Source organism: Geotrypetes seraphini, chromosome 4 (assembly GCF_902459505.1).
Source record: "Geotrypetes seraphini chromosome 4, aGeoSer1.1, whole genome shotgun sequence".
In the NCBI taxonomy this organism is placed as follows: domain Eukaryota; kingdom Metazoa; phylum Chordata; class Amphibia; order Gymnophiona; family Dermophiidae; genus Geotrypetes; species Geotrypetes seraphini.
Window position 1 is genome coordinate 40,211,832 of NC_047087.1, and position 121,305 is coordinate 40,333,136.

Below are 121,305 nucleotides of genomic sequence, written 5' to 3' on the forward strand. Positions count from 1 at the left end.
AAGTACAATAAAAATCTTATTAAAATATAATACAATTACATCATAGTCAATAAAACATAATAAAGGAATAAAATCATTCAAATTAGCAGAATCATGTCAATCATTGCTAGATCATATAATAACAGAGGACATTACCATGGGCAGAGCCTGGGTGTGCCACCCAGTAATGTATGCAACTTATGGGATACTATCAGTCGCACACATTGATTGATGAACTTAGGCACACTAGCTTATGTCATGTCAATGGGTGCTGTAAGTTGGTGGACCTATTTTTGGCATACTAAAGAGGCTTTGTGCTAGTTTTCTATGATGGCTTAGGTGCACCTGTACTCCATTATCGCATTGGCGCTAAGTGCACCACTTTTGTGGCACTTATAAAGAGGCACCAATTTATAGAATGGCCCCCTTACAAATTGTTCCCTCTGCACGGCCATCTCTTAAGATCTCAATACCAGCACAAAGAAAGGAAACTACAAATACACAAAAGAAGAGTACAAGCCTGCAGAACTGGGTCTTAATATCTCTTCAGCCTTGCTTGCTTATTATTACTTAATATGCTGTACAATACCTACAATGATATTCTTTCACAAAGAGGGTATTGCATAAATATCCATCCTCAGCATACCTGTATAATCCAATACTTTTATTTTAAAAAATGAAAGCAAAAAAAGAGAAATATACAGTGGGAATAACAGAAGGAAAAGAATTAAGATAAAGCAACATTTCATTCTACAGCTTTTACATAGAAAAATGGCCCAATATTTAGCCACCAGGAGGCAGCTCAGATGGCCCCTGCGGTCAGCACTGACCATGGATATTAAATGCCGGGACATTTTCAGTGGCCGGAATGGATTATCCGGGTTTTTTGGCCACTAAAAAGTTAACCGGCTAAGTCAGGGGTAGGCAATTCCGGTCCTCGAGAGCCGGAGCCAGGTCAGGTTTTCAGGATATCCACAATAAATATACATGAGATAGATTTGCATCTCAAGGAGGCAGTGCATGCAAATCCATCTCATACATCTCGAGGACCGGAATTGCCTACCCCTGGGCTAAGTCAATATTCAGCTCTGACCGGTTAAGTATATAGGACTGCTATTTATGTGGTCTGATTTGGTCGCTAAACTTAACCGCTTAGTGCAGAAATTGACAGTTATTGTGCAATATAGCCAGTTAACTTTTAGCCACTAACCGCAAATATTCAGTGGCGATAACTGGTTCTCTCATATTGAATATTCACATTTAACCAGTCAATGCCTTTTCTTGGACAGTTAAACGGCTAAATTTCGGTGAAAGGTGTCCACTGTAGAAGAATGAATGCTAGGATATGTCTATGCTGGAAGACATTATTAAAGAGAGCACTGGAAGTATCAGAGTTGAGGTTGCTATGAGTCTGTGTCCGTCTGCCAGTTCTAAGAGAGAAAAAGACAAGAAAAATTCTGATTATCTAAAGATAATAAACACAGGAAAGCACAAGTCGAACAAAAACAGACTATCATTATAAATCTCGGATTCACATACTATAGTAGGATATGTTTATCCACTCCTACCCTAGATAATTTTCAAACACCATTCTTTGTTTTTTTGAATATATTTTTATTGTAGGAACAAATCACAAGAGACACAATCAGCAACCAAGCCAAAAGGAAACAGCACAATAGAAACAGCAATACAGATAAGCAATACAGCTAGGCAAAAATCAAACAAGCGAACAAAGATCTCTCGTGAAAAGTCCAAAATTTTCATTTTCAGACAGAACTACAAGAAAACAACCCTCCCCCCCCCCCCCCTGCATCCTAGAAACCTGACCCAGTCTAGAAAGAGTTCCAGCACTCCAAATAAGCCACTGATTGCCAGCTAGTGGCACCCTTCTTGCGCTGCCATTCCCAGACCGCCATCTGGGACATACTAGCTCTCCATTGTTGAAACGTAGGACACACACCCCCTACCCAGTGTTGCAAGATAAGCTTCTTAGTAAGCCCTAGAGCCAATAACACAAAGCGTCGCAGAGGTGCACTAATACCAGCCTCCGCCAGGGGACCCGTGACACCAAGCAGCAGAGTCTTGTACGACCACTCCAAAGATCGCCCCAGAACATCTTCCAGCTCCCGAAGCACACGCACCCACAACGGCCCCACTAAAGAGCATTCCAAAAAGTGATGCACCATTGTCCCTTGAAAAGCAGGGCACCGGGTACAAAAGGCATCAGGCCACAGGCCCATAGCGTACCCGGCGCAGCGGGTTATATACGCCTTATGCAAGATCTTAAGATGAATTTCATGTAAAGCTACGTTGGGAGTCGCTCCAGCACCTTTCACAAAACACATAGACAACTCATCGACCGTGACCCCCTCTCCCAACTCGGAGTTCCAGCCCTCCGCCATCCGAGACAAAAAAACCTCAGCAGGTTTCCAGTCCTTCCCTAGCTTGTACCACGCCGATAACGAATTAAATTCAAGCGAGAGGGAGAGAAAAGCCCTGTCCAACGGGGAAAAAGTGGGCAACTGCCCAGTCGGAAACCGAAGCGAGGAACAATAACTACGTAGTGGTAGATAAAACAGTTCGGACCCTACCCTCCATGCCCAGCGATCGCGACAAGAAAGAAAACTAGGAAGCCGCCCCGAACCCAGCTCGGCAATCTGACTGACAAATCAACACCCGGACTGACAAGCTCGCGCAAAGAAAGCATGCTTACCCGCAGGGAAGGCAGGATTAGCCACAAACTCCAGGAATGGAGAGGGGCCCGACGATCCCCCCAGTTCCCTGCGCTTCAAACACCATTCTGACCTCCTGTGCAACTTTCTAAACCCCCTCCTTCCCTTTACAAAACTGTGGAAGTGGTTTTTAGCGCATGTCAGTGTGCTGAACGCTCTGCATTGCTCCCGACACTCTTAGAGTTCCATATGATCAGCGGAAGCAGCGCAGAGCAATCAGCGTGTCAGTCTGCACTAAAAACTGCTTCCGCGGTTTAATAAAGGGGGGGGGGGGTAAATTAGTCTCCTTATTTCTTACTCCTGTTTCTCTTTTATCTACTGCATATGTTACATCTTTGCTTACACCCTATGTTGTCTATTAAAATGTTCTACTGTGTATTGTGTTGACATTGTAAATTGTAATTAAGCATACTATGCCGTACTTTGTATTCTTATTTGAATATTTTTACTGTTGTAATTATCTATTGCTTAAGTTTGACTTATTCTTGCTGTACACCGTCTTGAGTGACTTCCTTCAAAAAAGTGGAAAATAAATCTAAATAAATAAATAAATGCAATGGGCTTTGAGGCGGATAACAGTATTATCGCACACTATCACAAACTAAGCATTAATAAATAAGGGCTTCAATGTTTGGATTTGGTCTTTATTGAGGAAGATGCTAGGCAGATACCTATTCCAGAAAAATTTGATGGAGCCGAATTTGAGCATCTGCACAGAGAGATGAGATACACAGTGAATAAAGGAAATTAGATTTTTGACAGCGATGATTCAGAGGAACTAACGTAAATCATCATGAAAGATGCACTAGAGCAAATTAAGAAACCACAGAGAAACAAATCACTAGGACCAGATGGTATTCACTCCATGCATTTCTAAAATAATTCAGTCATGAAATTGCAAACCCATTACTAGTGATCTGTAACCAGTGGAGAGCAGCCAGTGTAACACCAATTTTTAAAAAAGTGTTCTGGAAACTATAGTACAAAAGGAAGTGGGAACGGACAATGAACACTCCACTGAAGATCACTGATGTAAAACCAACTCGTTTATTTCAGAAAAGGACACAAGCAGAAGCTGTGGACCCGACACAGCACTGTGTTTCGGCGTCTGAGGAACGCCTGCATCAGGGGTCACTGTGGCGTATATGTTCACAGATGACAAGTCTGGGATAAAACAAAGCTCGGTCCAACTAACATGCCAGAGCAACCAAAATCACTGAAAAGCTATAGACCAATAAGCCTGACATCAGTGCACAGCAGAATAATAGAAACTATTTTTTACAAACAAAATTACTATACTCATGTCTTACAGTGGAAAAGCCCAACATGGAGTTTTTATTTTTTTTTTTAATTTATTCAATTTTCAATAATACAATTCAAGATTTACTTGTACAGAAAGCTTTAAGTCAAGAAAGGAAAATCACAATAATATTATAAATTCAAAAATACTAAATTAACTTAAATCAGCTCAAGTCCACAAAAGATCCAAAATGTAATTATACAACGGAAAACAAAGAAATATAAGCCAACATGGATTTAAGATAGGCAGTCTTGCTTTACTAAACCATTAGATTCTTTTTCAAGGTATCAAACACGTGGCCAGGGGCAGACTGACAGCGATCTGAGCCCTCGGGCAAAAGGGTCATGAGTCTCTAACCACCTTTTAAAAGTGATTAAATTAGATAGATGCTAGGGCACAGTGGATCCTCTACTGCTGTGGGTCCTCAGGCACTGCCCTCTTGTCCCAAATGGTCAGTCTGCCCCTGCATATAGCTAAATGTGAGCTGGTTGATACCCCATTCCTGCCTTGATGTATCTTTAAAATGCTTCCAGATAAATTTGACTAATCTTAACATGTTAATGTAGTTTGAAAGATTTTTTTTGTAATATCGCTGTCTGTATACAGTCTCCTGCTCTATAAACCACTCTGAACTGCTTGTAGTATTGTGGTCTATAAAATTAAAGTTATTATTATTATTAGTTCATTTGGATTGTCAGAAGGCGTTTCATAAAATTCCTCATGATAGGCTCTTCGGAAAATTAAAAAGTCCTAGGATAGAAGGTAAGAGAGGCGTAGGGAGGGTAAGAAGTGCCTGGGATGGTGGCACCCCTCCCCCACCCTCTTCTCTGCCCCCCACTCCACTCATTCCCAACCCCCCTGCCACGCACACGCTCCCCTTCCCCTCACCTTATTAATTTTCCAGGAGGGAACAATATCACATACATGCTGCCCGCGTCATGTTAGCTATCCTTCTGATGTCACTTTCTAGGCGCGGGGCCCGGAAGTGACGATAGAGAGAGGCGACACCGATGTGGGCAACAAGTTCATAACGCTAATTGTGCAGGAAAAATGAAAGAGGCACGAGGGAAGGAGCCCATTGCGCATGACAGGGAGGCAGAGAGGTGGATGGGTGCCTGCGCCCTTTACAAAGACTGTACCCGGGGCGAACAACTTCCCCCCCGCACCCCCCCTTACTACACCTGTGAAGGTAACATCCTATTGTGGTAAAAAGATAGGAAACAGAATAGGATTAAAAGGTCAGTTTTCTCAGTGAAAAAAGGGAAGTACAGAAAGGCTCCTGGGATCTATACTGGGATCTATATGGAGAGAACGTGAACTCGCAGGCCTTGAGCATGCGCAGATGCTCAAGGCCCAGCAAGAAGAGGAGGCCGATCTTCGGGCACCGGCACCAACGCACAGGACATGCCGGTGCCGGTGCCCAGATGACAGTAAGCAGCGGCAGGGGGGGTTGCCCAATCGCGGCGGGGGGGTGCCCTATCACGGCGGGGGTGCCCGATCGTGGGGGGGAGGGTGACGGATCATGGGGGGGTGCCAGATAGCGGGGGGGGGAGGGTGCCAGTCACAGGGGGGGCCTTCGGGGGGAGCAATGCCGGTTCTCGTGGGGGGAATGGGGGGGGAACGTATCAAAGCGAGTTTCCATTATTTCCTATGGGGAAACTCGCTTTGATAAACGAGCATTTTGGATTACGAGCATGCTCCTGGAACGGATTATGCTCGTAATCCAAGGTATATATATATATATATGGGAGTGTGTGGCGCAGTGTTTAGAGATATAGCCTCAGCACCCTGAGGTTGTGAGTTCAAATCCCACACTGTTCCTCGGGGCCCTGGGCAAGCCACTTAATCTCCCATTGCCCCAGGTACATTAGACAGAGTGTGAGCCCACCAGGACAGATAGGGAAACATTTTTGAGTACCTGAATGTAAACCACTTAGGCCATAAGAGGATATAAATACTAAAAATAAAAAAAAAAATGATCTGGAATAGGAAGCAACAAATAGGATGAAGAACTTTACATATGCCACAAATTATTCAAAAAAAAAAATAAAGAACAAATAGATTGTGAAGAGTTGAAGCAGAGACTGGGGGACTGAGCACCTAAATGCTCATACACTTAGGGGTGATGTAATCAACATGGGCTAAGGTTAAAACGTGCTTTCTTACCATTAACTTCTGCTATTTTACACAGGTCCCATTTTATGCAATGAGACCTAGGGCCTGATTCTGTAAATGGCGTCCAATGTTAGCATCCTACCGCCACCTAACTTAATGGGTTTAATTGGCAAACTAATTGGCTGTGCCAATTAAAAACCAACATATGCAATTAAAAAAAAAAATAGAGGCGCCTAAGGACAGCTCCAAAAAGGCTGCTGTTAATCCACCTACGAAGGTGCTTTATGTTGCCTAATGCCGCTGTAGGCATGGTTGATGCTGGAAGTGGCATTAGGCATTGGTTTTTATGAAAGGAAGGTACTGGAAATGTAGAACTTTAAAACCCTGGCCTACATTTCCAGCGCCTACCTTTCACATAGCCTCGATTCTGCAAAAGGAGTTATTACATGATTGATATGGGATCAGTAGCCGATTTTTAGGTGGCCGCCGACAGCGGTGCCATTTACAGAATCTGGGCCCTAGTGACTAATACTTGGGATTAACTGAGAATACTATAATGTCTTTGTATCACTCCATGGTGTGACTGCACCTCAAATATTTTGTACAAATTTGGTCACCTCACCTCAAAAAAAGGATATAGCAGAATTTAAAAAAAACATACAGAGAAGTGTGATGAAAATGATAAAAGGGTTATGACATCTTCCCTCTGAGCTAGGATTAAAGAGGCTATGGTTCTTCAGCTTAGAGAAGAGACAGCTCAGGGAAGATATGATCAAAGTTTATAAAATCAGGACTAGGAGGCACACAAAAGTTAGAGAAAATATTTTTTCACTCATTGTTTAATTAAGCTCTGGAGGGTTTTTTTGCCAGATAATGTGGTAAAAGCAGTTAGCTTAGCAGAGTTTAAAAAAAGGTTTGGCTAATTTCCTAAAAGAAAAGTCTGAAAATTGTTAATAAGATGGACTTGGGAAAATCCCCTGCTTTTTTCTAAAATAAACAGCATAAAATCTGCTTTGCTCTTTTGGTATATTGTCAGGTACTTTTGATCTGGATTGGCCACTGCTGGAAACAGGATACTGGATTTGATGGATCTTTGGTCTGTTCCAGTATGGTAATGCTTATGTTCTAAAATGTCTTAACAGTAGCCCATCTTGATAACTATACCCCTTAATGTGGTCAAGTGCAAAGTGATGAATAAGAGAAAATTATCTTAATGATTGGTATGCAGTGCTCCATATTAGGAGTCAGGATAAACACATGGAGGGGCATAATAAAAAAAAACATCTAAGTCCCCTTTTGGCCTAAGGCCTTAAATGTTGAAAGTAGAAGCAGGAAAATGTCCATTATCAAAAAAAAAGTCCAAAAGGAGGTTTTTTCTTTATAATGGCCTGCCTCTACGTTCAGCTGTTTAAACACCTAGACCACCACTACGTCTAAACTTATATCATATAATCAACCTAAAAAAAGCCTAAGCCCCAAACGTCCAAAACAAGAGCTTTTAGGCGAAGGAGGAGCCAGTCCTTCGCCTAAAAACTGGATTCTGTAACCGGTGTCTGTCAAAAACAACACCGGTTACAGAATCCACCCCCCCCCCCCTACAACGATCCGGGCAGGAGGGAGCCCAAGCCCTCCTGCCCTGTCAAACCGCGAACCTCCCCCCTCCCGACATCCTCTGCCCCGCGGCACCCCGACTCCCCGATTAGTTAAGGGGCAGAAGGGAGTCCAAGCCCTCCTGCCCCATGGCACCCCGACTCCCCGATTACGTTACCTCCAACCCCCGTCCCCCCACACGATCTGGCTAGGAGGGAGCCCAAGCCCTCCTGGCCCGGGGACACCCTCTAACCCCCACCCTCCACTAAAATACAAGCCGGGTCCATGTGCTTAAGGCCCCACCCACAAGAGGAGCCTAAGGCTCCTGGGCCTGTTCTGGTTGGCCCAGGTGCCTCAGGCTCCACCTGTGGGCGGGGTTTGAGCCACCTGGGCCAATCCAGCCCCATTCCTGGATTGGCTGGCCTGCCGGACGGGCGGGCTTGGCACCCGTCCATCCGGCCAACGATTGCAAGGTACAGGGGGGTGGGATTTGGGGTGTTGTGGGGTTGGCCGGGGGGTCGCAGGTCGGCGGGGGGCCGATCAGGGGTTCAGGGGGGGCGGTCGTGGGGGCTGCGTCGAGGGCAAGCGGGCCTGGGATCCCTCCTGCCTGTATTTTATGGGGGGTGGGGGTTAGAGGGTGTCCTTGGGCCAAGAGGGCTTGGGCTCCCTCCTGGCTGGATCGTGTGGGGAGAGAGGGGGGTTGGCGGTCCCCAGGCCAGGAGGGCTTGGGCTCCCTCCTGGCCCCATTGGACTTGGCAGCGGGGGAGTTGAGGATTGCGAGGCAGGAGGGCTTGGGCTCCCTCCTGCCCCGAACGTAATCGGGGAGTCGGGGGTGCCGCGGGGCAGGAGGGCTTGGGCTCCCTCCTGCCCTGATCGTTGTCGGAAGGGGGAAGGGTGGATCGCGGCAGGGGAGATAAGCCATCTCTCCTGCTGTGATCATTGCTGTAGGGGGGTAGGCAGGTTGCTGGGGCCGCTGAGCTGATCGCAGCAGCCACGATCAGCTCAGCGGCCCCTTTTCGGCACTTATACCTGTTTTGACTTGGTCTAAGTCAAAACGTATAAGTGCCGACTAGGCAACCTGTCAAATGTTTTGGTTATACTTGTTGTACGCCTAGGTGTAGGTTGGTCCATCTCCCGCCCACTGCCCGCCCTTTCCCCTCCTCTAAAAACACCTCTTTCCTCTCTGTGCGTTTAGAGGCAGGGGAAAGGCCTAAGCTGGTTTTAGATACGTCTAAAACCAGCTTTGATTATGGGTACTTGGACGGTCAGGCTTTTTGATCGTCCAAGTAGCCATTAAGGCCACTTTTTAGATGGTTTTGTGTTGTTGGGTTTTTTTTATGAGCCCCACAAAGTTTATGGAGAAACACATCTTGATTGTAGTAACAAAACAATTCTCAATAACTGATAGTAAATAAGAACGTAAAAGAGGACCCAACGTGGTCCATGTTTCGGCAGTTGGTGCCTTCTTCAGGAGTCCTCCAAAAAAGGACCAATGAAACCACTTTTCAACTGAACACATTCAAGATAAAAATCATTTGATATGCTCCTATCCTATAGCATGTGAGCTTCTCTCATAGTGTGCAAGCTTGTAAAGCTTGTGATCCATAGTGTAGCTGCCTCTTAAGTAATGTGCACAATTCTGGTTGTCCCATCTCAAAAAAAGCTTAACAGAAAAAAGTAACAGACATGGTTAAAAGGAATGAAACAGTGCCCCTAAAGAAAGAATACACAAATTTTTAGTTCTTCTACTTGGAGAAGAGAATACTGCGAGGGGATATGATGAGAGATCTATAAAATCAGGAGTGGAGTGGAAAAGGTAAATAAAGAACAGTTATTTCAAATAGTACCAAGACTAGGGGACACTCCATGAAACTAAAAGGAAACAAATTGAAAAAGTGTCTTTCATTCAATGTACAGTCAAGCTGTAAAATCAGTTGTTGGCGGACATGGTCAAATCATCCAAGTTAAAAGCTGCTTTAACAAGCTCCTGGAGGAAAAGCCTATAAATCATTGTTAGCCAAATAGACTTAAGAAAGCCATCACATGTCCCTGGGAGTGAGCAGATCTGCTCCTTGGGATCTTGTTGGGCACTGTCAAAGAAAGGACATTGGGTTCAATAGACTCTTGTTTGACCCAGCATGATATATTTTTTCTCATGCATCAGAGACTAGTACTACCAGAATTCCTACATATTATTTTCATATCTCAGAAAAATCAAATGGATCTCATCTTACATGGAATTTTAGGTCGGATCTTGCTTAGAACTGTATAATTTAGCAGCTTCCTTACAGCATACATGCCCGTCTTTCTCCCTTTTCCAATAAAAAGAAAAATAAGGGTCAAAACACAGGTTCTAAATGACACCTTATTACTGGACTAATTCTATGCATCTGCTACTGGCTTTAAAGAAGTATGTTCCCTTCATCGATCAGTGAAGAAACAGCGAAAACCTCGCTGTCTGAATAATACACAGAACCTCTTTCTGACATCATCATATCTGAAACCAGCTGAGAAGTTTTCCTTTGCAATTTCAACTCACACCAAGTACAAGACATTATACAATGACTCGTACCCTCTGGTGGCTTTCTGGATTATGAAGAAACTCCAACAGCAAAGTTAGTCCAAGGAAGGCGGAACAGCTGATGACACATAAAAAAACAATCTCTATTGAAGAAGGACCCAACTTGGCCAAGTTTCGGCAGTTGCTTGGATCAGGAGTCATCAGACTGTGCTATTTAACTTATTTATAAATGATCTGGAAATTGGAACGATGAGTGAGGTGATTAAATTTGCAGATGGCACTAAACCGTTCAAAGTTGTTAAAACGCATGCAGGTTGTGAAAAATTGTAGGTGGGCCTTAGGAAATTGGAAGACTGGGCATCCAAGCGGCAGATGAAATTTAATGTGGACAAATGCAAAGTGATGCACATTGGGAAGAATAACCTGAATCACAGTTACCGGATGCTAGGGTCCACCTTGGGGGTTAGCGCCCAAGAAAAGGATCTGGGTATCACTGTGGACAATACGATGAAACTTTCTGCCCAATGTGCGGTGGCGACCAAAAAAGCATCTTTCCCACCTTTTCCTCCCTCCATCCTATGTCCCAAGTTCATGCCCACTTCCTCTCTCCCTTTTCTGTCCAAAGTGGTGGCTGGTCAAATTCGCACAAGACAAATGCGCACAGACAATTGCACGCAACACAATAGTGCACAAGACAATAGCGTGCACAGTCAAATGCGTGCAACACAATCGCACGCAGACAATCACGTGCAAGACACTCATGCAAGACACTTAAAAAAGGGATGGTTAACAAGACTAAAAATGGCATAATGCCCCTGTATCATTCCATGGTGCGACCTCATTTGGAGTATTTTGTTCAATTCTGGACTCCTTATCTCAAAAAGATAGTGGCGCTAGAAAAGGTTCAAAGAAGAGCGACCAAGATGGTAAAGGGGATGGAACTCCTCTCGTTTGAGAAAAGACTAAAATGGTTAGGGCTCTTCAGCTTGGAAAAGAAACAGCTGAAGGGAGATATGAATGAAGTCTACAAAATCCAGAATGGAGTAGAACAGGTAAAAGTGGATCAATTTTTTTTGCTAGGTCAAAAATTACAAAGACTAAGGACACTCAATGAAGTTACAGGGAAATACTTTTAAAACCAATAGGAGGAAATTTTTTTCCACTCTGTGGTAAGAGCGGATAGTGTAGCTGGTTTTAAGAAAGGTTCGGACAAGTTCCTGGAGGAAAGGTCCATTGTTATTGAGAAAGACATGGGGGAAGCCATTGCTTGCCCTGTATTGGTAGCATGGAATATTGCTACGCTTTGGGTTTTGGCCAGGTCCTAGTAACCTGGATTGGCCTCCGTGAAAACGGGCTACTGGGCTTGATGGACCATTGGTCTGACCCAGTAAGGCTATTCTTATGTTCTTAAGAATGACTAATTGCCTCAGTAGAAATAATCCTCGTATAGATGAGCAACATTCTTTCTCATCAACAGAAAGGCCATATCGAGTCTTTCAATAAAGGTTTCTTTTCATGTATCATTGGCCGTTTCTCCTTCCTTGTGCCACCTTTGCTGCTAGGGTTTCTTTGTTTGGTTCTGCAGGGGTTTCACTCCTGTTTTCTTTTCTAGACAGTTCAGCAATTCTGGTGTTAGCATAAGAACCCAATAAGCAAATCATCATTATGATATCTTATTTTATGTATTTGAAAAATGAATAGGTTTTATGCTCTCCAAACCTGCTGGCTGTATGAGATTATTCAGTAAGTTTTAAAAGACTGATTTACTTAAGATGTTATTCATTGTACGTACCGCATGATTTATCACGGAAGCCACCTGGGCACATACATTCACAGCTGCCAGTATTCAAGTGGCTTTTATTGTGACACAGTTTTCCACTGCAGCATTTTCTTGCCCTTGCAGTATTTCTAGGAGAAGCTGAAATGATTATTAAATATGTTCAAACCTTGTGAAAAAAAAAGTCAAGCATTTCAGCAACAATTGAATTTATTTACATAATGCCTTCATAAGATAGTGTGGCTCCTTAGCAAACTGTGAACCAGAATAAGTATTCAAAAACTGTGTAAGTTTCTGTGACTTGAAGAAGATGCCTATGAAGACTCGGATCTCCTTGCCCCAATAGCCTTGGATGATTCTTGCAAAACATCCAGTTTGCTCCGGGACCGATGTGGCTTTAAGAACTTTCACCGAGACAAAGGGTGAGAAGAGCAAGCAAATGTGTGTGTTGGAGGGGGAGGGGGGTGCGTGTAGGTGGGTGTGAGGGGTATGTGTGCATCTCTGACCAGGAGAGGTAAGGAGTTGGACAATTCAAATGCAGTTGTTCCCAAAAATTCTGTTGGATTGGAAAGAATTAAAACATGAAGCCAAGTGCGATAACCATTAGATGCCACCGTCAACAGATTTCAAAAGATGGAATTTACAGATTGACTAGAGCAGTGGTTCTTAACCTGGGTTCGACCGAACCCCAGGGGTTCGGTAAGTCAGTCTCGCAGGTTCGGCGGAGGTCAAAACACACCTCCGACTCATATAGCGCTTCGGTCACGTTCAATCATCTATCAGTTATTCAGTGATTTTGATCAAGACTGATCGTGTACTCGGTTTCTTGATCTATCAATCAACAGCAGAAGTCACACTGATTTGCAGTAAATTTCATTATTATGTTATTATTATTCGAAATATAGGAGAACTTTTTTGTTTTCAAAATTGATATTATTTTTTCCCTCACTGTATACCTATGTTTTGAATTTGTAAAAATCCTATTTTATTTTTCCAATAAAGAAGGGTTCGGTGAACACGCATATGAAACTGGTGGGGTTCAGTACCTCCAACAAGGTTAAGAACCACTGGACTAGAGGGTACCATGCTGACAGTTATTGCCATGCTTCTCTATCACTTAGGATGCTGCACATGTAGCAACCAGAACCATACAGTTCAATCACTAGGTATCACTGCACATAGCTACCATTAAGAAAGCTGCACGGTTCAGTCACTGGGTTTCACAGTAATATATACAACAAAGAAAATGAATACTTCTCAGTGTAGCAGTAGTAGGGTGGTGCTCAGAGGAAAAGGGTGCAGAGAATGCCTCATTGAGCTATTTCTTATCCTTGTGTGTCTGTGCATGCATGGGGCTATATGCATATGTCTCTTGATATGTGTGTGTTTTCTGTAGGAGTGTGCCTATATTGTATTTTGTCTGTATATATTTCTATATTTATCGGTGGGGCTGGAGTGTTTATATTATTATTATTTTATCTATTCAGGAAATATGGTCTATTATCTTGATATTGTGTACATTTTTACATAAGAACATAAGAATTGCCGCTGCTGGGTCAGACCAGTGGTCCATCCTGCCCAGCAGTCCGCTCACGCGGCGGCCCCAAGGTCAAGACCAGTGCTCCAAATGAGTCCAGTCTCACCAGTTTAGCATGAACTTGTCCAACTTTGGCTTGAAACCCTGGAGGGTGTTTTCCCCTATAAATAACTTAAAATAACTTTATTTTTTGTATACCGCCATACCCCGAAGAGTTCTAGGTGGTTCACATCAATTAAATAGAGTTACAAGTGGTTCACATCAATTAGATAGAGTAACAGCAGTTCAAGACCAACTTGATCAGAGTTGCCGGGGGGGGGGGGGGGAAGTGGTGAGGGGGGAGGTTTGTTTAGTTAGGAAGGGGCATTAAGGATCCTGGTCTTGGAAGAGGTGGGTTTTGAGCATTTTTCTGAAGCCGAGGTAGTTGGGGGCCTTGAGGACCATTTGGGTTAGCCATGGGTTTAGTTTGGTAGCTTGGAAGGCGAAGGTTTTGTCAAGGAATTTTTTAGAGTGGCATAGTTTTAGGGAGGTCTAGGCGACTCCAGAAGAGCGTTCCAGTTTTCTACCACTCTCTGGGTGAAGAAGAACTTCCTTACGTTTGTACGGAATCTATCCCCTTTTAACTTTAGAGAGCGCCCTCTCATTCTCTCTAACTTGGAGAGAGTGAACAGTCTGTCTTTCTCTGCTAAGTCTATTCCCTTCAGTATTTTGAATGTTTCGATCATGTCCCCTCGCAATCTCTTCTTTTCAAGGGAGAAGAGGCCCAGTTCCTCTAATCTCTCGCTGCATGGCAACTCCTCCAGCCCCTTAACCACTTTAGTCGCCCTTCTCTGGACCCTTTCAAGTAGTACCGTATCCTGGTCACTATGAATCTATAGACTAAACAGTGAATTTTTTAATCTTTTAAAGATTTTATAATTCTTGGATGTGTCCCAGCTCTTGATTTAAGTGTAAAGTGCCCTAAACTGTAAGATATGGCACGGATTATTAATACAGGTATTATAATGTATATGTCTATGGGTATATCTGGGTGTGTCTATACCTGTGTATGGATGGGTGTATTTGTGTGGTTGTGTTGGCTTGGTGTGTTTCTGTGACCTGGAGGACAGAGAAGAATAGGCAGTTTGGCAACAGAATTTATTTATTTAAAAATGTATATACCGTACATTGACTATGCGGTTTACAAAATTACATATAAATCAACTTAAGCTCCATATACAAACAACAGCAGATCAGGTTTCAACAAGACTAACACAGTAAGGCATTAACAATCAGATGCATGTTCAACATATTCTTGAAATTCATTCTCCCAGCACAAAATCGCAAAATACCAGGCAGTGCATTCCAGAACCTATTGCCTGCCACAGACAACATTGTTGCCCCAATCCTAACACGAATCCCTGGTCCAATCTGCAACATGTATCTTTTCTTTAGTTTTTCCCCTCAAACCAAATTTCCCCCCATTGGGTTGGAAAGAATAATAAGTAGAATGAAATGAGAGAAGATAGAAAACAAGCATGAAAGAGTAAAAGAGTAAAAAGACAAGTAAACACATAGCAACTCATGAGTATTCTGAGACTAGACGAGACAAAGAAGGCAGCGTTCAAGGCGCAGTTAAAAGCCCATCTCTTCGAGAGTGCTTTCAACTCCTTTTTTTTTGAGTTCAATAATTTTATTGAATATTATAAATAATATACAGAAAGCAGTTCAAGTACATGAAAATTGAATAAGAAATAGTGATGTAGAAACAAAAGAAACCGTAATTGCATCATTTGCATATAACAAATTATTAAGAAGAATTCAGAGTATTTGAAACTGCTAAGAAAAGAAATAGAAAGGGTAGATAAGCAGAGAGGATGAAGTAAAAGAAAAAAAAAGAAAGTGAGGATGAAGTAAAAGAAAAAAGAAAGGTAAAGAAGGAGAAAGAGAAAGAGGGAGAAAAAGAGAGAGGTAGAAGTGTCTACGAGGCAGAATGAACATATGAATCTAAGAACGACCAAGGTGATTTATTTCGCATCAATTTTGTAGAGAAACGAGATATCATGCTTTCAACTCCTAACTCCTCTCACCTTGGGTTCTGCATCCTCAACCCTATATGTCATGTCTGCCTGTCCAAGTTAGATTGTAAGCTCTTCCGAGCAGGGATTGTCTATAAATGTATAAATATACAGCACTGCGTACGCCTTTCAGCGCTATATAAGTGATTTGTAGTAGCAGTGGTAGTAAGGCAGAGCTATGATAAAAACATTCAAATGGCTTTGGGACTTCAGCAAGTACAATGTAAACCAATTTTGGGTATGACAGGGACTCGCATGTTCTTGTTCATAGTGGGGAAGCTTACGTTCAAGGTAGTTGTGTAAATATCACCAGTACTGAAGAAGGAGCGAAGCGGCCTGCAAATTGCAGAGACAGAGGTACTGAGGTGGCATGGTAGATTTTTTGTTTCCTGTGTGACCTGACACCAACAACAAAATGAGTTTGTTGCCTCTGTTCTAGCACATTTTCCATCTAGCGATATAAACATTCAAACATCTACCAAGCTTCGGCAAAGAACCAAAGAAAATAAACATTCACTACAGAACGAAAAATTCAAGGGTTAAGGATCATCATAGGAAGCTTATGGTTAAGGAGAGGAAAACTGAAACCTAAGGATGAGAGATCAATAGTTGCAGCCCAAGATAGTGGATTACAGATGAGATGGTTCATAGCAACAATGGGGGAAAAGGGTACAACTGACATTTGAATTAGAGAGTTGTGTGGGGACAAAAAGCAGGCCCCGCTTGTCCCCACTGGAAATCAAACCCGTCACCGCTGGAATCGAATTTGTCCCTGCCCATCCCCGCAAGGAATTGAATCCGTCCCTGCCTGCCCCTATAAACCTCAGAAATAATTATTTCATTTATTTATGCTACTGAATTAAAGGCTCTGGTAGAGACCCATTTACAAATAAGCAAAGACACTTTATTAATTTGGAAATATTAATTGGGAAGAATACATCCTTTGTAAATGGGTCTCTGCCAGAGCCTCTAATGTAAATATGAAATATAAATACTCCAGCTGATGAGGACCCCCAAGCTATGTCAGTTGAGGACTTTCTCTGAAGGTGGCCGGGGGACCCTTTTGCCAAGCCTGGCAGGCAGAAGTAGCATCCCTGAGTCACAGATGCTGGCATCTCAATGGCTCAGGGATGCTGCCAGCAACTGCTGCGCTTGGTGGAGGGGAGTTCTGGCCATCTTTGGAGGAGGTCCTCAACTGGTGGTACTTGGGGATCCCCACCAGCTACAGCAAGGGCCAGTAAGTACTTCAGCACTGGAAAAATAAAACCAGAAATGCATTTCCTTTTCTTTTGAACACAATACAAAGTCATCTGCTAGATACATTTCCCAAAACTAACATATATTCAGTCAATAAATTCCTTTTTTTATCTTTGTTATCTTGAGATTTATTTTTTCAATCAAGTTGGTCCCAGTTTCTCTTTTTTCCTCTTTCACATCTTCTGCAAATTCTTCTGTTCCTACCATGGTCCAGCATTTCTCCCTCTCTCTTCCCTTTCTCCCATTGTACAGCATCCTCACTCCCTTCTGTCATGGATCAATCCTCCTCTTCGTCCCCTTCCCCACTCCTGAACAGCATCTCTTCCTTTCTCCTCCACCCCCATGTGCTACAAGTCTCCCTCCCTCTCTCTCACTGTCTACCATCTCTTTATCTCTCATTCCCTCCCTTGCTGCAGAGGGAGGGGGGGAAAGAGAGAGAGGGGGGGATCTAGGGTGCATCTCTCCCATCCCCTTTACTACCACATCCAACATTTCTAACTCTCTCATCCCCCGGATCATGTGCAGCATCTTTCACCCCTGCCCACCGGCCCCATGCCCAACATTTCTCCTTCTGTCATCCCTCCCCACCACCATGACACATCTCTCCCTCCATACCCTCCACCACTATGTCCAACATTCCTTCCTCTTACATCTCTTTCAATCTGTCCCACTGTTCCCTCTCCACCACCATATCCAACATTTCTCCCTCTCATCTTTTTCTTCCCTATGCATCTGTACCTCACACCTCTACCTCCCTATGCCCAAAATGTCTCCTCTTTCTTCCATTCCCCGTGTCACCATCTCTCTTTCACTCTCACTCACACACTTATGCTCAACAATTCTCCCTTTCTATTTCCACCCCCACCTCAGCATCTTCCTCCCTCCATCCCTCCCTCCTTCCTCCTCCATCTTTCCTCTCTCCATCCTATGTCCCAAGTTCATGCCTACTTCCTCTCTCCCTTTTCTGTCCATAGTGGTGGCTGGTCAAATTCGCGCAAGACAAATGCACACAGACAATTGAACTCAACACAATAGTGCACAAGACAATAGCGTGCACAGTCAAATGCGTGCAACACAATCACACGCAGACAATCACACACAAGACACTCATGCACAACACAATAGCGCACAAGATGAGATGCACAAAAAGGTAATAGCGATGCACTTTATATATTCCCCACCCCCTTCCTTGCCTTGAGGGTGGATCTAAAATTTAGAACCAATCCTGTTGAAGGAAACAGCTGACCCAACCCCATAAGGAAACAGACAGTATACCAGCAAAGATTATTCCTGAGTAGAAGGTAAAGAGTACATGCTGGCAAAGCCTGCAAGTTGATCTTGCAAAATAAAATACCCTGTTAACAACTACATCGCCTGCGAGCAAATATCTTGTGTTCCAATGTCCTGCGCTCCAATGTCCTACACAATGTCCTACACATATGTATCGTCTTAAGTTCATGCCCCCTTCCTTCCTTCTGTGCCCCAATTTGTTCCCCCCTCCCTCCTTCCAGCCTTTGTCCCAAGTTCGTGACCCCTCTCTCTCCCTTTCTTGGTCCAACACACGTGCACACGTGGCCCAACTACTTTAGTGTCCCCCTCCAGCAAGACTATGCCAGAGCCGTCCAGGTCAGCCGCCTCCTTCCTGCCGTACTTCTTCGCAGGGCCATAAGCCTTGCTTGTTACAATTTTTTTTTTATCAATCAATCTTCCCTTTTAAATTATGTTTGTCACTAAGCCACATGTGCTAAGAAAATTTATAAGTACTTTGATTTTTACTTGTGTCTTAATAACATCTGTTGTCTAAAATTGTTGTGTTAAAACTGTTTTAATATTGTCTGTTACCTCATAAGCTGTTTTTAAATTTGTTCATCGCTTTGAATGTTTTATATGGGCAATTCATCAAATAATAAACTTGAACTTGAACTTGTGGCTGACATGGAACCCTTTCTCTCTGACGTTAGCAGAAAGGCTTCTGGAACAGCTACTGACGGTGTGCTTGGAGCACCGCATGCTGCTTGGTGGCGGGGTGAATGCGGCTGGAGGACAGGAAAAGGAGGCGCACAGGTATCGGAGCCCCTCGAGGTGCCTCATCAGTTGCCCGGAATATTGTTTAGGGATGCTGTCTGTCTCTCTGGTGCCACCCACCAAATTGTGCTGCCTTAGACAGGTGCCTAGTCTGTCTAGTGGGCAGGCCAGACCTGCAAATTTAACCACCCCTGACCTACATGGATTTTATTTTTAGGCACACAATTTGCATCTGAAATAAGGATACATCTATTATAACCTTAGCCAAAAACGTACTTGGAGACAAATTCAGACACTGATCTGTTGAACAGATAACCCATTCCTTCAATGTGTTTTATATCAAAGATAAGGTGACAATTTAGGACAATTATAATCACAACATTATACAATTGCTTAGAGTAAAAATTCTGCTTACTACAATGCCCACATTTGGCTCTGCACCATTCTGGTTGTATCAGGGCACAGCTGGCTTGATGCATTCTAGTACAGACTGTCTTGTTTGAGTTCTCACAGGGTTCTGCAAATTGCACATAACATTAATTCACACATAGGAGAGAACACCGTGAAGAACAAACGTTTGAGACAGAAAATGTGACATTAACACCCCCACCCCTTTTATCAAGCCACCATTGCAAGCTAAATGCAGAGCCATCCATAGGAATAGAATGGGCAGCTCGGCATTTAGCTTGCGCTGGTTGGCAGCGCGGCTTGAAAAAAAAAAAGAGGTGGGGGTGTAAATGATTCTCTCAAATATGTTAACTGGTTTTTACTTATTAGGATTTATTAACCACCTTTAGGAAGATATTCACCCAAGTAACGAAATAAAAATGGCAGCATCTGAGAATTTTATATTTTAGTATTAGAGAACGTCATAGAATAAATATAATTGATTTAATAAATATATGTGCTCAGAGATGTGAACTAATCTGACAGCCACTGGGAGGCTGTTGAGAGTTCAACTCATAACATCAATGCACATGCCCTCCCTACCTCCATCATAAAAGATGTGTCTATGCCCCCTGCCTTGAGGTTTGCAAGAGTCTTCAAAGACTGAGATAAGGACTCTACTGTTTAAATATCTTAGACTCTCTTATATGCTCTCTCGATATTTGGATTATACACATCTTTTATGATGGAGGTAGGGAGGGCATGTGCATTGATGTTATGAGTTGAACTTTCACCAGCCTCCCAGTGGCTGTCAGATTAGTTCACGTCACTGAGCACATATATTTATTATATCTATTACTAGCTGATGACCCGGCGTTGCACGGGTATTTAATTATAGCAATAACACAGTAAATGGATTCAAATAAAGATACTTTATAGTGGTGAATGAAATTATATTTTTACAGCTTTATAAAAAGTACAATAATCAAATTATAATGCGAAATATTTGACAAAATGAATACAATACAACAAACACAAAACTTGATTATAAACAACATTTTTAGTTTCACCTCCAGGAACAAGAACATATAAATTCTTGGGTGAAGAGACCCCCAGAACATATCACCCCAGGTAGTGAGGGATCTGCATACCAAGTTTCGTTCAAATCGGGCAAGCCGTTTTTGCGTGATCGCGGCACATACATACATACATCCGATTTTATATATATAGATATTTATTCTATGAAGTTCTCTAGTACTAAAATATTTTTTACATGAGAATTTTCTTTAGGTGAAATCTGTTTTTTTATTAAGCAACAAACCACAACAGGTACAAACAGCAGGCAAAGTAAGAATTTTCTTTAAATACAGTTTTCTCTCTTAGTTACTTTTTGGCATCAGAGAATTTAACATATTGACAATCATTTTACAAGTGTTATTTGCACTTTAAACACCTCAGTCCCAATGCTTTTGTGGCCAAAACATATAAGCCTCTAATTTACAAACAGGCAGAATAAAACGTATAAGCCACTAAAATGTATAGGGCCTGCATCGGTGTGTCAATGGTGGTGCTGCGTCTACTTCCTGTTCTGGATAGCACATTGATGTGCATGCAACACCGTTTGAATGTCAGGACTCAGACCACCTTAAAAAAAAAAATCACGAATAAGTGTCGTTGCAGCATGCTCTTGTGACTTTTTGTACTGGTGCTCACTGCAAGAGAGTTGAAAGAGGGTCTGTGAGCCTGATTGCTCTTTCTAGTCTGTCATCTGAAACGCTTCCATTCTAGTGCCTGCTACCTCCCCCACCTTCCAATGTCATGCAAAATGCTCCTCACCTGTCTCCTTCCCCTCCCCCTCCCTCTCTGCGATACAGTGGGTCTCTTCCGTTACTCTGTCTGGTTCTCATCATTCTGTGGCGCAGTGGCTAAAGCTACAGCCTCAGCACCCTGGGGTTGTGGGTTAAAACCCACGGTGCTCCTTGTGACCCTGGGCAAGTCACTTAATCCGCCCATTGCCCCAGATACATTAGATAGATTGTAAGCCCACCGGGACAGACAGGGAAAAATGCTTGAGTACCTGAATAAACTCATGTAAACCATTCTGAGCTCTCCTAGAACGGTATAGAAAACTGAATAAATAAATAAATACTGTCTGAGGTGAGCCTGTAGCTTCTCTGGCTCAGTACTGAATGTGAGCCAGAGTTGTTTATAGAAGATTTGGGTGGTACAACATGTTTTCCATTTCAATTGCTTTTTGTGATCTGATGCCCTTTCTGTTTCTGTGCAATGCTGAGAAAATAAAGGTTAAAACCAACAAAAATTGTCCCACTGTCAAATGCGTGCCACTGCTCCGAGGGGGATTTGAACCAGGATGGAAAGCTCTATCCCCTGGATGCCAAGGTACAAAACATTGGGTATTGTAGCCCTGAGCAGGGCAACATGTTTTGCACCACAGACAGGGGTATCTGCTTCAAATCTCAATGCTGCTCCTTGTAATTTTGAGCATGCTCTCCATTGCCTCAGGTACAAAATGAGATTGTGAGCCCTCCTGGGACGGAGAAATACCTAATGTACCTGAATGTAACTCACCTTGATCTACTGCTGAAAAAAAGATGTGAGCAAAACATAAATAAATAAAAATGTTGTACCCCAGAGCAGGGCAAAACATATTGCAATGCAAAATGGACTGGAGAAGTAGCTTGGTAGTGGGGCTTGATATCCAGAAGTATCTGCTTCAAACCCCACTGTTGCTCCACTTAACCCTCCATTGTGATCACAACAGGGCTGAAGCATGTGCTGAAAAAGATGTGAGCAAAATCAAAATCTAATATAATAAAAGCCTAAGCGCGCATGCGCACTCCCACCTGTGTGTTCCATTTTCCGTGCGCTGTAGGGCCCGCAGGTAGGAGTACGCATGCGCGCTTAGGCGAAGGCTGTCGGCCGCAGCGGCTCTTGGCAGCTGCAGGCCGCAGCGGCTGTCGGCGGAGGCCAGATGCGAGGTAAGGGGTGCTGCTGGACAGGGGAGCAGACGGGGGGGGGAGAAAAAGGAAGGGAGGTCTACTGCTGGACAGGGGGGACAGGAAAAAGGTGCTGCTGGATAGGAGGGAGATAAAAAAAGGGAGATGGGCTGCTGCTGGATAAGGGGAGCAGTGAAGGGGTGGTGGTGGACACAGGGAAGGTAAAAGGAAGGGAGAATGGGTGGACAGCTTAAGAAAAATAAAGACAGAAATACAGAAAGCCGCTAAGGAGAGAGAGAGAGAAAGAAATAAACACAGACACATACACATATATTCTAGCACCCGTTAATGTAACGGGCTATAAGACTAGTAAATAAATATTTTGCTTCACAGGGCAGTACAAAACCTGTTACGTGTGTTCATTGGTGAACCTGGATTGACGCCCACCCAGGGCAAAGCACTTCCTCCTCCAACCGAAACAACACCCCCTCCCCCCCATTCAGGCAGAGACATGCAGCCATCAGCTCCACCAGTCCCATGGCCCGGAAAAGGAAACTGACATTAGAGGGGCGGGGCCAGCAGAACTGATGACCTCATGCCTGTAGTTCGTGGCCCCCACAATCTCTCCATGTACCACCCCACATACACTGCCTGCACCCAGGGCGGATCGCCCCTACTGCCCTGTCTTTGGTACGCTAGCACAGTGTTTCTCAACTCAGTCCTGGAGTACCCCTTTGTCAGCCAGGTTTTCAGGATATCCACACTGAATATGCATGAACTTGATTTGCATATGCTGCCTCCATTATATGCAAATTTCTTTCAAGCATATTCATTGTGGGTATCCTGAAAATCTGACTGGCAAGGGGGTACTCCAGGACCGAGTTGAGAAACACTGCGCTCGCACATGCACTATATGTTTCGTACCACCACCGCAGGCGGCATTAGACTGGTTTTCCTCTTCACACACTTGGACAACAGGGACACAGAGGGTGTGTGTATTTGTCCAATGGGGACAGAGCATGATGATATGAACTTGTGTGCATCATTTTCAGCTTCATGGGCAACCTTAGGCAAGCAGGAGCAGGTGCAATTTTAGCTCACTCCAAAGAGGGCACTAGAGCCTCAGGGTTTTTAGAAGATAGGTCCATGGAGGGCCTACAGGTGAAGGGTGGGGGACGGCGGAGTTAGCGGGCAGCCTGGGAAGACAGCTTTTGTCCCGCATGAGGGGCAGGGCTACGGTTTCAGTTTTGGCTCTGGTTCCAGCCGAAACTAAGTGGCAAATTTCAGCTAGATCTGAAAGCCCCAGCTGCCTGAAGACTATGATCCACTCATACCTGAACAGTCTGCGTAGTCCCATCCTTCAGTACAGGTACATGTGCAGTTCTTAGCATTAAGGATACCACAGTTCTTACATTTTAAAGGACATGCTGCGAAAATGAGGAAGGTGGTATCAATGAATGAAGAAAGCAAGCATAGAAGACCTTATTTTAAAGACAACTGTGACTGCCTCTGGGAAAACATGACGAAAGTTGTAGATACAAAATGCTGAGAACGGCCAACTTTCATGTCATGGGTCTAAATCAAAATTGAGTTAAAGAGTTCTGTGCTTAGGGGCCCTTTTGCTAAAATACGCTGAAATCTGGGCTTAGCATTGCTAACGCAGGATTTTAGAGCACGTTAAGCCCAGATTTTATGTGGTACATTTTAACTAGAGAAACCAAAAAAAAACACTGTGGAGTGACGATGTTCCTAAAATGGACTTTATCAAAAAAGTTAAAGTTCCAAAGTACAATAATATAATCCACTCAAAGATAAAATAATCCACATAAAAAACCTAAAGGACCTAGTCCGCTGAAGGCATGGGACCCAACACGGTCCATGTTTCAACAAAAAGTCTTCTTCAGGGGTCCCTGAGAGTCCTATGGTTGTAGATATGTGGAACAAACTGATATGTGGAGAGTCGTGAAAAAGACGCTGCTTGAAACCAAAGCAATATATGGATTATATTATTGCACTTTTGAACTTTGACTTTTTTAATAAAGTCCATTTTAGAAACATCGTCACTTCACAGTGTTATTTTGGTTTCTCCTGGTTTTTTTTCTCTGTGGATTTCCCGAGGTAAATTTTCTTTGCTTTGGCTTAAGTACATTTTAACTCGATAATGCTTCCTCACCCCTCTCTGTCCATGTCCAGCTCCCCAAAATATATTTTTTTTAATTGGTAATGCGTGAGCTAGTGTGTGATAACAGGTAAAATACCACATAGTGCTTTAATACATTTTGCAGGAACATGCTAGTGCATATTAATCACCTATTCTTTAAAGCAGGGGTAGGGAACTCCGGTCCTCGAGAGCCGTATTCCAATCGAGTTTTCAGGATTTCTCCAATGAATCTGCATGAGATCTATTTGCATGCACTGCTTTCAATGCATATTCATTGGGGAAATCCTGAAAACCCGACTGGAATATGGCTCTCGAGGACCGGAGTTCCCTACCTCCGTTTTAAAGGGTCGTTTACTCCCCCCTCCCCTTTTTGCAAAACTGTAGCCTGGTTTTTAACGCTGGCCATGGCATGTGTGTGTCACTGTTTCTCCCAAATAAATGCATATGGTCGTTTGGGGGGGAAAGCTTATTGCTCTGGCCCATTTTCAAACTTGATGTGTTCTTTCCCCTATTCTAAATTTTATCCCATTCTACTACATTTTCAGAGAGTTATTTTGCTCCCCGACAAATATCTTCAGACCCTTATATACAATTTCTTTCCAACACCCTTTGGATTGGAAAGAATAAAAAATGCAGCTATTCTGTTCATGTGATTGCTGGACCAAAGGTTATTAAAATATTGTCCATATTTAGGTTAAGATGTGAGTGGGAATAATTAATGATTTAGGTGGCTAGTTATCAAGTAGCATTACAGCTATAATGCATTTTATTTGCTCTTTAATGCAAGTTAAAGGGATGCATTGGCATAGTAAGGGGGACAGAATGCCTCAGATGCCACCTTGGCTGGGGCACCAGCACCTCTTCTCTTCCTGCCCCATACTTCTCTTCCCCCTCTCTCTCCCCGTACCTCTTCAAATATTTGCTGTCCACAAGCAGCACTTCTTACCTGCAGCTTGTGCCAGCCTCATCTCTGCCCTCTGATATCACTTCCTGTTCAAGGGGAGGAAGTGATGTCAGATGGAAGGATGAGACCAGCACAAGCAGCAGGAAAAAGTTGTTCCCCGCGGTTGGTGAAGATTTGAAGAGGTACGGAAGGAGACCAATGAGGAAGGATGCATCTGGGGCACATTGCATAGTAATGCCATGGTGCGGGGTGGCACATGGTTTGCTGATGCCGACAGCCTCTACCCCGGGCACAAACTTCCCTCACTATGCCACTAAAAGGACAAAACATGAGATATTTAACATTACAGTGGTTAACATAGTAATGAGATTAAAAGGATACAAATTCATGCAAAGAACCATTTACTATGTAAATTTTACAATGCATCTTGTGATGAGCACCACAAGGGAAATTATAGCTGGAAAAATTACCCTAGCAAAAAACTGGGGTTATTTTAGCATCTCAGAAGCAGCGGATCAAAGTCACCTTCAATGCAGGCATCCTTGAATCTCCCCAATTCCAAATTCCTCTCCCAAAGCCCCCTTTCAATCAAGAAACCTCCCTGAATCCTCCAGCTCCCAACACCCCTGAAGCCAACCTCCATGCCAGAAGCCCCTTGGGCCTACCCTTCAAATCCCTGGTATCTAATGGGGGTCAGAGCAAAGTACTTTTTGAGGGTTCATAGTCATTCACGTGCGAGACTTCAGCGTGACGACAGGGCTCAGTGCTTGGACCCATGCTCTTCAACATCTTTATAAATGATCTAGACATTGGTACGACAAGTGAGGTGATTAAATTTGTGGACGTTACAAATTTATTCAGAGTAGTGAAGACACAGGGGGATTGTGTGCGAAGATCTGCAACGTGATATAATCAGGCTCGAGGAATGGGCATCGAAATGGCAGATGAGGTTCAACGTGGATAAGTGTAAAGTGATGCATGTAGGTAACAAAAATCTCATGCACGAATACAGGATGTCCAAGGCGGTACTTGGAGTGTCCTCCCAGGAAAGATACTTGGGAGTTATGATCGACAAGTCGATGAAGCTGTCTACGCAATGTGCGGTGGCGGCAAAATAGGCAAATAGAATGCTAGGAATGATAAAGAAGGGGATCACGAACAGATCGGAGAAGGTTATCATGCTGCTGTACCGGGCCATGGTGCGCCCTCACCTGGAGTACTGCATCCAGAACTGGTCACCGTACATAAAGAAGGACATGGTACTACTCGAAAGGGTCCAGAGAAGAGCGACTAAGATGGTTAAAGGGCTAGAGCAGTTGCCGTACAGTGAAAGATTAGAGAAACTGGGCCTTTTCTCCCTCTAACAGAGGAGATTGAGAGGGGACATGATCGAAACATTCAAGGTTCTGAAGGGAATAGACTTAGTAGATAAGGACAGGTTGTTCACCCTCTCCAAGGTAGGGAGAACAAGAGAGCACTCTCTAAAACTGAAAGGGGATAGATTCCGTATGAATGTAAGAAAGTTCTTCTTCACTCAGAGAGTGGTAGAAAACTGGAACGCTTTTCCAGAGTCTGTCGTAGGGGAAAACACCCTCCAGGGATTCAAAACAAAGTTAGACAAGTTCCTGCTGAACCAGAACGTACGCAGGTAGGGCTAGTCTCAGTTAGGGCACTGGTCTTTGACCAAGGGCCACCGCGTGAGCAGACTGCTGGGCAAGATGGACCACTGGTCTGACCCAACAGCGGCAATTCTTATGTTCTTATGAGGGCCTGAAGCATGCACGGGACGTCATCCTCGCATGCTCAGAGGCCCTCCAGATGTGGCCGGAACTTGTAGGGGCTTTTCAAAACACAGACAAATGCCTGTTTTGGATAGTCTGTCTGGGAGCCCATACAGTCCTTTAAAAAGAAGACATGTCCAGGGTTTCCTGGACATCTGGTAACCCTAGTTATAACTAAAAAAAAACCCCAATTTCCTCAGCAGAGCATCAAGGATTTCTGACTATTGTGAGCAAGACCAGGGAGAATGGAGACTTTGGAGGTGTCTTGTTGGAATTTTTCAGTTATAATTTAAAAAAATCAGAAGCTCAAAGCATAATACACCCATTTGAAAGGTAATCTCTGTCTTTGTGGGCACCATTCTCATCATACATTATCTAGCAGACCCAACACAACCATGGAATCCGCAATTTATTGTGCATGGGACACAAGTTAATAACATAGAAACATAAATGATGACGGCAGAAAAGGGCTACAGCCCATCAAGTCTGTCCACTCTGCTTACCCACCCCCTGTCTATGCCCTAATGACCCAATTTCCTTATCTTGACCCTCGTAGGGATCCCACATGGGTATCCCATTTATTCTTAAAGTCTGGCACGCTGTCTGCCTCGATCACCTGCACTGGAAGCTTGTGATCGAGGCAGACAGCGTGCCAGACTTTAAGACTAAATGGGATACCCATGTGGGATCCCTACGAGGGTCAAGATAAGGAAATTGGGTCATTATGGCATAGACAGGGGGTGGGTAAGCAGAGCGGGCAGACTTGATGGGCTGTAGCCCTTTTCTGCCGTCATCTTTTATGTTTCTATGTTTCTATGATGGGTCATTTGGCCTTTATCTGCCATCATGTTTCTATAATCAGAAAGTTCTATGATATCACAATGCAGGTGTAAAGAGCCTTAGCCTATAGGAAGAGGAGATGCAAATGTTAAGAGCCTTAGCCAATAGGGAGAGGAGGAGAGAGTGGCTGCTGCAGACACCAGAAAGTATTTCTTCACAGAGAGAGTGCTTGATCATTGGAACAAGCTTCCAGTGCAGGTGATCGAGGCAGACAGCGTGCCAGACTTTAAGACTAAATGGGATACCCATGTGGGATCCCTATGAGGGTCAAGATAAGGAAATTGGGTCATTAGGGCATAGACAGGGGGTGGGTAAGCAGAGCGGGCAGACTTGATGGGCTGTAGCCCTTTTCTGCCGTCATCTTCTATGTTTCTATGTTATTAACTTGTGTCCCATGCACAATAAATTACCAGGCTCTGAGCTTTCCTCGCAGGATTACTGCAGCTGGCACAAATGGAGCAGTGCTATAAGAACACACAAAATTGTTCACCCTATGAATTCTCACGAATACGTGTTAAAGAAAGAGCAGAAGGCATTCCCCTTACCGCATGCTTGATCAGTGCAGGTGACTACCAGGAGGAAAAATAATACAATTAATAAATACATGTGGCAGTTTCTGGTGCATTTTAAAACAGCATTTCAAAAATAATGATGATGAAATAAATGTAACCCTATCAAAATAATGCACTATGGGGTCCTTTTACTAAGGCGTGCTAGCAATTGTAGTGCGCGCTAAACGCTAACGCGTCCACAGAATATAATGGATGTGTTAGCGTTTAACTTGCGCTAAAAAAGCTAGTGCGCCTTAGTAAAAGGATCCCTAAAGGAGCAATGTACAATATAGCATTGTATAATTTTTTTTTTTAAACCTATTACGTTACAGAGGTCTTTATATTCCGTCAGAGCCCTTATGAGTTCCAGGCAGATTACAATAAAGCAGATGACAGGAAACAAACCCAGTTAAATAAGCAATATTGAAAAAAACATTAAAAAACAATCAATTGAAAGGTTTCTTAAATAGAACTGTTTTTAAAAGCTTTCTAAAAACTAGATAATTCGTTTCTGATCTAAGGCGCGCTAGCCGTTTTAGCGCATGCTAAACACTAACGCGTCCATAGACTATAATGGACACGTTAGCGTTTAGCGCGTACTAAAACAGCTAGCGCGCCTTAGTAAAAGGACCCCAGTGAGAGGAAGTTTATTCTAGAGAATGATACGGGGACAAATTTTTCCCCGTCCCCACAAGAACTCATTTTCCCATCCCGTCCCAGCGAGTTCTTTTCCTGTCCCTGCCCCATTCCTGCAAGCTCTATCCCCATCTGCACAAGCCTGAAAATCATAAGCAGCAACATTCTAGAGCTCAGACTGTGATGTCATAATGCCTCATTCCACCAATGCCTAAGCTCCGTCCTCATCTGCACAAGCCTGAAACACTTTAAAATCATAAGCAGCAACATTCTAGAGCTCAGACTGTGATGTCATAATGCCTCATTCCACCAATGCCTAAGCTCCGTCCTCATCTGCACAAGCCTCCAACACTTTAAAATCATAAGCAGCAACATTCTAGAGCTCAGACTGTGATGTCATAATGCCTCATTCCACCAATGCCTAAGCTCCGTCCTCATCTGCACAAGCCTCCAACACTTTAAAATCATAAGCAGCAACATTCTAGAGCTCAGACTGTGATGTCATAATGCCTCATTCCACCAATGCCTAAGCTCCGTCCTCATCTGCACAAGCCTGAAACACTTTAAAATCATAAGCAGCAACATTCTAGAGCTCAGACTGTGATGTCATAATGCCTCATTCCACCAATGCCTAAGCTCTGTCCTCATCTGCACAAGCCTCAAACACTTTAAAATCATAACTGTTTGAGGCTTGTGCAGTTAAGGCAGAGCTTACAGAAATAGGGCAGGGACAGTGACAGCAACAAAACTCATGGGGACAGGGCGGGGAAATTGAGTTCCTGCAGAGACAGGGACAAATTTGTCCCCATGTCATTCTCTAGTTTATTCCAAATAGTTGGAGCTTGATAACTAAAAGAAGCACTAAGTTGACGGAATAGCTTAATTGATTTAGAAGATGGAAATTGTAAACAGAATTGATTTTGTTGTATATGACCCTGTCTACCAATCATTAAGTATACTAAATCCAGCAAATAAGAAGGAGCTAGGCCATGTAAAATATTAAAAACTAATACACAGCACTTATAAGTTATCCTAGCAGAAATTGGTAGCCAATGTAATTGAACAAAGTAAGGTCTAATCGTGGACGTGCTAGATTTTGAAAAACTGTTCAGATACCCAGACATGTCCTCTGAAAAGAGGATATGTTTGGGTAAATCTGGGCGTCTAGTACGGTAACCCTATCTTTGCCCTAAGAAGAAATGCTTCTGTGTACCATTAGGCCCCCTAGTCTGCAGCATTCCCAGAGGCATGGGCCCCCCACTTCAGGCTCAGGCCCCCTCCATAATTGGAGCACTGGATGCCTGACTAATGTGGATGACCCTTTACCACCTTTCATTTTCTTTCTCTGCAATACTTTAACACCCCCCCCACCCCCCCGAAGCAACTGGAAGTTGCTAGATCATCATGAGTATTTGAAATGACATCAAACACACACACTAAGATCCAACTGGGCTATGAAGTATTTGTATTAACCTAGTGTTAGGGTTACCATATGGCTCCAGAAAAAGGAGGACAGATTGAGACATCCGGGGTTTACTTCCACTGAAAGCAATGGAGTAAAACCCAGCTGTCTCAATCCGTCCTCCTTTTTCTGGAGCCATATGGTAACCCTACCTAGTGTATATAGTTCAGCAATCACATAGGGCAGCAGCTTCTTGGGGGGCAGCAAAGAACAGCTGCAGGCAAAGCAAAAATAAAGGGGTTCATTTTCAAAGCACTCAGACTTACAAAGTTCCATAGGCTATTTAACTTTGTAAGTCTAAGTGAGCTGAAAATATGCCTCAAAGGTTCTGATAACCACACAAGCTCAAAGAACACTCATCACATTCTTTAACATGGATTTTTTTTGTGATAAACATGATTGTTAAGTTTAATAAGTAATATCTTAAGGGACAGCCTCAGGGGCTTAGCCAGAACTCAATTTTTAGGGATCCCAGGGGCAGTGGCGTACCTAGCATATGTGGCACCCGAGGCCCATCATTTTTTGACACCTCCTCGTCTGTATGAAAAATATGATTTTTAGTAACAAGCCACACGTCACACATGAGTACCTAGGAAAAGGCAGCATCTTACATACTGCAGTGAGCAATACATCAATAAACCCATTGTAAAACTAAACAAGCCAGACTAGTACAGATCAATCCTACACCGTCAATCCTAACAGAAAACCATGTCTTTCGAACACAGAAAACACCTTCGCCTAGTATGGAATATGTCATCACAAACTAACCCCTCCCCCTTTTACAAAACTGTAGTGTGGATTTTAGCCACGGTGGTAACAGCTCTGACGCTCATATAATTCTGATAATCAAAGCTGCTACCACCACGGCTGGCGCTAAAAAACGCTCCACAGTTTTGTAAAAGGGGGATAAAATAGAAATAGGCAAAGGTTAAACTGAGCCAGCAAGAACCTGAACTCTGCATACAATGCAACACCACAGAAACAGTGACACATGTCTCCTAAAGCAATAAATAAATAGAAAATATTTGTTTTACCTTTGTCTTCTCTGGTTTCTGCTTTCCTCGTTTTCTTGTTACACACTTCCTTCCATCCACTGTCTGCCATCTCTCTGCCCCTATATGGCATCTTCTCTCCTTCTATGCCCCTTCCAGAAATTGTATGCCTCCCCCTTCCATCTCTCCTTTCACCCCCATTGATCTGGCATCTCTCTCCTCTCCTTCCCTCTCCCACACCTCTCTTCTGCAATCCCTTTCTTCCCTCATTTTCCTTTTCAATTTATTTTCTGCATCCATCTAGATTATGTTCTTACTACCTTCTCATCAATTTCCTTTTTTACTGTCTACCTACAGCTCGCCACCTCTTTCCCTTGCCCCCTCCAGTATTTCCCTAACTCAATCCTTTTCCCATCATGTGCCCTCCTTTTATTTATCCCCTCCTTCCTTCAAGTGCCCTCTTTCTCTACCCCTTCCATCTAGTACCTTCTCCTCTCTCTGTCCACTTCCATCGTCTGCTCCCCTCTTTCTCTCTTCCCATTTCCTTCCTGCATTTGCTCCCTGTAGGAATGATGCTGCACACACAAGGCTCAGAATCGGATGAGGCGACCTAAATGGATGGTCTCTTCTCCTTTTATTGAGAATCATAGTTCCATTAATTACTTAACTAATGCTCTACAAGGTTATAATGTCATAATGCATTTACAGTGAGGATTAGACCAAGGCAATACCTTGTTTATCTATTTCATGTGATTCTCAAAGTTACTATCTCACGTGACATATGAATACATAATAACAGTTACAATAAAGTGATTCCCAATGTGTACATTTCTGATATGTCTCAAATCTTACTATGGCATGTGAAAGTCCAAAGGTTATGATGCATGCTTCTTAAGCTCTCTTGATTAGCCTTGCTCAGGCAAAGTCTGATTGTTGCCCATATAAGGGATGCTTAAACAAGATAAGGAATAAGATAAGGGTAAACCTATGTCAGGTTAATAAGTGGCGAGAGTCGGGGAGGGGGGAATGCCTCAGTATTCTGTCTCAAGGTGCAAACCTTGTCCTTGCTTAGAATGAATACATGACAGGAGGGAGAGGGAATGAGAAACAGGGCCTCAGATCCAAACAAAGGCCAAGATCCACACACAGGCCTAGATCCGCACACAGGGCCTAGGTCAGTGTGCCAACCTGGCCTGTGTTCAGAACCGCCTGCGTGCCGATCCCACCTGTGTTCAGATGCCCTGGATCAGAACTTATCAGATCTCCATCCCTACAGCTCCCTTATCTCTCCCATCCGCACTTCCATCCAGCAAAGGCTCCCCCTCTACCCGCCATACTATCATCCAATGTCTGCCCATTCTCTCTCCATCCACCCCTCTTCAATCAGCATCTGCCCCTTTCTTTCCCTCCAGTCCAATTCCATCCAGTATCCTTCCCCCTTATGTCTCTCTCCCCTTTCCCTGTACATCAATTCCATCAACACCACCCTTCCATACCACCCTGCCCCCTTTCTCTCCCTGCACCACTCTTTCATTCCAGCAGTCCTGCTCCTTTCCCGCGATGACTGTAGCTGCCGGCTGCCGGTCCACCCCACTCCGACGTAATAGCTCTGGAGCAGAGTTGGCAGCCGCGTGCTGGAAGGTCCCGCGATGACATGTCTGCAGGCTTTGCTCCAGAAGTAAATTACATCGGAGGGGGTTGACCCGGCAGACGCAGGGAGTTGCGGCAAGGTCCCACGATGAATGCCTCTGCCGGGTCCATCCCTTCCGATATAACTTACTTCTTCCGGAGCAAACCCAGCAGACGAGTCATCGGGGGACCTTCCTGCACCTCAGCGTAGCTGCCGACTCTGCTCTAGAGCAGTGTTTTTCAACCTTTTTACACCAGTGGACCAGCAGAAATTAAAATAATTATTTTGTGGACTGGCAAACTACTAAGACTGAAATTTTAAAAAACACATTTCCGCCCCGTCTCCGCAAGCTCGGTCCCCACAAACCATCTGATCCCATCTACACAAGCCTCAGTTATGATTTTATATTGAACGTATTTTATTAAAGTATAAAAAGAAACAATATTTTGTACAATTGTCATTTTATAAATATAAATATACAGAACAAAGACCAACAAAACCCCTGTCTCCCCTCCCTTTCACATATATCCCCTCTACTATCAAGAAAACTGAACAAGCCAAATTATTACAGAATGACACACAGAAATATCATGCTAACAGAATATTGCAGCCACACATGACAGGAATAGTGTTAGGGGAGTGCCCCCTGGTCCGAGAGAGCCCTAAGCCAGCTGGAAGCTAAAGAAGCACAGCCTGGGCTTTGCAGTCCCCAGTTCTGTCTCTAGCAGGATATATATTTCAAATCTGATATATTCTAATGACAAAATAGAAATAAAATCATTTTTTTCTACCTTTTGTTGTTTCTGATTTCTGCTTTTATCTTCTTTTCACTTTTTTCCTTCCAGCATCTGCCCTGTCTCTTCAATCCAGCATTTGCCCGTTCCATCCACTGTTTGCCCCTTCCAGAAACTGTCTGTTTCCCCCTGCCATCTCTCCTCTAGACCCTCCCCCCCCCACACACACACACACACACTTTTGGTCTGGCATCCATCATCTTCCCTCTGTTCCCTCATGGTCTGGCATCTTTCTCCTTTCATCTCTCTTTCCCTCCCCCTGTGGTTTTTAGCATCTCTCTCTTCTCACTTCCTCCGCTCAGATCTGATATCTCTGTCTCCTTCCCCGTTCTCTGGCATCTCTCTCTTCTCTCTCTCTTCCCTTTCCTTCTCTGGTCTTCCTTCTTTATTTTCTGCCTCTTTTCACTGTGTCTACCCACAGCATGCCACCCCTTTGCTTCACCCCTTCACTAACTCTATCTTCTTCCCCCATCCAGCATATGTCCTTTTTCTTTATCCCTCCTTCCATCCAGTATGTGTTCTTTCTCCACTTCCATTCAGCATTTGCTCTCCCTTCTTCCCACTTCCATCATCTGCCCCTACTCCCCACTTCCATCATCTGCCCCTTCTCTCTCTTTCCCCCCACTTCCATCATCTGCTCCTTCTCTCAATCTCTCCATCCACCACAGGCCCATCTCTCTCCCTTCTTCTCACCTTTCTTTCCAATTTTGGCAACAAGATCGGCAATGCCACTCCCCCGATGACACTCAAGTTCAGCAAAGGGCCTCCTTCTCCCCCCCCCCCCCCCGGCATCAACAGTACTTCAGATCGGCAACCGCGGTGCTCAGGCCAAAGCTTCCCTCTGACTCGAACTGCCTGGGCGGAAACAGGAAGCTGAGTCAGAGGGAAGCTTTGGCCTGAACACCGCGGTTGTTGATCTGAAGTGCTGTTGATGCCGGGGGGTGAAGGAGGCCCGTTGCCGAACTTGAGTGCCATTGCAGGAGGGGGGGAGGCCCGTTGCCAAACTTGAGTGCCGGGGGGCCCGTTGCCGATCTTAAATTGCGTCATGGGGGGGGCGCCAATGCAGCCCAGACGCTGCCAATGGTCCCAATCCGATCTTGCCGGCCCTTCGCAGACCGGCACCGGATGACCCGGACCTGACCGGCTGTGCATCCCCCCCTAAGGCGTGCACCCAGGGCGGACCGCCCCACCTTGGTACACCACTGCCCGGGGGTAGACTGGGGGGGGCCAAGCCCTGCCAGCTGAAGCCACTCTTTGCCAGAGCTCTCACCCATGCTGCCTGAGCAGTGAGAAAGCCAGCAGAGGGCTCCACCCTCTGATAACAGTACTTCCATGCTTGCTCAGTTCAGGACATGAACTGAGCATGCACAGAAGTGCTAGCATCATCAGCTGAAGTACCCCACCACCTTCCTGTTGCATGGGCTAGGGCGAATTTCTTTGTCTGGCAGGGCTTCAGCATCCCCATTAGTCAGGCCTGAGCTTGAAGTGGGGGGGGGCCCATGCCCCCCATAGCTATGCCGCTGGGAAAGTTGCAGACTAGGGGCCTAAGAGTACACAGCAATATTTCTTCACAGGGCAAAGATGGCCCTTGTAGTTGGCTCAAATGTATTTGCTACATTATGAGAAACCTCATAAAGGCTAATATCTCCAGCTAACTAGCCATTTACAAAGCTTAGCAGTTTTGCAGAGTGAAGGCCACAGTTCTTCTGGGTGTAGCTTCGTAGTTACAGCTAGAGCTGTACCGAATATTATGTTTTACTATTCAGCCGAATACAAATAATGAAAAATAGCATTTGACAGAATATGAATAATAGGCATTGAGATTTAACATAACAAATAATTAAAGAAGCAACATGAAATCAGAGATCATCAGGATTTAGCACAGTACGAGGGGGTGTTGAAAAGTTCTCGACCCAACCACCCAACTTCCTACATTCGGAGCGTTATTTTGCCACTGTAGCCGAAATGAGGGCTATCTTATTTCGTTAAGTGCCAATTTGCAGAAACGTAATTCTATCCCCCTCTTCTACAAAGCCGCACTAGTGGCTACCGCGCGGCAACAGCCCCGAAGCCCTTTAAATCTCCATGGGCTTTGAGGCCATTACTGTGCAGCGGCCGCTAGCGTGGCTTTGTAGAAGAGGGGGTATGTTTTTGACATTATTTCAGATCATTGATTGAACCAAATCCACGTCATTCTCTTCTTGGTTGGGCTGAGAACTTTTCAGCATCTCCTCGCAGAGTCCCAGATTATTCATATTCAAATTTAAATCACTATTCGGCCGAATATAAATAATGTATTCAAGATATTCAGGGCCAAATTCTATAAACGGCGTCCTGATTGTAGGCGGCCAACTGCTGCCTAACCAGCCAATCAGGACGCACATTTCTAAAAAATAAACCCCTCCGGAGGCAGGCGATTTTCGGGGAGGGGGGGGTCTGGCAGTTGCCGGTGATGTTTGGGGAGTGGGGGGGTTTCAGCAGGAGGGACTAGGCATCCCTCCTGCCGGTAGTCTTCACGGGACGGGAGGACAGGTTGCTAAACTTATCGCGGCAGGATGATCCCTTGCCACGATAAGCTCAGCGGCAACCCGATTCTCTAACTGGTGCCTGTGACATGCACGCCAGTTAGAGAATCGGGTTTTTAGGTGGGCTTAGGCATCTGTCTGCGAGGACAGACGTGATTCTCTATAGGACGCCCATGTGCGATTCTCAAAAGCCGCTTAGGTGGTTTCTGAGACTGGGCGTCCCATACAGAATCCAGCCCTCAGGGCCAAATCGAATCAAACACATGCCCTAGCTAGGGGTGTGCATTTGTGTATGGTTTTGTTCTGTTTTGGCACATACTAAAATTAAACAGCAAACACTGATATGTCCGGGTTGCTATTTTGTTTTACTTGGCCCTGAAATGAAATAGTGCACGCTAAATCAAGCAAAACAAAATTTTTTAAAAATACAAAATGAAAAGAAACAAAAAATGTTCTGCATCCATGCCCTTTAGTTAAAGCAGCAGGCTAAGGATTATGGAAATAAGGGATCGGATTTCACTTCTTTCACATGTCATGCCACCCCTCCACTGCATCAGGCACAGGCTCATTTACTAATGTGTACGTACATTTTAATGTGTTAAATGCAATTTAATACACCTTATTTAACACAAGCCTATTATTTAGGCCAATACCAGGTGGACTTTACAGTCTATGACCCAGAAATATCAAAGAAGAGACAAGTTAATTTAATCATGTACTTTTAATGGGTATAACTAATGGGCAGATTGGACGAACCGTTCAGGTCTTTATCTGCTGTCATTTACTATGTTACTTAGCAGAAAGCCAAAGAGTAGCAACATTCCAGAGCTTCGATTGTGATGTCATAATGCCTCATTCCACCAATGTTTAAGAGCCAGACTCAGCAGTGATGTCACAATGGCTTGATTAGATGGCAAGTTCAGCAGTTGGAACCTAGGACAATACCAGGTGGACTTTACAGTCTATGACCCAGAAGTACCAAAGAAGAGACAAATTAATTTAATCATGTATTTTTAATGAGTATGACAGAAAAACACAGGAGAGTCAAATCCACAGGAACAACACTCAGACACGATGGAGTGGATAAGTCCAAAGAAAAGACTGGTGAACTCTAAATATTTCACAAAATCTTTTATTCCTTTATTACAACATACATCGACTCGACATGCACATGTTTCGGCCCAAGTGGCCTGCCTCAGGTGTCTCACAGGTCTGTGTGAACATCCAATGATCAGTTAAGCATCATATGATATGCGCTGCAAAAGTGGCAACACTCGCAAACTGCAAACGGCGAAAGTTTGCGGGTGTTGGCGTTTTTGCAGCGCCTATCATGTGATGCTTAATGATCATTGGATGTTCTTTTGATTCACACACAGACCTGTGAGACACCTGAGGCAGGCCATTTGGGCCGAGACATGCGCATGTCGAGTCGATGTATGTTGTAATAAAGGAATAAAAAATTTTGTGGAATACTTAGAGTTCACCAGTCTTTTCTTTGAACTTATCCACTCCATCGTGTCTGGGTTTTTAATAAAAAGCCCGAGAGCTTGTCTCGACGGGCGGCTCTAACGCGGAGCTGGGAAGCCCGCGGAGCCGTCCGTCGGGTAAAAGTTAGGAAGGGGCGGTTAGGCAGGCAGGGAAGCTAAATTGAGGGGGGGAGGTCTTTCCTGCCATGGGAGGGACCTCCTAAAGGGTTGAGTCGGGGCCGCAGGGTAGGGTGGGGAGGGGGTATATAAGCAGGGCTCTCGGAGGACCGTAACGGTTTCCGGTCGGGGTCGGGGTCGGAGGTTCGCGAAGTCCTGAGGCCTGCCACATGGTCGGTTTCGATTTTGGGTGTCGGAACGGCAGAGGGTGTCGGCGGCGAGTGTCGGGTCGGGAGGATGGCGCGTGCACCCACCTCCGATGCTGCTGATCCCGCGGAGCTGTCCCTGTTAGCCGGAGACTCGCTGGACGAAGAAGACCGGGAGCCGGTGAGTGCCTCTGGTGGGAGGGGCCGATCTTTACCTCCTCGGCGCTCGCGTTCGACTGCCCGAACCGCAATAGCGCTGGAGGTAGGGGGGGAGGTACTGTCGGGTAGTGGCTGCGCGGGGTCGGCCCGCAGGGGCAGAAGCAGGCTGCAGGGAGGCTGTGGGAGGGGTAGAGACGTCCCTCGAGCAGGCTGTGTGCCTGTGGAGTCTTCAGCAGCTGCTACTGAGGGAGCTGGGAGGGCTTCTGCTGCTGGGAGCGTGCCTTCTATTGAAGTGCCTTTAGCAGCTCCGGGTGGTTCCAGGGGAGTCTGGGCTGGGTTCGAGCCTGGCCAGCAGGGTGGGCCGGCGTATTCCTCTGGGGTGAGGGGTGAGGTTGGGGTGGATACCCCCGTGTTTCCCTCCACGTCTGGGTTGGATCGTGGGTCACCGGCGTCCTCTAGGTGGCCGCCGTGGGCGTTTGGGCCTTGGGGTTCTCCTTGGGGATCCGGCCCCTGGGCTATGGGTCCTCCTCCGTTCCCAGGAGCTGTTCCATCGCCGTCTGGGGGCCTTGGCACCTCTTTTGGGGGCGGGTCTCGGAGGTTGGAAGGGGGGGGAAATCAGTTGGTGGGGGCTTGGCCCCCAGGGTTAACTTCTCCTCATACTGTGCAGGTTGCTGGCCCCTGTTTGGATTTTTTTCCCCAGGATCCCGCCGCTGGACGTGAGCGCTTCATGGAGCCCTGTTCTGCCGGAGTGTCGGCTGGAGGTCGGAATGAAGCCCCGCGGACCAGAGTTGAGGAGCCAATGCAGGCGAGCCAGAGCCCTGTTATGGTGGTTGCTTCGGAGGGCGCCACTCCTGGAGCAGCAGGTGCGGGAAGCGGACCTGGAGGAGTCAGGACCACGGGTAACATGGCCTTAGAGGCTGGGGTTGGGGACAAAGGGGGGAAAGGGAAGAAGAAGGGTAGGAAGGGCCGTCGGAGTAGGGCTTCTTCTTCTTCGTCCTCTTCGTCTTCTTTCACCTCCTCTTCCTCTTCGACGTCGTCTTCCTCGGCAGGGTCACCTCGGCGGGGGGCGGGTGAGAAGCCAGCGCAGGAGGGGGATAGTCGGGGAGCTCCGGCTCTCGTGGCGCTGTCGGAACTGTGGGAGAAGGTTCCGCGGTCTCTCCGTCGTAAGATCCAGAAGCGTACGTGCGTTGACGTTTTTCGGCTTCTGGAGGGCAGAGTGCGTGGGCGGAAGAAGAAGAGTAAGAAGGAGGGGGGGAAGCAAAAGGTGGGCTTGGTGTCCCGCAATGTTGTGAATTGGACGCGTGCATTTTTGAGGTTGGCGAGTGTCTGGGGGCGGGAGCACCCTCAGGACTACGGCCTGTTGCTGGCCTATGCTGATTCCATCCTCGACGCTTATCAGCGGTTCGGCGGGTGGTCGTGGTTCAACTACGATGAAGCGTTCCGCGACAAGATGGAGGAAAACCGGCACATGTCCTGGGGTACGCAGGACATCAATCTGAGGCTCACTCAGATGTCGAAACCTGCGGTTGATTGAGTGCGTCGGGGAAGCCGGGGTCTCAAGTCTCTGGGAGGGCTCGTTTCTTTCATCCCATTGGGGGCCCGGGGGCTGGGGGGGGTCCTGGCCTTTGCTGGCAGTTCAATAAATCTTCCTGTTCCTTTACGGACTGTCGTTTCCGTCATGCCTGCTCCTTGTGTGGGCAAGGGCACTCAGCGCTCAAGTGCCCCAAGAAGGGAGCTGGGCCACCTCCCACCCTGGCTAAGTGAGGTCGGAGTGCAGGGGTTGCCCACCCCGGTCCGGGTGGGTGCCATGAGGCCTTGGTTGGACCTCTACAGTGATGCGCGGGCCGCTGCGACGCTTGTCCGGGGCTTTAGTGAGGGTTTTGTTATTCCATATTCACTTCCTTTGGCTAATGTTCAGGCGTCCAACGCTTCTTCGGTGTCTCAGTTGCGGGTGGAGGTGCGACGTAAGTTGTGTGAAGAACTGGATCTGGCGCGAATTGCGGGGCCCTTTCGGGAGCGCCCGTTCCCTGTGATGGTATTGTCCCCTCTGGCGATTATCCCTAAGAAAGAGCCGGGCAAATATCGCCTGATCCATAATTTGTCCATGCCCGTGGGGCGCTCGGTGAATGATGGTATTCCTCGCGATCTTTGCTCTGTCCGCTATGCCTCCTTCGACTGTGCCTTACACCTCGTTCGACAGGCTGGCAGTGGTTCTTTGCTGGCTAAAGTGGATATCGAGTCAGCCTTTAGGCTATTGCCGGTTCATCCGTCTCCGTATCCTCTGCTGGGGTTTCGGTTCGAGGGTGCCTTTTACTTTGATCGCTGTCTGCCGATGGGTTGTTCCGTCTCTTGCGCATTCTTTGAGTTGTTCAGCTCCTTTCTGCATTGGGTTACTGTTCGTCGTGCGGGGAGGGAGTCGGTGGTTCACTATCTGGATGATTTTCTTTTCGTTGGTGGGGTGGGTTCTGGTGATTGTAGTCTGTTGAAATCTACTTTCGAAGCCATGGCTGCTGAATTTGGGGTGCCGTTGTCTGCTGATAAATCTGAAGGGCCCACTACTTGTCTCACTTTCTTGGGGATCGAGATTGACTCGGTGGCTATGGTGACTCGGCTCCCGTCCGGTAAAGTGCGACAGTTGTTAGCTTTGATTTCGCTTGTTCGGGACACCCGTAAACCTACTCTGAGGGTGGTTCAATCTTTGTTGGGGTCCCTTAACTTTGCCTGTCGGGTACTGCCTATGGGCCGAGCCTTTTCTCGTCGTCCGGCGGTGGCGACGTCGGGTATACGTGATCGTAGACACTTCGTACGGATTACAGCGGGGATTCGAGCGGACTTGCATATGTGGTCTTTATTCTTATCCCAGTTTAACGGGTCGCTCCCGATTCAGCTTCCCGACGTCTCTTCCGTGGATCTCGAGCTGCAATCGGATGCTGCTGGCGGTGTGGGTTTTGGTCTTTATTGTCAGGGGGAGTGGTGCGTGGCAGCGTGGCCTGAGGGTTGGCGTCAGGCGGGTATTACTCGCAATGTGACCTTGCTGGAACTTTTCCCCTTGTTGGTGGCATGTGAGTTGTGGCCGGAGAAGTTACGGAATCGGCGTGTTGTTTTCTGGTGTGACAACATGGGGGTGGTGGAGGTGGTGAACCGGCAAGCTGCGAAAGGCTTGAAGGTGAACGCGGTGATGCGGGAACTTGTCTTACGCTGTTTGCATCTTAATTTATACATTCGGGCTCGTCACGTCCCCAGGGTTCAGAACAAGCTTGCTGATGCCCTTTCTCGATTTCAATTTTTGCAGTTCCGGCAGCTGGCGCCGACAGCGAAGACGGACAGGTCACCGATGCCAGAGCACTTGTGGAACCTGGTGGTGAGCGGATCTGGAGCCTGTTGCATCAGTCCGTAGCTCCTGCTACTTGGACTCGGTACAATCGGGGTTTTGTCACAGTGTTCAACTTTCTGCGTCCGCGGGGTTGGGTCCCCGGCCCTGTCACTGAGGTCTTGTTAGCGGACTTCTTAGCTGATTCCCTGTCTGCGGGCTGTTCTCGTAGTGCAGCGGCGGGTCATCTGGCCGGCTTTGCTTTCTTTTGTAGGGCCTTCGGGTGGTTCTGCCCAGTGACGGGATTTTTGCCACGCAGGATGCTGGCGGCCTGGGATCGGGTGGCTCCGTGGTTGCCAGATTCCCGGTTGCCTATCACGCATGCATTGTTATCCCGCATCTTAGGGGTTTTGCCTGGGATTGCGCATTCGGGCTTTGAAGCTGGTTTATTTAGGGCGGCTTTTTCGTTGGCGTTCTTCGGGGCTTTACGAGTGGGTGAGTTGCTTGTTCACCCGTCTGACTTACAGGGCATGCGCGGTCTCCTGCATAGTCAAGTGCTCGTGGATGGGGATACAGTGCGGTTATTCATCGCCCGGTCTAAGTCGGATCAGCTGGGCAGAGGGCGCACGATAGTATTGCACCGAGTGGAGGGCTGTACTTCGTGCCCCGTCCAATCTCTGGCTGCCTATATGGCGGTTCGACCTGATTCGGACTTGGCGTTGTTTCTTCATGCCGACGGCACTCGCCTTACTCGTTTCCAATTTCTGGCAGTTTTGCGTCGGGCTCTGGGTCATTGCGGCGTTGAGCCGATGCGCTTCGGCACGCACTCCTTTTGCATAGGGGCTGCTACCAGTGCCTTCGAGGCGGGGGTGCCTGCGGAGGTTATTCGACGGTTGGGTCGTTGGTCCTCGGATGCCTATCGTGGCTACAACCATTCGTCGGGAGCCAGGCGGAGGGGTTCTCCGTCGGGTCATTCAAGTGGGTAAGGGTGCTCCTGAGCCGGTAGGGGGGGTCCAGGGCAGCTTGGCGGGGTGGACGGTTTGGAAAGGGGGCTGTTTGCTTTTGGGGCCTGTTGGGTGGTTCCCTGCATGGCCTCCTGTTACTAATTTGTAAGGTGTCGGGGGACGTTGGCTTGACTGCTGGGTTTTGCTTTACAGGTGCCACTTGACGGGTCCTGTCGGTTTGGATCATCGGGCACTCCTTCGTCCACTGGGCCGGGGAGCGTGCTGCGGTCCGACCGTGTGATCAGCACTTGGGCCTTCGTCTTCGTGGAGTCTATGTCTCTTGGTGGGGACAGCGGGGTATGCGTTGGCACCAGCTGCTCCCTCTTCTGGACGATCTTAGTCATCGTGCCCGGCGTCCGGATCTTTTAATTTTTCACCTTGGGGGCAATGATGTTGATTCACTCAGTGGAAAATTTTTAATTGATATGGTAATAGGAGATCTTGGAGTGATTCAGGGTTGGTTTCCTGGTGCTCGGCTCGTTTGGTCCGACATTATTCCGCGACCGAAGCGGTTGGTGTCACGTAGATGGACCAGGGGGCTTATCAAAGTGAATCGACAAATTGGGAGGTGGGTGGACGCTCGGGGCGGGGTGCAGATCAGGCATGTTTGGGTTGATGTTTCTTGTTCAGGGTTGTTTTACAGGGATCAGGTACATTTGTCGGACATCGGGTGGGATCTCTTGCTCGATGATTTTGCTTCTTGTTGCGAACGCTTGTTAGACCTCTACCCGCAGCTCTGTTCATTGTTGGGGGGGGGGGGGGCTGTAACAAGTTTCAGGCCTGTGGCGGTATCCCGAGCTACTGGCGGCTGGTCTCATCATGGGATGAGTGGTGGGCCGGCTGGGAGCCGTGCCTGGTGGGTCTGATGACCCTGGACAAGGGGGCATGTGGGTCATGCCACCCCTCGGACCCTTGCTTAGACGGCAGGGTCGGGGGCCATTTTCATCTATGTCGGTAGCTCGGGATCAGGGTCACAATGGTGATACCATTGTGTGGGTTTAATCAGATAAACTGTTATATAATGCTGTTTGTATATGTTGTTTATTATATGTAAATGTTATTTAAATATGTTTATTTGACAATAAACAGGGCTGCGGCCAGGTTTCACCACTCAGGTATACGTGTCTTTTTGGAGGGGGGTTGGATTGGGGTTTCAAGGTTAGGATGGGTATGCTTCAGGGAGGCGGGCCACTCCAGCTTCCGCTGTTATAAAAAGCCCGAGAGCTTGTCTCGACGTGCGGCTCTAACGCGGAGCTGGGAGGCCCGCGGAGCCGTCCGTCAGGTAAAAGTTAGGAAGGGGCGGTTAGGCAAGCAGGGAAGCTAAATTGAGGGGGGGAGGTCTTTCCTGCCGTGGGAGGGACCTCCTAAAGGGTCGAGTCGGGGCCGCAGGGTAGGGTGGGGAGGGGGTATATAAGCAGGGCTCTCGGAGGACCGTAACGGTTTCCGGTCCTCCGAGGCTGCTTTCCCGCCCTCCCGCCCGTTGGTTCTGAGGGGTACAGTGTTGGGTTTTCGGTTGGCGGTATCCCGAGCTACTGGCGACTGGTCTCATCATGGGATGAGTGGTGGGCTGGCTGGGAGCCGTGCCTGGTGGGTCTGATGACCTTGGACAAGGGGGCATGTGGGTCATGCCACTCCTCGGACCCTTGCTTAGACGGCAGGGTCGGAGGCCATTTTCATCTTTGTCGGTAGCTCGGGATCAGGGTCACAATGGTGATACCATTGTGTGGGTTTAATCAGATAAACTGTTATATAATGCTGTTTGTATATGTTGTTTATTATATGTAAATGTTATTTAAATATGTTTATTTGACAATAAACAGGGCTGCGGCCAGGTTTCACCACTCAGGTATACGTGTCTTTTTGGAGGGGGGTTGGATTGGGGTTTCAAGGTTAGGATGGGTATGCTTCATGGAGGCGGGCCACTCCAGCTTCCGCTGTTATGAGTATAACTAATGGGCAGACTGGATGGACCATTCAGGTCTTTATCTGCCGTCATTTACTATGTTATGTTACTATTTGCAAATCAAGTATGTAAGATCTTTGGGGCAGGAAATATCCTATTGCACCTAAATGTAACTCACCTTAAAATCAGGTTTGGGAAGGCAAAGAAATCTAAAGGCCAATGTTGACAAATGCAAAAATAAAGTCTAACTGCTTCCATTGTTTTAAACCAGTGTCTCTCAAACTTTTTTTTTAGCTCTGCCACACTAAACAGAGCAAATGTATTTACGGCACATTATAACTGAAATGATAAAATTGCAAAATCAACAAAAAAATTAAATCTAAGAGTTATTTATTTAAAGTTCTTTAAGCTATGTATGGGTAATTGGAACAACGGTGAAACTAAAGTAGATAGAATAAAATTGCTAATCAATGCTATGAATGTGCTTGTTTTTTTAGTTCAAATTAACTCAAAACGCAGCTCAAAAGTCGACAAGCAAACACACCTTTCAATATCCATCATCTGCAGTTGTTCTCTTTTTTTAATTTAATTTCTTTCAGAGCTGAAAATCCAAGTTCGCAAAGATAAGAAGATCCAAATGGTAACAAAGCTTTGATTGCTTTGTTGCTCAAGTTAGGATAACGACTGCATACATAATACAACTAAAATTGCTTGCCATTAGTTTTCAAGGACCAATCACGTCAAAGAATGATACTTGTCTGGGCAGTTGTATCCTCACACACACACTCATAACACTGGCAGACTCTCACATACGCGATGTACATGTCATCTATTCTGGTGTATACTTATGAAGGGAATTTTTAAAAAATAAAGTAAAATTCTGAAATCTCGTGCCACACCCTGAATCTCTTTGGGGCACACCACTGTGCATTGGCACACAGTTTGAGAGACACTGTTTTAAACTAAAATCATAAATAGGACACAAAAATTAAGGAACATACTTTCTTCTGGAAATGATAAAATTCTTACTGCAAAGTTTATCATCACACCAGCCATGTCTGGAGTCACATTTAGAGCAAGGCTCTCCTCTGATGTAGGGCTGTTTAGGATTTAGTCCAATGTTACCTCTGCCAAAATGACAATTAAGATAGTTATGATAGAAACATACAATAAATTAACAGACAAATTCCATTCCTCAGCAAATTAAGTACCATATAAACTTTTTTTTTTTTTTTTTGTTCAAAATATTTTATTGGTTTTAAGGAAGTATACAAATATATAGAACAGTAATAACAAAGAAAATCTCATTGTGCATAAATATGTCATTAACAGGATATCACAATGAAGGTCAAAGTGAGTAAAAAAGGAGGAAGTGAGGACATGCACTTGCAAGGATTTTCTAGCACTTTCCAACATTATCTTTTTTTTAAAAAACCAATAGTTTCAGAGTCCCATACACTGATTTAGCTGCTGTTCCCTGGGTGGGTGGGTTGATGGGGTGGAAGGGTGGGTTGGTTGATGTTTTTCTACAAACTGAAGGTTGTTTTTGTTGCGTTCTTATTGCTCAGTGTTGTACATTGCAACAGAAATGCTTAATAAAAATGATTTAAATATAAAACCCCCCATAGAAATTCACCTTATTAAAATTCAAATATCTGGATGTCTGCAGGGGTGGTCCTGGTCAGTGGAGGAAATTCATGAGAATCTGGGCTCCTGTTTGGGAGGGTCTGTCCCATAGAGCTAGGAGTTCTCTTTTGAACTTTTGACAGGTGGGGGGGGGGATGGGGAAGGTCTTTTGGTGGGGGCTTTGGATCTCTTGGGTCTCCGTGAAGGATTCACACGGATGTCCTTGCGTGGTCTGCTGTTGTATGATGCATTGTTGTTGAATTTGGTTTGTAATACAGTACTCCCCCGATATTCGTGGGGGTTCCGTTCCAGAAACCCCTGCGAATCTTGAAAAACTGCGAATACGGTTTTTCATGGGGGAGACTGGAGAGGGCAGCGGGAGAGGCAGGAGAGAGCAGCCGGAGTGCCAACGAGTGCAGGAAATCACTCGCTGTATGCTCCGACCGCCTCTTCCTGCACTAAGTCGGGCCTTACCAATCAGGAGCTGCGTGTCAAAGCAGCTCCTGATTGGATAAAATGAACTTTAAGAATTAAGGGAAAAGTAACAACTAATCATTACAAAATTTTGTTAATGGCTCCCACACATCTTGATATTTCCCAATATACCCTCGCTGTGTTGCTATTACTCTTTCCATTTTATACATATGACATAATGAATTCCACCAAAAATTATAATTTAGTCTACTCCAGTTCTTCCAGTTATAAGTAATTTGTTGAATGGCAACCCCAGTCATTATGAGTAATAGCTTGTTATTATTTGATGATATCTGACTCTTTGCTCTCATTGACATACCAAATAATACAATGAGCATAATTTTTGAGGCTAGTGCAAAAAATCACTGCTAAGCTCTTAACTTCTTTTTCCTGTCCTAATTCCACCCCTGTTACCACCAACTTATTATGCTCCTAAATTTAAGAGGTTAGTGAAATTCTGAGTAAAATTTAATGCACTCAACTCTAGCAAATTTTCAAAGAGGCCAATTTATGAGACCTGTGAAAGGGGTCCTTTTAACTAAGCTGTGGTAAAAAAAAGGTCTTGGAGTGCCCTTATACAGGTTTTTCTCATGCACTAAGACCATTTTTACTGCAACCATAAAAATGGCCTTTTCCTATTTCTTATTAATGGCTATGCACTAATGTCAATAGTTAGGGTGACCAGGTTACCCATGCCAGAGGAGAGACTTTTTGGCCAGTCCTGGTTTTAAAATTAAATCCCAAAGCAGTGTAGTATTTGTAGTCCATGAGTCTATCCATTGAAATCAGTGCTGCAGGTTCCATAATGTACCAGGATGAGGTTGGCAGAAATCCAGGACTGGCTAAAAAGTCTCCCTTCTGGAATGGGTATCCTGGGTCACCCTACCAACAGCGTACACCAATTAAAAAATTAGCGCGTGTGCACGTAACACCATCCATTTTGTAGGCGGTAATGGTTCATGCACTATTCCTGTGCTAATCAGTCAGCGCACAATAATGTAGCTGTGTTAACTGATTAACTCACGAATGCCCACTCTCTGACCCCCAACATTCTACATTTTTTTAGTGTGCCTGAGTATCCCATAGTATCCCACTTTAAACTGTTTTAGGCACATTCTAGCACCTAGTGCAGCTTAGTTGACCCTTAACGTCTCCATGTTCGGACCATTCCCCATAGAGCAGGGCTGCCCAAGTCCAGTCCTCGAGATCTACTGGCAGGCCAGGTTTTCAGGATATCCACAATGAATATGCATGAGAGAGATTTGCATACCAGGAAGGCAGTGCAGGCAAATCTCTCTCATGCATATTCATTGTGGATATCCTGAAAACCTGGCCTTCTAGTAGATTTCGAGGACCGGTCTTGGGCAGCCCTGCCATAGAGTAACTTGCAGAACCAAAGTCAGTATTACAGTATAATCTCATTATAACAGACTTTAAGGGACCTGGAAAAACGGTCCGTTATATCCAGAGTCCGTTATATCCAAAGTTGCATTTTTTTAAAACTTTATTTAGGGCAACTTGAAACAATGTACAATCAATGAACAGTCACTGCACAAGCCATATCAGCAACATCAAGAACAAAACATTGGTATGGTACAAAATCATTGCAAACCAGAACACTATACTGGAAAGAAAAATACTCTGTCATTCTTTTCTGGGCTGCATTTTGATGCTATATCACCGGCATGCCACGTGCCTTGTAGGCAGAGCCTGCATGTCCGTTATAGGCGAATGAAACTACAGCTAAAAGTGGCTGTGGGGACCAAATTGTCCGTTATATCCAAAAGTCCATTATATGCGAGTCCGCTATATCCAATGATTTTCTGCATGTTTATAATGGCGCTCGGCCAGGACCAGTGGGCCTCGTCCGCTATAAGCGAGATTCCGTTATAAGCGAGTCTGTTATAACGAGATTATACTGTATATAATCTTTTTTTCATTACATTACTTACGTTGGACCATAGTTGCAAACAACATAGGTGAACTTCCCAGGGCATCGTGTGCCATTCAAATAGCCACATCCCACATATTTTGTCCTTGCCCAAACAAGCTAAAAAAAAAAATGAAGACATTGAAGTGCTGGTCACAGGTTGAAGGATAATGCGTGACACTGCATTATAGTTATTTTATTTGATATTCCGCCATTTTTAACAAAAAAAAAAGTCAAATCAAAGCGGTGTACAATAAATTAGAACAATGGGCTATATTTAAAACAAAACTATAACAAGGGAAATGTAGACAGAACAATTAACCGACTAGATGCAAGAGGACAAAAAGGGCAGGAAAGGTTTACAATATTTTAAAGGAAAAACAAACAGGATAGGAAAAAGAGGGTAGGATATGGAAAGAATAGGAAGTAAGAAAAGTAAAGATAAGCATAAGATTGTGACTACTTGGTCACAAGTAGTGAGAAAAAGTTACAGGGAAAATGACTCCCTAGTCACGAATCGTGGGAAAAATTAGCAAAGTGACAAACTATTAGGATCTTTCATCGTTACCTGTGTGTAATGACCACAGATAGGTCCTAAGCACTGATCACTGGAGAAATCATACCATGTCACCTCATCCCACCAAGTCCTTAAAGGTATATGGGTCCGAGCTTCCAGCTGAAAAGAAAGCAATGTATTAGTGCATTTCCGAGGACATTTTACAGCTTAAATATTTGGGTCAACAATCATTCAGTAAACCTGTGCAAAATAAGCAAAAGCAGTTGGTTTTTTTTTGGGGGGGGGGTTCTTCTTAAATCTTTTCTAGTTATTATGTTTGCAAAAATTATGAAAAACATTTCAGATTAATTTGTTTTCAATCCTTTTGTGACAGGATCAATGACTATAATTTTTCTAATTTTAGCTTCACTCCCCAGGACAGCATTCTAGATACTTTAAAAATAATACACTTCTTTCCAATCCCATGCCTACAACATATCTGGGAAAAAGATTATGGTTCTCCCTTAGAGGAACAGGACTGGTCACAATTTTGGAAAAGAACAGCGAGGCCTTTGGCTTCAGCTAGCATGTCCCATGTATTTCCTGTACCATAAAGCCTTGTGGACTCCACATAAGCTCTCACTGGCAGGCCTTCTTCCGTCTAATAATTGTTGGAACTGTGGACGAGCTGTTGGCTCATTACTTCATATGATATATGATTGTTTATATGTATCACAATATTGGAAAGAAGTTTGGAATATTATACTAAAAATTTTTGATATCCAAGCTGATATCTCTCTCTCCATAGTAATTTTCATGTCTCATTCTCCAGGAATGGTTCTAAGTGAAAATCATACTAAACTCCTTAATATTCTTCTCTCTATAGCGCTTAAGCTCATTCTTTCTAATTAGAACATAAGAACATAAGAACTGCCATCTCCGGATCAGACCTTTGGTCCATCAAGTCCGGTGATCCGCGCACGCGGAGGCCCTGCCAGGTGTACCCTGGCGTAATTTATAGTCCATCATATCTTTATATGCCTCTCTTAAGGAGATATGCATCTAGTTTGCTCTTGAAGCCTAGGACGGTCGATTCCGCAATAATCTCCTCTGGGAGGGCATTCCAGGCGTCAACCACTCTCTGAGTGAAGCAGAACTTCCTGACATTAGTCCTGAACCTGTCCCCCCTTAGCTTCATTTCATGTCCTCTAGTCCGTGTCAAATTGGACAATGTAAATAATCTTCTCTGCTCTATTTTGTCGATTCCTTTCAGTATTTTGAAGGTCTCGATCATATCCCCACGCAGTCTCCTTTTCTCTAGGGAGAACAATCCTAGTGTTATAAGTCTATCCTCGTATTCCAGTTTCTCCATACCCTTCACCAGTTTTGTTGCTCGTCTCTGCACCCTCTCCAGCAGTTTTATATCCTTCTTTAGGTAGGGAGACCAATGTTGGACGCAGTATTCCAAGTGTGGTCTGACCATTGCCCTATAAAGCGGCATTATAACTTTCTCCGATCTACTCGAGATTCCTTTCTTTATCATGCCCAACATTCTATTTGCCTTCTTTGCCGCTGCCGCGCATTGTGCCGACGGCTTCAGGGTCCTATCTATCAGTACACCCAGGTCCTTTTCTTGTTCACTCTTCCCCAGAGTTGCACCTGACATTGTATACTCGTATTCCTTATTCTTATTGCCTAAATGCATTACCTTGCATTTCTCCACATTGAACTTCATCTGCCATTTCTCCGCCCATGTTTCTAACCGACACAAGTCGCTCTGGAGTTCCTCTCTATCCTCCTGCGATCTGATTGCCCGGCATAGTTTTGTATCATCTGCAAACTTGATGATCTCACTGGTTGTTCCTTCCTCCAGGTCATTGATATAAATATTAAAAAGGATCGGCCCAAGTACCGAGCCCTGTGGTACACCACTAGTCACTTTCTCCCAGTCAGAGAACTTCCCATTTATGCCCACTCTCTGCTTTCGGTTTTCCAGCCATTTGCCTATCCACCTTTGTATATCCCCCTCTATGCCATGGCTTTGTAGTTTCCTGAGAAGTCTTTCATGAAAGTCAACTAGCTCTCTTTCCTCACATCACTGGTAGCAATCAGTTTTACATTACTATAAATATGAATTGGTCTTTGCCAAGAAATTTGGAACCACAGTCTTTTTCAACAGACACTGGTCTCCTTTGCAGGCAGATTTTCAATCATTTTCCAGCAGTGTTTAATGTTGAAACCTTACTTCTTATCAATTCTCTCTGTTCCATTGATTTTGAATGTAAGCATACAAACAGATATTGTAACTCTGTTTTGTATTGATGTACTGTGAACCTCATTGATGTTTCAGTTTTATATTCTCTTGTATTTTTTAAAAATCTTTCTAAACTTTCATGGAAAAATAAAGAGGAAAATTCACCCATGCTCTCTCTTTTTGAATCATCGCCGGAGACTCGCTCCACCCTGTCATGTGTTCCTGAAAAGCTCTCAGCTCTACCATGTGCTCTTGAATGACTGTTCTTCCAGCAAAGGCCTGTATCATAGTGAGTAACTTTTCACTCCAGCTTAAAATTAAATCATTCTTTTTCTCTAGCAATATTTTATCTTGTGGCACTTTTTCCTTGTGTACGATCCTAATTGTAACTGCATTTACTGCCTGCCTATTCTTATAAATAAATTTGCTCTGTAAAAATAAAATTCTAATTCTTCTCAAATGCTCCAAGTTCTGTTCTTTAATATTATACAGAGCTAAGCTTTAAGCAGGCAGGGCTTTCCCCAAGTTAACATCTACTTAATATAAAAGTACAGGCAGTCCCTGGGTTAAGAACGAGTTACGTTTTTAAAGCTGTTCTTAAGTCGGATTTGTATGTAAGTCAGAACTTGTAGATTTTCAGATTCTTGCTGCTTACCTCTGCTCCCAAATGACAAAAGGGACAACTGTCCCTGCCAGTGTTCCCTCTAAAGTACAGCATGCACAACCACACACTGTTTTTAATGTGGCCATACACCATTCCTGAATCTGCTACAGAAGTATAGGAGTCTATGCCACTGGAAATGCTGCTCGACGAAATCAAATTGAGCTGCGACTGCGTTCTTAAGTACGAGTTGTATTTAAGTCGGGCCTGTAACTTGGGGATTGCCTGTATATTCCTCTCTTTGGGAGTGATATATTTTACTAGTATTTTAGCCCGTTACATTAACGGGTGCTAGAAGTCTGTCCGGTTCCCTTAGTCCCTTCTCGCGGTCCTGACAAACCTGCCGACTCTAGTAGCGTCTGCAGCACTCTACACACGCTGCTTCGTGGCCTTCTACTGTCCTGAAGGCCCCAAAGCAGCGTGTGTAGAGTGCTGCAGACAGGTTTGGAGTCTGGACCGTGGGAAGGGAAGGGGGGGCTGGTCAGACGTCAGGAAGGGATGGGAGGATCAGACCGTGAAAAACTCACTGTTTTTTTGCCGCGAGAAAGCAGGGAGTCCTGCGCTGGCAGCCAGTCCTGCCGCAAGTGTAGTTAGGTGCTGTAAGGCTGGGGACTCACGCATGCGCACTCCTGCCGCCACAGACTTACATCTCACAGATCAGGGAAAACAGAACACGCAGGTAGGAGTGCGCATGCGCGGCTAGGGTTTTATTATATAGGATTAGTGGAGAATTCTTCTTGTAACATAATAGCAAGAGGGAGGGCAGACAGGGATTTGCACACTACAGCACCTCTGTTGTCATCACTAAAATCAGGGCCAGATGTTTGCCAAGCAATGAATCATCAGGACGAGGGCCTGAAATTGGGGTCAATCCCTGAAAATCAGTGGCATCTGGTAACCCCATGTTAGATAAAAGTAGACTAAATTGGGGGGAGGGGTATATTAGCATAGTACATTGGGTTTATATTTACAGCTAGAATTGCTTTACAATTACATTCTACAATTAGTTATCCTTTTATCTCATTCTGGTTTTAAAGCAACACCTCGAGAGTAATCCTTACTGAATCAAGACGCTTCAGGTTCGAGCTGGTAAACTTGTTGAGATTCTGTCCAATGTCTTCAAATGGCTGTCTGTCTCTCTCGGGCTGTCCATGTTCAAAGGTGCATGTGTCCGCCCAGTCCTGAGCCATGCTGGCCAGCTCATTCTGCCATTCCTGGTAAAATCAACACTATAGGTATCATTTCATTTCCTGAAATCTCTCTAATATACACTGTAAAGTGTAAAGCAGGCACGTTATATTCTTTTTTTATGCAAATTTAACAATTTTAATATCAAATGATATCAAAGAAAAAGGATTCTTACAAAAAGTTTTACAATCATTATACATATAACCCAAAATTCCTTTTCAAGCCCACAAAAACTGGGGAGCCATCCTGCTATATCAACTAACTTAAGATAGAAAGAAAACTAAGAATTGGTTCTTGATTCATATGAATCATGACCATTCCCTATTATTGGGACTCTGACATCCTCCAACTTTCTCAGTAGTGAAACATTAAACCAACAAACCTCATTTCTGTTCTCGAGCCATTAAAAATTGTTGTAATTGAATGGGGTCCCAAAATACATATTCAATGTCCTGTAAAGAATTTCCAGTCTAATAATAATCTTCAAATCAAGTAATAAGGAAATACTTGGATACACGATCCTCAGGGTCAAATTACCCAATAGTTCAAATGAACACTGCTCACCGAACCCGATCTTCATAGGATCAATCGTATCTTTTTATATATATAGTTTTTTTTAAACAATTTTCTTATCCTTAGATTGTAGATATAAAGTTTTTACTTAGCTTCATAATTTTTAAAGGGGAGCGCCTCCACCAACATGTCCATGTTTCACACGCTTTTTTCAGGGTCGAGGCTCCCTAATATATCTGTAAAACATTTAAATATATTCAAATATAGATAGTGTAAAGCATTACCCAAGAAACTTATTTTAAAATCATTTGTAGTCTTTTTATATTTTTTTAAACTTTTTTTACAGATATATTAGGGAGCCTCGACCCTGAAAAAAGCGTGTGAAACATGGACATGTTGGTGGAGGCGCTCCCCTTTAAAAATTATGAAGCTAAGTAAAAACTTTATATCTACAATCTAAGGATAAGAAAATTGTTTAAAAAAAACTATATATATAAAAAGATAAAAAAAGATACGATTGATCCTATGAAGATCGGGTTCGGTGAGCTGTGTTCACTTGAACTATTGGGTAATTTGACCCTGAGGATCGTGTATCCAAGTATTTCCTTATTACTTGATTTGAAGATTATTATTAGACTGGAAATTCTTCCTGATATGACAATTTAGATTGATTCCAGTGATAAGTCTAGCCAACATAGTATTTCTCTGTAATTTAACAAGACATTTACATGGAAATTTTAAATAAAATGATGCCTCAAGAGCTAAAACTCTTGTTCTTAATTTCAGGAGTTCTTTCCTTCTTAATTGCGTAGCTCTTGAAACATCAGGAAAAATCCTAACCAAATCTCCACAAAATTTTGTCAACCTATTTTTAAAGTAAAGTTTCATGATTAACATTTTATCTATCTCACCCATGCATGTTATTACCATAGTGGACCGACTCTGAATCACCTCTTGACTGTCTTCCAAAAATTCTGTCAGATTAATTTCATTTGTGATCAGATGTCCTCTTCCTGGTCGGATTGTATTTTCTTTTGCGGAATATAATAATAATTGTGAATTGGGAAAGTTTCCGCATTGGGTAATCCCAGTATTTCTTTAAAAAATTTCCTTAACAAAATTTCAGGGGATAATAAATGAGTCACTGGGAAATTAACCAAGCGGAGATTCCTCACTCTGTTCATATTTTCCAGCATTTCAATTTTGGAATGTAACACCGTAGAATCCTTAACAGCAGATACTTGCAATGTATTACTTTGAGTTATATTCTAAAAGAGACTTGAACATAAGAATAGATTTACTGGGTCAGACCAAAGGTCCATCAAGTCCATTAGCTTGTTCTCATGGTGGCCAATCCAGGTCACTAGTACCTGTCCAAAACCCAAAGAGTAGCAACATTCCATGCTACCAATCCAGGGCAAGCAGTGGCTTCCCCCATATCTTTCTCAATAACAAACTATGGATTTTTCCTCCAGGAAATTGTCCAAACCTTTCTTAAAACCAGCTACGCTATCCGCTCTTACCACAATCTCCGGCAATGCGTTCCAGAGCTTAAGTATTCTCTGAGTGAAAAAATATTTCCTCCTAATACTTTGAAAACTAATAGGAAGAAATATTTTTTTCACTCACAGAATACTTAAGCTGTAGAACGCATGGCCAGAGGATGTGGTAAGAGCGGTTAAAGTGGCTGGTTTAAAAAAAAAGGTTCAAACAAGTTCCTAGAGGAAAAGTCCATAGTCTATTATTGAGAAAGACATGGGGGAAGCCACTGTTTGTCCCGGATCGGTAGCATGGAATGTTGCTACTATTTGGGATTCCAGAATCTTGCTATTCTTTGAGATTCTGTATGGAATGTTGCTATTCTTTGGGTTTTGGCCACCAGAATGCAAGTCAGACAGCTTTACTTTTACACTGCAGATGTCCATGTGTTGGTAAAAGTTGAGAGGTTAGACCAACCACTGGGTTCCCCTGAAACAGTATTGAAAAAGACAGAGAAAGGGGATGTCTTCTACTTTAAACCTTAAAACAGTACCTCACCCAAGAGTGGTATGGAAACTGGGCAAGAAGGGGTTTGAGCTAGAGAATGACATGGGGACAAATGTTTCTCCATCCTTGCGGGAACTCATTTTCCTGTCCCATCCCCACAAGCTCTGTCCTCATCTGCACAAGCTTCAAACACTTTAAAATGATAAGCAGCAACATTCTAGAGCTCAGACTGTGATGTCATAATGCTTCATTCCACCAATACCTAAGCTCTGTCCTCATCTGCACAAGCCTCGAACCCTTTAAAATCATAAGCAGCAACATTCTAGAGCTCAGACTGTGATGTCATAATGTCTCATTCCACCAATGCCTAAGCTCCGTCCTCATCTGCACAAGCTTCAAACACTTTAAAATGATAAGCAGCAACATTCTAGAGCTCAGACTGTGATGTCATAATGCCTCATTCCACCAATGCCTAAGCTCTGTCCTCATCTGCACAAGTCTCAAAAACTTTAAAATCATAAGTGCTCGAGGCTTGTGTGGTTAAGGCAGAGCTTGCAAGAATGGGACATGGGCAGTGACAAAACTTGTGGGGATGGGGAAATTGAATTCCTACGGGGACAAATTTGTCCCTGTGTCATTCTCTAGTTGGAGCTACAGGCCTGTGTTAATGTTAACCCAATCAGCATTCTCGACAAAACAAGTGCCCACAACTTCCCAAATCTTCCCTGGTGACCCCACAGCCAGTCAGCTTTTCATCAATATTGACAATGACTGCATTGCAGTGATGTCTCTAGATATTTAGGAGGTGCAGCAAGTGGGCAAGCCAAGGTGACACTTTTGCACATCACATCCCCACCTCCCTCCCTTTAAATTAGCTAAAAGATACACATAAAGAAAAAGTCACATAAAGAACCCCCCTTCCCCCCACCCAGGCAGTTCCATTCAGAGTAAGCAATGGGTCATGCAAGCCAGTCCATGACCCATTTGACCCATCTAATTACTCACCTATGACCCATCTACAATATATTAAATGTAATCAATGACAATCAATTATGTAATTGTTTAACAAGGAGAACACCTTTTCCAAGCATTCTGCCACCTTGCTAACCACTAGAACACCATTGCTATGTATTTCTTCTTGAAATGACCATTGTAATAGATAACAGTGAAGTGATAAACTGACATGTATTGAAGGGAGGAGCTGGTAGCCTCTTTGTGATTTTTATATTATTGGTATGTTTTATATTATTGGTATGTTTTATGGTGTTTGATATTATTGTAATGTATGTGATTTTGATTATGTTTGTACTTTATTGTGACATAAATAAATAAACTTAAACTTAATATTTGAAATTGAGTTTTACTAAACTAAACCTTAGTTTTATAGACCGGGTCTTCAACTAAAAGGAGCTCGACTTGGTTAACAATAAAGTGAACATAATACATAAACGTAAAAGAGAATATAAACTAAAGTGATTTAGTTTCCAAAGTGTTTGGGAAACAGGAAAGTTTACAGAGCTTTCCGGAATACAACGAAGGGATCTCTCAGTGTAAGCCGTAACTCATTCCAGAGCTCAGTTAATTTGAAAGCGAGAGAGTAATTGAATCTCTTGAAAGTTCTGTTTTTACCCCTAATGGAAGGAAATATAAGTTTTAATTTTTGAAAACTTCTAGCAAGATGAGATCTATGCACACTCCAGCCTTTACTTTAAAAAATAAATAAATAAATAAAAATGGATCATATTTGGAATATATAGACCTATGACCCATCCAGTCACCTAGTAAGATCGCCATTAAAAAGTACTTGATTTCATACAGGATAGATTAGATGCTCAATATAACATTCTCCAACATGGAGCCAGGATGTTTCCTTTTATGACTTCACAGAATGAGGGAACACACTTCAACCTAACAATGATATAAAGTATTTATTTATTTGAAAGATTTCTTAACCACCTATAACTAGGCAGCTTTACAAAAAATTTAAAAATGAATAAAGATTTAAAAAACAAACAAACCCAACAATCATAAAAAAACCCATATAACATGTTATACAAACAATAAATACAATTCCTTCACATCAGCCATTATCTACAGAACTCAACATATCAATACAAGAACATTCATAACCCAGGTTAGACATTTGTTGCTTACAGGTTTCTCAGCAGCGCACTATGAGAGAACTCGGCCACCCCCCTCACCCAACTATTTTCAACGGCTTGGTCCACCTCTAGGAGAATCATAAACAGAATAATAATAATAATAATAACAGCTTATATACCGCAATACCGTGAAGTTCTATGCGGCTTACAAAAGATTAAGCAAAGGTACAAATTGATACAACTAAATCTGCCATCCACAAAAAATCTCCACTACAGACGAATGTTCCACTCCATGTTTACCAGATTCAAAACCAATGCTAGGAAGTTTTTCTTCACCCAACGGGTGGTGGACACCTGGAATGTGCTTCCAGAGGGCGTGATAGGTCAGAGTACAGTATTAGGGTTCAAGATGGGATTGGACAATTTTCTGAAGGAAAAGGGGATAGAAAGGTATAGATAGAGGACTACTACACAGGTCCTGGACCTGTTGGGCCGCCGCGCAAGCAGACTGCTGGGCACGATAGACCTCTGGTCTGACCCAGCAGAGGCACTTCTTATGTTCATGGGCGTAAAAGCTTGGAATGACCTACCAGAAGTGATCAGAAAATAAACTAACCACACGTCATTCCGGAAGAAGTTGAAAACCTACCTCTTTGACAGCTGAACCAACAGGCCTCTCTCAGAAAAGAACCTAACCACATCTTATTCTGGACGAAGCCATAACTCCTCCCTGACAACTGAATTTTCTCGCTCCCTTCTTCTCCTCTCTCTCAATTAAGGCCCTCCTCAATTCCCCTTCTGACCCCCTACTAACCCCACTCTGTAAATCGTCTCCAGAGCCTGAATAGGTATGAGCGACACACAAATGAAAGATCAGATTAGATTACAGAACTTCATTCTCTACACACATTTCCTCAGTGTTAGATGAGAGGATGCTTAAATATCTGTGCCTTTTAATTATGCTACAAGACTGATCCTCGAATAATAAAGAAAATGTTCTATTTGTACCTAAATCTTGTTTAACTGGGGAAAATAGATATTGATTGTCCCGATAGAAAAAAACCCCATAGCTAAACAATATATACTTGGAGAAATCATTTGCAAGGCCTCTTAAAAATGGAACAGATTTCAGCACTGAGAATCATCATGCAACAAGAAGTACATTATTAAGAAACTACAAAAACTAATGAAGTATATTAATATATATTTCCAACCTTCCAACTCTTGACAATACTCTTTTTTTTTTTTTTTAAGCATTTATATACCACTTATAGTCTAAGTCAGCGGTGCCCAATACGTTGTCACGATCAACTGGTAGATTGCAAAGGCAAAGTGAGTCGATCGCAGAGCCCATCCTGGGCTCCGTGATAAACTCACGTTGCCTTCACAATCTATTGGGCTGATCAGCCTTCCTCTCCCCGATGTCAATTCTGCCGTAGGAGAGGAAGTTCCGGGCCAGCTAATCGCTGCCTGGCTGGCCCGGAACTTCCTCTCCGATGGCAGAATTGACGTTGGGGAGAGGAATGCTGGTCGGCTCGACGCAGGGAAGCAGGGAGAGCTTGGGGCGGCGATGGCTTTGGGGCTTGTTCCCCGATTGCGGCAGAGGCGGCTTGGGGGCCTGTTCCCCGATGGCGGCAGCAGTGGCTTGGGGGAGGGCAGGGAGAAAGAAAGAAAGGGGGCAGGCAGGGAGACAGAAGGAAAGAAGGGAAATAGAAAGAAAGGGGGCATGAAGAGAGAAAAAAAGAAAGGGAGGCAGGGAGAGAGGAAGAAAAAGTTGGGGGAGGTAATGAGGTCTGGAGGAGAGGACGCATACAGGCTGAAAGGGAAGAAAGATTGGATGCACAGTCAGAAGAAGAAAGTGCAACCAGAGACTCATGAAATCACCAGACAACAAAGGTAGGAAAAATGATTTTATTTTCAATTTAGTGATCAAAATGTGTCCGTTTTGAGAATTTATATCTGCTGTCTATATTTTGCACTATAACCCCCTTTTACTAAACCGCAATAGCATTTTTTAGCGCAGGGAGCCTATGAGCGTTGAGAGCATCCTGGGGCATTCAGCACAGCTCTTGTGGTTTAGTAAAAAGGGAGGGGGGTATATTTGTCTATTTTTGTATGGTTGTTAACTATTGTATTTAGTTATCAAATTTATATACCGTCTCTTGGTGAAGCATTGTTCATTTTACAAACTATGTATATCGATGTAAAGCAGATAAATAATAAACTATAAAGAAGCCCCCTAAACACCATCCTTTATTAAGTGCATGGAATCATCTGCCTTGATCTCTTTGAAAAAACCCAGGAATATAAATGATAATTAACATTTTCTCTGCGTACATAGTGCTTTGTGTTTTTTTAAAAAAGTTTATTGTTGGTAGATCATTTTGACTTGGTCATTTTAAAAGTAGCTCGCAAACCCAAAAAGTGTGGACACCCCTGGTCAAAGTGATTTATATTCAGGTACTAGTAAGATCGCAGCTACTGAAAGTAGCTTTAATTGTTTAAACGTTTTTTGTTTTTATTTTTATAAATCTTTATTCATTTTCAAATATTACAACAAGTGTATAATAATCAATCAGAAATATTTTTAACTAATCACTTGACAAACTTATTTATATTCCTCCAAATATATAAATATAAAAGAATCCTACCCCCCCCCCACCCACCCATATATTAATAATTAACAATTAACAATTATTATCATTTAATACCCTTCTTAATGATACCCAACATTCTGTTAGCTTTCCTTGAGGCCGTGGCGCACTGCGCCGATGCCTTCAGTGTTGCGTCTACCATCACTCCCAGGTCTCTCTCCAGGTTACTGACACCTAGTGGTGTTCCCCCCATTTTGTAAGTACAAAATGGGGGGAACACCACTAGGTGTCAGTAACCTGGCGAGAGACCTGGGAGTGATGGTAGACGCAACACTGAAGGCATCGGCGCAGTGCGCCACGGCCTCAAGGAAAGCTAACAGAATGTTGGGTATCATTAAGAAGGGTATCACGACCAGGACGAGGGAAGTCATCATGCCGCTGTATCGTGCAATGGTGCGGCCGCATCTGGAGTACTGTGTCCAGTACTGGTCGCCGCACCTCAAGAAGGACATGGCGATACTAGAGGGAGTACAGAGAAGAGCGACTAAACTGATAAAGGGAATGGAAAATCTCCCATATACCGACAGATTAAAACAGCTAGGACTTTTCTCCCTGGAAAAGCGGAGACTTAGAGGAGACATGATAGAAACCTTCAAGATCCTGAAAGGCATAGAAAAAGTAGACAGGGACAGATTTTTCAAATTAAGGGGCACCACAAGTACAAGGGGGCACTCGGAGAAACTGAAAGGGGACAGGTTTAGAACAAACGCTAGGAAGTTCTTCTTCACTCAGAGGGTGGTGGATACATGGAACGCGCTTCCAGAGGCTGTTGTAGACAAGAAAACATTAAATGGTTTCAAAGAAGGTTTGGATAGATTCCTAGAAGAAAAAGGGATTGAAGGGTACAGATAGATATATACCACTGCTCAGGCAATGGGCTTGATGGGCCACCGCGGGAGCGGACCGCTGAGCAGGATGGACCTCTGGTCTGCCTCAGCGGAGGCAACTTCTTATGTTCTTATGTTCTTAAATTGTTTAAACGGTTTAAAATGCCATTGTCAGGGTGTAGATACATTTCTACATACAGTAATTATGTTGATGTAATATTCTGAGTTGGCACAGTAGAAATGTTGGAACGAAATCAATCTGTCCTTTATATCTATCTCTTGCACCGCATTAAAACGCAATCAAGTACTGTACTTAGCAGGTAATGGTTGACATAACGGTTTTGCATACTGTACAGCCTGCTTATTCACCGTAGAGCTTAATAAAGGATGGCTCGGCGTTTAGGGGGCTTCTTTATAGTTTATTATTTATCCGTTTTACATCAATATACGTAGTTTGTAAAATGAACAATGCTCCACCGAGAGACGGTATATACATTTGATAACCAAATACAATAGTTAACAAAGCACTTTGAAGATCATATGAACGTTTTTACAGCTACTCGACTTATTGTTCCCACCTACCTACCAGTTTCTGCATGTTTGCAGCCGGTGGATCGACTTGGCGCCGATAGAAGTTGTGCAGGTTTAGCAGGATCTGGATTTCTTCTTCACTGTAGTCAGACTTCCTGCCATGAGTCCACAGGAGGAACAAATGAAAGTGCAGCAGCGCCTGGAGCCGTGCGAGGGGCTTCGCTGCCCTCATTTCGGCTTTGCACCGGCCGGCACACTGCGGGGTTGGTGGGCTTGAGGGGTCATTTGTAATCGGAGGAGGAGCCCCGCTGCCCCTCCTCTTTCCTCCCCTGCTGCAAAGCCGCGGCTGTACCGCCGGGAGGTGCTGCTGAGTTCAGATGGAAGCTTCAGCTCATCTCTTTCCCAGCTGGCAGATTGCACGAAACAAAGCTGCAGTCATGGGAACTACGATTAATTATTTCTATAGCGCTACCAGACAGTTTATTATTTTTAAGGTGTTGCACCTTTGAGTGACCGAGAGGGCTTTTTATGACACAAATCAACTGAATGTTTGCGGTTACTCACTTTTGCTGCTGCCAGCTGAAATTCCGGTTCGCATTTGTGTCCTGCCCTAATCGAGTGCAATAGTACGAATCTATAGCCTCAGTATTACAGTACAGTCCTGACTGCGACAGTGCATTTTACCTCCCACGTTTGAGGGTTTTGTATCTTTTCGAGCGAGATTCCAGTTAATCCACAATTGAGCTTCTTTCTCCTGTTCATTTGTCTGGGGTATGCATAGTAACGGTGCAAACAGAAAAATATGAATGCTACCCTGTAAGTGAATACCAACAGAAAGATAAAAAAAAGTGAGGACCAACTCGCTAGGCACCGCTGGGATTCGAACCCAGGATCTCCTGTTTACTAGACAGGCGCTTTAACCAACTAAGCCACGGCGCCGCGCGGTTTTGCACCTTGTACAAGTATTCTTCTATGAGTACAGGCTGAAACGATGTAGCTGTGATTGTGATCTATTATAGAAAAATGGGATTATCTCTAAAGTGAGAGCAAAATAGTAAAATCTATTACAGAAGGCTAATGAAAACTTCGTAGTTGCACAAGTACAGTAGCTGTGTACCCAAGGACTTGCTTTTTTTTTTTTTTTTTTTTTAATTGTTGTTGTTGAATCCAATCACAATCAATAATGCCACTCATCTCCTGAAGACATTTTCAGAGAGGCCTGAAAGGGTACAGAATCAGCTTAAGTCTTGGGCAAGCTAGGTAGTCACCTAGGGCAGCAGTTTCTATGGGGAACTAATATGCAGCTACAGTTGAAACTAAACAAGGTCCCAAGAGCCAAATAAACTCAAAGAACTATCAGTGCATATACTTTTGCACATTTTATAAGATCACTTTATGAGTGCTGATATTCAGGTGATCATAACTGTTTAATTATCAAAATCTCTAGGGGTAGGAGCCTACAGGCCTAAACATTATTTCAGGGTGCATCTGCAAATGAAAGGAATGAAAACAAATTGTAACTTTCTTTGTAGGGGTGTAGCAGTGGGAATGCTTGGAAGGAAGTGCACAGGCTTCTCCACTTTTGGCTCAGGCCTCTCTAATCCCCACCACTTTAAAACATTCCCTTCCATTCTCAGAAAGCGTTAATAGTCTCCTCACGGACCTCGCGGATCTAAAACTGCACATCCTTAAAAAGCTGAGGTCCGTGCCCCTTTCTGGCTCTGACAGACCTCGATGGCAATTGAGCTCTGATGGATCCATCAGATCCGCTAATGAGGTTCGCACAGACGATGCATGCAAATGCGAGGCGCACGTGAGGCTCCCGCCTAGAGAGTTGCACGGGGACAGAAATTCCACCCATCCCCACCCGTCCACGCCAAAGTCCCACCCGTCCCCGTGAGGAATCCCACCCGTCCCCGCGAGGAATCCCTCCGTCCCCACCCATCCCCGTGAGGAATCCCCTCCATCCCCACCCGTCCCTATAAACTACAGAAATAGTTATTTCATTTAATTATGCTACTGAATTAAAGGCTCTGGTAGAAACCCATTTACAAATAAGCAAAAAGACTTTATTAATTTGGAAATATTAATTGGGAAGAATACATACTTTGTAAACGGGTTTCTACCAGAGCTTCTAATGTTTATAATTTTTTATCAACACAACTAATATACTACTTTATCCTAAAGCAAAAAAAAAAAAAAAAGAAATAGAATGGCAGCGTCCTTCTCCCCCCTCTGTCTTCCCCATGTGCTTTCAGTGTCCTTCTCCCCCCTCTGTCTTCCCCATGTGCTTTCAGTGTCCTTCTCCCCCCTCTGTCTTCCCCATGTCCTTTCAGCGTCCTTCTCCCCCCGACTTCCCCATGTCCTTTCAGCGTCCTTCTCCCCCCTCTGTCTTCCCCATGTCCTTTCAGTGTCCTTCTCCCCCCCCCCCCGTCTTCCCCATGTCCTTTCAGCGTCCTTCTCCATCCCTTTGTCTTCCCCATGTGCTTTCAGCGTCCTTCTCCCCCCTCTGTCTTCCCCATGTCCTTTCAGCATCCTCCCCCCCCATCTTCCCCATGTCCTGTCAACGTCCTTCACTCCCTCTGTTTTCCCCATGTGCTTTCAGTGTCCTTCTCCCCCTCTGACTTCCCCATGTGCTTTCAGTGTCCTTCTCCCCCCTCTGTCTTCCCCATGTCCTTTCAGCGTCCTTCTCCCCCCATCTTCCCCATGTCCTTTCAGCGTCCTTCTCCCTTCCCCCCCCAGTCTTCTCCATGTCCTTTCAGCGTCCTTCTCCCCCCTCGGTCTTCCCCATGTGCTTTCAGCGTCCTTTTCCCCCCCGTCTTCCCCATGTCCTTTCAGCGTCCTTCTCCCTCCCCCCTCGGTCTTCCCCATGTCCTTTCAGCGTCCTTCTCCAGCCCTTTGTCTTCCCCATGTGCTTTCAGCGTCCTTCTCCCCCCTCTGTCTTCCCCATGTCCTTTCAGCATCCTTCTTCCCCCCCCGTATTCCCCATGTCCTTCCAGCGTCCTTCTCCCCCCCATCTTCCCCATGTCCTTTCAGCGTCCTTCTCCCCCATCTTCCCCATGTCCTTTCAGCGTCCTTCTCCACCCCTTTGTTTTCCCCATGTGCTTTCAGCGTCCTTCTCCCCCTCTGTCTTCCCCATGTCCTTTCAGCATCCTTCTTCCCCCCCCCATATTCCCCATGTCCTTCCAGCGTCCTTCTCCCCCCCCCCATCTTCCCCATGTCCTTTCAGCATCCTTCTCCACCCCTTTGTCTTCCCCATGTGCTTTCAGCATCCTTCTCCCCCCTCTGTCTTCCCCATGTAATTTCAGCGTCCTTCTCCCCCATCTTCCCCATGTCCTTTCAGCGTCCTTCTCCACCCCTTTGTCTTCCCCATGTGCTTTCAGCGTCCTTCTCCCCCCTCTGTCTTCCCCATGTCCTTTCAGCGTCCTTCTCCCCTCCCTTTGTCTTCCCCAGTGCTTTTAGCGTCCTTCTCTCCCCTCAGTTTTACCTTAAGCGTCTTTTCCTCTCCACTCCACCTTTCCTCCCTTTCTCCCTCCCTGCCCCTAACCTTTGTGGCACTTCCCCGCCTGACTGACAACAGAACAGGCCCGGTCCAACAAACCTCCCTGCCCTTTAGCCGCGAATCTAAATTACCTTTGTACAGCAGCTGGAGTATTGAAGTAATTTAGATTCACGGCTACAGGGCAGGGAGGTTTGTCGGACCGGGCCTGTTGTCGGTCGGTCGGTCAGTCGGGGGAAGTGCCACAAAGGTAAGGGGACCTGGCCGGCTGTGCTGCACCCGTGGAGGACCGCCCTCCCCGCCCCCCACCCTTGGTATGCCACTGCCTTTTCTCTACCTGTCCTGCCGCAGCACACAGCCAACCGGAAGTCTTCCCGATGTCAGCGCGGACGTCGGAGGGAGGGCTTTGCTTAAGCCCTCCCTCCGACATCAGCGCTGACATCGGGAAGACTTCCGTTTAGCTGTGTGCTGCGGCAGGGCAAGTACAGAGAAGACGAGCCTCGCGGCTGAGTACATCCAGCCCCGCAGGAACCCCGCGACCCTAGGGGGCGTCCCCACGGGATCCCCGCGACCCAAAGGGGGAACCTGCGGGACCCGCGGGATTCCCATCATCCCCATTCCCGTGCAGCTCTTTACTCCCGCCCTGACACAGCAACTTTCACTGCTGAACCCTCGCCGCGTCACCAGCGGGGGAGAATCCCAGCGGGGGGGAGGGAAATCAACTGCCGCCGCTTAAGGTGGATCGGAAAAGTTTCATCCGCCTCGCCTTTCTAGGGCTCCCCCCCACCCCACCCCACCCCCCAGTCCATGAAATCTGCCCAAGTTGAGGGAACCGCTTCCGTTACCTGCTCCGAGCCACCTGATCTCTGCCCCGACTGGGGGCGCCGATGTGCATGCTTATTATCGTTACCTGCCACCCTTGATTCTCTTTCCCCCTGGCACCTGCAGCCCCTGCTTTCCCAGGTCTGCAGCCTCAGAAGGGCTCGCACTGAATTTGATCTAAGGAATGGGAAGAAATGGAGCAGATAATGACAGCTAACACGCCTTTGTAAAAGGAGCCCTTAGAGAGAGGAAGAAAGAGTGGATGCTGCAGATGGGCCATTTGGCCTTTAACTGCCATTATGTTTCTATCATGTGGACCAATACTGCATTACATGTGGCATCTGACAGCGCAGTTGCGCTATCTAGCACTGCATGTAATGTGGTGCCCCAACAGTAACTCTCTGCCCTGCGCAGTACATGCAGAGCAGATGATGGTTACACTCTCTGCATTTCACTGCAATGGCTTTGCACTTGCTGCAAGTTAATTTATGCTTTTTATCATAGAAAAATAATGGCAGATAACGGCCAAATGGCCTTTGCAGTGAATGCAAAACCTTACTACACTTTAATAAACAGGCCTCTAAGTTTATTGCGAATATTTTCCATTCCACTACGTTAGGAGTCACTGGCTAGGTAAAGGATTTAGGTGTCATCACTGAGGATACAAGAATATTCTCAGCTCAATGTGTGGTAATGGCTAAGAAAGCAAATAGAACATTAGGAATTGTCAGGAAAGGGATGGAAAAAAAAGATGAAAATGTCATGATGCATTTGTATCACTCCATGGTACGGCCAAGCCTCATATACTGCATACAATTCTGGTTGCTATATCTCAAAAAAGGTTTAGCAGAATTAGAAAAGGTACAGAGAAGGGCAACAAAAATGAGCTTCCCTATGAGGAAAAGCTAAAGCGGCTAGGGCTCTTCAGCTTGGAGAAGAGATGGCTTAGGGGAGATGTGATAGAGGTCTATAAAATTCTGAGTGGAATGGAAAGGGTAGATGTGAAACACTTGTTTACGCTTTCCAAAAATAAAATTTCTGGTCCATAATGGTCCAGGCAGGAGCAATCCCCAGTTGCTCCTGTCCTTGCAGGTTCAGTCATCCAAAATGGCTCTGGTGATGTCTAGATGTAGTTTCACGGTACTACCACAAGGGGGTCATCTTTCTATATAAGGACATCTGTAAGGGCATTTTATTGTTGTTCTGTGACATTGGCATAGTGTTAACTTCTTGAAATAGCTATCAACAATTAACCTGCTATGGAACACAGCATTTATGTGCTGTGCAAAATTAACAAACTCTACTACTAGCAATCATTGCTAAAGAGCTGAAAGACATACGCAGCACTGTATACTGTGTTTAACATGCAATAGATGACCCTGCTCTGAAGAGCTTACAGTTTAATTTAGACAGACAGACAGGACATATAAATGGGGGAGTTTCTTGCTGAGAGAATGATAGGATGGACATGAGTAATTTTACGGTGAGTGGGAGTTGAAAGCAGCCTCATAAAAGTGGCCTTTTAGTTTGGATTTGAATATTGCTAGGTGGAGTATTTTTCCCAAAGAGAAAATGGAGAAAAGTCATTAGTGCAGCTGGCTCTGAATGTGTTGAGATATTTATAAATGTTACATTCTACTTCAAATGACATGTGAAATTCTAGAACATAACAGAGGGCTCAGCTACTGAACAAGATAAACAGGAATCTGTCTTACTCATAAGCTTCGTGATATTGCCATGTGGCTCCTTTTGCTGCATTTGATTATTTTTTCATGGCTTAAATATGGCTCGGGATTTGCCAGCTTTATCTGGATAAAAAGGATAATGTTCCATCTAGCCCAAGGTTTGACCTAAATTGTATCTTATTCAGTGCATTTTTTTTTCTTGCAAGAAAGGGTCAGTACTCAAATAGCAGGCCATTTTTCAGGAGTTGGGTGATCACTGAAGGACCCATCACACAGTATCTAGGCCCCCCCGCAACCAGCCACAGAATCCATGAAAAGGCAACACTGAATGTGCAGAACCTGAGCTCTTTTATTAATACTTGGGGACCGTTGGATATTTTTATCACATAGTCCCTAAAAAAGCCCTGATCTTATTCTTTCTAGCAAGATTAAACATTCTTTTCTGCATTTGAGTGTGGTAAAGCTAAGACAAGTTTGACAACTGTGTGTAATAGAAACTTGGAAAGACCAATATAATTATTTACAATGCTAAGAAATGCCATTCCTGTCTACAATGATATACAGTATCCCACTTTTACTACTAATTATTTCTATAGTGCTACTTGGTGTCAGTCCCTACTGGGCTCAAAATCTAAGTTTTGAACCTGGAGAATTAGGTGATTTATCCAAAAAGCTGTAGTGGGCTTTGAACCCGGTTTGCCAGAATCAAAGCCTACTGCACTAACCATTAGACTACTCATTGATAGTGCAGCAATGCTATACTAAACAATACTGTATTGCTTTCTGTTAGGCTGCAGTGCAACCTTTTCCCATATAAACTTTTGACACAGTAACATGACTCAGTAAATGACAGCATAGGCCAGCTAGTCTGCCCAGCAAGGTGGCCAGAGCTGTACTTACCACCTATGCAGGTTACACCCCTGGAGCGGCCATTCAAGGCAGATGAGGACAGAGCTTGCAGAAATGGGACAGGACGGAAACATGGGACATAGATCCTTTGGGGACAGGGACAAATTTGTTCCCGTATCATTTTCTAGCTGTGTGCTTACCTCATTGACGATTAAAGGAGGCAGCGCTACAGGAAGCAGGAAAGGAGAGAAAGGTACCCGATCCTGTGGGGCAAGGGAGAGGGCTGGAGGAAACATGTAAGAGCAGTCACAGCCCTGGGGAGGGAAGGATAGAGATGCCATACTGCAGGGAGGAGGAAGGGAAGGCAAGATGCCAGATTATGAGGGAGGGAGAGAGAGAGCTAGCAAACTGCATCTTGAGAGAAGTGACTGCTATCTGACTGCCCTTTTTGGAGTACATTACAGTATTTTATTCAAGGTATATAACAAAGGTTGATCCCTGATGCAGGTGTTATGCCAAAACATGGGCCACTTTGAGTCCTTCATTAAATGTCTGATGGTTACCCAGATTTGGAGGGCCCCGATGCTTTTTTCTGGTTGACTTGTCATAACATCAGACAGAGTTTTAGAACGTTTTGCAGGATGTGTGTTGGGGTGATTGTCTTTACAGCAGACTTGTTTGATCAGGCTTAAATTAAAAGACACTGTCTCTTGGTGGATCTTTATATACAGATGGATTATTTTCATAGATGTGGATATGGTTTATGTTATGTTAATCAAGTTTTCTATTCCACCTTTACTATTCAGTTCAAGGTCGGACTACAGTAAAGAGGTTGGGTCAGTTACCCAGGAAGTTACAATGAAGTTGCTCCAGTCCATGACATGGACATTCAACAGAGTTGCTAGAGTTTAGTGTTGATAAGTGCTTGAATACTAAGTTTAAAATATGTAACATCACCCATGCTACAGCAATTCATTTTATTTTAGGTGCACATAAAGGCATTACTTGTTAATAAGAGTAGCCAGCAGTCCTTCTTCAGGCATCAATCCTTTCACCACAGCGATATAAATGGAAAAAAAAAAAAAAGAATTCTTTGATAGCATTTCAAATTTGTCACAATTATATGAAAACTAAAAGGAATATAATTATCTGTCCAATATTTAACCTTTTAATTGGCAGATGGTGAAAACGGCTGCTTTACATAACTTGATGTTGAGCGAGATCAACAGTGCCACGTAACAGGCATTTGGAGATGCAGATCTCCCATAAGAGCCAGAGAAACACATGTTGTTTGTGAGCAACCATGCCAAATAAAGGGTTAAAGGGAATTTTTTTATTGTTCTGATTTAATACAGGAAGTAAAACTCTTGAAAGCTAATCACTACTGCAATTCTGTCAGCATGGGAAAATGGTCACCCATCTAGGGCACCAGACCGTCAAACACTTCCATCACACCAGTAGCAGAAATATGTTCTGGGATGCTGCATGGATGTGGCCTTTTCTGACCCCTGGGTGCATTATTGAAAGATTTCCCACCTACCCCAGCATCAGAAAGGAATCATCAGTCCTCTATCCCTGCCACCCTTTAGCCCCACAATAGCCCTGCTACAGTATAGTTAGGCAGGTGGGCCTGGGCCCATCTACTTTTAGTTCAGGGTCACCAATAGTGGCACAAGGTTGGTGTAGCTGGTGAGGATCCTTAAGCTCCGTCAGCTGAAGATATTGGCAACTGGCCACAGCTCCTCTTGCAGCAGTCAGCTGTCAATACTGGCACCCTGAATAAGCTCAATTTTTGTGCATGAATTGAGCATGTGAGGTTGCTGGCATATGCAATGACATCACACGCATGTGCAGACACCCTCCAGACACGGCCCTCAGCTAAGACAGATCTGAGGCCTTTCCTGCCACCTCCAACCAGCACCAAATGAGCCCCCAGCAGCTCACAACAGGAACTCTTGTCCGGACCATTGGTACACATGGTGGGACCACAATTGATGTGCTCCTACCCATGGGCGACTCCCGCTGCCTCCACATTCCTCCTGTATACTGGATAAGAATCTTAACCTTGCAGACTCATGCACTTATAAATGAATGAAATAGCCAGTGATGATTGCACCACGTAATTTCTTCCCGCAGTAACAAGATATTACAGCGGTGGAGTGGTGGGGCTGAGGCTTTTTCATTTATCTACTCATGAGTCTGCAAGGTTAAGATTCTTATCCAGTATACACTTTTTATAATAGTTCTGGACTTATACTGGAATAAGGACTACTGAAACTAGTGCCATAGTTCTAGTCCACATTCCTCCTGGGCATCGCTGAAGGTATTAAAATAATTTAGGCTGGACTTGGAGGGAATCCAAAACCCAGATAAACAGCAGGATTTTAGAAAACCGTCTGAACACCTGGACAGTCGTCTAAAAAGAGGTAAATCTGGACATATGGTAATCCTAATTTCCCCTAGTCTTCTATGCATTTTTCTGTTCCCTTAATACTCAAATAGAAATTAGTAAGCTAGGTTATTCAAAATACTGAAATATGGAATAATATCTAATAATATCTAATAGGGTCCTACCTTAAGAGTTCTTGCAGTGACACCTAGATGCTCTATTAGAATAAAATCCTTTTTACTTTACTATGACATCACTGGTTGCTGAAGAGAAGTGTTCTCCCCTAAGACCACTATTATAATGGAGGGAAATTGCCAGGAATATAAAACCCTAAGCATGGTTTAAATCTTGATCTTTGGCTCCTTGCCTCCCCAGCCAATGACATGCATGTGAGGGGAGAGCCCAAGCAGCCCAAAGGCCCTAATCATCTAAGTCTAAGCAAGCACAGAGAATAAGATGCCTAGCTGCTCTAGTAAGGACAATCTGTAAGGAGAAATCTAGGAGCATCTAGCAGTGACAGCAGCCACTTAAGCTATGCACTGGAAATGGGACAAAGGAAACAGGGACTCTGCTGCAGCCACTCCTTGGACCAAAGAGAAAAGGAGGTGAACAGAGTTATGCATTTCCAGCAGGATGACTAGGACTACCTATCATCTACTCCAGAGGCTTACAGCTACAGTTTCCCTGGGGACCACCACACATCTGACTAGATCTAAGATACCTAAGGTATTACTGAAGAGCCTCAAAATCCCCAAGTCTCTCAGCACCTCTAGCATCTAAGACTGTAAGTGATCATTGTCTTTGAAACTAAGTATACTACCTGCTATAATAAGAAGGGCTAAGGAGAGGATATTTAAATATTCCAATCAGAAGGGCTGAGGAGGAGGATAAGGGACCCTGTTTACATTCTACCTCTTTCATACTGTATTTACTGCCTCTGCCATTGATATTGTCTCATATATTCATTGGTGCTTTGCCTTATTGACTGTGGAGAGAGTACATTATGTTTGGAACAACTGTCTAAGGCCTCCAGAGTGTCTGTCAGCCCTGGTCCTGAACCAATAACATTGTTATGTAAATGGCCCCCCTGTACATTATCTATGCATATACAAGATTCCTCCCCCCTACATACATTTCATGCCTTTATAGCAGAATATGATCTCCAAAATTTACAAACCATAAACTGTTTCTCAATGGCTAATTCCAATTTAACACTGTAGTAAAAGCCATATTACATGGTCAATGATTGGCATGCATCAGGTCTTAAGTACTTTTCCCATTTTCTGGACATGATAAAACCACTTCCTGAATGAAATCCTACTTGGCAGCACTCTACAAACTGCCTCTTGAAAAACCAAGGTCTAGTTTCACTTTCTCCTAACATGTGAGAAATAAATTTCAACTACACTGAAAAGTCAATACAAATGGTGCATATGTTAATTTAGAAACTGTTAAAAAGAATTTATTAATACAATAACAGAGTTTATCATTTACTACTGTGCTAACATTGTAAAGATCAAAACAAGTTTAAATTTGTATTATTACAGAATTCAAAACCAGTGCACAAAAATATTATTTATAGTATTCTGTAAATTAGGGTTATATGATTTCTGTTGGAAAAGTTTTTGATAAAATATTTCCTGAATCACAGAGATAACTGAAAGCTCTTCCTGGCATGAAGTTCAGGTTAGTATGCAGGAGGAGATGGGAAAATATTTCTTAGAGGAGAAGCCATACGACAGAAAACACACTGAGTTATCAAGTTGGCGTCATCCCAGTTTAAGAGCAAGAAAGGTTTGTCACACTGTTCACACTGAAAGAAAAAGTCAGCAATCATTAAATGGACAAGAACAGATTTTAACCACTGAAATCATTCTCTGACAGAATATGCTATCTCTCTCTCTCTGATTCTAGCTTTTAAATTTAGGTTGATTTGTAAATAAAATATTGCAAAATATCACTCATCTTTCAATTCCGCCTTGTTCCCAGCAGGCTTGTTCCTGCCCTTTCAGTTTGTACAAAAGCAATCAAGAACCACTGTAATGGAAGACATCACCAGAAGGAGGGCAACAAGAAGAACTCCCCAACACTATACTTCTGTTCTGCTCTGAAACAAGAATAACATTATCAAAATTATGCAAAATTGTGTGCAACCGGCACTAACATTTATGGAGCTCATAACTACTCGCATGTCTTGTTAAGAAGCAGAAACTCAGACTTGATTTCCTCACCCCCCCTTTTTTTTCAGCTTAGCTGTGAGACAAATTCTTCACAGTCAGACAATGACTGAAATTAAGACCAAAGGCAAGTGAAGCCCATTCACTGGGTGGGGCTTCAAAACTACTAGACACATCTACAAGAAAGAAGATTATCGAGGTAAGAACCTAATCTTTCTTTCTAGTGCAATCTGTCTAATAGTCCTGAAAACTAGGGACGTACCAAAGCAGTCCCCTGAGAATAGGATGGGACTACTGAGCCTGCCTTTAATACTGAAGACCCAAAAACGATGTCCTTCCTGGCTGCCACATCTATCCTATAGAACCTGGTAAAGGTATGAAGAGTATCCCCACTGTTGAACAATGGCATCAAATACTAATGGGGAGAGCAACCATTCCCCTGGGCTGAGTGTCTTCCATCTGAGATAGTCTGCCTGAACATTCTCCACTCCCACAACGTGTATAGTTGAGAGAGCCTACAAATGATCTGCCCACTGAAAGAGCAGCTGAGCTTCTAGATGTAATGGGGGTGCTCTTGGTGCCTCCTTGTCAACTGATGTAGGCCACCGCTGTGGCATTGTCCGAGAATACCCTGACTGCCTTGCCTTCCAGACTTCTCCAGAGCCTGTAACACTAGCCAAATGGCTGAGTTCCAGACGATTTATGGACCACTTTTGCTGGGTCGGGGACCAACAACCCTAAACTGGGTGATTGTTGCAATGACCCCTCCAACTATAAAAGGCTAACATTGGTTGTTAGGATCTCCCAGGAGGATTTACAGAGTGGCATGCCCTTTGAGAAGAAAGCTATCTGCAGCCATCACTGTAAGCTGTTCCTTGCTTCCAGTGTTCACAGAAGTGGTTGCTGAAGTGAGTCTGTCAGAGGAGATAGGAGTGAATCTTGAAGGGGTCTCATATGTGCACTGGCTCAATGGACTACTTCTATGGTTGCTGCAATTGAACCTAGAACTTGCAGATGCCGCCACACTGTTGGAGCTGGACTCAGTAGCAGGTCCAATATCTGCTTCTGGAGCCGCTATCTGCATGGCTCTGGAAGAAAAACCTGGCTTACAGCCATGCTGGACAGAATTCCTAGGTACTCCAAGCACTGGATTGACTCCTAGTGACTCTTCTTGAAGTTGACTATACATCCAAGTCCCACAGAAGTTGGACCACTCTTGAGACTGCCAATTTGCCCTTGGATGAGGCCCTGATTAGCCAATCATCCAAATATGGGTGTACTTGGATCCCTGCCTTGCACAGGTACACTGCTACCACCGCTATCACCTTGGTAAAGCTGTGAGGTGCTTAGGCAAGGCCAAAGGAGAGAGCGGAGAATTGGAAATGCTACTCCAGTACATGGAACTGCAAGTACTTCCTGTGAGCAGAAAAAATGGGAATGTGGAGATGGGCCTCCATCAAATCAAGGGAGGCAAGAAATTCCCCAGGCACCACTGCTGCAATGACTGAACAGTCTTCATGTGGAAGTGTGGTACTTTCAATGCAGCACTGACCAATTTGAGATCCAGAATCGGCTTCCAATCACCTGAGCCTTTCTTTGGCATTATGAAGTATATGGAGAATCTGTCCGAGCCTGATTCTTCGTCTGAAATAGGCTCTATGGCACAAAGATCCAGGAGCTTTTGTACATTTGCCCAGACTCTGAGGGCTCTCTCTGGCTGGCCGGCCAGAGAATCTACAAAGAGGCCTGGAAGAGGGGCACGGAACTCGATCTTGTAACCTTCTTGAATAACCTCTAGTACCCAATGATCTGCACCCATCTGCGCCCAGACTGTCCAGTAAGCTGACAGCCTGCCATCTATCGAGGGGGAGGGGTGCAGCTGATGACCTGGCATAATTGCACTTTCTTGGAAGCTATAGAAGAGTGAGCCTGAGGCTTGCTGCCTTCTGCCCCTCTGAACCTCTGCTGCAACTCCTGAAAGAACCTCTGCATTGTTTGGCTTCCCACATAAGAACAGAATTTGACAGCCTCAAACATTCCCATGCCCAGAGCTCCAAGCTGCTCGGGGTCTGCTGTCTGGCAAGGCTTTAGAGCGAAAGTCCATAACATTGGCCATAAGGTCATCCAGACCCTTTCCAAATAGTATCTGCTCCTTGAAGGGATGGTGACCTTAGAAGCCGAGTCTCCTGCCCATTGTCTGATGCAGAGCATCTGTTGGGTGGAGAAAGAATAGGATTACACCTTGCTTATGACTCTTATGATGACATACAGAGCATCTGCTACATAATTCATCCCAGAAAGGATCATCTGAGGGTCCTCGTCTTCCTCCGAGACCAGGATTCAAGCTAGCTGAGTGTGGCAAGCACATGCCACAAGGAACTTGTGGCTGCTACTTTAATTCCTAAGGCTAAAGCTTCAAATTGCCTCTTGAGAACTACATCTATCTTGCGATCCTGAGTATCTTTTAACATCACACCTCCTTTACTGGGCAAGGAAGTCCGCTTGGTGACCTTTGCTACCAGCGAATCCACCTTCAGCTGAACAAACAGCTGTTGAAAATCTGGAGCCATGGGATAAAGCTTGTCCATAGTCTTGGCCACTCCCAGGGACCCCTCTAGAGATTCCCAGTGGTCAGTGACTAGCTTTGTGATGTCAGGATCTGAAGGAAAGAAAGTGGTCAGAGTCACTGAGCCTCTCATAATTGCGCACTGTGACATGCAGGCAAGTAGAAACTCCAGCTACAATTCAAGCAGTAATTTAACTATGCCCGGAAGTGCTGATGCCTTAGAAACATAGAAACATAGAAATAGACGGCAGATAAGGGCCACGGCCCATCCAGTCTGCCCACCGCAATGACCCTTCCCCACCTAACTCAGTGAATAGATCCCACGTATCTATCCCATTTGGCCTTTAAATCAGGCACGCTGCTGGCCTCAGTGACCTGAAGTGGAAGATTATTCCAGCGGTCAACAACTCTTTCAGTGAAAAAGAATTTCCTGGTGTCACTGTGCAGTTTCCCTCCCCTGATTTTCCACGGGTGCCCCCTGGTTGCCGTGGGACCCTTGAGAAGGAAGATATCTTCTTCCACCTCGATGCGACCCGTGAGATACTTGAACGTCTCGATCATGTCTCCCCTCTCTCTGCGTTCCTCGAGTGAGTAGAGCTGTAACTTATCCAGCCTTTCCTCGTAAGGGAGATCCTTGAGACCCGCGATCATCCGGGTTGCCATTCTCTGCACCGACTCTAGTCTCAGCACATCCTTTCAGTAATGCAGCCTCCAAAATTGCACACAGTACTCCAGGTGTGGTCTCACCATGGATCTATACAATGGCATAATGACTTCAGGCTTACGGCTGACAAAACTCCTGCGTATGCAACCTATGATTTGCCTTGCTTTGGAGGAAGCTTGCTCCACTTGATTGGCAGCCTTCATGTCCTCACTGACGATCACCCCTAGGTCACGCTCTGCTTCAGTTCTTGTTAGGATCTCGCCATTTAGGGTGTAAGTCTTGCATGGATTTTGGCTGCCCAGGTGCATGACTTTGCATTTTTTGGCATTGAAGCTGAGTTGCCAGGACCTAGACCAGCGCTCCAGTAGTAGTAGTTCGTGCATCATGTTGTCGGGCATTGAATTTTTGTCTGTTGTACTCTTGGCCACTACATTGCTTAGTTTGGCGTCATCAGCGAATAATGTTATTTTACCTCGGAGACCTTCTGCCAAGTCTCTTATGTAGATGTTGAACAGGATCGGGCCCAGGACGGAGCCCTGTGGCACTCCACTGATCACCTCCGTCGTTTCGGAGGGGGTGCCATTCACCATTACCCTCTGAAGCCTACCCTCAAGCCAGTTCCCAATCCATTTCGTCAACGTGTCGCCCAATCCTATAGAACTCATCTTGCTCAGCAACCTGCGGTGTGGTACGCTATCGAATGCTTTGCTTAAGTCCAGGTATACGATGTCCAGGGACTCCCCAACATCCAGCTTTCTCGTTACCCAGTCAAAGAAGCCGATCAGGTTGGATTGGCAGGATCTCCCCTTAGTAAATCCATGTTGACGGGGATCACGTAGATTCTCCTCGTTCATGATCGTATCCAATTGGCGTTTGATTAGAGTTTCCATTAGTTTGCTCACTATTGATGTGAGACTCACCGGTCTGTAGTTTGCTGTTTCCATCTTGGAGCCTTTCTTATGAAGTGGAATGACGTTAGCCATTTTCCAGTCCAACGGGACGTCACCTGTACTAAGGGAGAGATTGAAGAGCGCGGATAGCGGTTCCGCCAAGACATCACACAACTCACTGAGCACCCTGGGGTGTAGGTTGTCAGGCCCCATTGCCTTGTTAACCTTGAGCTTTGACAGCTCGCAGTAGACACTGCTGGGCGTAAACTCGAAATTACTAAATGGATCAGCTGAGTCAACCCTTGTCTGCAGCTGAGGACCAAGTCCCGGCGCCTCGCGGGTGAAGACTGAGCAGAAGTATTCATTTAACAGTTGGGCTTTTTCCGAGTCCGTTTCTGCATAGTCTCCCTCTGGTTTCCTGAGGCGTACTATCCCACCTGAGTTCTTGTTCCTATCACTGATATACCTGAAAAAGGATTTATCTCCTCTCTTTATGTTCCTTGCTAAAGACTCCTCTATTCGGAATTTGGCCTCCCTAACTGCTGTTTTGACTGCTTTTGACTTGGTCAGATAGATTTCCCTGGAGTCCTGTTTCCCTGATTGTTTGTAAGAGATGAATGCTTTTTACTTCTCCTTGATGAGGTACAAGATCTCCGCAGAGAACCATTGTGGCTTATTGTTCCTACTCCGTTTACTTACCGATTTAACATAGCGGTTTGTTGCTTCCTGTATGGTGGCTTTCATAGTTGACCACATTTCTTCCACGTTATCGGTTTCTGCTTGGCTTTGTAGCACCTGGTGAACGAAGTCTCCCATTTCTTTGAAGTTTGTGTCCTTGAATTTAAGGACCTTGGTCAGTGTGGTAGATTTAGTGAAACCTTTTCTGAGATTGAACCATACCATGTTGTGGTCGCTGGAGGCCAATGTGTCACCCACCGAGACCTCTGTGACACTTTCTCCATTGGTAAGTATCAGGTCTAGGATTGCCTGATCCCTTGTTGGTTCCAACACCAGTTGCCTTAGTCTTGCTCCCTTCAAGGAATTTAATAGCCTCCTGCTGCTGCATGAAGCAGAGGAAAGCGTGACCCAATCCACATCAGGCATGTTGAAGTCACCTAACAATACTGTGTCCCCACGCAAGGTGATATTCTCTATATCTCCGATTAATTCCATATCTTGGTCATCCTGTTGTCTTGGGGGTCTGTATACTACGCCAAGATACAGGCATTTGTCCTTCCCTCTGGCCAAATTTACCCTTGAACAGCCACTGCACCATGGGGTTTTCCTCCTGATTCTAGAGCCACCACTAATTCTTCTCTGCTGGTTTCATGCAGAGAACCAGGCTCTACCAGGAAAATTGCATCCTGGGACAAAAAGGGTATGGAATTGGACCTTCCATCCTCCCATTCAATGTCAGACTGGACCCCCCTGGTCTAGATTTGGGTCCTCATCTGCACGTGCCGCCGGCTGAGGACCAATCCACGGTGCCGCCACAACTGTTGTGCCTTCAGCAGAGGCGGGGGGACCCTGACAGTTTAAATAAGAATTGCACATCAGGCTCACAAAATCCGAGGTGAAGCCTTGCACAGGTGGTCTCTATGACCTCAGCAGGGACTCCCTCAAAGTCCTCCTGGGCTCTGTGGTGTTCACACATCTGTGCTTCATCAGATCTCCTTTGGAGGGCTCTGGCAAAGGCCTCTTCCCCTGGATCGAGCCTCCTGCAGATCCCCAGCCCTGGGGCTCAGAGGAGGCTGAGCCTAAGGCTCCTGCCCCTCAGCACATGGATGCTCCTCAGCCGACCATCCAGCACAAATCTGACATGATACAGGGATAGAAAGGTATGAGGAGCCCACCCCTATTGATTTTAAGCAAAATCGAGGTGTTCTGAGGCAGACAGAAGCTTTAGAAAAAAAGATTGTTTAAAATCCAAGATGGCCACCGCCAGCAACTTCGTGCCAAAAATGGCCTGGGGAGGTCCTCTGAAGTTCAAAAACTACAGGGAAATGGACTCTAGCTCTAGACATAGAAACCTTCAAAAATCACTTTTTCAGGACCCCCCATAGACTACTGTAATTCTCCGAAAATATGACAGTCATATTCATTTGGGGCCCAATAAAGGCACTAGGTTTTATTTTTGGGGTATGCAGATGATTATCTCTCCCTCCCTTTCCTTCACCCCAATTCTTCCTCTTTCCTTTCTCTCCCCCACATGTGCAGCATCTTTCCTCCCTTCCCTCCCATCCCCCTGTGCAGCAGAAGTTTTCCCAGCTTCTATCCTTCCCTCCCTCCCATCCCTTGTACAGCAGAACCCTTGAGCACCCCCTCCTCCCTCCGCTCCCATTGCACAGCCGAACTCCTGCTGACCCTCCATCCTTCCCTCCCTGCCGTCCATGAGCAAGCCCTACCTTCAACCAAAGCAGCATCAGGCTGGCAGCACTCTAAACAGGCTGCTTGGCCTTGTCCGTCGGGGATTGCACTCTGCCGCATTACTGATGACATCATCAGTAACGTGGCAGAGTGAAATCCCCGACGGACAAGGCCAAGCAGCCTGTTTAGAGTGCTGCCAGCCCGATGCTACTTTGGTTGAAGGTAGAGTTCACTAGCGGTCGGCGGGGAGGGAAGGATGGAGGGTCAGCGGGGGTTCGGCTGTGCGTTGGGGGCCTGTTCAAGGGTTCTGTTCAATAGCATGTCCCAACATGGCTACATATTTATTTTTCAGTACTGTTCTGTGCAATTTTTTTTGTTTAATAGCGTTACGGTACTTCTAATGGTGAGAAAGCCATGGTGCATTGCATTGATGAACAGATTAATTGCTTACTATGGTTGTGCAATACCATACATTTATTTATTTTCTAAGTTCTGTGCAATACTGCAAATAAAAAATATGTTTGTAACATGGTTTTTGTCAAATGCTGTCCCATGCAGGAACCTAATCCTATTTTTCCTATAGGACCATTATTCACTTTACATGGTTTGGGGTACAAAATATACTGCTGGTGATAGGCAGACTAGAAATTTTTTAAATAAATAAATATATAATATTTGGAGGGACATGAGGGTCTTTTTAATATGGGATTTCAAGTTCAATAAAGTTTTATTGGATTTTGCTTTCTTTCATTTCCTGGCATCTTTGCTCCTGTACTGAATTCCCCATGTTCTTTTTAAGATTATCAAATGCAATAATCTATCAAAAGAATAAATGCATTGTTAAATCCTTAAATTACTAATTTGAAATACCAAAGCATTTGAAAATCAGCCATCACCCAAGCATTCTTTGATTCATTTCTTATTTTTGCAATTAGTAAAAACAAACCTGGCATAACACCAACCTTAATTATTGGCGATTCCCTTAGTCTTTTGTTTTCTTGTATTGCTGGAATTCGCTCACAATTTTCAATATTCCATAATCTCAAAGTTCCATCCTAGGTATCACAAGCAAATTCAATTCAATTATAATGGTATTCTGCAAGCAACTTGCGGGTTCAGGACCACTACATTTCACTAGAATGCAGTTTAGTAAATAAGGCTCTCATTTATAAAGCAGCACTAGTGTTTTTAGCACTGGCCGCAGAAGTAAGAACTCAAATGCTCATAGGATTTCTATGAGCGTCGGAGTTTGTACTGCCGCATCCAGTGCTAAAAATGCCAGCGTGGCTTTGTAAAGGAGGGGGGTAAGCCCCTCAAGGTCCTTTTAATAAAGCTTAGCATGTGTTAACACAAATTAGCAAATGCAAAATGTTTTTAACCTATAAGCCATTTGGCACTTAGCACACACACTAATGTTTGTTAGCATGCGCTAAGCTTATAGTGAAAGGACCCCAAAGCCATGGTTAATATAGGTAGTTACTATAGGATGCAATCATTTTTGCATTAATTACCTAACACAGAACGGAGCATGAAATAAGCCTTTCAGTTAATGTGAAAGCAGTTACTGCATATTAACTGTGACTATGGCATGGCACAAATAATGTCTCTTCTATGCAATTAAAACAGTAAATAACTTTTCTGTGCATTAATAAAATATCAAAATGTTGGGAGCGCCCTCAACAGTTAATGCAGAAATTTTTCATTTACTATGGGTTAATTTTAGCTGTTATTCCATATCTATGTTCTGAGCTCCTGAATGTTTTGTACACTGATAAATACAAGTCATCTGGCTACTGTCACATCATATCTAGAATGTTGCTAGTCTAATTGCAGAGTCAATTATATGCATTTGCTCCCTGATATTAAAACAGTGGCAAAATTATATTTCCCTAGGAATTGAAGTCACTAACTGGCTACAGCTTAGGGATAGTAAGTTAATATTTCATGCCCAGTTTTTTCAAATTCCTGCCAGCAGAAAACACAAACACATGAGCATGGGAACAGCAAAAACAACTCTAAAACTGTCTCCCCCTGGCTTCCCTATTAGCCAAAGATCCTGGATAGGACAATTTTAATTTTTAAAAAATTATACCTCAATCCACCAGGGTTCTTTCTATTATTTATCATGATCCGCGAACCATACCGCCAATACATTCTCAGACTCCTAAATAAGCACCTCCATCTGAATCCAATAAACTTCTTCCTTAATGTTAGGTAATTTTCTCCTGGTACCCGAATGTATTGTTACTCTCCACTGTATTCCGTAAATACTTGAATCTTTGTTATGTAATTCCCTCGAAAAAATCCAGATATCTTCTAATTTGTAATTCTCTACCATATCATGTAACTTTCATGAATCTTTGTTATGTAATTCTCTCGGGAATGTCTAGATCAGTGTTTTTCAACCTTTTTTGGGCAAAGGCACACTTGTTTCATGAAAAAAATCACGAGGCACACCACCATTAGAAAATGTTAAAAAATTTAACTCTGTGCCTATATTGACTATATATAAAGTAATTCTCTTGAATAGGAATCAAATAAACACAAAGAAAGTATTTTATAATTACTTTATTATGAAATATTAAGTAAACAGAATAGTGAAAAATTATAAAATACTTTATTCAGTGCAAAACCTGGGCCTGTTTGGCTGAACACAAAGCTGATATTCTGGCTGGAATCGAAGAAAGACACACACGTAGCTCTTCGTCAACAGCTCTCAGTCTCTCTCTGTATTTGGTTTTTATAGCAATCATGCTTGAAAAGCTAATCTCACTCAGATATGTAGTGGAAAATGGGAGCAATGTCAAAATAGCTTTGTTTGCCAGAAGGGGGAACTCCTTGGCGGTATCCAACCAAAAACTGTCCAAAGGTAGATCAGCAAATCTTAGCTTGAAACCACGATTTTGTCTCAGTTCAGTTAGTTCCTCCTGCTCCTGTAAAGTCATGTCCTTTCCACCAACTGATGCTGAGCTATAAGGGTCTCTAACCCAGTCAAGGCATTCAGTGGAGACTGAAGAGAAATAAAATGACAACTTCTCCTCAAGAGTTTTTAAATGTTTAACTATTATCTCACACAGTGCAGCAGTGTGAACACCTTGCCATTGCTTGGTGAGTGTGAACATTTCAAGATTGCCACTTTCCATGCCAGAGTTGCACCTTTGAACGGAATCCATTTATTTTATCTGTACTTGTAAGCAGGTTTTCACTTCGGCCTTGCATTCGTGTGTTCAGTTCATTCAGATGATAAAATATATCTGCCTGGTATGCCAGCCTTGCACACCACTCATCACTTGCAAGCTGCTTTGCGTAATCTGACCTCTCATTTGTCAGAAACACTTTAAGTTCCTCCCGCAGCTCATACACACGAACCAAGACCTTGCCACGCGACAACCACTGGACCTCCGTATGAAACAGCAAGGTTTTATGCTTTGCTCCCATCTCCTCACACAAAGCTGCAAATATGCGACTTTTCACGGGTCGTGACTTTACAAAGTTTACCATGCACACAACATCATCCAACACATGAACTAGGACTGCTGGTAAAGTCTTGGCTACGAGGGCCTCGCGGTGTAAAAAACAATGCGTAACAATCACATCTGGATTTCTTTCCTTCACTCTGCTTACAAAGCCTTTGGTGTGCCCGACCATGGCTGCAGCTCCATCGGTGCAGACACTTGTGCAGTTTTCCCACTTAAGTCCTCCTTGTTCAAGGTATTCTGATGTGACCCGAAAAATTTCTTCTCCTGTTGTTTTTTCTGGCAATGCCTTGCAAAAAAAGAAGTTTTCTCTAATTGCATCACCATCAACAAAACGCACATTGGCCAAGAGTTGAGCATGTCCACTGATATCAGTAGACTCGTCAAGTTGCAATGCAAATTTCTCACTGATACGGATCTTTTCCAAAACCACACTTTCGATGTCTGCAGACATGTCATTAATACGTCTGGAAATTGTGTTGTCTGAGAGAGGGACTTTGGCTATTTCCTTAGCTGCTTCAGGTCCGAGCATCTCCTCTACAATAGCTTTGCAGGCAGGAAGTATTAATGTCTCTGCCACAGTGTGCGACTTTTTTGACTTGGCTATAAGTTCAGCAACTTGATAGCTAGCTTTAAGAACTCTTTCATTTACCTTTGTGGTTTTTCTCATGAAAGTTGCCTGTTTCTCCGTGTTGTCACGCAGGCGAACAAAATAGTCCGCATTCTTGTTTTGAAGCGAAGGGTGTTTCGTTTGGAGATGGCGTTTAAGTTTGCTTGGGACCATAGCACTGTTAGCTAGCTTTTCACCACACACCACGCACAGTGGAGTTGGTTTGTTTGCATCTCCAGTGAAAGTAAATCCAACTGAAATATAGCTTTCGCTATATTGCCTTGCGCCAGAGAATTTGCTTGCGCTAACCATCTTTGCTTTCTTTTGACCCCCACTCATACTTGGGCTCTCATCTGGCTCCAAATTTTGTTCAGAGTCTAGTTCTTTCCTTTTCAAAAACTTGTCCATCACTGCAGTATCTCACTGTCACTCAGGACTTACTGCGCTTGTCTCCTCCAGATAGCCGCTGTCCGTCACACTCAGCACTCTTCTGATCGATCCCCGATGAGCCGGCGGATGACAGCTCCAGATGACAGCTCTGTCTCCACACTGTGCTAGGCCTGGAAGGAAGTCGGAAGATGATGTCCTACCTACCACAGTCATACTAACAACCATGTGTAAATTTTATTGTAAAAAATATAGGCTTTTTCAATCTCACCACTAGATGGCGATGTGGCAGCGCTGTACACCTACGAACATAACTCGCCTGTGTCTCAAGCCTGTGTCTCAGTGCAGCACTCCATTGAGCTGTCCGCCGGGACTCCCGCCCGCACTACTTAGCGGCCTGCCACTGTCCTGTAGGATGTGGAAGTGGAAGGTGTCGCAGAGGGGACCGGGGGAGTCTCATGGGAGCGCGTGCGGGACCCGGCCTGAGGCCTAATCAGTGTCTGCACCGTACGGCACACCAGGCAACATCTCGCGGAAACACTGGTCTAGATCTCTTCTAATTTGTAATCCGCTTAGAACCGCAAGGCACAGGCGGAATAGAAATCACTAATGTAATGTAATGTAATGTAATGTAAAATATGAACAAATCAACCAGCAAGAAGGGAAAGCAACAGGAAAGAATGTTTGAAAATACTGATATTACATTACATTAGGGATTTCTATTCCACCATTACCTTGAGGTTCAAGGCAAATTACAAAAGAGTTAAAGAGGGTGTTTTACAAAAAAAAGATTTCTGGTCTTTTTTGGGGAAAAAAGAGTAGAGCAGGTTGATTTGGGGGTTCGGGGGGTTAGAGGGATGAAAGAAGGAAGCTTGAGAGGTTAGGACTTTTTCAGGGATTTTTTGAAAAGTATAGTCTTTATTTTAATGATGTGGTAGCCATGTTTTCTCATTTGAAAGTATGGAAAAAAAGGGCAATACACTAAAGCAGAAATAAGGTGATAGCTTTTTTTTTACAAATATATTTTATTACTCAAATGCACAATGAAAAAGAGACAAAATTTACCAACAAGCTACTGCCACAAGGGAATGCAAGAGTAAGAAAAGTACAAACTGTTGAGCAAACAATTTCAACATTTTCTCCCCCACAATTCCCCCACACCAGCAATACATAGGGAACAGGAAGGACAACAACAATATATATAGCACTATGTAAATTTCAGCTCCAAATAGGACATTCACAATTTCAACAGTTTACTTCTAACAGTAGGTGTCAAGGAATTCCAAAATGGTTCCCACATAGTTTGCAGCCTTCTTCCCTTTGGAGTGTCCAAATCAAGAACATGCAATCTTTCCAATTGTAAATAATGGATGAGCAAAGCCCTCCACTGAGACAGTGAAGGAGTCTCCAGGGTTAGCCAAAGTAACAAAACAGATTTAACTCCCAGAAGAAATGCAATTTTATGGAAATCTTGTAAACCTTTAGGTACTGGAGCACTGGAAAACAAAATCAAAGGAGACAGGGTACATCGCACCTGCCAAAGCTCAGAAATATTGCAAAATCCTCTTCCAAAAATGATTTATAATCAGGCAGGAATAGAGCATATGTCCCAAGGTGGCGGTATGGTAGCGGCATTTCAGGCAACCGAATCCTGGCGGATGGCCATTTTGTGAGCACATGCAGGCGAGATATAAAGGCGCAGAGCCAATTTATAACAGAAAATCCTCCTTCCATGTAGCATGTGGCAAAGAACAGAGATAATGATGAAGTTGCCAATATGCATAGGTATCAGAAGAGGAGAGCCCAAACTCAGCTTGGAGATCTGGAAAAGACTTACCAGACCCATCTTCTGCAGTGACATGGAACAAGTAACAAAGGTCCCTGGTACCAAGGTCAGACTCACCGGTCTGTAGTTTCCCGGTCTGCAGATGGATGCTTCTGTACCACTCAGAAGGGAATCGCCAACTACCACAACCTTACTCCTCCTAGTGGTCACAGATTCAGTAATTTTGGGGATTTCAAACTTTGGTCCTTCCTCTCCTTGGGATGCTTTCATCTCCTCCACTTCCAGGACAGCACACCAGTTCTTCAGTTCAAGGGTGGGGGGAGTCACAGTACCAATCTTCCACTGTTCCGTAATCTGAGTCCAGCTGCCTTCCCTCAGCACAGCCTCTTCTTCCCCACTGCTGGAAATCTTTGACGCCTCATGAACCATTTCATCAATGTATCTTTCATTCTCATGGACGCTTCTCAGTCTTGCCATCTCCTCGCTCAGTTCTTTTACTTCCTTCATGAGGGATTCAAGCTGAAGACGGCTTGTACATGGAACTACTCCCTCTGCCTGGGTAACATTTTCTATCTGCACAGAGACAGAAGTTGTAATCTAGCAGCAGCTTTGGTGATATGATGTTTCCTAGCCATACTGTGGGGCAGAAGTACTTACAACTGGAAGAAAAAAAGAAAAGCACAGAAAAATCCTACCAAAGTAAAGCCCTGTTCTTGGTTAGCTGGAGAACCTATAAATCAAAAAGCTCTGCCTTGGGGTGGGTGGGACGGAATTAAATTAACACCAAAACCTTTCCTCTCCTCAAGGAGCGTTTTTAGGTTAGGGTGAGAGGATTCATGCCTCTGTGAATTATAGCGTGCTTGGTCTGACTTAACAGTTTTTCCAGGCCTCTCTCCCACTTGCTACTCCCCAAAGTCTCAAAAAGATCCTACACTGATCCAAATAAGTCTTTTTATCAACAGCTCTCTCCTCAAGCAAATATATGCAGTTCACAGGTTGCTGTGAAAACTATCTTTAATGCAGATCCTCTATAACCTCTCTCTTAGAACCAGGCTTACTGAGGGTTAGGCACTAGGCTAGCATTCCTCTTCTCAAGGGTCACCTGTGGAGTCTGATCTTTTAAGAAAGTCCTCAGTCCAGCTTTGGCTCTTCCTCTTATTTATTACCTCTGCATCCATTTTCCTGGAAGAAGAATAGTAGTTGAAGAGAAAGAATTCCTGAAATATAGTGGATTGGATTTTATATTATATGAGTTTTCTTTACCTTAGAGCAGGAAACAATCCATTTCTTGTCTCTGCTAATAGCGACATCCATCACCCAGTCCTTATGGCCCTGCAATGAAGGACATTGTAACTACATCCAGAATTGAATTTGTAGAACAGTCTCTAGATGCTCTTTCACAATCTTATGTGGGAGCTGGGTGTGAGAACTAAACTTATATGTGAGGTTAGTGTGGCCTTAATGTTCACAGGTTTCAAAATATGTGCAAATTCTAAAGAAAACTAAATTAAGGCAATGAAAGTTTATTTCTTTTTTTTTTTTGGCATAGCAGATACTGTGACATACCCTAAAATTTCAATGTACCTTCTATTGGGATATAAAGACTGGAAAAGAATACAGTTTGGACTGCTATAGATTCTTACATAAAACATACTCGGTTACACATGCAAAATCAAACTGCCTGATATTCAGCTAGCAGCAGACAGTGCTTTGACTGCCCACCACTGGCATTAAACCCAAATACTCAGTGCCAGGCCATTTGCACACCAAGGCTTAGCAAACAATAGGTTGCTTTTTATGGCAACTTATTTTTGGTGCCAATGAGGCATTTTCAGCAGCAATAATCAGTTAAAAGCCACAGAAAATATCTGGTCAGTTGCCAAGATGTGAGTTAACCAGTCAGTGGCCATTCCTAGATGGTTAACTTGTGCTGAATATTAGACAGAAATAGACCTTCACTAAATACAAAATAAGTGACCACAGACTAGAAATAGAAATTTGCAGACAAAATTGAAATAAGCAGGGGAAAAAGAGAGGCTTTTTTTTTTTTTTGTGCGGACCGGCAGAAATTCAACCGGCGGTTGAGGGAACAGTGCTCTTCATCAAAGGTGAGGTGGAGGGAGGGAGATGGCCGGGTGGGGACCGCGCGATCCTTGGTTGCCTCACTGCGGAGACAAGTCCTTTCACCGCTCCACGGGGCGGTGAATGGCCTTGTCCCCGTCCCCGCAGAGGCCACTATTTTTTCTTCCCCGTTTCGGCGGGTTACCCGCGGCTAAACGTGGCTAGCCGCGGGTAACCGCCACCGTGTCATTCTCTAATTCATATGACTTTTGCACTAGAAGCTTGGTTAGTGATTTGGGTACAGCACTGAATACTGGGCATACCCTAACTTCTGGACACCATCAAACACTGATTTTCAGTGCTAGTACCTGGACAGGAGCCAGTACTGAATATTTGGGTCTAATTCAACCCTGCAGCAGTTAGCACTTACAAAAATGCTTATGACCACAGGCTGATAATGGCTCCATTTTGCACTTTGTTTTTTTGTAAGCTTAACTTTACAAAGTAGGAAAGAGGTTTAAGGCATAGAGGAGTGTATGGCTCAAATTAAGAAGCTCCTCTGTTATCCTCATTTCTTGCTTTTAAAAAAAGTCAGCTCTCACCACAAAAGCCTAATTTTTCATGTATTAACTGACATTTACACCTGTGGCATTCATCAAAACAGAAATATGTTTAGAAGCGTTAAACTATCAGCTCGGCAGGTCATGAGCAGGACCACCCTCTTATTTTACAATGGCTAGAAAAGGAGGCAAAGCAGCACACAGTTTATCTATCATATTTCTTTTATATCTGATTCCATTTTAAGACTGTCCTACCTTTATGATCACTTTATTTGAAGCTGCCTCTAGATTCCAGAAAATGACATTTTTATCATATCCACCAGATATGAGGAGAGCTCCTAAAAGGCAAACAGCAGGATAGTTATTTACCATTTAGTGCTGTCTGTCAAAAAGATAGTTTTACACTATAATGACGTATGTATAATGACGTTAGTATGACGTAATTCAGGGGTGTCCAACCTGTGGCCCCGTGAAGTATTTTGTGCGGCCCTGGGTTGAGGTCGATGCAGCCTTTTCCTCTGCTGCCCCCGGGTGTTTACCGTCTTGCCGGCTCCCTCCTCTGTCTTGCTGCAGCATTTGCGCATTTGTGCGGCCCCAGAACATTTTTTTTGGCCATTGTGGCCCAGGGAAGCCAAAAGGTTGGACACCCCTGATGTAATTGAATTAAATAGAGAAAGTGAAGGTATATAAGGTCCACAATGCTCATTCATTCTGTCCAGTCTCACTTCCGGCTCACCACACAATTGTTTCCCACATACTCACCTTTATAGGACCCCCAGGGACCCCTGAAGAAGACTTTTTGTTGAAACGTGGACCGTGTTGGGTCCTGTATCACTAGCGGACTAAGTCCTTTAAGGCTCTTATGTGGATGATTTATTTTTATGTGGATGGAATTATTTTATGTGGATGATTTCAGTGTACCTTTGGAACTCTGACACTTTCAAATAAAGTCCATTTAGGAACATCATCACGCCACAGAGTTTTTTTTTGTTTTCTCTGGATTTTCTTCTTTGTGAATATTTTGGGGTCAATTCCTTTTGTTTTTTGGTTGGTAAATCTAGCCCATAATTATAGAATGGTGAAAGAACAGCAGACTAGTAGTTGGAGTAGCAGGAGCTGAGAACCAGAGAAGCCAGGAATCAAATCCTACTAATGCTTCCTGTGACCTGAGCAAACTGCCTTTCTGTTGCTATTATGCAGCAAAAAATTTTTTAGATAATTTCACCACATAAAAAGCAGAACAAAGAAAAGTTTACTATCAAGAAGGTGACAGCCAATGATGAGGCGCCACGTAAGGCTTCCCGCAATTTGAAAAGCGGCTTTGCGGTGGAGGGGTGGGGCTGAGGCTTCCCTTTGAGATTTATTACTGATGTTAACAATATAGAGTCCAGATGATAAATGCCTTTCTGTTAATTCAGGCACAAAATTAGTTAAAAGATAAATACCTACTCTATCTGAATGTAACTTCACTTGAGCTACCAATGAAAGGTGTAGGCTACATCCAAATGAAGCGGCACTAAATAAATACAGTAATAAATTATGGTAGATCATACTGGACTATCTAGTTAACCTAATTGAGGTTCTTCCACATTAGTAGACATACATACAAATTCTAATATGCAACCCCAGACTGACTCCCCTTCAATTCTTTTTCTGCTGCTGCCCTCCTTAAATTTCATTTTTTTAATGTATAAATTGCATTTCTTAAACTATGTCCCTGTTAGAAAATGGTGTTCATATTAACAAGGTTATCTGGTTTTTACCACCACTGTCTGTTATTTGTTTACAATGTATGCAGCACTCCACTTTTATATTATCAGAGCGCTTATCTTTAGAATCAGTCACCTTCTGCTCTTAGGTTAGATGGGATTATAAGGGGTCTATATACAAAAAAACCCCAAAACAACAACATAGCTCATACAAGATAGTTGCCTTCACTTAATCTCTACTGGTCTTGCACACGAAAAAAGTCACACACTAGATTTCAGAACAGTAATCTACAGCACGTCATTTCCTCAGCCAACTGGTATCCAGTTCCCTTGTCAGACCACTTCCAACTCACCTTCAGTATTAAACTCTACATGGGAAACACCTCCATGAATACCACCAGTAAACAATCCTCACCCGAGGTAAAATAGATTCCACCCAATTCTGAAATAAAGGCACTGAACAATTACATCCTATAATAATAATAATAATAACTTTATTTTTGTATACTGCAATACCACAAACAGTTCAGAGCGGTTCACAATGCAAGAGACTGTACATATACAGCGAAGATACAGATAATTAATTGTCAAGTATAATGGTAATCAGTTTCAATTATCCTATATGCTGGCAGCACCTCAAACATGCTTCCACCTCCCAAGCTCTGGACTCTATTGCTCCCCTAAAATACCACACTACATGCTCTACTAAATACGCACCATGGTACACATTATCACTCAAAACTGAAAAGTAAACTTGCAGACAACTTGAAAAACAATGTGAAAAATCAATCCACGTAACACAGACTACTCTGGAAGAATACAATTAACTCCTACAAATAACATGTTGCTGAAATTTTTTTATTTTTTTATTAAATTTTTTATTCATTTTAAAACTGACCAACAAGTGATTAATATTAAAACATTACATTACTAATAAAATATACAGCACATGACATTCTTATACATATAATCCATTAAAGTAGAAATTATAACCCTTTCCCCCCCACCCAACAATTCTTCAATGAAAATTTTCATAATACATACAGAAATCCAATCATTAAATAAAAATATTAATCATCCAATTTCCCCCCTCCCCCCAATAAAATACATGTATCCATCAGAAAGGAAAACAATGTTCATTCATTACAATAATTCTCTAATGGACCCCAGATCTTTTTAAAGTTGTTATAATTACCTTTCTGTACAGCAATTGCTCTTTCCATTTTAAAAATGTGACAAAGTGAATTCCACCAAAAAGAATAATTAAGATTTGTATAATTTTTCCAATTAGCCATAATGTGCTGAATTGCCACCCCTGTCATTATTAATAGAATTTTTTTTAAAAAGTACTTTGCTAACAAAATTGAAACAGTACAAAATATGAGGCCCCTTTGCAGTTTTGTTTTTCACAATGTGCCTGTTAGAGGAGATAGGGTGACCAGATTTTCCTGAAGGAAAATCCGGACCCATGGCCATGCCCCCAGGCCTGCCCGCATCCTGCCCCATCCCCCTCTCCCTTAACCTGTTCATGCGTCGGGACGGCATACACGCATGTGTGGATGCGACACAATGATGTTGCGCGTGTGCGTGTGACGTCACTGCGTTGCATCCGCGTGTTCGCAGATGCCGTCCCACCATCGGAAGCTTTTCAAAACCCGGACAAAGTGCAGGGTTTTGAAAAGCCATCCGGACCACCAGACATGTAACCCTACATGCAGTAACTTCTTCAGGGGACCTTTTACAAAGATTACCGGACTTTCCTGAAGGAAAATCTGGACCCATAGCCACGTCCCCAGGCCCACCTAGTTCTACCCGCGTCACGCCCCCATCCCGCCCCAGCCCTGCCCCCATCCCCACTCCCTTAACCTGTTCGTACGTTGGGATGGCATCCACCCATACACAGATGCGACACAATGACATTGCATGCATGCGACATGACATCACACGTGTGCACCTGACATCACCGCGTTGCATCCACGCATTTGCAGATGCCGTCCCAATGTCAGAAGCTTTTCAAAACCTGGACAAAGCGCCAGGTTTTGAAAAGCCGCCGTATCCCCAGACATGTCCTCAAAAGGAGGACCAGTCTGTGGAAATCCGGACATCTGGTAACCCTAAGTGAAGAGCTTTGTGTTGCTATTGCTCAGATAACAAACATCAAGATTATTTTTTGTATGGTGATTTCCATGGAGAAATTTTCTAGTTCTACATGTTGTGGGGAGGTAGAATGTCAGCTCCGATATATAACTAAGTTTATTATGGTGTGTTAAACTGAGCTTTTATTTTGCTTTCTTTCTCATTTTTTATCTCCTTTGTGATTTTGCTGAAAAGCAAGTTAAAGTATGTGTGGTGAGAAACATGGTTCTTTGGGTTTGTCTGTCAAGATCAATTGTTTTGGTTTAAACATAGGTGACCTGGGCCTAAAAGGAGTGGAATATGAGGCTCTGCTGTCATTTACTGTGTTACTGAAGCTACTACCCTCTAAGAAGCTGTTGCTATAAGCAGCTGGCCAATCTTGCCTAATAGTTGGAGCAGCCCTTGCCCCTCACCCCTATTTTGGTATCAGCTCATCCCTCACCTCAGGCAACAGATTGCCTTGAGGTGCCCCTGCTCATAAAGTAGAATGTAATATTAAAGCTTTTCACAAAAAGTAACTCACCATCATCAGAGAAAGCACAGCAGCTAGCAGAGCCTGAATGACCTTTGTCAAGTACAACAGGACCCTGAGAGCGAAAGCGCCCCGTTTTGATATCCCATATTTTCAAAGTTTTGTCCCAAGAGGCTGTGCACAACTGGCGACCATTTAAGGTGAAGCAGCAGTCTGAGATCACATTAGCATGTGCTCTGAAACAACAAAGGAAACCACTGAACCTGTATCAACCACTGCAGGGAATTCATATTCATGATATAGTATAAGGCGCCCATCTCTCTGTGTTGCAATCGCTAATAAACATTATTTGGGAAAAAAAAACCCAATTTCTGACGAATCAGCCTAAAAGTATTGCAATTTTCTTTACATTCCCACAGTGTAATGTATAGTTTTGTGTTTAATTCAAAAATAAGATGGACTGGAGAAATGTGCTCAACAATCACTTACCAAAACATTCACTCACTCCAGCTGAATACTACTAGAGCAGGGGTGTCAATGTCCCTCCTCGAGGGCTGCAATCCAGTCGAGTTTTCAGGATTTCCCCAATGAATATGCATGAGATCTATTAGCATACAATGAAAGCAGTGCACGCAAATAGATCTCATGCATATTCATTGGGGAAATCCTGAAAACCCGACTGGTTTGCGGCCCTCGAGGAGGGAGTTTGACACCCCTGTACTAGAGTGAAGTTTGACTACTATTACTATCACTACAGTTTTGATTTACCAGCTCTCTCTTTAATGGAGAGAGAGGTTTTGAGGTTTGACTTTCTGTGATAAAAAGGTTCTTTTCTGCCTGTGAGGATGTTGCAAAAGTAGAGCTAAGTTTTAAAAGCACTTTTGCTTACTTTTTGCTGTTATCAGTGACTGTTGCCTTTTTCCTTCTTTTCTACCTGCCCAGTGATTGAACTTCGAGGACTAGCAGCACATTTAAACAGTTCTTATTTCCTATTCTATTTGAGCTATTACAGCCCTGGCGAAATAGCAATGTGGCTGTGAAACGATCATCAGCTGGCTGCACCTAGTTGCCATTAGTTGTTTCGCTAATTTTGAATTACTATGTACTCCTGAGGTTTTTCATCACTTTATTTTGTAATTAGACTTTGTAATTGTCTCTGCAACAAAAGTTTTTTTTATGCCTGTGATGTTTGGTTGGTAGAGTGGGTTTCCCTCACCGTATTACAGAGGCTTTTTTTTTTCGTTTACTTTGACATGCATTGTTTATGAGCCTAGCGTTCTTTTTGCGTTTTTCGTGTTTTGGGGAGTTTTTTGGATTAGTAACCTGGAGTATACATAAATTAAGAGGGATAATCCTAATGCTCTTCCCCAAAATCCTGCCCTTGTACAGGTTGACTTAAAGAGGAAGAGAGTGTGGGTAATGGTTAGAACTACAGCCTCAGCACCCTGAAGTTGTGGGTTCAAACCCTGCGCTGTTCCTTGTGACCTTGGGCAAGTCACTTAATCCTCCACTGTCCCATCGATAGAACATAAGAATAGCCTTACTGGGTCAGACCAGTGATCCATTTAGCCCAGTAGCCCGTCTTCACGGAGCCCAATCCAAGTCACAAATACCTCGCAAAAACCCAAATAGTAGCAACATTCCATGCCATTCCAAGGCATTAGCAAAATATGAATCCAATTAGAAAGAATATAAACAGTAGATCCCAGAAAAATTCTTTCATATAGAACCCATAGGGTTCTTGCCTCCGTAACAGAGCTCTGTAGAACTTATTACCCTGCACGGACTTTTGAGATAATCTTCTATTAAGGACTCTCACACCAACGGAGATAACTACCTCTCTTCACCTTATTATTGTAAAAACTGCCCTTGCAATTTTGGGCATCGGATTAGGGGACTTCCCTTCTGACATACTTGATTTATTAATTTTTGTAATTAACTATATAGGGAAAGCTGTATGATTTGGGGTGTTTTAATTTTTGTGTTGACTTTTCACACGTAGCCAGCACCTATGCACGGTCCAAGGATGTATCATGCTCATTAGACCCTTTTGGGTTAACCAGCTGTCAACTCTACTAACCGGCATTGCTGCTTGAGTTGTGAATACTGAGAACCACTCACACATCTATATTTACCTTTTCTATTATGTGTAATGATACAAGACATATGACTAACTTGTAGAAGAGTTTACTGCTCCCTGTGGGTTCTATATGAAAGAATTTTTCTAGGATCTACCGATGCAGGGCAAGCAGTGGCTTCCTCCATGTCTGTTTCAATAGCAGACTATGGACTTTTCCTCCAGGAACGTGTCCAAATCTTTTTTTAAACCAGCTACATCAACTGCTCTCACCACATCCTCTGGCAATGCATTATTCTCGGAGTGAAAAAATATTTCCTCCTATTAGTTTTTAAAAGTATTACTCTGTAACTTCATCGTGTGTCCCCTTGTCTTTGTAAATCTTGATGCAGTAAAAAATCAATCCACTTATATCCATTCTACACCACTCAGGATTTTGTAGACTTCAATCATATCTCCTCTCAGCCATCTCTTTTCCAAGCTGAAGAGTCCTAACCTCTTTAGTCTTTCCTCATAAGAGAGGAGAAAATGAAAAGAAAACTCATACCCAAAGCAAGAATCATACCTCTAGACCAACAAGCCACTGGGCATTGTAACAGACAGAACATGGGAAAAGTTATTTTGATTGTGATCTGGCTTGAGCAGGGAATTTTTGTACCCAAATACTAATAATGATATAACCTGCCTTAAGCCTGCTAAATAGCCAAACAAGAACATAATTAGTGGAGTAGAAGGGGCCTATTCTTATTCTTGTTAGTATATTTTATTCTAAACTTGTCACTCTTTATGTATGTTCCTCTCTCTCTGGGCACACACTTTTCAATTTGATTTTATTATGGAAGATAGTTTGGAGGTAAAAAGATGCAGATAAAACTGATTAAAATAGGGCCAGTCTAGTGGCCCAGTGATCCCATGGCAGTGCAATATATTGCCATTTGTAAAAGATCTGGAAGAGCTCAGCATCTTTTCCTCCAGTTCACTGGAATGCCATTGAGGTAGCTTTCAGAGCCATCAAACAATGAAATCTAGTGACTGGATTCAACATGTACATATAATTCCAGAGAGAAATGCAGTCCATTGCCCTGGCCAAATGACTATGAGCTCCTTTTACAAAGGTGCGTTAGGGCCTTAACGCACGGCATAGCTTGCGCTAGCCACTACCACTTCCCTCTTGAGCAGGCAGTAGTTTGTCAGGTAGCACGCGCTATAGCGCGCGCTAATCTAGTGCGTGCGCTAAAAACGCTAGCGCACCTTTGTAAAAGGAGCCCTATATGTACTATATATTAGACTGGGTGATTAAAAATGAAAAGCCTTTTGATATTTATGAATGAAAGTTCATGGTACTGCAACCCAGAAAAGGCTAGTTCTGATAGAATTGGAAGCACAAAAGAGCAAAACCAAACTGATGGGCCCCAAAATTAAAATTGTGATATTTATAACCATTAAACAAAGCAGTAATTGATACCTTGGGGCATCACAGAGTATTGTTCTGTACTCCACACGTTATTAACAAAACCAGCTCATTACATGTCTGCTAAACAAATTGCTTCCTGTTAATGTTACAGCATTTTTTAAATGTTATATCTTTTTATTGAAAATTATCAAAAAGCATGCAGATGAACATATGTGTAGAACAGATAAAGAAGTCTGAAATCACCTGTTGTCACTTACTGGTTAATTGCCACAGTGGTTGATCGTGCTATCAGATCCCACAGCTTTATGGACCTATCTGATGAGACAGAAGCCACCCTCTGATTATCAGGATCAAAACAACATCTCCTTACTGTGTTCATGTGGTGATCTAGGATAGAGGAAAAGAACACAGTGCAAACAATCTCTTTCCTTTGCACAGCATCCAATGATTTCCAAGTATCCCTCTGGTTAAGTCATCCTAACAATTATTTCACTGTACAACAGACAGTGCATTTCTCAAATTCTTTCAGTTTTCTACCCTCTCTCTCTTTTTGAATTAAAAGATACACATATCAACGTAGCCCTGCCTTCAAAAATTCCCAGAAAACACAACCGGCAAATATTTAACCTTGCTTGTAAACTTGCAGCTTCCTCTTTCCCACCCCGATCCCTAGGTATCTATTCCCTCCAATCCGTTTAGCTCTGACAGAGAGATACTGAGCACCAGTATTTGGTTGCTCTCAGGAATAGTGGTAGCTAAGTCTCACTGAATGTGGCACTGTGAAATGACTGCTCATAGTCTCACTGGCAGCTCTTTCCCTTCTTCTTCTCTTGCCAGTTTCCAATACAAAGACTAAATGATGTTCAATAAAAATAAAGTAACAAACAAAAAGATATTTAATAATAGGGTAGGGTCATGTTTAAAATCTTTATGGATTAAGAGTAATGTCTTTAATTGAATTTGATATTGTTCTGGGATCCAATGTAGGAATCTAGATATGGAATTATATGATGAAATCAGGAGGTACCTGTCACTAACAGCACCACTGAGTGGGGAATCACCCACGAGATGCAAGGTAAATAAGATTTGTATTGGAAGAATGGCTGCACCACACTTATAAATAAAAACCGCCACTTGCACACTATCCTAGAATGGACAAAATGGTGACATCTGCTAGGGGGCATATGAGGGAAATAAATCAAGCTCAGTCCTTCATTTCAGAAAATTATTGCAAGGCAACCTGGCTAACCGGACAGATTGGAGTGGGACGATTTATCATGGCCGTTTCATCGTGGGACATTTCAACACAGCCTCAATGAAATAGCCGCGATGAATTGTCCTCTTCTCGAACTGCAATGAAAATACAGCATAAGGTCATCCTATGCTTCTCCTCTGCACACGCTCTGCCCCCCTCCCATCCAAGAACTTTATCTTTCTTCATGCTCTTCTGAATTTTTTTCTTACATTACCCCCACCAGTGCCTCTTCTCCTCCCCTCCTGCCAATGTGCTCCTACTTGGGGGAGGGGCATAGCCCCCCCACCACACACACACACACAAGAGGTCACAATGATTCATCGTGGCCAATTTAGTGATGAAATGGCTGTGATGAATTGTCCTAAAGCCGGACAGATTATATGCTGAGCTCTGGTAGCAAACCAGCCACCATGTCCTTCTATACCCTGAGCTTATTATGTCATTTACAAAGAAGCATAGAGAAATGAAGGTAGATAAAGACCATGTGGCCTATGCAGTCTGCCTATACATACCATCTACTATCCCTTCCTCTCCCTTACAGATCCTATGTGCTTGTCCAGAGCTTTCTTGAATCCATTGGGAGGCCAGTCCATGCATTCACCAACCTTTCCATGAAGAAGTATTTCCTTAGATAACTCCTGAGTCTGAGCTAGATGCACTAAAAACGGTTGTTAAGACCATGTGGGTTGCTGTGGGCTGAATTTTTGGCTGATTTCAAAACAGCAGTTGATGTTCAAATGGCTTCCCATGCAAATGAGTTTTGCGGAGGTCTGCCGTAATCTCATCCTATTGATTATTTAGAAAGTGACTCCCACACATGCATAAAACCATCACGGGAAGCCTAAACAGCTGAATGGCCCTGGAAGGGGTTTTAGGCATCATTAGCCAATCAGGGCCTTAGGCCCTTCCTCATGTATCCCAGGATACACCTCTGTGTATAACACATAGAGATATGGAAAAATTGTGGAAATTGCTGGGGGCCTTTTGATGATGAGGAAGGAGATTGTGAATGTATTATGACTATCTGTGGAGACATGGCAAATGGGAGGTTTGGGACTCCCAGAACTTTATAATTTGTGTTGCAATCTAAGAAAAGGTACCAAGTCTTAGTACATGCTTACTTGAGAAACGAGGCAACAACGTCAGTTGGGTTTTATTTATCAAATACAACAATTTTTTAATTGAAATGGTATATCTCTGGCAAATGAAATGATAGAAAGATATGGTTTGTTGCATTTGAATCAGCATCTTCTTGATTACTTAGCCAGCTGAATAACTCAATTTTTAAGTCTTGATCCATTTTCTTGGATTATGACACATTTGGGCTTGTCTACTGAGGCATTTGAGTGACTGGATAAGGGGGACAGAGGATTACACTCCATACAGCCTAGAGACTTCTCTTTTTAACCCTGGCACTTGAATTTTTTTTTATTACACATTAAAGCAAAAGAGTTCTCCATAAGGTTTAGGCATCATGTGTTGCTACATTCACTTTGTTTAGTTTGGAGGGCTCTGACTAAAATGTGGTCTCAGGATTCTTGTCATTCGTTGTTTTAACAATTGTGGTAAATAATACCTTTTTTCCTGGAATCAAAGGTATAGCTTTCCATAGATAACGAAATAGAGGAGCAGTCTTGTTGGAGCAGTATGTGCAGAAGGATGGACAGGTAATCTCTTTAGCAGACTAGAGATTGAGATTGGTACACCATGGAGGAGATGTCTTTGCTTATTTACAATTGACCCACTAAATTCACTCCTTGCCTTCCTCATCACTCTTCCATGAGTTTCGAGAGAGAGAATGCAAAGTTTCTTGACTCCCAGTGGCCCCAACCCTTTAACAGCCTCTTTGTTTTATGCTGCATTGGCTAGGGAGAGTTCACCTAAGCAATATAATTTCTTTCAATGGAAGTGGGAATCAAAGTGGAAAGATACATGCAGGAACTTAATTTTCTCACCATTATAAAGTAGATTCCACAAGCAGAGTATAGTGCGGAATATAGAGAATGTTGGTTTAGAATATTACATCAGGCTTATTTCTCTACTACTAGGGCTTTTAAGATGGAATGTGTATCTTCAGTAGTGTGTCACAAATGCGGCTGATCCTCAGGTGATTTGGGTCATATCTTTTGGGGATGATATTTTTGGGGCTTGGTGATTATATTTTTGAGTGACCTTATAGGTCAATCCATAGACTATAAAAGCTATGGGGTTTGATTTTGGGCTGGGGTGGAGCTCTGGGGGTTTGGGAAAAGGATACAGAAAGCTAGAGTAGTTGCTTTGATATGTATTCTTTGTTGGTGGACCCAAGCTTCTGCTCCTTCCTTTTGGGAGTGGAGAAATAGGTTCCATAATTTATGCACTCTGGAACTTCAGGGAGTGCAAGGAAAATGTAGGCATAAGAAACAATTCCTTCAGGTTTAGATGGTCTATATCCAGGCTTTATCATCAAGAAGGAGGAGTCAGATTTTGAATATCCTGTGAGATCTACTGAGGCTTTAAAGTTTTGGAATGGAGGAAAGGTTCCTTTGGTAGATATATAGAAGAGGAAATGACACAAGAAGTGATGCCTAATCTATCTACTTGCTATTTTGTTATAATGCTAAGAGCTTGCTCAGTTTATACTCTCTATAAGATTATTTAACTTTTCTAAGGAGACTGGAAATTGTGGGGGCTTGTTTTTTGTTTTTTTTTTAGGGGTGTTGGCTTTAGGGATAAGGAGGTTTATAGAAAGGGAGGGCTTGGAGGATTTATTGAATTTGTTTCAAGGGGTATGGGTCTTTAGGTTTTCAACTCATGCTACCTATCATGTGGTCAATGAGGGGGATTATTGTAATTTTGACTCTGGGGAGGTAAGGGAGGGGAAGTAAAAAAAGAAGGACTGAGGGGAATTTATGTGATAGTTCTATAAAAGACTTGTACACACTTCATTTACTGTTTATTGAGGTTTATAACACAGCTGATTTTATACAACTGTGTTAACAAGTGCTGTTTTGAGTTGTAATATTTATTATTTACCCATGATATGATGTTGTTTGTGGTTATCAATCAACAATGTTGGAATACAAAGTGGGAGGGGGTAGGATATAATTAAAATACAAAACACGTTATATTTTATTTATTGCTGGGTTGTTGTGAAGTCATCAATAAAAACTGTTGAACTATAAAGATGCCTTTGGAATCAGACTAAAGGGAAAGCCATTGTACAGTAGAACACCGATTATCCAAACTCCAATTTTTCAGATGTCCAGTTATCCGAACCGGTGATAGCATCGGTTTAAATTCAAAAGTACATACTAGAGGCAGGTTATTAAAGAAAAATACAGTACAATACAAAGATTGGTACAGACCCACTCAGCAATAGCTACTCACTATCTCCCTCCGCTCTGCCAGTGACCCAGCATTCACTCCAGTGTACCTCAGAGGTTCCCAGCAGCTGCAGTGATTCATCCTCGCAGTCTGTGTTGACCGCTGCAGGATCCCCCAGGAAATGATGTCAGTGAGAGTGGGGACTTGAGTGAGAACGGAGGAAAAGGCCTCCCAACCCCCATGAGGGAAGGTTTCTATGGTATAGTGCTGTGCTTCTCTCTCAAAACAAGAAAATTAAAATGCTGGCAAAATGACAATTAAATGTCTTTAAAAGACAAAACAGACATTGTGGAGAAGTTAAAGTTAAGCAGCAGCAGGACCAGCCACCACTACCACTTTTACATACAAGCAGCAGCGTGACCTACCGCAACCACCAAGAGCCCACAGACCCGATCCTGCCAGGAGTGTGAACTCCTCCCCCTGCAGTCCATTGGAGAGATCAATCTGCCTGCTTTTAAATATCAGCAGCAGTGGAGATCAACTGCTTTTACACCTAAGCAGCAACGAGACCAGCCACAACCACCGAGGGCACACAGACCCGATCCTACCAAGAGTGTGAACTCTTCCCCCCATGCAATCCGCTAAGAAGATCGACTGTCGACTCCGGGCGGCTTTCCCGCAGAGGAGAGAATCCTGCATTCACCGTGGGCCTCATCTGGGGCAGCCTCCTTGGAGCGGCTGGGGCACGGGCAGTGTGTCTGGGAGGGAATGCATGGATGGGAGAACATCGCAGGGGAGGAGACATAGGCATCTTGGGACTGTCTGCCAAGTCTCTTCCCTGAAGAAGCCCTTTCTGGAAATGTCAATCGCTCCTCCTAAACTTACTTGCTCCACTTCATCACTGACGCTGAAACCGTGGATTGAAGACAAAGTTTTATTTTATTTTTCTTTCCAGCTTATGATTTATCTTTAATCTTATCTATTGTTTTGCCTTTTGTCTTTGTTTTGTTCTATTTCTATCATTTAAATTTCTCCAGAATTCTACTGTTCAACGAGCCCCTTCTGCTTCTATTCCTTTCTCTCCTCTCTTCTACCTTCCAAAGTATTTAGATCAATGCTGTCTTGTTAAAATGTTTATTTTATTTTTATTTTTCCTCTAACTCTACTTTTCACTTCTCTATTACCCTCCAGGTACTTTAGTTAGATTGTGAGCCTTCGGGACAGTAAGGGAATTTTTCAAGTACCTTTCTTATTTCTAATCTTAATGTATATTTTCTGTAAACCGCTTAGAACCTAACGGATATAGCGGTATATAAGAAATAAATTACATTACATTACATTACATTAAAAAAGGGAGTGCCCGGAAAAAAATTAGAAGAAGAATATGGTTTAAGAACATCAACAATATCCGATATAAAAAGACAAAGTGATGCTATTGTCAACTACGTTTCAGTTCTTGAAAAAGAGGGAGTTGTTCCAGAAAAACCATGAAAAGGTCAACTAATGAACAGGTAGATAAAGCTCTATATCTATTATTTTTGCAAAAAAGATCATTGGGCCATCCTATTTCTAGGCTAATTTTAGCTGAAAAGGTAATGTTTTTCAATCAGCAACTTCATGGAGATTCTGAATTCAAAGTCAGCACCGAGTGGCCTCGAAATTTTAAACACTGCCACGGAATCAGGCAGATTGAAATTCATGGTGAAAATCTTTCCGCAAATTTACCAGTAGCTAATGACTTTCTTGTCCAATTTAATGACATTATCAAAAACTATGATCCTGATTGTGTCTGTAATGCAGACAAAACGAGTCTGAATTGGAAATCACTTCCCAGTAAATCTCTAGTTAGTCGTAAGGAACAGTCAGCAACTGGTTTCAAGTCATCCAAAGAATATGTTACACTGTTGGTGGGGGGAAATGCAACTGGAAGTCATAAGTTGGAGTTATTGTTAACTGGTAAATCTAAAAACCCTCATGCTTTCAAATATGTATATATGCTCCCACTATTCTACAGAAGCCAAAAGAAAGTCTGGATGTATTGGGGGTTTGTGTCTTACTGGTTTTGTGCTCACTTTTCTGATTCTGTTATTTCTTCTCTTTCCATCTCCTTGGGCACTACAACGCCCATCAGTGGGTTATATGGATATTGGGGATTGCTGTTACGGGGGGGGGGAGTGGGAGTTGGGGGCTGGGGTTGATATCAGTGGGTTTTGCAGTTTCGCTGCATTGTTTTTTGTTATAAATAAACAATTACAAAAAAAAGGAAGTCTGGATGTATTGTGAAATTTTCCTTGACTGGTATGACAACTGCTTCATACTGGAAGAGAAAACATTCCAGCTTCATACAGAAAAAGAAGGAAACATAATTTTATGGTTGGACAATGAATCATCACATCCTACAGCTGAAAGCTTAGAGCGAGAGGAAGGTGTATTCAAAGTGCTTTTTCTTAAGAACATAAGAATTGCCGCTGCTGGGTCAGACCGGTGGCCCATCGTGCCCAGCAGTCCGCTCGTGCGGCGGCCCTCTGGTCAAAGACCAGCGCCCTAACTGAGACCAGCCCTACCTATGTAACCAATTCGCTGATTGTCCAGCACCTCTTATTATAAATCGCATTGAACTATTATGGCTTTGGCGGTCTCTAAAAAAATAAATTATTATTATTATTAAGTACATTCCGGTTTGGCAGGAACTTGTCTAACTTTGTCTTGAAACCCTGGAGGGTGATTTCCCCTATGACAGACTCCGGAAGAGCGTTCCAGTTCTCTACCACTCTCTGGGTGAACAAGAACTTCCTTATGTTCGTACGGAATCTATCCCCTTTTAACTTTAGAGAATGCCCTCTCGTTATCCCTACCTTGGAGAGGATGAACAACCTGTCCTTATCAACTGAGTCTATTCCCTTCAGTACCTTGAATGTTTTGATCATGTCCCCTTTCAATCTCCTCTGTTCTAGGGAGAAGAGGCCCAGTTTCTCTCATCTTTCACTGTACGTTAACTCCTCCAGCCCTTTAACCATTTTAGTCGCTCTTCTCTGGACCCTTTCGAGTAGTACCGTGTCCTTCTTCATGTACGGCGACCAGTGCTGGACGCAGTACTCCAGGTGAGGGCACACCATGGCCCGGTACAGCGGCATGATAACCTTCTCCGATCTGTTCGGGATCCCCTTCTTTATCATTCCTAGCATTCTGTTCACCCTTTTCGCCGCCACTGCACATTGCATAGACGGCTTCATCGACTTGTCGATCATAACTCCCAAGTCTCTTTCCTGGGAGGTCTCTCCAAGTACCGCCCCGGACATCCTGTATTCATGCATGAGATTTTTGTTACCTACATGCATCACTTTACACTTATCCACGTTGAACCTTATCTTCCATGATGATGCCCATTCCTTGAGCCTGATTATGTCACATTGCAAGTCTTCACAATCCCCCTGCGTCTTCACTACTCTGAATACCTTCGTATCGTCCGCAAATTTAATCACCTCACTCGTCGTACCAATGTCTAGATCGTTTATAAAGATGTTGAAGAGCACGGGTCCAAGCACTGAGCCCTGCGGCACCCCACTGGTGACGCTCTTCCATTCCGAGTATTGTCCATTTACCCTCACTCTCTGTTTCCTATGCTCCATCCAGTTTTTAATCCACGTGAGTATTTCACCCTTGATCCCATGGCTTGCAATTTTCTGAAGTAGTCGTTTATGCGGAACCTTGTCAAACGCCTTCTGAAAATCCAGATATACAATGTCAACTGGGTCGCCCTTGTCTACCTGTCTGTTTACTCCCTCAAAGAAGTGCAGCAAGTTCGTCAAACACGATCTGCCTTTGCTAAAGCCGTGCTGACTGGTCCTCATCAGCCCATGTCTGTCAAGGTGATCAATGATGCGGTCCTTTATCAACAACTCTACCATCTTTCCCGGTACTGAGGTCAGACTCACCGGTCTATAGTTTCCCGGATCTCCTCTCGAACCTTTCTTGAAGATCGGCGTAACATTCGCCACCTTCCAGTCTTCCGGAATCTTTCCCGATTTGATCGACAGATTGGCTATTAGTTGAAGCAGTTCAGCTATGGTCCCTTTCAGTTCCTTGATGACCCTCGGATGGATGCCATCTGGTCCCGGGGATTTGTCGCTTTGTCATTCTTCTTCCAAGTGTGCCATCTGTAATGCAGCCAGTGGATCAAGGAGTTATCATTTTCTTGAAACAACTTTACAGGAAACAATTGTTACAGGAAACTTCTATTAGCTAATATTGATGATGAATGTGGCATGATTCAATTCATAAAAGAACTGAATATAAAATATTGTTCATACATGGTTGCTGGTGCTTGTAAATCAGTTAAAAATCAAACCCTAAAAGATGCATGGAATATTATTCTAAACAAATCAGATGGAGAAGAAGATGATGTCCTTAAAAACATCACAGAAGATGTTCTACAGGTTCCTGGCTTCTCTAATTGTGATGGAGAGAATGTCCAGCGAATGGATATGCAGTGACGTTAATGATCCAGGGTATCAGATCATAACAGATGATGACATTGTGGAATTAGTACAAGACAAAGAACAGGAGGAATCAGAAACTGAAGACGGCCAGCAGGTTACTGCTGATGTGAGACCAACACATGCAGAAGCCTTTGAATGTTTCAATACAGCAATGACTTGGCTAGAAAAGCAGGAACAGAGCAGTGTGGCCCAGCTCCTTTGTCTGAAAAGCCTACGTGATCTTGCAGCACAAAAACAAAAATCAGCACTGAAGCAATTAAGAATTACTTCCTTTCTTACAAATACAGTACTGTAGTTTGATGTTTTGTTCCCTTTCTTGTTGAAAATGAAAAATAATGTTCAGTATGTAAAACTCAGAATACATGTATGTGCTCTGTTCAAAAAGGTACAGTAGTATATGTACTACAATACAGCAATGTAGTGTAGTTTGGTATTGTTGAAAATAAAAAATAATGTTCAACATACAATGCTCAGAATGTGTGCTCTGTTTAAAAAGGTATGTCCAATCATCCGGATTTCCTTTTTCTGGACTATCCTCTGCTGAGATTAGTCTGGATAATTCGCATTCCACTAAGAAACAGGCAATTTGAAAAATCTATTTAAACAGCTGCCTTAAAAGACAAATTATTTCCTGATACCTTCAAGAGCTAATCCAATAGTATGGAAAGTACACAATTCCCTTAAACAGCAAACTGAAAGAATCAAAATAATTAAAAGGTATTTTGGACAGAGAAACAGAGAACATGACATCAGAAAAAAGGCATAAAGTCATCTACAGTGATACCTTGGAATCCGAACTTAATCCGTTCCATAACCCCGTTCAAGTTCCAAGACAATTTTTCCCATTGAAAATAATAGAAACTGGATTAATCCGTTACTGGGTCCCACAAACTCAAATTTTAACAGTAAATACACTGGATTTTGGGGGCAGAAACACACAAATACAATTTGCAGGGCGTTCAGATTCCAAAGCAGAGTTCGGATTCTGGGACAAAATTTACTACAAAAAAAATTTGGATTCCAAAGCGTTCGAGTTCTGGGGCGTTCGGATTCCGAGGTACCACTGTATTTGGATTGACTGCCATACTAATACAGTATAGTGCACAAGACAAAAATGTACAATATGTTTAAGCTTTTTTCATAATTAAGTCATTTTATAATTCAGTTCAAATCCATGTTATTAAAACATGTACCATATTTTTTGCTCCATAAGACGCACTTTTTTACCCCATAAAAGTGGGTGGAAATAAGGGTGCATCTTATGGAGCAAATTCCGGGCCCCCCCTCGGTACCTTTATGCAATCCTGCCGGTCCAGCGCTGCATTGGCAGGCTTCCCTGTTGGATAGCCGCTCGAGTCCCCATCTGCAGCAGCAGCGAGAAGCAGGCACAAGCCCCGAGCGCGCCTGCCTGATCTTGCACTGCCTCCTGAATGGTGCCGTCAGCTCGGTCAGTGCTGTATCGGCAGGCTCCCCCGCTGGATGGCCGCCTGAGTCCCCATCTACCGCAGAAGTGAAAGGCAGGCGCAAGCTCCGAGCGCACCTGCCTGGTCCCGCGCCGCCACTTGAATGGTGCCATCAGCTCCCACAAGTCTCGCAAGAACCAACGGCACCATTCGGACAGTGGCACAGGACCAGGCAGGCGCGCTCAGAGCTTGCGCCTGCCTTTCACTTCCATGGCAGATGGGGATTCAGGCAGCCATCCAGCGGGGGAGCCTGCCGATGCAGCGCTGGACCGAGCTGATGGCACCATTTGGGCAGCGGCGCAGGACCAGGCAGGCACGCTCGGGGCTCGCACCTGCCTCTCGCTGTCACAGCAGATGGGGACTCAGACGGCCATCCAGCAGGAGAGCCTTCCAAAGCAGCACTGGACCACCAGGATTGCATAAAGGCATTGGGGGGGGAAGGAGGGGGTGTCCTACAGAATGATACCAGGGAACGGAGCCTTCCTTCCAGAATTAAATTAATCAGGAGGCTTCCCAGCCCTGCAGAAAGGTACCAGTGAAGGGGGCCCTCCTGCCGGAATTACAGTAAATTAATCACTTGTTTAAATGTACAACAAATGTAGAGCTGAGGCAAGAGGCTTCGTGCTGGATATGTGAATTGCTTTAAAAAAAAACAAAATAAGGAAATAAAAATGTAAAGATATCGGAGATGTGCATTTTCCAAAGCTGAGCAGGAAACAGAAAGACTTCCCTGCCTGCCCTGTCCTTACCTGCCTGCCACTAGGCACTGCCCCGTCCCAGCCTACCACTAGACCACAAGAGGGGGTGGGGACAGGGGACAGGGTACAGAGCCTGGCAGGGAGGGGGGACAGGGTGCAGAGCCTGGCAAGGAGTGTAGGGTTGGGTGCAGGGAGAATTTGATTCAGAATGGGTTTTTTTCTTGTTTTCCTCCTCTAAATCTAGGGTGTGTCTTATGATCAGGTGCATCTTATGGAGCGAAAAATACGGTAATAAGCAGTAGAACCTTTTAATATATACCAATCAATTTAACACACTAAAAGGGGCTGATTCTACAAACGACACTTCTAGTTAGGCAGCAGTAAGCGCCACACTACCACCTACCTTTAGTGACCAAACCTACCTTAAAAGCCCCAAAATCAAAAACAAAAAAATTTAGCCACCTGCCAGCACCTCCCAAACTGGCACCCTAATCATGGCTATGGAGATGCCTAAGGTCAAAGAAGGAGTGGCTAATGTCAGAAATGACCTTAGGCATCTCCGTAGTCACAATTCACAGCAAACGTAGGCGTTGGAAATGTAAGTCTTCAAAACCCTGGACTACATTTCTGGCGCTTATGTTTGATGTGGCAGCAATTCTGCAACCGGCGCTGGTGTGTGATTGACACAATATTGGCACCGATTGCAGAATCTGGCCCTAAATTTTTTAAATGTGCATTAACAAATGCACGTCCCTAACAAATAAGATCTTAATAGCTTTGTTCAAACAATCAAAGCATACATGCTGTAATCTGAAATCAAAATATACTGTAAGCAACAGCTTTACCTTTCACAAATGCTATCTCTGAGGCATTTTCTGCATCAGTGATACATATGGCATTTTCCAAATCCAAACCAGACACCACGTATTTGCCATCCATAGAAATATTGCAGGAGATTACAAGGCTTTTAAAATGTATTGTCCACTGAAAAGAGAGAAGGATTTGCCCATCAGGTTTCAGGATCAGTCACACCAATTCTTCCGCAGGAATTGATATTTACTAGACTTAATATAGAGAGGATGTCACTCCTATTGACTATGTAGAAATTATGTGGCCCAACAGAATGCACGACATCTTCATTACCAGATATTATTTTGACAAGAACAAAATATTTTTATGTTTAACAATTTTTTATTTTATTGATGCCAACAAAGAAAACTGAATGTACAATAAAACAATATGCTACAAAATGCGTCATCAAGTTTTGTGCTTCCCCCCAGCAACCCAGATCTACCTTCCCCACTGAGCCTTCCCCCTCCCAGCAAAGACATCTGAGAAAAGCCCTACACACCTACGAAGGAAACCAACCAAGACACAGCCGAAGACAGGCCAACAGGGCTGCAGCAGTGAAGCCAGCCTAATTGGGTTAGCTGCAGCATCCTAACCTCCACCTATCCCGTGAAAGGAGAAAAAATGAAAAGAAAGACGGCAGTCTCAGGATCCTGGACTCTGATGGGTCCCGGAAAAAGCTCACAGACAGGCAACAAGAGTAGCCCCCCCCCCTCCGCCTTATGGGGTGTCATAGAAGGTAATCAGGCAATACAAATTAGTATGGTCAAAATAACGGAAGCCTCCCTCCCTCTCCCCCCCCCCCCCGGAAAACCAGAATAAAATGTAGGAAGAAACAGGAATGAACAACAGCACCAAAAGGAAAGGAAAAAGAGAGAAGAAAAGAAAGTTGCATCTCCCGTGCACCCCCAAAGGATCTTCCCTATGAACCTCCAAGCTGAGCAAATCAAAGAACATTCAAAATTTTGCTGCGAGCCCTAGAATTCAGAGATTGAATATATGAGAGTCAGATGGTGAGAAATAATTTTCTCCTCTTAGGGGGGGCTCAAGCCAAGTTACGCTCTAACAGTATAAGCGCATGAAGGCGATTGCGCCAGGCCCAAAAGGAAGGAAGGGAATTGCCCACCCATATTGACAATATTTCCTTTTTCCCCAACATCTCCACATTCTGTAAAAACATTCGCTGACCCCAATGAGTTAGACAAAAAGCCTCATATTTATCTAAAAGGATACCTGCTGCTGACAATGGAATGGTCTGATTCAGAATGCTGGCAACATAATCAATGACCTGTCTCCAAAATGTTTTAATTTTTGGGCATTTCCAAAATGCATGAATAAAAGAATGGGTCCCTAAGTTACACTTCTGGCAAATGGAAGAATCTCTAAAGCCCGATTTATACATCTGTTCTCTAGTAAAATACGCCCTATGCAGGACTCGAAAGAACAAAATATTTTTTAAAAGTTATTAGTTTGGCAATACAAACTTAAAGCATTCTTATCTGTATATCTTATTTCTACAGCTTTACATGTAAACTGCTTGTAGATAAATGGTAACGTACACAGTGTCTAGAAAAAATGGGACCTTTGCATAGTTTCAAAATACTTTGCAATTATTTAAACATTTAGGGGCCCTTTTACACAAACTGGTAAAAAGTGGCCTACACGCACCCTTACACTGGTCATTTCCACATACTAAGGCCATTTTTACTGCTAGGGTAAAAAGGCTGATTTTCAGAATTTTCATTAATGGCCACATGCTAACCTTCACATTAGGTGGTAGTAAGGGGGGGGGGTCACAAACTATTTTACAGGCAATAGACAATCACACGCTTAGCCTGTGTTAATAAGTTAACTCAGGGCAATGTAACTACGCTAACTATTTAACACAGAACATGCCTACTCTACACCCCCAGACATGCCCCTTGTGCCAAAAAAAAAAATTTTAGTACATGGGTGGCACACACACATTGCAAAATTACTATGGAATGCCTCAGCTTGCCCCATGGTACACCATTTTTTGCTGCAGTACGCATGCATTAATAGTTACTGCAGCTTTGTAAAAGGGCCCCTAAACATGACCTTTGAAAATACATTCATCCAACCTTTATTAGGAAACTCCCTTAGCACACACTTTGTACCATATGCCTTAGTTTGTTGCAAAAATATAATCACAATTTTGTTAAAACAGGTCTTAACGGCCACTTCCTGAATGACATCATTTTGAAACCAGAGATCATTCAGTTTTTATAGCATCTTGCGGTAACAACTGTCAATAATAATAATTTCTTTAATAATAGTACATTTGATTTGGGGTTATTATTTGGAAAAATGTAGGGGGTCCCATTTTTTCCAGACACTGCCTAGGTTTTTTCAAGCTTCCTAGTGAGATCGCTCTCCTTATGTATTGCTATCAGCTTTCCTGGAGGAATCATCATAGGCTCCAAAAGATTCTCTGTATTCAACATCAACTTTAATATATAAAGTAAGCAAGACACAAGAAATCACAAAGCAGTTCCCATCTGAAAGTCTTTTATGTTGCTCTCTGATCAGCTAGCAAATGTCACAGCCCCAGATAACTTGAAGCACAAGTGCCTAAGCCACCCCCCCAAACCCCTCCCCCAAAAAAACCCAAACCAACCCACACTCACTTGATCCTAACAAAACTTTTATTCAAAACACAGAGGGATAGGGGGAGGAGGAGAGCTATTTGTGTAATAAAAAAGAAACTACATACTAGTACTTGCCCAGTTTCCATATCCCAATATTTTACTGTTTTGTCATATGATGATGTTATCATTCTGAAAACAAAGTACATTACCATAATCAGATAAAAAATGTGGCAAAATATCGAAAGCTAACACACTGGGCAGAAAACAATCCACTTGATATTGAAAACTACTTATCTGAACAGCAGGTGCAGCTACCTGGATAAATAACACTGACTGGGGCCATCCCGAATTTTCAGCAGCATTATTTGGGGAGGGGAGGGGAGGGTGTGGCGCAGTGGTTAAAGCTACAGTCTCGGCACCCTGAGGTTGTGGGTTCAAACCCACACTGCTCCTTGTGACCCTGGACAAGTCACTTAATACCCCCATTACCCCAGGTACGTTAGATAGATTTGGAGCTCGCCGAAACAGAGAGGGAAAACTGCTTGAGTACCTGAAAAAATGCATGTAAACCGTGCAGAGCTCCCCTGGGAGAACAGTATAGAAAATTGAATGAATAAATTGAATAAATAAATGCCAATATAAATCAAAACCACCCTAGCACTACCCAAATAGAATGGGAGTGGTCAGTTACCCAATTATTGGTGATAGTCAAGCTGGCCTAACTTGATCCAGTTAACTAACTGGATATTGGACTGAATATTTTAGATATCTAGACAGTCCCAGCAGTCAGCGTTCAATCTGGATATTCAGTGCTGGCCACTACATGGATACCAACTACTACTATTTATCATTTATATAGCGCTGAAAGGCGTATGCATTGCTGTACATATTGACATTTAATAGATGGTCCCTTCTTAGAAAAGCTTACAATCTGGGCGGTGAAGGAGAGAGAGGAGTCAAAGATGAGCCTGAGATCGCAAGCAAACAAGACAGGGAGGATGAGAGTATTGTCCACAGAGACAGAGAATGAAGTAAGCAGAGAGGTGGGTTTAGGAAGGAAGATGAGCAGCTCCGTTTTAGCCATACAGACACTGAAAATACAAATTTAATTGCGGTGGCCAGCATTTGAAAAATTACAAACCATCCCTGTATACCCTTGGACTTTTTTCAATAACTTTACAAATTATTCCAACACAGCACTTGTCTCTTTTCTACTTTTTATTGTTGGATGAAACAAAGTGGAAAAGTCACCTTTTCTTATCGATGGATATATTGCACTCTGAAATGGGAGCAGTGTGTTCTCCTTCAAACAAATGGACAAGATGACCTGTGGAAACATCCTTATAAAGAAATAAATCATAAGTGATTGATCATTAAATTTGTTTTGAACCTATAAAAGGGGAAAAAGGCAAAAACTAAGATCATAAGTTGTAAAATATTGGCTTTGTGTGAAATTTCATGTGTAATACAATTACTACTATTACTAATCATAAAGCACTATAAAGGGTAAAGGGGATGGAACTTGATATACTGCTTTTTCGGTGTGGTTACAATCAAAGCGGTTTATGTATTTTAGACAGGTAGTTTACCTGGGGCAATAAAATAAAATATATTTTTCAGCATGTGTTAGGACTCTGTGAGCTAAAGCTTAAGGGGGGAAAGGGATTGGGACTTGTATACAGCCTTTTTGTAGGTATACAACCACATTCAAAGGGCTCCTTTTATAAAGGTGTGCTAGCGTTCTTAGCACACGCACAAGATTAGCGCGCGCTAGCTGAAAAATTACCTCCTGCTTAAAAGGAGGTGGTAGCGGCTAGCGCGCGCTAAAACCGCTAGCATACCTTTGTAAAAGGAGCCCAAAGTGGTTTACATACAGGTACTTCAAGCAGTTTCCCTATCTGTCCTGGTGGGCTCACAATCTATCTAATGTATCTGGGACAATAGAGGATTAACTGGTTTGTCCAAGGTCACAGGGAGCAGCACAGGGTTTAAACCCACAATCTCAGTGTGCTGAGGCTATGGTTCTAACCACTATACCATACTCTCCTAATGCACTGATCTAATACATCTCTTCCGGAATCAAGGCTACAAAGTATTGGGGCTTGATTTGCTGTTTTACCCATAGACACACAATGGGAAAAAAATAGGCTAAGTAAATCTGTCCTACTTTAGCAAAGATGTACCTTAACATGGCAAGTATGGGAGAACTTCTAAATCATATGAAAAGGGTTAAACACTTGGATTTACAAGCTGGAGAGCTACAATTAAACATTAACATTTAACAGCCTCAATTAATTTGAATTTTAAATGGTTCTAATCTTCCTCACTGTTTACACAAAATCAAGTGCAGAGTCCAACAAAGAAATCAACATTTACATAAATTCCAAAATGCTCCTGAGTGGTTTTGCTGTGGGTAATATCTGGTAGTCTGTTTTCCTCTCACCTAGCTGCAATAACTATGTTCAAATCTAGGCTACAAGCCCACTTTTTCAAGGCTGCTTTTATCTTCTAACTCTTACCAATGTCTGTTTTATCATTCCCTCGGTGAGAAATTCCCTCCTATTTGTCCTTTTGTCTATTTTGATTAGATTGAAAACTCTTTTGAGCAGTGATTGTCTCTTACATGTTTACTGTACAGCTCTGTGTACGCCTGGCAGCGCTACAGAAATACGTAGTAGTAGTATTAGGCAGGCTATACTTCTGTTCTACAATTTTTGGTTGCTCACTTACCCAAAGTTTCACTGTTGCATCGTAGGAAGACGAGAGAATTCTTGTGTCATCAAAGCAGAAATGGCAGGAGCTCACAGCATCCTGATTTCCTCTTAAAACTCTACAGGGGATCTGCAAATTGACAAACCAAATTAATTTCTAGGAAACAGTACCATGAATTAGTCTTTTTTGCTGCTGTACTAGCTACATTAAAGTATTTTATATGCTTAGCATCTCTTCGTAGCTTATGTCTACGGCTTTATCGTGCAGAATTCCCAATAGCTAAATAGCTGCAGATATTTGACTTAGTGCATCCTCTTGTATGTGGTAAACAGTTATGTTCAGGCCAACTCTGTAACTCTGGTTCTACCTGATAGAAATTTACAGATTTGCATATCTTTTTGGCATTCTTTTCATGCTATTTATCTAATAGAAGCCAAAGAGAATACAGGGATAGTGGAATGCTTGCATTCTAATGCAACTTCTAGAAGTAAAACAAAGTTACTTACCTGTAGTAGGTGTTATTTGAGGACAGCAGGCAGATATTCTCACATGTGGTTGATGTCATCCATGGAGCCCAGTATGGACACTGAGAAAATGTACTGCCACTTTTAAAATGAAAAAAATCTTGAACTGCCTATACAGTGTTCCCCTGGTTGTTCACGGTCAGCGGTTCACGGTCCCGGTCATTCGCGGTATTTTCTGACTGTGAACCACCGACAAGAAGAGGGCAGCGGGGAGAGGCAGGAGAGAGCAGCTGGAGCACCGCGAGTGCAGGAAATCACTCGTGGTACGCTCCGACAGCCTCTTCCTGCTTGAAGTCGAGCCTTATCCAATCAGGAGCTGCTTTGACACACAGCTCCTGATTGGATAAGGCCCAACTTCATGCAGGAAGAGGCAGTCGAAGCGTACCACGAGTGATTTCCTGCACTCGCGGCACTCCAGCTGCCCTCTCCTGTTGCCCTCTTCAGGCTCCCCCATGAAAAACCGGTTTTTCGAGATTCACAGGGGTTCCTGGAACGGAACCCACATGAATCTTGGGGGAGCACTGTACTGCGCATGCATGAATGCCTTCCCACCCACTTCCGGCTCATGTGACCATCAGTTCAGTTACAAAACTAAGATGCTAAATAGAGGAGGTGGGTGGGTTGTAAAATATCTGATGCTGTCCTTGAATAACACCTGCTACAGGTAAGTAAATTTGCTTTATCCAAGGACAAGCAGGCAGCATAATCTCACATGTGGGACTCCCTGGCTGCCAGAATCATGCCTCTGAGAAGAGGGTTATTAATATGAGGTTACTATAAGTCTGGCGAAAACAACAGGGTTGGAGGGAAGTTGACGTCTAAGAGAAAAATAACTTTTGTAGAACTGTTTGGCCAAACCGATTATCCCTTCTGGAATGAATGTCCAAGCAATATTGGAAGTGAAGGTATGAACTGAGGCCAGGTAGCTGCTTTACAGATGTCCTCCATGGGAGTGGAACATAGATGAGCTACTGAAGTTGCCATTGCTTGAATTTTATGTGCCATAACATGGCCTTCAAGCGTCAGCCTAGTCCGATGACAGGAAAAGGAAAAGATGTAGAATGCTGCGGCTACGCTTAGAAAGTTCACAAAGCCATCGATGCTCAAATTTCACTGATGGTTCACCAACAGGACCCCTGAGGATGGCAAAGTAGTGCCGAAACATGGCCCGTGTAGGGTCAGGTTTCCAGTTTTTAAGCATCAAAGATACAGTGTGACCATTGTATTTCCTGACAGAGACTGTTGTACCTTATATATTTGATTTTTGATTATACAGTATTTTGAGAAATAAACATTTTATTAGAAACCATTCCAGGAACTTGGGTTCCATTTTGTGTGGCTTTTGATACTCTCGATTGGTTTTGTGGAAAATTGGTCTTTTCCTGTGGTTTTTGTGTTTGCTGTTCTTAGAGTGCAGTTTCATTGCTATCTACATCAGTTTTTCTCAACTTCTTCCTGCCATGTACCCCCTAAGTCTAACAAATATCAAATGAGTACCCCTGCCCAAGCTCCGCCCAAGCCCCACCCCGGACTCACCCGCTCCGCCCCTCACCCCAACCCCATAATAATACTAATTGTAATGCAATTTCTTCCATTCATTTTTCATATACACACAATATAATTTTAATACATAATGGTAACCACAAAATTAAAAAAAAACACAAAGCACACTGTACGCAGAGAAAATGTTAATTATCATTTATATTTGGTTTTTTTCAAAGAGGTCAAGGCAGATGACTTTAAAATATACAATGCCACCTCAGTAACAACTATAGAAAAATACACAAATACAGTGCAAAATATAGGCAGCAGATATAAATTCTCAAAACTGACACATTGCGATCACTAAATTGAAAATAAAATAATTTTTCCTACCTTTGTTGTCTGGTGATTTAATTAGTTTCTAGTTGCACTTCCTTCTGACTGTGCATTCAATATTTTTTTCTTGTGCCTCCTGCACACTTCCTCTCCTCCAGACCTCAGTCCCTTCCGCAACCAACATTTCTCTCTGTCCCTCCATGAATCCAACTTTTTTTTCCTCTCTCCTCCACCCCCATTGGCAATATGTCTTTCTCTTATTCCCACCCTTACTGCAAAGGGAGTGGGGAAAAAGAGAGATCCAGGGTGCATCTCTCCTACACCTTCTACTGCCACATCCAACATTTCTCCCTCTGTCTTCCCCCTTATAATGTGCAACATTTTTCACCACTGCCCACTATCCCCATGTCCATTTCTCCTTCTATCACCCCTCTCCATCACCATGCCACAGATCTCCCTCCAACACTATGTCCGACATTGCTCCCCCTTGCATCCCCTCTGACAACAGAGGGAAGGCTTCCGGGTCAGCCACGTGCAGCGTGCAAGAGCCGCTGCCCACTTCCCTGCAACAAGTGTGGCTGAAGGCAGGAAGGAGCAGCCCACCTGGAAGGAGGTAACTTGGATCCCCTGCTGACCTGGAAGGCTTCACTCCGATGCAAGCTCTAACATTGGAGAGAAGCCTTCCAAGTCGGCTTCTGCGAAGCGGTGCATGCAGCTGGAGGGCAAGAAGGAGGATATGGGATCCCTTGACGGTGGCATCTACTGAGGAGGAAGGGGCGGGAGACTTATAAAGTGCTGTGTAACCCCCACAAGCGGCTTGCGTACCCCTAAGGGTATGCATACCGTGTGTTGAGAAACTCTGGTCTACATAGTCTATTTTTAGTTTGTGGTTACTTATTATATACTTAGTGAGAGTGTATCTGTGTTCTTTGTGTGAGAAAAAGAGACATGCTTTTCTGTTGGCATTGACTGTCCAGGATCGATCTGTATTCATTTGGCTTGTTTAGTTTTACAATGGATGTATTGATGTTCTAGTGCTCACTGCAATGGTTAAGATGCTGCCTTTTCCTAGGTGTGACTAGGGATTATTACTAAAAATATTTTTTATAGAGAGGAGAGGGCATTATTAAATGATTGACCTTGGGTATCAAATATGCTAGGCATGCCACTGCCAGCTGGACTCAGAATTCCAGATCTGATGCTACAGCAATCAGCGGTGCTGGTGATCACAAATGCACAGCATACACCAGTAGAGGTCATCTCAGGTCATGCCGGTCACCTGATCCTCTGTGCGGCAAGCAAAAACACCTCCTTTCTCCTCCTTTTGCACTGCATGTAGCTGGCAGTTGCTGAGGCCCAAAGAAAGGAGGAAAAAAATTCAAGCGGTCAGCTGGGACTTACTGCACAGACAGTACAGGTGCGCCAGTGTTCTGCTGCCTAAGTTAGCCTAAAGTTGGAACAAAATAAAATATGTTTTCTGTCCTAAGATTAGGGGAAATCAAAAGGAGGATGTACTAGGAAGTTCCTCCCAATTGCTTGTTCCCTGGGAAAGAGAAAAAGAAAAGATTATGGATTGACTGCAAGGTCCTCAAGAATAAACCAATGGAATGGATGCTATGGATTTAATATAGATTTTTTTTTTTTTGGGGGGGGTGACAATCTGTAACTTGTGCTCTGCATGTGTTGCTGGGACCCCTGAGGCTGTTTGTTATAATGTAACCACTTGCTGAATGTTTTTAAAAAGGTTGGAAGAGAGAGGTACTGAACCTCACTATGATCAGGAAAGAGAGTTAGTTTCCCTGGCTAGGCTTTGAAATATTTTGGTATTTGATTGGTGTTTGCTGGATTGCACTTGATGCTTCGGATCTATTACAGCTGGAGAACTGTTTAATGTTGTTTCCACATGGTTATGAACTCAAAGGTTGGTCCACTCTACTTAGTATTTTATAGACTCACAGCTGAAAGTCTAATGTATTATGGGCAAAGCAAAAGAAAGGATGGGGGGTGCCATGGAGGGCAAGTCTCATGGGGTGCAATTATAGCTTGCTACAACCCTGACTGCATACAACAAGCAACCGCCTAGGGGAGGGGCAAGGGGTGGGGCTATGTGTCCTCTTTTTTGGCTTCACAAATATGGTAACCCTATCTCCCCTGCACCCCTCAACCTGCCCAATTTTTCATGGGCCAGTAAAAGTCATTACTCAGCAGCAACACCCATTTAAGTACAGCTGAAATTGGTGGTTAAGTGGCCCCAGGTGATCCAAGTCGCTCCTGCCTGCTTAAATTGCTTTGAATATTGGCTGGAGTAATTTTATATACTACATAAGGCAGGGATCTCAAAGTCCCTCTTCGAGGGCCGCAATCCAGTCGGGTTTTCAGGATTTCCCCAATGAATATGCATTGAAAGTAGTGCATGCACATAAATCTCATGCATATTCCATTGGGGAAATCCTAAAAACCCGACTGGATTGCGGCCCTCAAGGAGGGACTTTGAGACCCCTGACATAAGGTATGGTTTAATGCCTATAATAGCATTATCGCTTCTCCCTGTGCCTCAGTTTACCAAAGTGTAATTCAATAATAATGTTTCTATTCTGCTTTAGAAGCTCTCATACAAACTAGTCATGAGAAATGTGCCACAGAGCAGCCTATACTAGAGGCAACTCTATTTAGTCAAACCACAGGAGCCAGCTCTGTGGGTGTTAGTATTAAGCAAGCTCCTTTATTTTGTCTAACTAGGGAGTGGTAATTTATACTGCAGGGGTCTCCAATGTTCCTCCTCGAGGGCCGAATCCAGTCAGGTTTTCGGGATTTCCCCAATGAATATGCATGAGATCTATGTGCATGTACTGCTTTCAATGCATATTCATTGGGGAAATCCTGTAAGCCTGACTGGATTCGGCCCTCGAGGAGGGACTTTGGAGACCCCTGTTATACTGTTTGGCACCTCATCCCAGTTCAAACACAGAGGCCGATCTGTTCCTGGTTTTCTCCATAGTGCATGCATAGCTTTGTGGTTCCGAATCTGCCCTCAACATTGATTTTACAATTGGACATAACCCAGCAATGAAACCGCTCTGGCTAGAGCAGGGGTCTTAAAGTCCCTCCTTGAGGGCCGCAATCCAGTTGGGTTTTCAGGATTTCCCCAATAAATATGCATGAGATCTATGTGCACGCACTGCTTTCAATGCATATTCATTGGGGGAAATCCTGAAAACTCAACTGGATTGCGGCCCTCGAGAAGGGACTTTGAGATCCCTGGGCTAAAGGTGATGAGCCTGCTCCTGCTGCTTCCCCTTACTGCAGTGGTCCCCAACCCTGTCCTAGAGTACCATCTGGCCAGTTGGGTTTTTGGGATAGCCCTAATGAATATGCATGAGAGAGATTTGCATATAATGGAGGTGACAGGCATACAGATCTGCTTCATGCATATTCATTAGGCTATCCCAAAAACTCGATTGGCCTGGTGGTCCTCCAGGACGGTTTGGGACCACTGTCTTACTGGTTCTGACGCTGTACCTTGTTTTCTAAGCTGTATCTAAATTTTAAAAAAAGGTCCTATTCTATTCTTTAGAGCACGTACTGTATATGTTTTCCCTTCACCTGTGAAAACTTAATGTTCTCCCACCCATCCTGGTCCTGCTTCGGTTGTTCCTCCACATACTCCTCCACATCTAAGGGGTCCAGCGCGACGTTTCCCGGGGCCGCCATCACCGCGTCTGCACCGAGAGTTCCACGTCTCCATGGTTACCGAGAGACGCCACGTGAGTAAGTTCTCTGTCAGTGGAGAACCTAACGGACCTCCCGCCTCACCTCCTTTAAAACGCCCCTTTAAGGGAAATTGGAAGCGATGACGTTAGAGGCTTCCTCTTTTGCTATCTTAAAGAACCAGAGGGAGGATTAACCGCAACTGTCTGATAATGGCATATGGTAGATATTCCGGAGTCTCGTATTATTTTGCCAACGGAAGATTGAATGGAAAATGTAAAAAAAAATAAAGAAAGAACATTTTCTGAAATTCTGGTTCTGCAGAGATCCGAGCGATGCTGACTAATCGAACATGTGAATCTAGTCCATAAGTGCTGTTGAATAGCCTAATATATTTTAATATACAGTAGCTATTTATTTGGTTCAGATTTGGCTCCCACTGTAATATTCAACAATACGAGCTACATATTCAAAAGTGGAAATATACCAGTTGCTAAACCGAAAGTAAAGTTCTACCGAAGTTGTCTGGAGTGAACATTTAACTTAATTAGTTCTGTCTTTTCCTAACCACTGTAACCAATTTCCTCATCAGCCTTTGCCCTGTCTTACCTTTCCACATAGGGCCAAGTCTTTCTCCCATCCTTCCTCTACTTTTAATTCTCGTGCCTCACAGAATCTGTAAGAAATTTTCAAAAAGAAAAGCAGCAGCCAAAGTGGCAGCCCCCCCCCCCCCCCCCCCACACACACACACACGTACACGTACGTAAGAATGTTTATTAGGAAGAATAAGGAACATTCATATCCAGTGCAATAGCAACAAGGATACACATAGCATGCTCTGGAATACACAATCATCAGAGCAGGAACCCACCCCCCACCCCCCCAAAAAAAAAAAAAAAAAAAAGATTTGGATTTACCTGCCCATTTTATTTTCTGAGCCAGCAGATGGAGACAGACCAGGGTTTGCAGAAGTATCTATCATATAAAACAGGGGTGCCCACACTTTTTGGGCTTGCGAGCTACTTTTAAAATGACCAAGTCAAAATGATCTACCAACAATAAAAATGCTAAACATATATATATTTATTTATATATATATATATATATATATATATATATATATATATATATATATATATACACACCGAGTGTACTTTGTATTTATGTTCAAATATTTTTTTTTTATACAGCCCCCCTCCCCCGAAGGCCTGACCCCCCTGAAGGTCTGAACATTCCCCCTCAAAGGTTGACTCCCCCCCTGAAGGCCTGAACTACCCCTTGAAGGACTGCACTCCCCCCCCCCCCCCAGAGGCCTACCCTCCCCACATCCATTTACCTAATTCCAGCAGGG

General features: G+C 43.7%; 2 protein-coding genes and 1 non-coding gene across 6 annotated transcripts; all 3 read right to left on the reverse strand.

Annotated features, from left to right (window-relative positions):
- Positions 1-1,048: 1,048 nt before the first annotated feature.
- Positions 1,049-62,183, reverse strand: LOC117358625 (GLIPR1-like protein 1). 3 transcript variants are annotated; one of them, XM_033940042.1, is made up of 11 exons: positions 61,973-62,183; positions 53,178-53,330; positions 49,274-49,381; positions 48,728-48,825; positions 45,705-45,802; positions 28,466-28,489; positions 23,569-23,661; positions 19,306-19,407; positions 12,030-12,155; positions 9,951-10,028; positions 1,049-1,409 (listed from the first exon to the last, which is right to left on the reverse strand). In XM_033940042.1, coding segments are annotated over exons 1-11 (1,059 nt in total). In that variant the 5' UTR covers positions 62,150-62,183; the 3' UTR covers positions 1,049-1,407. The 3 variants fall into 3 exon arrangements, with proteins under 3 accessions (XP_033795933.1, XP_033795932.1, XP_033795934.1); XM_033940041.1 differs by lacking the exon at positions 9,951-10,028; XM_033940043.1 differs by lacking the exons at positions 1,049-1,409; positions 9,951-10,028; positions 12,030-12,155; positions 19,306-19,407 and adding an exon at positions 20,676-20,921.
- Positions 62,184-62,782: 599 nt separating this feature from the next.
- On the reverse strand, positions 62,783-62,856 carry TRNAT-AGU. Its single transcript has one exon. It is a non-coding gene; the product is annotated as a tRNA-Thr (tRNA).
- A 9,809-nt stretch (positions 62,857-72,665) lies between these two features.
- On the reverse strand, positions 72,666-119,982 carry WDR88 (WD repeat domain 88). 2 transcript variants are annotated; one of them, XM_033940474.1, is made up of 11 exons: positions 119,850-119,982; positions 113,923-114,033; positions 112,444-112,532; positions 111,318-111,381; positions 108,580-108,718; positions 96,771-96,900; positions 93,074-93,258; positions 88,961-89,043; positions 87,348-87,416; positions 80,788-80,880; positions 72,666-72,974 (listed from the first exon to the last, which is right to left on the reverse strand). In XM_033940474.1, exons 1-11 carry the CDS (start codon positions 119,955-119,957, stop codon positions 72,849-72,851), a joined length of 1,197 nt encoding a protein of 398 aa, XP_033796365.1. In that variant the 5' UTR covers positions 119,958-119,982; the 3' UTR covers positions 72,666-72,848. The 2 variants fall into 2 exon arrangements, with proteins under 2 accessions (XP_033796365.1, XP_033796366.1); XM_033940475.1 differs by lacking the exons at positions 111,318-111,381; positions 112,444-112,532.
- Positions 119,983-121,305: the final 1,323 nt, after the last annotated feature.

Excerpts from the sequence above, each read along its gene's own strand:
- LOC117358625 (XM_033940041.1), bottom strand. The coding sequence starts at position 62,149 with ATGAGGGCAGCGAAGCCCCTCGCACGGCTCCAGGCGCTGCTGCACTTT. Across the intron at positions 49,382-53,177 it reads ACCTGAAGCGTCTTGATTCA|CTGGAAGCTCGGACCCATAT; the intron begins GTAAGGATTACT and ends CTTTCTTTTCAG. Across the intron at positions 19,408-23,568 it reads GGACTACGCAGACTGTTCAG|AACCCTGTGAGAACTCAAAC; the intron begins GTATGAGTGGAT and ends TGCAATTTGCAG.
- WDR88 (XM_033940474.1), bottom strand. The coding sequence starts at position 119,957 with ATGGCGGCCCCGGGAAACGTCGCGCTGGACCCCTTAGATGTGGAGGAG. Across the intron at positions 114,034-119,849 it reads AGAACATTAAGTTTTCACAG|ATCCCCTGTAGAGTTTTAAG; the intron begins GTGAAGGGAAAA and ends GTCAATTTGCAG. Across the intron at positions 108,719-111,317 it reads TGGAAACTGGGCAAGTACTA|TGGACAATACATTTTAAAAG; the intron begins GTATGTAGTTTC and ends CTCTCTTTTCAG.